The following is a 144,179-nucleotide window of genomic DNA, read 5'->3' as shown; positions in this document are numbered from 1 at the left end:
TGTAAAAGTCTAGCATTCCAGAGAGAATGGCAAGGGCCTTGGGTTGTATGGGGGGGGGGGGGGGGGGAGATATAAAAAGAAGGCCACAGGAGAGTGAAGAGAGCAGAAGGATGAGGACATTGCGCGTGCAGAATTGGAGAGAAGGCAGGTTCCTGGGGAGGAAAAGGAACGCTCCAGCAGAAGGGAGGAAGGGTTCACGAAGCAGCGGTCGGTGACACTGGCTGGCGCAGAAGGAACGCGACGGGAAGGAACAGGAGGCAGAGAGCCTTCGAGGCCACACTCACAGCGCCCGTGTACTCGGCCCCTGTTTAGTGAGCCATCACGGGGGCTTCTGACACGGAGGCCAGAGCTGAACTTCAGAAAGTGTGAGGCGTGGAGGTGGAATTGAGAAGGACGGAGGGAGCACCCAAAGTCAAGGCAACCGGCTGGGAGGCTACGGAAATGACCTCACAAGGCCCTCCTAAGACAGAGTTTGGGCCGGGAGGGCGGCGGAAGCAGTGAGATGAAAGTCCACAACATTTTTCAAAAGCAGCATTAAAAACAAGCAAAACTAGGGCTCGAAATAAAACAGTTCTCTTTTGGAACAGAGGTAGCAGAGGCCCTACGAGGCTTCCGTTTAAACCTGTATTTGGTAGGTGGCGAGGACAGCAGCTGGCCAGTAGTAAATCGCTCCTTATCTCTAGATCCAGGCCAGTGCATTCCTCTGCCTGGAGTCTGGATAATAAATGCTCTGTTCTTCCAAAGAAAACAATGTCATTGGCTGAGGTGGAAATATCAGAAACAGGACAGTTTGATTTCAATGGACAGAATTTCATGCGATAAATTAAAATTCATCTATTTCTTTCCCAGTTGACCCATCAACCCAACTCTCTGACCTTGAAATGTCATTTTCTTCCTCTTTTTGGTACAGTTTTTAAAACTCGAAGTGTTTTTAGAATTAGAAAGACAAACCTAGGAATGAGGCTTGCAGCAAAGAAAGGGAAATCGATCTGTTAAAGGAGTCAGTGTTCTGATAAGACTGAATGGGAATAGCCGGAAGCCCATCCCATGAAGACTATGGATTATGCAGCCATGGGAAGGGTACCCGTTACTCTTCTAATACTGAACTTGGTGCTGTGGATTTAACAATGAACGAGACAATCCTTGCCTTCAGGATGCTCACTGACATATATAAAAAATCCCCTACAATGTGACAGGAGCAACAATAAAAACAGCAGAAGTTTGGGGACCCAGAGAAGGTTCCCAGAGACTTAAGAGGAATCATCCAAGGAAGAGTACATTGGGACTCAAAAATCAATGTCTCCTGAATTTCCTCCTCACAATTCCAGGTTTCAAATATTACAAAGTTATAATAATCAAAACAGTATGGTACTTGCATAAATAGATAAATGGAAAAGACTCAGAGCCCAGAAATAAACCTTCACATGTACAGTCAACTAATATTTGACAAGGGAGTCAGGAACACTCAACGGGGAAAGAATAATCTCTTCAATAAATGGTGCTGGGAAAACTTGATAATCACATAAAGAAGAATGAATTGGGCCCTTATTTAACACCACTCACAAAAATTAACTTTTTAAAAAAATTAAGTAAGAGGCAAGGAGGCAGTGAGACAGACTCCCACAGGCACCTCAGCCAGGATCCATCCGGCAAGCTACTACCGGTGATGCTCAGCCCATCTGGGGCTGCTGCTCCATTGCTCAGCAACCGAGCTATTTTAGCACCTGAGGCGAGGCCATGGAGCCATCCTCAAAGCTCAGGGCCAACTCACTCAAACCATTTAAGCCATGGCTCTGGAGAGGAAGAGAGAGAGGGAAGGGTGAAAGGGGGAAGGGGAGCAGTGGAAAAGCAGACAGTCACTTCACCTGTTTTTCCTGATTGGGAATCAAACCTGGGACTTTCACATGCCAGGCTGACACTCTGCCACTGAGCCAACCAGCCGGGGCCACAAAAATTAACTTGAAATGGGTTAAAGACTTAAACATAAAACCTGATCCCATAAAACTCCAGGAAGAACACATAGGGAAAAAAATCCTTGACATTGGTCTTTGCAATATATATATATATATGCACACACACACACACACACACACTAGAATTTTTAGGAAAAGTGCTGTTCCAAAATGGGTACAGCACTTGAGAAGATGTGTATCCTCTTATTTATGCAGATGTTCAAATACAAGTGGGGTGAGCACTGGGCAGGGGTGTGGCAGAGGGGCTCAAAACAGCAGACCGATGGAATGGATGGCTTCAAGCCTCCTTTCAAGCCTGACATTCTCAGGCTCTACATTGAAGCTTTATGTGAGGTCTCCCCCAATGCTCTCTATCCTGCCGGAGCTCGCTGCCCAGAGAGTGTATATTAACAAATGGTAGGCAGCACCATGAACAACTAGGGCTCGTGGAATGTAATCAAATGGCCATTTTATTTGTGTCCTTCACTTTCCCTTCAAATTGTATTCAGTGAGATAAAACTCAGGCAATCTCAGGATATTCTGACCACTTTCTGATCAAAAGCCTGATGGTCACTTTAAGCTGCAAACAGTATAAATCCAATGATTAAAAAGTTCAGTCTCTTGTAATAATAATCAGAGTTGCCAACTCCTCTGACGGGAAGAATTTCCCTATCTTCCCAAGGAGGGTAGGGACTGCAGGAAGGGGGGAGGAGTGTGGTACTTCTTCCACTGGCCAGCTCTCCCCTCCCCCACCTTGGCAACTGCAGTCTTTGATGCCTTCAGCGTTGGGGTAGAGCAGGATCAGGTGGACAAAGGTGATGGGAAAGGTAAGAATAGCAGAAATGTTTTACCTGATTATCATAAGCAGGTTGGGAAGATGTTAACGGTGTTTTCTGGGGTAGTTCACTGATAGCTCTCACAGGCCATGACCCTGACCAGGAGACAGCCTACTGGTCTAGTATTACTCACTCTTTCCTCTGTCCTTAGGAATTCAGAAATGCAGCTTTGGCTCATCTTCTGCTGAGAACACCTTTTCTACCTTAATAACTTAGTGGGAGTGAAGGTCAGTCTCTAGGCAGAGACAGAAGTTTCCTTTGTTGTGCTGCGCATAACCCAGGTTCAGCCTCAGATGTCCTGGGAGGGGCGGTGGTGTGGTGTCAGACAGCAGGCTGTGTGTTCCCCTAACTGTTCTCTGGTCTCGCGGAAACTCCTCTCATTGACAAGGTGAGGGGGAAGTCTCCCCTGAACCCTCCTCCTTAGATAGGGAAGAAGGACTCCCTGCATAGCCACACTCTCTCCAAAGAAATTCTCACAGCGCTGACTGGATAGCTCGGTTGGTTAGAGCATTGTCCCAAAGTACAGAGGTTGCCGGTTTGATGCCCAGTCAGGATACATACAGGAACAAATTGATGTTCCTGTCTCTCTCTTGCCCTTCCTCTCTCTTTAAAATCAATAAATAGCCTGACCAGGCGGTGGTGCAGTGGATAGAGCATCGGACTGGGATGCGGAAGGACCCAGGTTCAAGACCCCAAGGTCGCCAGCTTGAGCACAGGCTCATCTGGCTTGAGCAAAAAGCTCACAAGCTTGGACCCAAGGTCGCTGGCTCCAGCAGAGAGTTACTCGGTCTGCTGAAGGCCCCCGGTCAAGGCACATATGAGAAAGCAATCAATGAACAACTGAGGTGTCGCAACAAAAAACTGATGATTGATGCTTCTCATCTCTCTCCATTCCTTTCTGTCTGTCCCTATCTATCCCTCTCTCTGACTCTCTCTCTGTCCCTGCAAATTAAATAAATAAATAAATAAAATCAATAAATAAAAATTTAAAAGAAAGAGAAAGAGAAAGAAAGAAAAAGAAAGAGAGAGAGAGAAAGAAAGAAAGAAAGAAAGAAAGAAAGAAAGAAAGAAAGAAAGAAAGAAAGAAAGAAAGAAAGAAAGAAAAAGATTCTCACAAATTTTCCCTAACTCTTCACTCTCTCAACCTTATTTCCTTGATATGGCTAGCAGGGGTCCCCAAACTTTTTACACAGGGGGCCAGTTCACTGTCCCTCAGACCGTTGGAGGGCCACCACATACAGTGCTCCTCTCACTGACCACCAATGAAAGAGGTGCCCCTTTCGGAAGTGCGGCAGGGGGCCGGATAAATGGCCTCAGGGGGCCGTAGTTTGGAGATGCCTGGCTAGGGGTTTGGTGAGCTAGCTGTGTTTTTCAACTTAACATCTCTAACTTCTGCATATGGCCTACAATCTCCTTTAGAATGTATGTTGTTGCATCAATTGAAACCTCCACTATAACACCCTGTTTAGTTTTCAGTGACTAAATGGGAAAGAAAGAACAGTATTAACAGCTATGCAAGTGCTTGATGCTCCAGTGAAAATCCTTGCAAGAGGATAAAGAATGCAGATGAGGCCTGAAGCATCTTGCTTCCCACACATTGAATCTCTGGCCTCCTCCATTCCCCAAACTCAACAGTGGGGTGTTATCATTGCAGTGCAAGGACCAAGGTGAAGCAGTGCCCCACAGTGATTAGAGGAGTGGAACACATCCAACCACAAGAAGACCGCATTTGATCTCAAACCTGGCCCTGAGTATTCCAGGGATCTCACTGTGGGATGAGAACCATAAACAAGGTCAGGCTGTCATCTGGGAGAAATGAAAGCTGATTGGAGATGGGCAAGTCTCCTCTGACATAGGAGAGAAAGAACCCGTCTTTTAACCAACCTTTGGAACAGAAAGTAAAAGAAGAAGGGGTAAGAGAGCTCACCAGGTATAGATTCAAGAAATAGAAGAGGAAGAAGATGACTTTGTTCCTGTCACTGAGTAATTCAAAGCTTCCTAACTGGCCAAGTTGCATGCCATGAGTGGGTTACAGGTGTGCCACAACCTTCACCCCCGCCAAGCCTTCGGGGCTGCTGGATATCCCAGACTGGTCACCTCTGGCCATAAGCAGCCTTTCCTGGGGCTCTGCAGAGGGTGGCCCGAGGTGAGTGAGGTCTGCCTGTTCATCCCACAGTCCCTGCAGGCAGGCATATAGGAGCAGCACAGAGCACTCACTCAACCTCAGCATGCTGGGCAAAGCCACAGAGAAGCCTTCCACCTGAACAACAGCCATGCCAGCAGCTAAACATGGAACCCAGACTTCCCAGCGTAGAAAGTGGCCTGTGGAGCTTCTGGAGGACTTTGTGTTCCCAGTGGCCAAGAAGCATGATCCTTTGCCCAAGATGCCACCTGTCTGTGTTAAGAGAAGGGGGAGGGGGGGACAGGAAGGCTGAGTTCCTGGCAGTGGCTGCCTCATATACTGGGGATTCCTACCTGTTTTTTTTTTTTTTTTCCTTTTTCATTTTTCTGAAGCTGGAAACAGGGAGAGACAGTCAGACAGACTCCCGCATGCGCCCGACCGGGATCCACCCGGCACGCCCACCAGGGGCGACGCTCTGCCCACCAGGGGGCGATGCTCTGCTCATCCTGGGCATCGCCATGTTGCGACCAGAGCCACTCTAGCGCCTGAGGCAGAGGCCACGGAGCCATCCCCAGCGCCCGGGCCATCTTTGCTCCAATGGAGCCTTGGCTGCGGGAGGGGAAGAGAGAGACAGAGAGGAAAGCGCGGCGGAGGGGTGGAGAAGCAAATGGGCGCTTCTCCTGTGTGCCCTGGCCGGGAATCGAACCCGGGTCCTCCGCACGCTAGGCCGACGCTCTACCGCTGAGCCAACCGGCCAGGGCCTGGATTTCTGCCTGTTTGTAATTGATGTGTCCTTCCTTTTTTTTTTTTTTTTTTTTTTTCTGTGACAGAGACAGAGAGAGGGACAGATAGGGACAGATAGACCAGAAGGTAGAGAGATGAGAAGCATCAATTCTTTGTTGCGGCACCTTAGTTGTTCATTGTTGCTTTCTCATATGTGCCTTGACCAAGGCACTACGGCAGACCGAGTAACCCCTTGCTCAAGTCAGTGACCTTGAGCTCAAGCTGGTACACCTTGTTCAAACCAGATGAGCCCGCGCTCAAGCGGCGTGGGCTCAAACCTGGGTCCTCCGCGTCCCTGTCCAACACTCTATCCACTGCGCCACCTCCTGGTCAGGCTGATGTGTCCTTTCAATGGCGACTGCTCTAATGATATGTGACAGTCTACACATTAGAGTCACATTAGTATTTTGAAATAATAGATATAAAAAAGTTCAGTTAGATTTGAAAAACATTTGCATTATCACAAGAAACTTTAACATCAAATTTATCAATAAAAGAAAAGGATGAGCTGTTATAGTCCCTAAATATAACTTTAACTATCATGGATTTTGGAATAATTGTAAAACAATGGTTTAAATACAGCTTTATGACCTCCTCATGCAAAGTTACTCATTGGTAGTGAATATCCAAAATTTGAAGAGATCATAATTAAAACCTTTTGATCAGAATTGAGTACAGCCATTTCAAGCATCAAGCTTGAGTTTTAAAGTTACATTTTCAGAAACAAACTCAATTTCTCATTTGAAACATTGACTATTTGGGTGCTTTATGCAAACCTGGAATCTAACATCTTTCTCAATTTTTAATTTCCTGTATTTACATAATGTAAAAAAAAATTGCCCTGGCTGGGTAGCTCGGTTGGTTAGTGCATCATTCCGAAGCACAGAGGTTGCCGGTTTGATCCCCAGTCAGGGCTCATACAGGAGCAGATGTTCTTGTCTCTCTATTGATTTTTTCCACTCTGTCTCACACAGATGCCCCAGAACCCCTCCAGTCTACCTACAAGGTGCTGTAAGAATATCACCCTTTTCTGTTGGAGCCGTGATGCGGCAGTAATCCCCCACGTTTGAGTACACAGCATAGTAATCAGGTTAGGTAAGGGCTCCTTCCAGCACTATCTTGACTTGGGTGAGGAAGCTTAAATGGAAATTTTCCTGGGAGGAAATTGCTTCAATGTACACATTTTTAACTTTGCATACTCCATCAAGAACATATCCATTCTGCAAATTGTGTCAAGGATGTTTCCTTAAAAAATAAGATCCTTGACTATAGATCTCAGTCTCACGATACTTGCAAGAATCCTGTCTAGGGAGGACTGCACACGGCTACCCTCTTCCTCAGACTCCACCCTCCAGTGGGAAGGCCGACCAGTCCGGGCCCTGCACATCTCCCCACTGACTCTGCCCTCCAGTGGGAAGGCCGACCAGTCCGGGCCCTGCACATCTCCCCGCTGATGTGACTAAGCCACTTTTTCTTATGTGGTCATTTGATCACTTTTCTTAAAAGCAAAAATAATTTAATCGGCTTTTAGCCTAGTCTTTGGCTAATTTCACTATTTTCATTATTTTATCTTTTAAAATATGTTCTCTCTTAACTTACTCTAATGGTTCCCCTCTCTTCTCCTGGTCCCACCTCGTTGTGGAATGGATAGATGGGAGTAAGAAGGTACTCAGAGATTTGAGAGAAGGCAGCACAGAAATGACCCGGGTCAGAAAAACACGTGGCACTGGCTGTAGTCAGGCCCAGTCCGCAGGAAGCCCTGCGGAGTGTCTCCAAAGCTCATTCGTTGTTCAGCTGCTCTGTGCTAGGCACGTGCACATGCTGCTGCTAGACCTTGCAATGTAGGTAGTAGCAGATCTAACTTACAAATAAGGACACCGAGGCTCAAAGTGACTTGCCCAAGGACATGGCTCTAGTGAGTGGGTGTGTCAGATCCGTCTGGGTTTGAACCTGTGCTCCTTCTATTCCTACAGTGCTCCTCAAACTTTAATATGCCTATAAGTCACCTGGGCGTCTTAAAATGCAGATTCCGACGTAATAGGTTTGGGGTGGGGCCCGAGAGCCTGCATTTCTAACAAGCTCCTAGAAGAGGCAGATGCTGCTCCCCAGACCACACTTGAGTGAAAATGTGCACATGGCCTTGGCCAGGCCCTCCAGGGACAACGGCACCCAGGAGTCAGCCCTAGAGAGAGCTGTCCCTAGAGAGAGCTGTGGAGGTGATCATTCATGCTCATTTCGCCTGCTTTCGCTGACTGGCTTTTGATCAGGGTTCCAATAGAGGGCTAGCAAGAGCTAATTACAATCCCAACTAATACACTGTGTCAGTTGTTACTCATTAACAAATTATGTTCCTGACAAACTGCTCTAGTGTGGTACCCTAAGTACTGTAATTAAAATCTTAGAAAGTTGCATGTGGGCCTAATTGATTTCCTTAATGTATTACTCAGACTAAACATTCCATTATTTTGTGTCTTGATGTTTATGAAGGGGCAAACTGCTGCCGCCACCCAGGCAGCAGAGGGACAGTGTCTGGGGTAACAGGGGCGCTTGCCAGCCCTAGGGGACTGACTGACCGCCCACCGGCCCAGCAGTGCCACACGAATGTTCGAACGACCGTGTTGGTTGCTATCCACCAGAAATGTTCAAGCAGAAAGGGGTGGAGGGCAATTTGATTTATGTATATAATTTGTGTATCCTCCATAGGTTTCCCAACTTTGGGAGTGTGATGATGACTCCCTACTGTACCGATGGAGGAATGGAGCAATGCTTCCCGAGGCTGTCATGGTCCCATGTCCCAGAGGTTCTCTTTTGTAGCACTGAGCTCCCCAGGGCAGAAAGGGAGAGGGAGCTGGGGCCATTGTCTCTGCATTATCTAAAGTCACGTGTGATGCAGACTAGTCCAAGTGTATTTGGCAAATCTGGAATAATATGGACGGCCAATATCTATACTGAAAGCCATGAATTATATAGACTGTATGTATGTAGTCATTCCTTCAGGTGTCTGGCAGTCTCTTAATGAGTACCTAGTGTGGGCAAGGCCCAGAGCTTGACTTAAAAAAGACAAACATGCAAAATAAGCACCACCATAACAGTGGTGAACACTTTCAGATGATATACTAGGCACAAGTATATCACTTACACATCCTAACTCACTTAATTCTTGCTCAGTTCCTACAAAGTAGGTATTCTTATTATCCCTGTTTTACAAATGAGAAAACTAAGGCAACAGAGACAGTAAGGGACTTGGCTAAGGTCGCAGAACCAAGAGTGAGATCCAAGCAGTCTGGCTCTGACTCCTTACTTGAACCCTCATGCTATACTGCTTTTCTAAAGTATAATAATAATAGCTAATGAGGGCTTAGCATGTTCTTACAAGTAATTTTATAATCAACAAAACCCTAATTTCAAAGTTGAGGAAACAGGCACAGAGCGGGTGCCTATTGCCCCAGGGTCTCACGGCATGTAAGTGGCAGGGTCAGGATTTGAGCCCGGGCCCTGAAGCTATATATTTTTAATCTCCATGCACCTTAGATAGAACTAACAGAGATCTGAGCAATCATGTAGGGATTTGGAGCCTGCACAGGTCAACCAATGTAAATAATTAAACTCCACACGAGTCTGCCCTAGATCTCTCACAGATGGAAAGTAAGGTCCAGGTAAAAAGTGCACAGCTGGGACGTTAAGGCCGACGGCCTGATGCCCACCACCATCCTTGACCTCTGATCATCCTGCCTCTTGCACACCCGCAGTTCTCTGTTTCCCTGCCCTCTGCCCTATCCTCCCTCACACAGCACCCAGCACAACAGGGCTGGGCTGGGCTGCACATGTCTGAGGATAAACATAACAGGTTGAAAATACATTCCATTATTCATTACACACAGTATGTTGAAGAAACTAAAATGTGCTTAATTTTGGAACTTTGCTTTCATTTTTTTATGAGGGCACACATCAAAAAAAAATTTGCAAAATATAAAAGACAGATATTTTTTACATTTGTCTGATTCTGAAAAACAAAGTGTCCATTGTGCAGTCTTTTGGAAGAACTGACCTATTTTGTTTGCTGGAACAGGAGACTGGCCTTTTAAAACAGGCTGTATCTCACGCTGTACTGACACTAAACGAGAGCTCCTGCCATCCACCGGCTGCCCTATGCACACACTGCGGACTTCCCTTTCAAGCTCTCTCCTTGGTTCCGGTTCCGGAACTACAACGCGGCATGACTCCTCCTCAGTACCCTCTGAGTCACTTCCTGTGTTGCCAGTTCACAGGCTCCCTCACCACAAATCCCATTATTTCCGTTTCTCTCAGACCAGTGCCTTTACACACACCCCAACGCAGGCCCCCCATCCTTTTACCCTGAGACTTCCGCCCCGGGCATCATAAATTCCTTTCCCTCCAGTTTCTGGGGATGATCTGACTATGTGCCCTCCTCCGTGAGCTCCTTCTTTGAGCCCTTTTCACTCATTATTAAGCATGTTTTCCTCTTGGGTACACCAACTATGTATCCTCCCATTGGGCCGTCCTGCTGGGAGAACAAAGTGACTTTTCACTCATCACTTTTTACATACAATGTTCTTTAACTGTTTTCAATGCATATATGTATATATCCTAACATATTTATATTTTAGTATTAGCAGCCAATACTGTACATTTTTAAAAATCATATTACTAAGCAAAAACTGAGTTTAAGTTCAAAGAATCATGTCATCCCTGCAAACTCCACTGTCAGTTCTCATGCAGGGTCTTGGAGCATTGATGAGTCAGCTAATAAAAATGTGGTGTGAGGTTAATAATCGCTTCTGGGTAGTGCTACCTTTCAATAAGAGAGTTCTTACAAACACTTGACAGAACTCAGTGGCCCATGACAGATTTTTCCCTCTGCACAAGTTACTGTTTGCAAACAGAGATGGAGGTGATGCCATCATCAGAAAAGCTTCAACCACTCTTTTCAATTTATTTAATACCAGTATATAAGAAAACATCTGGTTTAGGGTATGAGTTCAGAATACAGACTATTTGTGAGGCAGACATGATGCTGGTACCTAATAGAGATGGAATTTCTTCTTCCTCCTCCTCCTCTTCCTCCTCTTCCTCCTCCTTCTTCTTCTTCTTCTTTCTCCTTCTCCTTCTCCTTCTCCTTCTCCTTCTTCTTCTTCTTGAACCTTGAATTGGGAGTTTGCTGGCAGTGTTAATTTTGCAAGGTTGAGAGAGCTCTCAGACTATTTGGAACAGATAGATTCCTTTGTTTTTTGGAAAATTACCAGGATTGGCCCTAAAGCAAGTACCCACCCATTGTCCTTAGTGATTTCAATGAAGTCACCATAAATCTGAATGATGTTGCAGATTAAGATGCCAAGTATCCTGCCCAATGATGTAAGCGGGTATCTTCAGCCAGAACCAGGCCCAGAGCACATGCGTAGAGGGGAATCTAGTGCAGGACCACTGGTATCTAAGCGATATCCCAAGAGGGAATAACACCAACCTTTTGGAATGTATTTTCAACTATTTGAGTTTGTTCACAACTTTCTTGATACACATTTAAAAAAAAAAGTTTTAGAGAATATTTTATATTTTACATATAATATTTTATAGAATTCCAGTAAATGCATGCCAGATATCTCTAACATAAATAAAAGTTTCATGAAGTAATACTTATCCTTATTGCATGTAATGCTGATATTTCTATATACTCTGTGTCATTGTTTTTAATGTTGGTCATGTCCCATTGGATTCATATTATGACCTGTTAATGAGTCACAATTTACAGTCTGGAAAACATGGAACTATTGTGATTGCTTTTCTGGGGCCAGGAGTCGATCTGTGAAACCCGAGGGATCCGGGGCTGTCAACTCTGAGGCGCAGGGACCTATAATGATGACAGTAGTTGATTTTAAAACTTTCAAAATAGACTGTGAGATATTAGAGTTGTGCTAGTTAGTTTCATCTTTGACTTTGGGGGCCCCTGGCATGGTCAGTGGACATTCTCGTCTGGAGTCCACTCACCACTGCTTCTGTCCTCTATATCTCAGTCAATAATCAAAGCTTTGCTAATTTGCATGCAGAATGTCAAAAATGGGCTTTTTGTGGTGGAAAGCGATGTCCTGCTGAGCAGCAAAAAAATTTCAGAAATAGGCTCTAATTATTAGTGAAATTAAAAATATCCTTTGTCAAATATATCTCAAGTTCTGAAAGTTCCTCTTTAAAAAAAGAATACTGATTATAATGAACATATTTCTAAGACTACTCTAAGAAAGTATTTTTTTTACTTTTTTTTATTTAGAAAATTAAATTTAACAGTGTGACAATGATGAACAGGATATAAAGAGGGAAAATATAAGGTGATTGAGAAAGTATTTTTTTAATCCGTGGACTGGCTAAGACAGCTCTACCCTTGTACAATTAGGGTGTCTGAATCCAGAGAGCATGGCAGCCAATAACCCTGGGGAGGGTGGATCGTTGCTAAAAGTCTCTATATGCACCACCAGCGTGTGGCCCTTGATGTGAGATGTCCTTAACTAATAGTGACTGCAAGAGTGACAGGATCCTGCCTCTGCAGTCTTGGCTTTTGTCCCCAGTGAACAGAAGTTCATTAGACCATCCAAAAGACCAGACAGAGGGTGAAGTTTGTGACTTCATCAAACTTCCAGAATAGATGGCATGAGCTGTTTTGTGCCTGCTGGCCAGTGAATATATGTTTAGCACATGTCTACTGCTGTGGCAGAATTTAGTCTGAGACTTGCTTTCATTATAACGCGGTAGCGAAGTTAAGTAGGAATGTCAAACCATCACCCACCTCAAACTTCTAGTGTTATCTTAAGAAACAAAAGCCCTGGCATGCTTTCCCTCTCGGCCTTTCCCTGCCCCCTCTTCTTCCCTCCAGGCACGCTGCCTTTGCCTGTCTCTCTCCTAAGCTCTGAGGGCCCTTCTTTTGCTTCTGTAACTTGTTTTAGTAGCCCAGCTGCCTCACTGCTACTACCTCTGCAACTTTCCAAGCAACTTTCTCTTATAATTTGAGTTCTTGGGTGCACTCTCTCTCCTGAGAGCATGGCAGCACCTTCCCCTTCTCCCTTCTATTTCTCCCCACAGGCCTGCATCTCCTAAACTCTAAGGGACCCCACGAGACTTACAACCAGGGGAGCAATGGGCAATGGCAGCTCATCCGGGCAAACCCCTTGAACGTGTCCCCAAGGCCCCTCCCACTTTCTCCAGCTCCCCAGTGAGCTGACAGCAGGGAGCCTTGGCTCACTTCTTTCCCGTGTTTCTAGAGAGCCCAAGCAGCCCAGCCTTGGCTCTCTCCTGTTGTTTCTTCTCTCCTAAGCCTTTCCTTGTTTCACTGTCCCCAGCTTTAATACACATACTCTCAAAATAAAAAACAACAATACTAATAAATAGAATTCTTTGCTCTGAATTCTTTCTTTGCTGAACTCAAGAACCAAGGTCTAATTTCGCTACCAGTGCCGCCAGTAACACCACCAGCTCATTCTCAGTCACGTGGCTTTGGCGATTGATCCCACCTCCATTCTGTAGATGCTTCTGGCAGAGATGCTTTCTTTGCTGCTGGACACGAGCGAAGAGAAGTAGCCTTGGGAGTCTCTGGCAGCCACATTGCAACCACAGGGCAGAGAGCTCTGAGAAGAAGATCTAACGCTGCTTGTAGTACAATTTCCTTTTCCATTTTGAGTTTCTCAGAGCTCTTGACAGAGCCAAGAAATGCAGAGAAACAAATTGGGTACTAGTCACAGCCAGTTGATATAGGATCAACTTCTCCCTGATGCAGATAAATACCCAAATCTTCTGTTATGTGAACCAATTAATTTTTCTTGTTTGTTCATCTGAATTAGTTTCCTGTTACTTGCTACATAAAAAGTGGTAATATAATCACTACTGTAAAAACAAAACTAGAACCCTAACAATGTGATTACCAGTTGATTAAATCCAGTTCAGAGGTCCTTTCTGCACTTACAAATCTATGTGGGCGCTGGAGAAGCAGTTCATTTCAGGGGTGCATGGCTGACAAATGCAACCAGTAGAACTGGTATGTAGAGACAGTGAGTTTACTCCTGACACTCAGAATTCATTGGTGAGGAAAACCCAGCAGAGGAAGGGTCTTCAAAGGATGGGGACTTGAGGTCAGATCATAAAAGGAAATACAACCTGATTTGGTAATCAGAAGCTGGTAGGTCTTGGAAATCCATAAGTCACATTTGGAATCACAGTACATAACAAGAAGGATTTTGTTGATGTTTTATGCTATCTAAAGGTTGGTATTGCTGACCTGTGGTGGCGCAGTGGATAAAGTGTCGACCTGGAAATGCTGAGGTCGCCGGTTCGAAACCCTGGGCTTACCTGGTCAAGGCACATATGGGAGTTGATGCTTCCAGCTCCTCCCCCCTTCTCTCTCTCTGTCTCTCCTCTCTCCTCTCTCCTCTCTCTCTCTCTCTCTCTCTCTCTCTCTCTCTCTGTCTCTCTTCTCTCTAAAAAAAAAGAATAAATAAAAAAATAAAATAAATTAAAAAAATAAATAAATAAAGGTTGGTATTTTAGTTATGAAGTTCACTTTCTAAGGATAATATTATGGCAGAAAAAAATGGCAGGACTCCACTTGGGTCTAAGACACATCCACTGCTGAGTTTCAGTCCTTCCTGATGGGTCAGACAAAGGGACAGGCCGTACCTGAATTACTACAAGGAAGGGGCTTTCTGAACTATGGGGCTACTTGGAGGAAGCTAGGAAACAAGGTGTGACAAGTGTCTGAGAGGCAGGGATGAAATGGTGGGTTTGGGATCTGCCTTGGACAGCACTCCCTGGCCCTAAACCAGGTCTTCTCTCTCTGGGCGGAGGGCAGAATCAGAAGGAAACTTGAGGATATCGCTCCCAGTGCCCTGGACCTGGGGGTTTAAGAGTAACCAGAAGGGGAGAGGGGTCGTCTCTTTGTTGCTGTACGGGTCCAACACAGAGAAGTTTCAGGGCAGTGCGGAGTCAGGGCTGGCATCCTGTGTATCACGTGGCGAGCAAGGCCCTGGCATCAGTGACAGTCCTGAGGTATAACCACCGAGAGACTGTTCAGTTGGTGGACATTGACTATGTAAGCCAGAGAAACAGCTCGGTATCAGTATACAGTTGGGGCAAAAGCCAAAAACTTTTTTGGTCATTACCTGCACTGAGCTCCATTAGACCTATTTATGTGGGTAAGGGTTAAGGACCTATGTATGCAGGCAAGGACTTAACTTGGATAAAATTTGGGATTCTCCTTCAAAAACAGAGCCTATGAGTATCTGCGGAGACATGTGGACCATGTGCCCCTCGGCCACTGCTGCCCTTGCCCTGCAGTCACCCTTGTTCTTCAAACCTCAGGTGAGACTTGGCCACCCAGGATTCAGCTCCAGGCACCTGGAACCCCCAGATGGCTGCTCACTCGCAGCCTGCAGGTCTAGGGTGGGCTGGGCATGGTGTCCCCATGGCCACAGCAGGCTGGTGGTCCAGCTCTGGCCAGAAGTACTGTCTAGTGGTGATTAGTGGGGGCGGTGTGGGCAAGTCGGCACTCACCATCCAGTTTATCCAGCCCTGTTTTGTAACAGATTATGATCCAATCATCGAGGATTCCTATACAAAGCCGTGCGTGACAGATGACAGGGCAGCCAGGCTAGATATTCTAGATCTAGCCAGACAAGAGAGGTTTGGAGCTATGACAGAAGTGTATGAGAACTGGCGAGGGTTTCCTTTTGGCCTTTTTCATCATAGATAGAGGCAGTTTTGAAGAAATCTGTATGTTTCAAAAAATAGATTCTCAGAGTAAAGGATCGTGATGAGTTTCCAATGATTTTAACTGGTAACAAAGCAGACCTGGATCATCAGAGACTAGTAACACAGGAACAAGGGCAACAGTTAGCAGGACAACTGAAGGCAACTTACATGGAGGCATCAGCAGAGATTAGCATGAATGTAGATCAAGCTTTCCATGAACTTGTCCAGGCTGTGAGGAAATTTCAAGAGCAAGAATATTCTCATTCACTAGAACCAACAGAAAAAGAACAAGTCAAGAGAGGCTGCCATGTGTCATATTCTAAGAATCCCTTGAGTTTTAGCTACTAAGTGCCAGGAAAAGCCCTCGCCTTCTCCTTTCCTCACGGCTTATGCCAGGTTGGTACCTTTCTAGCCTTACACAAATGACCCCTGTGGCAGCCTTAGACTAAGAAACTGTCTAATGCTTTCCATGAAGCTAATCCTAAGGCCATTTCAAGACAGATTTAAAGGAAACACTGAGGCTGCTTCAAAGATTATCTCATTATTTTAAAACATACATCTGTATACACAGACACATTCTTTTTGAAGGGCTCACATTGTAATTGGGACAAATCATATTTGGAACCTAAGCTGTTTGCCAAGCCGAAGTCATAGGTTTTAAAATAACTTTTAACTTTTGCCCTGGCCAGATGGCTCAACGGTAGAGTGTCGGCCTGGTGTGCAGGAGTCCTGGGTTCAATTCCCCACCAGGGCACACAGGAGAAGCGCTCATCTGCTTCTCCACCCCTCTCCCTCTCCTTCCTCTCTGTCTCTCTCTTCCCCTCCCACAGCCAAGGCTCCATTGGAGCAAAGTTGGCCCGGGTGCTGAGGATGGCTCTGTGGCCTCTGCCTCAAGCGCTAGAATGCCTCTGGTTGCAACAGAGCAACGCCCCAGATGGGCAGAGCATCGCCCCCTGGTGGGCATGCTAGGTGGATCCCAGCCGGGCGCATGCGGGAGTCTGTCAGACTGCCTCCCCGTTTCCAACTTCAGAAAAATACAAAAATAATAATAATAATAATAATAATAATAATAATAAATAAAATAAAATAACTTTTAACTTTTGAAATCATATTGCCTACTGTTACTCTAAATACAAACATACGGAGTTTGTTTTTTAATGTGAATTTCTGCCTATCTATAACACTTTTGCTGTCACTTTCAGACCTTAAATACACTGAACTGAATCTTCAAAAGTGAGATGTCTTAGACCCTAACTGATAGTCTGTTTTCCAGTGGCCAAAATAATGCCTATTGTATTTAAAAATTAAAAACTGCTTTCAAAACCCTTTATTAATAATCATATAATAAAAACCTTTATTATTATTCCTAATCTTAAAGATGATAATATTCTGTGTAGCCAAATATTTGGAATTATTCTAGACTTAGGCTTTTCAATGTTCTTGGTTTTCTTTCTTTAAAAAAAAATGTATTGACTTCAGAGAGAGAGAAATATCAATTTGTTGTTCCATTTATTTATGGATTCATTGGTTGATTCTTGTATGTGTCCTGGCCAAGGATCAAATGCTCAATCATGACATAGTGTAGTGGCACAACCCTCTAACCAACTGAGCTACCTGGCCAGAGCCCTGGTTTTCTAATTTAACTCTTTTCACAACCATGTTGAGAATAAAAATAAAGAAGTTACATCTGTCATCCTTTTTAAGTATTTTTGGATAAGGTATTAAAAAAACTAAAACTTTTTTTTGTTTGTTATACGAAATATGGAGTTGATCTTTCCAGGGTCAGAGATAATTAATGTTTTTTCTATATACCTTTATACACTATTTTACTATCAAACTAATGAACAAGTATTTTAATATGTTTGTAAATAACTATGCTTTCACAGCATAACTTGTGTATATGTAAAGGTATTTGATTTTCACTGTTCACATTTTTTAAATTTTTTTATTTAATTTATTGTGGTGACATTTATTAATAAAATGATATAGGTTTCAGGTGTACAATTCTATAACACATCATTTGTGTATTGTATTGTGTGTTTGCCACCCCATACATCATCACTTATCCCTCTTCCCCTCTTCTACCTCTCCCACACCCCCTTTCCCTCTGGTAACCGCCACACTGTTGTCTGTCTATAAATTTGTTTGTTTGTTTCTTAATCCCTTCACCTTTTTTACCCAGCTCTGCCAACCCCTCCCCTCTGACAGCTGTCTGTCTGTTCTCTGTATCTCTGAGTCTGTTTCTATTTTGTTGGTTAGTTTATTTTGTTCATTAGATTCCACATATGAGTGAAATCCTATGGTACTTGTCTTTCTCTGACTGGCTTATTTTACTTAGGATAATGCTCTCCAAGTCCATCCACAAAGGGTAAGATGTCCTTCTTTTTTTACGGCCAACTAGCGTTCCATTGTGTAAATGTACCACAGCTTTTTTAACCACTTACCTACTGATGGGACTTGGGCTGCTTCCAAATCTTGGCTATTGTAAATAATGCAGCAATGAACATAGTGGTGTATATAGTCTTTCAAATTAGTGTTTCAGTTTTCTTTGGCTATGTTCCCAGAAGTAGAATTGCTAGGTCACAGGGCAGTTCCTTTTTAATTTTTTGAGGTAACTCCATACTGTTTTTTATAGTGGCTGCACCAATCTGCATTCCCATCAATAGTGTATGAAGTCTCCCTTACCTCCACATCCTCACCAACACTTGTAATTGCTTTATTGATGATATCCATTCTGACAGGTGTAAGGGGATATCTCATTGTGGTTTTAATTTGCACTTCTCTGATGAGTAGTGGCATTGAGCATCTTTTCATGTCTATTGGACATCTGTATGTCCTCTTTGGAGAAGTGTCTATTCAAGCCCTTTGCCCATTTTTAATTGGATTTTTCTTTTGTTGTTGAGTTGTAGAAGTTCTTTATAAATTTTGGATATTAACTTCTATTGGCTGTATCATGGGTGAATATGTTGTCTGTCTACCCTGCAGCTGTCCCAATTCATGTGATCCTGATGAATCTGTGAATAATGATGCCTCCCTCTTCCCAATGCAAAAGTGGTCACATGAAAAAAAAGAAAAAAGAAAAGCAAATATGGTCATGTGGCCTGTGCTGACCAATCAACATGCTTGTCTCTCTGGTCATGGTGAAGGGTTCAAAGATAGGCATGTGATAGAAAATGAGCTGTGATTAGTGAAATATGAATACAAAACATATATATTATATTTAAGGATATTTAAGGCTAAACATCCAGATCAGAAAAGGGAAGAGATGCCTGATGAGGTGGTGGCACAGTGGACAGAGCATCAACCTGGGACGTTGAGGACCCTGGTTTGAAACCCTGAGGTTGCCAGCTTGAGCATGGGCTCACCAGCTTGAGCATGGGCTCACCAGCTTGAGCATGGAATCATAGATAAGACCCCATAGTCACTGGCTTGAGCCCAAAGGTCTCTGGCTTGAAGCCCAAGATTGCTGGCTTGAGCCCAAGGTCACTGGCTAAAGCAAGGGGTCACTGACTCAGCTGTAGCCCCGGTCAAGGCACCTATGAGAAAGCAATCAATGAACAACTAAAGTGCTGCAACTATGAGTTGATACTTTTCATCTCTCTCCCTTCCTGTCTGTCTCTTTCTCTTTCTCTCTCAAAAAAAGGAAAGGAAGAGACAAGAAGGAAACAAAGAAGTAGTATCAGTAACCAAGTGATGTTTACAGTCAATAATAGAATATGACCTGCAAAGTTGCAACTTTTTTTTGCCAGTCCAGCGGTGCACATCTAAGCAGAATTTGCCCTCAGATTGTTCTGCCAGAGTAACAGAATACCTCTTTTCCCTTGGGGTTGATATCCAGTGCATCCCTGAATCTCCAAGTGCTGTGAGCCAACAAATTCTCTATTTTGCCTGAGCTGATGTGTTCAGAGTTCTGTTTTCCAACAAGTTTTCACCAACATACCAGCTCACACTCAAGTCTGCTGTAATTCCTTTTTCTGAGTTGATTTATGTGAGAGGCCTGGTGTGCAGGAGGATGGCCATGTGAACACCTCTAGAGATCAGTCCCATCTCACCAGGGACCCCATGGTGAGTGTAACAGAAATAGAAATTCAGGGCAAGTGTGATTTTCACTTCAGATTCCGGGAAGTGCACTCATCACCACCACCGTCCTTAAATATGACTCCAGAACTCTTAGCTGAGAGACCTTTAAGTGATTTACAATGTGTAAGAGACAGAGCCACAATCCTTCTTCCTCGGTTGCATGACAAAGGAAAAGTTGATTCTTATTCACAGGCCTTCACAGAAGCCCGACTGGGAACCACATTATCAGCTGTCATCTGATCGGCCAAAGCAGTGCTTTTTAAGTAGTCCTTTCTAAAACCTGTCCAGTAGAGCCGATTTATCAATCCGGATGTCAGTTGGAAGCAAGGCTGTGGTGAATAAATACTGACTGCAGCCAAATTGAAGCCTTTCTGAGAGCCTTTGTAACTTGGGGTTTCGGAGAGCAGAAAAAAGAGTGAGCTCAGTCTCCAACCCCAGGTCCGCGGAGAAGGGGAATAACACTGAGCCGTAACAAACATGGCCAGCAACCCACAGAGCTGCACGTTTATCCCACTTCACCCTCTCGACTGTTTTTATAAAGGAAGCCTTTTTAGTTCATGGAGTGTCACATAGGAAAACCGAAGCTCACAAAGATCAAGGCTTGCCCAAGTGTGTAGAACGGGTTCATGGGGGATCTGGGAGTCAAGCTCAGTTCTAGCTCATCCAAGGCCCATGTTTTACTAAAAAAACAACAACAAAAAACCATGTTTCATTCCCCAGTGCTATGTGGCCATCTACAGCTGGGTTGATTAACGGTTTCGCATTTAAGGCATTCCTTCAAGAAATAGACTTCTCGGCAAGACCTCTGAAGAAATGTAATCACACCGACCATTCTTACAGTATTGTTTGGTCTTCTCTTCTAAAAGGATGCTCTTTCAGAGAATCCAGTTACTGCCTTGAAATACTCTCTTATAAAATCTCAGTTCAAAGGTTGTATATGACTCAGTAAACAAACATCTCTTTTGTTCTTTGCCACTTGCTTAAGAATGCCTTATTACCACTCATAAGAGCTCATATCCTAACCTATATCACACAAGACACCTAATTCATGTTACACTAGTGCCATAATTATACTTGGGTGTCCTTAACTAAAATGTTTATATAGTTGTGATGGAATCAATTTTATTAATTTTGCAGTATCCACAAATTTCCCCTCTCCCCCAGTCTGCTGAAGAGATTGCATAATTTATCACCTGCCCAGTTTTCCTCCTGAGGAGACACAACAAAAGAATCCCTCTAATTATTTTGTGCTTATTTGTGCCTCCATAAATCTGACTCTTCTCCGAGCCTGGACCGCCTGGGACTAGCTTCAGCAGAGCTGCGCGGGAACAGCTGTGAACAGCAGTCCACCAGGTACAAGCACGCACGCTTGGCGGCCTGGCAGGGTGGGATGATTCCTGGAGCCCCGCCGCCCCTGCTGCGTTTTCTGCAGTGTTATCAGGGGGATTACATGAAACAATACACAGGAAAATTCCGTCTGAACTACAAAGCACTGTGCAAATGCGAGTTGTTATAACCAGGTGGTGTGTGCAACAGAGATTCCCTTTTACCAGGGGCTAAGCGTTTCAGTTTACATAACACTTTTCATTCCAGGAGTCCCCAAACCCTTGTGACTATTATCCCCCAAAAGCAGCACTTAAAAATACACATAAATAAACACAGTCTAGTAAGTGGAGGCACCAATTATGATGACAATGATGAAGGTCTTGAATGAGAACATCAACATGTCGACGCGGCAGCTCTCTAGGATGCTGCCGCTGTCCTCACAACAACCTTTGGAGCCGAGAAACAATTCTGAATTAAAATGTTGCCCCTCAGTGTTGCCTGTCCGGGGGAGGGGGAGGAAGAGCAGAAGGAAAGTGCAAACATTTTAAAATTTGAACTTTATTTCCCATCGCAGGACATCAGAAAACTCACAAATATAACTGCACAACTCTTATTTTAAAGAGTTTCTTTTTGTTTTCTGATGGTAAAAAAAAAGAGAGAGAGAGAGAACATAAGCCGTCATTATCCAAACGCTCAAACGCAGAGAGAAAAGAGGCAGAGGTAAGGAAAACACCGAGTCCAGCACCGCCGATCTGTGTGAGTTGGGCTCCTTCCAGACGACAGTACAAACGGAGCTGAGGACTCGGGGAAGGGGCGGTGGGGTGAGGAAGCCTGAGGACTCGGGGAAGGGGCGGTGGGGGTGAGGAAGCCTGAGGACTCGGGGAAGGGGCGGTGGGGTGAGGAAGCCTGAGGACTCGGGGAAGGGGCGGTGGGGTGAGGAAGCCTGAGGACTCGGGGAAGGGGCGGTGGGGTGAGGAAGCCTGAGGACTCGGGGAAGGGGCGGTGGGGGTGAGGAAGCGGAGAGAAATCGCCCCCTGGTGCTTTGAGGGCGGCTCAGTCAGGCGCAGCCCTGCACATCCTCCTGCACGGATTCCACGGGGGGGCTGCGCTTACAGCCCCAACTTCTGGCTCACCCTCTTTGTTTGGGTAGCTAGGCATGAAAAAGAACCATCAGCAACCAGAGCGCCACTTAATTCCCAGTTCCTCCCTGGAAACCATCTGCTGGCCTCGTGAAATACTCTGTGTCAGGCTGTGCTTTGGCTGGTCAAGAGAGGAATTTCAGACCCTCCATCAGGGTCTCTGTGGATCAAGCTGAGCCAGTTCCTGGAAACGGACAGAAGAGCCTGTCTGTACCTCTGGAATAATCCGTGTTGTCCTGGCATCTCACTGTTCCTGCCAATGGCAAACAGAAACCCCTGACCAGTTTTCCCCTCTCTCCTGGCAAAAGCAATGATGGCACAGCTGTTTTCTCACTATAAAAAGACAGTCAGTCCTCTCTGTCACTCCAGCCTATAGAAGAGGTCAGCTTACACTAGCGATTGCACTACCCTGTGTGGTGGAGAAATGCAGATTCACCAGAAGAGGCCCTATGATCTCTAATCGTTTCACCCACGTGGCAGCACCGAAACTGGACGGTGGTGCTCACTCAATTTTGAATGAATGCAGGACAGGGAATCTGGATAAATACTGTATTATCTGCTGTTATCAGAAATCTTCTTGCAGGGTAACTTTAATCCCTGCCTTTCCCCCAGCCCTTGGGTCAGGGAAGCTACTTTATCATATCATAACTGCTTTGACTTGTACTGAGTACCTATTGGGTTCAAAACACACTCAGCAGTGCGCTGAGAAACATAATAAAAACGGGGAGAAAGAGTCAGTGGACTTCCAGTAAACACCAAAGGCTATACCCACCCGTGTGCCTTTCCCTTCCCAAACCCCCTAACATGACAGTAAACATTAAAAGAAAAAGTAAAACATGAACCTACAACAAAAAGAAGATAACAGCCACAATATTTTGGAAATGGAAACCCAAGTAGAGGAAGAAAAGGGGGTCGGGGAGGAGGGGTCCCCCAGAAGCAAAGCAGTCCACGCCTCAGAGTCCCCAGAGGTGTCAGGAACTGCTGCCAGGCGCCTCTACAGGCAGAAATGCTGAGTTGGTTTGAAAACAGGACAACTGGTTGCAAGTCTGTGTAAGGAGTGAGCCATCTCCCAGGTCCCTTCCACCAGCTCTTTGTGGCCAGGCAGCCACAATCCCTACCCCAGTGGGACATCAGAGGTGTCCCCTGTGGACATGCTGTGCAGAGGTGTTCTGGATTTGGGAACACCAGACACAGCCCCAAACAGAGGGAGTCATCACAGTTAAATGGGGAGACTGAGTGAAAAGTCACGTTATAAACAGCAAGTCCAACCCAGTTCCACTCCCTTCTTTGTGTTAGTTCTCAGAAGTACTGCCATTCAAGCTTAACATTGCAGACAGGAGAGAGCAAGAATTAGGGATAAGAATGGCATCACCTTCTCGATAGCAAGACTAACAGCTGGACCTTGATTTACTCTCCAAATGCTTGGCATTCTACAGTGTTGAATTCATACATAGGATCCCACAAAATACTGGCATTTGCCTGTGTAAACACCTGGGATGGTGTATCACCCAGTACTACAGACACTGAGGAGCTGCCTTACAAAGACCAGCCCGGATTTTTCCCTGGACCCCGGCTCTTCGGATAGCCCTCTCAATTCCCTGTTCTCCTCTTGAGATTATGACCTACAATGCAACTATAGCAGCCAATCCCAAATATATTTTTGACTCCTGCATTGTAGCCAAAGACTGATTTCATCACATTTTCCTTTTTTGCTGACGAGGGAAGGAACAATTGGATCATGGGCTTGCTTTGCTGCATAAATAAGTGGCGTGGTGACATCTGGCCTGGCGGGCTTCCAGATCTGCAATTGTCATAAAACTGCAGGCACAAATCCCAAAGCTAGGGTGGAGACATCGGGTTTGAGGACCATAGATTTGGTATTACCTCAACACTCGAACATCGGCCTTGATTTCCCTTTCTTGGCTGCATTTGGGGGCCGAATGCCAGCTCCTCATACACTGTGCGATGCAGACAAGGAAGTGATGCTCAGAAAATCCACCATAGTCTGTGGAGCCTGCAGCAACCAGAATGCTTGACACACACTGTTCTCCTGTTGTTATAAGTGTTCTTTTCATTTAAAACAAAATGAAGGGAGGAAGGGAGGGAAGGAAGGAGGGAGGCAAGGGAGGGAGAGAAGGAGGGGAGGGGAGGGGAGGGAGGAAGGGAGGAAGGGAGGAAGGGAGGAAGGAAAAGAGGGAGGGAGGGAGGGAGGAAGGAGGGAGGCAAAGGAGAGAGAGGAGGAGGGGAGGGGAGGGGAGGGAGGAAGGGAGGAAGGGAGGAAAGGAGGAAGGAAAAGAGGGAGGGAGGAAGGAAGGGAGGGAGGGAGGGAGGGGGGAGGGAGGGAGGGAGGAAGGAAGGAAGGAAGGAAGGAAGGAAGGAAGGAAGGAAGGAAGGAAGGAAGGAAGGAAGGAAAAGAACATGAAAGAATAAAAAGAAGAATCTTATCTTTGTAGGTGGCTGATAGAGAAGATGTTCACTTTTGCATTCAGCAAACCAATGGAGGAGAAAGTCAAGCCCCTTGGTCTGAAAACGAAAGTGAGAACCTCATTTTTATACTTGGAAGAATTTAAGAGAAACAATTCCTAGGAATTTGAATGGATACAACTCTGTTGTGCATCTGGTTCCTGGATTTTGTGTTTGACCTTGGTCTCTGTGCCCTTTGAACCGTCCCCTGGTAAGGCTGGCCCCACTTAACTCATGCGTAGGAAGTTGGCACATTTTCAGGATTCAAATGCTAAGTGAATCTGGGAAGATAGTGTAATTAACTGAAGTTTGCAATAGAGGAGAAGAAGCAATCAGCAATTGAGGGGAAGCAGATAATAAGTTTGTTAGGGGGCATGGTGAATTTGAGACAGTTGCAGAATATTCATGTTGAGGTTCTTATAAACAGTGAAAAGTGTCACAAGGGAACTAGAAAACGGAGACCTGAGCTCAGGGAATCAATCTAGTCCCCTTCAGTAGGTTTGGAATTCCTTCGATTAGAGGATGAAGCAAAAGCTATAATCGTGGATAAACTCATTAGGGGATAAGGTGAAGAGTTTGAAGAAAACTAAACTTGAAGGCTGTTTCAGTTAAGGTAGAGCTAGATGATGCTGTAGAACAAGCAACTCCGACTCTCACTGACTTAAAACATCTCATTTCTTTCTCATTTAATTTATGTCTAGAGTTGACTAAGAATTCTGTCTGGTGTCATCTCACTCTGCAACTTGAAGTACCGGGCCACCACCTACTGGGAACATTATTGGTTGCCGTAGCAGCAGGAAAGAAAGGTCTCATATTGACAGTTATATGCGCTGGCCCAGAAGTTACAGACATTGCTCCTGCTCATAATTCGAAGGCCAGAACTCAACCCTTAGCCCTACCCAACCACAAGCACAAGAAAAGCGGGACACGCCATCCACCCATGCATCTGGATAGAGGAGTGCTGACATAAGGAACCACATTAATGACTAGCCCAAGGCCCAGGACGGAATTTGCATAAATATATTACACCAGGGATACAAGAACTAAGAGTCTCAAGAGTCAGCATGGAAAGAAGACAGAGAAAGAATAATTAGACATAGGACAAGGACAAAGAAAGCAGAGTAGATGACCAGGACGAAGGAGAAAGAGAGAAGAGAGAAGCCAATTATCAATGCAGAAGTTTCTAATAGAGTGGTGCATCAGGCACAGTAAGGCAGGGGTATTTAACAAGAAGGCAAGCCAACTGTCACACAAGAGGTACTTCCAGATGGCACTCATTTGCTGGATGAATTTCTCAGAGCCACAGTTTCTGTCCTTCAGCCTAACCCTAACCCTACATCTAACCTTAATTATAAGAATGCATACATCAGGCTGCCTTAGCTTGTTGCCACCAAACATTCTGGATGTGTGATCCCAACCCCCTTGCTCTGATATCCTTCTTTTTTTTTTTTTTACAGGGACAGAAAGAGAGTCAGAGAAAGTGATAGAGAGGGACAGACAGACAGGAACGGAGAGAGATGAGAAGCATCAATCATCAGTTTTTCGTTGCGACACCTTAGTTGTTCATTGATTGCTTTCTCACATGTGCCTTGACTATGGGGCTACAACAGACTGAGTAACCCCTTGCTCGAGCCAGCGACCTTGTGTCCAAGCTGGTGAGATTTGCTCAAAGCATATGAGCCCGCGCTCAAGCTGGCAACTGGGGTCTCGAACCTGGGTCCTCTGCATCCCAGTCCAACACTCTATCCACTGCACCACCGCCTGGTCAGGCTGATATCATTCTTACTAAGCAAATTTCTGCTTCTGCTTTGGCTTCCTCTGAAGGTCCATTTTCAGTAAGAAAATGTGTTAGTCACAGCAGCGCATTTCATGTTGTCAGATGGCAACTTCATTGCTCATTGGGTAAATTTAAAACCCAGCATCTGATCATCAGTGTGATGAAATGGGAATACAGCAATCTCTCACGAGATGGCTCCACCCTTGATATGGAGAGAAATACATGCCATGTAGACAAACATCAGGCCCAAGTATCTGATATTTTCCTCCAGTGAGAATTTAGAAGAAAACCACTAAAAACAAACTGTATGTTGAAAAGAGACAGAGGAAGGAGTAAAAATACCCAAAAAAGGGGGGGAGCTGATTAACAAGGGACTTAGGACGTTAAGAAAAGGGGGGATAGAGACCCGGAGCAAAGATACAATTTTAGAAACCTAAACGTTTGGTGGCCTTTTATTTCTCCAGAATTTAAAACAGGTCTGCAATTATTTACAGACTATGAAGTCTGCAATTTGGCAAACATTTAAGTTAAGGTTATTGGCAGTGGGTGGAAAATACCCAAACTAAATACATGCACACATGCCAAAAGCCAAGTGTATACTAGATTTTTCCATTTCTAAAAATAAGCATGCTGGGAATGGTTAAATAAATTATAATAGGACAAGATTATATCTTAGGATGTTATCTATAATATGAATTACAATATAATAAATTATAATATGGTGGAATATAATTTGGTCATCAAAACTAGGTTGTTGGAGAGTATTAACTAGCACAGGAAAAATGATGGTCTCAATACAATGTTCAGTGGGAACACAGCTGGATTTTAAACTCTGGCCGCATCACTATCCCATGTTTGAAAAAGAGAAAAGACTGGAAGATCTCAAGATTGAGTGTGCAAGAAATAATGTGATTAAGGCTGTTTTTTATTTTATTCTTGATACTTTCCTGTGATTTTCAAATTTTCTATAATAAACTTAGAATTGTTTTAGATCATGTATATTACTTTTATAGAGAAGCACGCTTCAATTAGCAACTCAGTTTTTCAATTATTTTTGTAAGTTAAATTGGAATTAAACACTCATTAGATACATCAAATGTAACATTTTTCAATGCTCCAGGTATATATGCTCCCGGCTGCTTTTAAAATGAAGTTGTAATTAGACAAAATAAGAGAACGGAGACTGGAAGAGCTCTCTGGTGGTAACAGCAGAGGCACGAAATGCCCTATTTCAAATATTGTGAAATACCATATAAATAGTAATCTTGTCAACATCGTTTGCAGAATGCAATACATATAAATTAAAATTAGACTTTAGATCCTCACTCCGATTTTAATATATATAAACAGAAAAAATATTTCCAATTTTCAAATTGAGTTAAAAGCTTATTTTATGTTACATGAAAATAAGATAAGCAAACCAAGTTTGAAAATAAGATTATGGAGGAAGCAGTCTACCTGCTTAAGAGCATATACTACTGTCAAAGAGTGGAACCACCCTTTATATGCTTACAATATATGCGTTAAGCAACAACACGCTATAGTTCTAAGGTCCAGTTGGTGACGTAGAAAAAAAAATTAAGAAAGTTTCCTTCCATCTAATGGATTCTACTTTTTCTGCAAAGACTGAAATGAGACCATCTGAGAGTTAAGGGAGCATTGTGAAGTTCAAGGATCAAGGAAGGCAGAGAGGTGAAAAATAACCTTGCAGAGAATAGGAGACTTTGTCACAAGAAAAATGTTACATTGCCATGGCTTGAAGGTGGAGGCCTAGCTATGAAGTGAGGTTATTTCAGTGATACTAATTAAATGATCTCACTGAGCAAGCTGGACTCCTAAGACGCAAAGAGAAAACAATTTTATTCTTCACCTTCAACTTCCCATCCTCTGGGCTTTCTTCCAGACCACTGGGAATGATGCTCTCTGATTTCTTCCTGTGCTACCAGTCGGAGAAGACTCTCTGCTTTTAAAGGACTCACCTGATTAGAGCAGGCCTACCCACAATAATCTCCCTTGTGCCATATAACATAATCAATAGGCTGATCTCTCATTATGTTCACATGCCCCACCCACACTCAAAGGGGAAGGGGTTATATAAAGGCAAGGGTCATTGGAAGTATCTTACCATTCTGCATACCACAGTTACTTCGTGGAACAGCATTTATGTTTCAGACACTGCACCAAAGATAGATGAGATGCCTTTGAGGTGTTCATCCTCTAGCCCTGCACTGCCCAATGTGGTAACCCCGAGCCATATATGGCTATTGGACGCTCAAAATATGGCTAATCCAAGTTATGACATGTTATAAACATTAACTGCACACTGGATTTCAAAGAATTAGTACCCCACCCCACCCCAAGAAAAACCTGTAAAATATCTCATTAATATTTGATAGGTAGATTATATATCAATATGAAAATATTCAGGCTATATTGGTTTCAATAAAATATATTGTTAAAATTAAATTCCACTGGTTCCCTTTTAATGTTTAAAAGTGTCTATGAAAACTTAGCATCACAAATGTAGCTCACAGTATTGGATGGTAGTGGTCTAGACCAAGAAAAAGACAAGTGCTTTCTAGTGTACCAGGTGTGAGGAGAGGAGAAGCCAGTTGTGTTTGGTCACACACAGACGGAGTGGTCAGCTTAGCTGGGGAGACAGGGTGAATAGGAAAGGCCTTAAGCTCTTGGTCTTCCATTCATAGCAGACAAGGTAGACTAGTATGCTTGTCTATGCAACAGTCTTTTTCCAATAGATAGAAATCCTTTCTATAAAACTGCAAAGCAATTAGTACTGACTTTTTATTTTAGAAGACATAATTCAGAGCAAGATTTTAAAACAGAGGCTTTCTCTGGAGCACGCATACACCTTTCTTCCCCGGGCATGTTACTTTGTCTCCCTAAGTTCTAAGGATCCCCATGAGACTTGCAACCAAGGGAGCAGCTGGTCACGGCAGCTTGTCCCAGGCTAAGCACCTGTCTCCAAGGCCCCTTTTCTCTGACTTTTCATGGGGTAAAAGCAGCTCTGCCTTGGCTCACTTCTGTCACTGTGACATTCACCTCCCAGTGAGACACAGCAGCCCCGCCTTGGCTCACTTCTGTCACTGTGACATTCACCTCCCAGTGAGACACAGCAGCCCCGCCTTGGCTCACTTCTTTCCTCTAATGTTTCTAAAGAGCCAAAGCAGAGCCTCTCCTAGGCTCTCTCCTGTCGCTGCTTCTACCGTAAACCCTTCCTCTGTTTCACTGTTCCCAGCTTTAATAAACGTACTCTCAAAATTAAATATAATAATAATAATATAAAATAAATACAAATGCCCAAATACAAGTGAGCACGTTCTTGGCAAACCTTTACCTACTATCCTCCCACCCAGACCTTTCCCTCCGTTCTCGGGGACCCTGACAGACAAGCAGCTCTCGCTCTTAGCGACTTTGTAGGGTCAGAGTCATCAAGGCTGTCATCATTGAGACCAGCCCGTCTTCCCCAGTCCTCACAGGCAGGCCGTGTTTCTCTGGCTTTTGATCTCTCCAATAAGGGCAGCTATTACCAGCTTAATTAGAGGCTAGTTCATTACCTTCTTGGCCCTCCCAATTGGTTCAAAGAGCTCTCTTTGGCTTCTTCGCCTGATGACAAATCAGAAAAAGAACGTTGAAATGTGACCTATACGTTGTTTTCTCTATAATGGCCTTTTCCCCCCATTGGGTCATTCCCTGTCAGTTATTTCATTAGACTTGATCCTACTTCTCATAATGATCCATATGAATAGTGTCTACTTATTAGACAAATACTTTTATATGCAAATAGTTAATACTTGTTAAGTACTAGATGCTGTACTAAGTACTTATATCATCTCATTTAATCTTTACAACTCAAAAAAATAATAATAAAAATACTAATAATTATTCAGTGCTTGCTCTGTGCCAGGTACTTCTCTAATCTCTTTATTTGTGATAAAGTTAATTTAAGGATTAAATGAGATAAAACATGAGATGTGCTAAGAACACCACCTAGCACAGGGAGTGTTCAAAAAATGTCAGCCTATCCGGAACTCTCACAAAGATCTTGTGTCATAAATAATATCATTATTTCTATAGTACAGAGATCCTAACTGAGGCTTAGAGGGCTTAAATGCCTTGCCCTACATCAGTTGTTCTCAAACTGTAGTTCCAGAATTGCCTAGAGCAATGTTCTCACCCACCAGTTCTGCACTGGTCCACCAAAGAGTTAGCCATCCTGATGTTGTATGAAGATTATAGACCCAATGATCTTAGTTGAATTTGCTTATGCTCAGGGTGATTGCCACTTGTTAGCCTGTATCATTGATGAAAATTCTATTGAACTTGTCTTAGCTATCTTTGGAACGTGTAGGTCATTCGAACAACCTTTTTTGCACCGTGCAGAGCATTTACAAATCATGCACAATGGATAGAAAACATCTGGACAAACTTACATAGTATTCAATGCATCGTACACATGAAGTTCTGAAATCAAGCACCAGCTTGTAACGCGTTGCACGGTTATGTGAGGTAAGATAAAACTTTACTCGTTGAATGTTTCCGCCTGGCCTGCTAGGTCACGGGTCTCCAAGTGTAAAAGGGATAAAAACCACTGGCCTACAGAGCTCGTTAAAACAGCTTGCTGGGCCCCGCCCTCGAATTTCTGTTTCAGTGCGTCTGAGGTGGGAACCCAGAATGTGCATTTCCAACGAGTGCCCCAGTGGTGTCCTTGTGCTGTGCAGGGATCACACTGCCTATGATCCCATTCCTAAAGACCTGGCCCCTGCTGGCCGCGCTCTCCACCACTACTCAGCGCTCTCTCCTTGTCATGTTAATGCAGCGTAAAGGGTCTCAGTATCAAGCTAATGTTAGAACTTAGACAACGTTTTTTAAAATAATTATAAAAGAATTTTAAAAGAACCTGGTCTGTGGTGGTGCAGTGGATAAAGCATTGACCTGGAACATTGAGGTTGCCAGTTCAAAACCCTGGGCTTGCCCAGTCAGGGCACATATGTGAAGCAAGCAATGAACAACTAAAATGAAGCATCTATGACTTGATACTTCTTGCTGCCCCGCCCCCATAAAATCAATAAATAAAATCTTTTTTTTTTTTTTAGTGTGAGAGAGAGAGAGACAGACAGGGACAGACAGACAGGAAGGAAAAGAGATGAGAAGCATCAATTCTTTGTTGCAATTCCTTAGTTGTTCATTAATTGGTTTCTCATATGTGCCTTGACCGGAGGAGGGAAGGGACCTCCAGCAGAGCAAGTGACCCCTCGCTCAAGCCAGTGACCCTGGACTCAAGCCAGTGACATTGGGCTTCAAGCCAGCTACCTTTAGGCTCAAACCAGCAACCATGGGCTCATGTCCACAACCCCACGCTCAAGCTGGTGAGCCTGTGTTCAAGCTGGATGAGCCAGTGCTCAAGTTGGTGACCTTGGAGTTCTGAACCTGGGTCCTCAGCATCCCAGGCTGATGTTCTATCCACTGTGCCCCATCTGGTCAGGCAATAAATAAAATCTTTAAAAAAAGATAGAGAGAGAGAGAATAAAATGGTTGACTATACTACATACTGGGAAATCCTGAACCAAACAGGGCATCAATTCTAAGGGGCACACTAGTCAAAAGTTTTCATTGGTAAGGGTCTTCTTCTTACTTTCAGCCACCAAATATGCTGGTGAAATGGATCATATCTTTTCTAAATATGCAGGTGGCTGGACCTTCCCATGCAAATTATGGCTTGTTCTTATTGAATACACACCTCCTTCATGATAATGATTTTCCCCAAAAGGAAAGGAAGGCAATGGAAGTAAGAGAAACACACAAAGGTTTTGATCTGAATATCCATGTTCTTGTTCTTTGAAAAAATATGAAACAATTTTGGCAAAATGTTGAGTTTTGTTAAAGCTGGTTGATAAATACACAGGTGTTTATTATAATACTATCCATATATTTCAAAATCTTTGAACTGTTTTCTAAATACATATTCTTACAAAGCCCCATTCCTACTAGTCGATAGGGAAAGAACGGGGAGGAAAAACAGACACAGCTCCACCTCCCATAGGAGTCACTGCCCAGAGAAGGGGTGGCCCTGAAGCAAAACCGCTACAGACTGGTAGAGTCATAAACTGCCATCTCTGCCACACAGCTAAGGCTTGGCATGTGCGGAAGGCTTTTAACCCTGGACCCTGACCTAGACTTGGGAGCCGGGGACTGTTTCCCTGTGAGGTGGAAATTAAGCTATGAGCTGAAGGACATGTAAGTGTTAACTAGGACCAAATTGGTAGAGGCACAAAGAAAACAGTAAAAGGCTCAATGTTGGGAAGGAACAGGAGTTTTTAAAGGAATGAAAGCATGCCTGTGGGTCTGAAGAATAGTGAGCAAGTAAAAGGGTGGCACATGACAGAGCTTAAGAAGTGGGCAAGGGCCAAACCATGTAGAACCAGACTGAGGATGCTAACTTGAGCAGTGCCTTAGCAGAACGTAATGGGCCTTCATGGTTACTTGTAACAGGTTGAAGGTATAAGTATTAAAGACTCAACAATATAACAAGTGGTATACTGGCAAACTGGCTCTTCAAATAAAAAAAAAATGTCCTGATTGGAGTGTTTGCCAATTTCTCTGGTGTAAATACTCTCACTCCCACCATGTCTGACTTCAACCACCTGATGTTACAGAACATGGAGTTGGGAAGACAGGTGTAGATAGGCTCTCCTGAGCTAATATAATCTGGCTTCTGCTTATCATTGTGTTATAACTCTATTCTAGACAGACTCTAAATGGATATGATATTGTGTACTTTGGTATTAATGAGAAACAATCAGTTGTTGATGGCAGAGAGAATATTTTTTGTTGTTGTTTTTTTACTGAGAATATAAAATGTTCTTATTCTATGAATTAAATCATCAGAATGAATTTTAGGTTTTGCCACTTTATGTAGTCAAATCAGAATAAACCATGATGTCAAGCTAACCTTCAGCTTCTAAGCCTTGTCCATCCTTGTTTTCCTCATGTGTAAAAAAACAAATTGCTTGAAGGTACAAAATACTTATTATTTTATGAAACAAGGTCTTCTATAATCAAGATCTAATTTACACCCATTAAGGATTTCTAGTTTTATTGTTAGGGTGTAGGGACACAGAAAATCAACCATCCGCTTGCCATTGGTTGCTAACTTATAAACCAAAATTTCTCCTCTTCTCTGTGTGTCAGAAAATCACCACTGAAGCTGGTTAAACAATTTGACTTTGCATTTTCTTGTTCTTTTTTTATTAAATTTTTTTTTATTTTTTTACAGGGACAGACAGAGAGTCAGATAGAGGGATAGATAGGGACAAACAGACAGGAACGGAGAGAGATGAGAAGCATCAATCATCAATTTTTCATTGCGACACCGTAGTTGTTCATTGATTGCTTTCTCATATGTGCCATGACTGCAGGCCTTCAGCAGACTGAGCAACCCCCTGCTCGAGCCAGTGACCTTGGGTCCATGCTAGTGAGCTTTTTGCTCAAGCCAGATGAGCCTGCGCTCAAGCTGGCAACCCCGGGGTTTCGAACCTGGGTCCTTCCGCATCCCAGTTCGATGCTCTATCCACTGCACCACCACCTGGTCAGGCGATTTTTTTTTATTCATTTTTAGAGAGGAGAGAGAGAGAGGGAGAGAGAGAAGGGGAGAGGAGCTAGAAGCATCAACTCCCATATGTGCCTTGACCAGGCAAGCCCAGGGTTTCGAACCAGACTTTGCATTTTCAACATGTAGTCCTTAGCTTACTATGAGGAGGCATCTAATAGGTCAAATATCTGGATAATTATGTAAGCATTCTTTATATCCAAAATTAATTCCAAGTGAAATTAATTCTACAATTAAAATTTTAAGCCTGACCTGTGGTGGCGCAGTAGATAAAGCGTCGACCTGGAAATGCTGAGGTAGCTGGTTCAAAACTCTGGGCTTGCCTGGTCAAGGTACATATGGGAGTTGATGCTTCCTGCTCCTCCCTCTTCTCTCTCTCTGTCTCTCTCTCTCTCTCTTCTCTCTCTCTCTCTTCCTCTCTATCTCTCCTTTCTAAAATGAATAAATAAATAAAAATTTTAAGACACCTGATTTTCTAGAGCCACTCTAGGTGATGGCCTACTTTTTGGAAGGTAGGCATTCCTGACTTTCTAAAGAAGTTTAAAAATAAAATCAGCGTTAGCTCATGAATCCCACTTCAGTACAACATAGATGTTTTCAGTACCTTGTATAAACCAGATTGCATGGAAGGTAGAAGGTAGAATTTCTTGATTGCTAATTTTTTTAAAGACTGAAATGTCTTAAAAGAATGGTCTCCTTGACAAAGGGTATCAGGCAGAATCCTCTAGCATCATTGACAAGGGGCTACAATAATTTCCCTTGTAAAATATTCCTATATGATTCATTTACTGCATGAAATAAAAGTGAACAGTGGCTCACACTTGCATGGAATATTGTTTGAAATCTCTCTGAGGATTTGTTATTACTCTAAAAACACCCCATTGCAGTAATTTATCATGAAATCTTTATTCACTCATGCTTACTTCAAGAGCTAGAGCTGGAGCCCGAAAGAGCTACCCAGGGGCACATGGCCATGAAATAGCCATATTGCTCTAAGAGACAGCCTAAATTTTTATTGTGGACATGAATTTTCAGACATATCCCAAATTAGGGAGAATAGTAAAATGAATTATCATGTACCTATCACCTAGCTTCAATTATCAACTCATGGCTGATATTTTATTTATTTTATTATCAATTCAGTCAGAGGAGAGGAGGAAGAGACAGACTCCCGCATGCTCCTCTACCGGAATCCACCCTACAAGCCCACTAGGGGGTGATGCTCTGTCTATCTAGGGTATTGCTCCATTGCTCAGCAACCAAGTTCTTTTCAGAGCCTGAGGCAGAGGCCATGGAGCCATCCTCAGTGCCTGGGGCCAATTCACTCCAATTGAGCCATGGCTGCAGGAGAGGAAGAGAAAGAGAGAGAGAGAGAGAAGCGAAAGAAGGTGAGGAGGTGGAGAAGCAGATGGACACTTCTCCTGTGTGCCCTGACTAGGAATCAAATCTGGGACATCCACATGCTGGGATGACACTCTACCACTGAACCAACTGGCCAGGTCTGGCTAATCTTTATTTATCTTTACTCCCTTCCTCTTCCCATTCATTCATTTCCACACTGAATTCCTGAGAGCTTTCAAAGGAAGTCATGGAATCTTACCCTGTGGCCATAACAACTACTCACATTCTCTCATGGAGACTAGACTTTCTTGTAATCTTTCAGTCTGAGCATAACCCTCAAAGAAAGAATGAACACATTTTCTGAGGTACTCTGTTTACATGCTCAGGGTTTTTCATCAATCATATAAAAAAGGTGACATTTTCAGCTCAGACGAAAGTGATACATCAAGCCAGAGAGGTGAGTCACTGAGGACATGTAACACCGTACAGTTTAACCTGCTCTTTGACTGTAAACACCTGTCATATTTTGCCATACATCTCTCCCTGATCCTCTGTAATGAGAGATCTGTTTACTGAATCCTGAATCCTACTGTTATAGTAAGAAATGAATTCAATATTTTGGCAGGAATGCTCAGTTTTTGGAGAGATTAAATTTAAATAACATCCAAATGCAAGTTCATACCTTTTCTTCTGAAGTAAAGCAAACCACTAGAAAAAGAACTGGGGGAAGAGCGAGAGAAATTCTTTCAACCAGCAAATCTGCACATCAATTTTTCTTAAAGAAATAATCAAGTGGCCCTGGCCGATTGGTTCAGCGGTAGAGCGTCGGCCTGGAGTGCGGGGGACCCGGGTTCAATTCCCGGCCAGGGCACACAGGAGAAGCGCCCATTTGCTTCTCCAACTCCCCCCCTCCTTCCTCTCTGTCTCTCTCTTCCCCTCCCGCAGCGAGGCTCCATTGGAGCAAAGATGGCCCGGGTGCTGGGGATGGCTCCTTGGCCTCTGCCCCAGGCGCTAGAGTGGCTCTGGTCGCGGCAGAGCGATGCCCCGGAGGGGCAGAGCATCGCCCCCTGGTGGGCAGAGCGTCGCCCCTGGTGGGCGTGCCGGGTGGATCCCGGTCGGGTGCATGCGGGAGTCTGTCTGACTGTCTCTCCCCGTTCCCAGCTTCAGAAAAATACAAAAAAAAAAAAAAAAATAATCAAGTGAGTCTCCAAAAATATATGTATTCAGGTATTTATTGCAATAGTTGAATATTGGGAGAATATCAGAAACAATTATCTAATAATAGAAGATTGTAGAAATGAACTGTGGAATATTCCACCCAATGGAATATTATAAAGCCTTGAAAAATGCAGGGAAAATGTTTGTGATGTATTAATTAAAACAAAGTTTTCTTTAATAAATTGTAAAAAATATATGGCAGAAGAAACTATACCTTAAGACTCAAGAGACATATTAGCTATTTTTTGGTGTAATGTATTGTTCAAGCATGTGTGCACACAAAATTGAAGAGATCTGAACAATGATCAGTTATTGAATGATACCACAGAATTTTTTTAATTATTTTTTAAATGTGATAACGACATATTACCTTTTAACTTCTATATTGAGAGATGAAATGCAATGCTGAAAGGGTTAGGAGACTATAGATGAAACAAGATTAACAAAGTTTGAGGATTCATTATATTCTACTCTACTTCTGTGCATGTTTAAAATTATAGACTGTAAAAAAATGTTTGAAGTTATAAAACAGTAGGTATACTGTGATTCTATTTATTTATTTTAGACATCTTATTTTCTTATTCTACTATATGAAACATGACAGTTTATATTGTGAGGTTGGTTGGCAATGGGAGAAGGTCATGTGAGGAACCAGGCCCGGGAACTTTGGCTGGAACCGCCCACAACCATGTGCCAAAAGAAACTTCCCAGGAGACCTTTGGAAAAGAACAACTGTCTATCAGCCAATGAAATTTTGCCATGTCATATCAACTCAACCACCCTAACGGCCCTATAAATTACCCCCCACAGTGGGAGAATCCATGCAACTTCCCTGGCCCCCATCTAATGGACCAGAGAACCTCATCTGGGAAGCACTCTACTAAATAAAGCTTTTGCTGTTCCACACTTGGTGGCTATGCCCTTCCTTCTTCCTCAGTGGGGGAAATACCTTACATTTGGTGCTGAAACCTGGGAGAAGTTTGAAGTCCTCTGAGGCCACTCCTCTCCCCTTCCCTTCTGAAAAAGAACCAGGATCTTTGATCTCCTACCTACTTCGGCACACGGTGCAGTAAGTCCCCTGCCTCCAGCCTCCCCTCAGTTCTTTCCTCTGAGACTCCCTGTCTGTAATCGCAGCTGCGTCAGGGACCTCTTATCTGTTCCAAGTGCGTGTGTGCCCGTGGAGACGTCCCAGACACACCCACTCTACCTAAACATCCGGTGACCAGAGCTTGAGTTGCAGGATGCCAATTCTCATCTCTGATCATTCCGAGGGCAGAGGGTGGCCATAGAGGCACAGGAATCTAAACCTGATTCAAAAACACTCCTGGAGTGCCTTATCTGAAATCTCTCCCTCCCTAAAGAAGAAGAAACTGTTCTTCTTCTCCACTGTGGCCAGGCCACAGAACCCACTGGATAATCAAACCAGGTGGCCTCCTGAATGGACTTTCGATTTTAACACCCTCACCAATTTAACTATTGCCAAAGAACTGGGAACTGGTTGGAGATCCCTTACATTCAGGCCTTCTAGTATTTGTGCTCCCGTCCTAACCTCTGTGCTGCCTGTTCTTTGGTACAGGCCCTTTTTGGCCAGAGAAACCTCACCTAAACCCTCCACTCCTGATCTTTCCTCCTTTGCCAACCCCCAGCTCTCTCCCCCTCCTGCCCAATCCCCAGGGCACCCCTCTCTGGTCCCCTGCAAACCTCTTCTGCTCGGGTCTCTTCCCTCCAGGAAGCCCCCTCCCCTGCCAGCCAGGAGCCCTCCCTTCTCCGCTGTGTTCTTAAGCCCCACCTCTGTCAGGCCACCCTCCGCCGGCCATTGGCCCTCACCAGGTTTGCAGGGCTCCTGACCCCACAGCCCAACCCCAGTCTTCTTGCAGGAAGGCTTGGCCTTGTCCTGCCTCTGGCTCCATGTTTCTGGCCAGATCTGGGTGCTGGGCTCCCCAGGAGCCCCCCCTTCTTATTCTCAACCCCCAAACCCCTATCTGAGACCTGATGAACATGGCATTTAAGGTTTTTAATGGTCGGGAGAAAAAGGCCAAGGCTGTTCACCAGGTCCACATGCAGCAAAAAGTAACTCTCCAAACCCAGGCTCTTGTGGCAGCCCTGAGACCGGCAGAGCAACAGGGGCAAGGCACAGGAAGTGCCCGACCCAAGTCTGAGCCGCAAAGAAGAACCTCACCTGGAGCTTGCTTTAAATGTGGCAGGGAGGGTCACTGGTCCTGGCAGTGCCCCTGCCCGAGGCCACCCACTAAGCCCTGCCCTAACTGCAAGCAGCCTGGTCACTGGCAGAGCGATTGCCCCTTTTGGGCAACAGGCTTTTCCTCACGCCTCTACATGGAGGACAAGCCACCCAGATGAGAGGCCAAGCCAGCCAGGCAGGCCCATCGCTCAAACTCCTAGGCCTCATGGATGATTGACACAGCCCGGACTCGAAAACTCCCATCACCCTCACCAGGCCCGGGTAATGCTGCAAATAGCGGGTAAGTCCATCTCATTTCTTGTGGACATGGGGCTACCTTCTCTGTTTTGCCATCATACTCTGGACCTCTAGTTCCCTCATGGGTCTCGGTTATAGGGGTGGATGGGACCCCATATGGTAATATTGACTACTCCTACTACAGCCAAACTCCTGGGGCAAACACCTTGGTACCATGTCTCTCGCCTCAAGCTTGCCCCCATACAGGACTGCTGGTGGTCAGAACCACTGGGCCCTACCCATCTCCAGCTCACCAAAAGGTTGGGCCCTGCAGATCCCCCATTGCTCCTGTCCCTCCCACCAGGAACCTGCCACCAGAGTGAGCTGAAGCAGGAGCAATGCTGTTCAATGAGACTGGCCCAATGGAAGAAAGCAGCAGGGTCCTCCACCGTCTGCAAGAGAAACTGCACAAGGAACTTTCCTTCTACAACCCCCTTAACTCCTGATGGCAGCCACCCATCCTCACCTGGGCTGCCCCTATCCTAGGTCCTCTTCTAATTATCAGCATATTACTCATGTTTGCTCCTCTTTTTTAAAAATTCTTACAGGGCCGCATCTGCGAGGTTTCTGGAGTCACAGTCAACCAGATGCTCCTACACCCATATACGCAACTCCTCTCAGAGCCACCACCTTCCGACCTCCCTTCCCCATGATGCCCCTAACCAGCAGGAAGTAGCTAGACGAATAGCGGTGCCCCTTTCTAACATAAAAGGTCAGAATGTGAGGTCGGTTGGCAATGGGAGAAGGACACGTGAGGAACCAGGTCTGGGAACTTTGGCTGGAACCACCCACACCCATGTGCCAAAAGAAATTTCCCAGGAGCCCTTTGAAAAAGAACGACTGTCCGTCAGCCAATGAAATTTTGCCACGTCATATCAACTCGACCACCCTAACGACCCTATAAATTACCCCCACACAGAAGAATCCACACGACTTCTCTGGCCCCCATCTCGTGGACCAGAGAACCTTGTCTGGGAAGCGCTCTACTAAATAAAGCTTTTGCTGTTCCACACTTGGTGGCTATGCCCTTCCTTCTTCCTCGGCAGGGAAAATACCTTACATATATAGTTTTTTAACATAGACATAATAGATTTTTTTGTAATAAATTACTTATTATTTATTTAACAACTTGACCTAATTTATGCTAGACATTAATCACCCAAAATTTTGTCTTTCCCCATTATTTCTAACATACCACTGAACAGTAGTTCATAAACTGTTAAAAAATAACAATGTAAAATGAAGTCACACATTGTCTCAAACTACATTTGTTGATCTTCAATTAATCTGAGACCCATAATCAGGTATGAAATGAGTTTTATCCTGTGACCTGGGAGCTTTTCATTCCTGAAGCAAGCAAAGAGATAAGCACAAATCCTTTGACATCTTGGACTTTCAAGTTGCAGTACAAAGCTAGATCTTCATAAACAAAACCGTGAAGCAAACTGACTTTCCTGAAAGGTGAGTGCAGAGAAACAAACAAAAACTTACTTTATATAAATAATTTGAATACTTTACACAATTTTAGGGACAATTTTGACTAAATTAGTAAGAAAATGCTATTCTTTCAGGTAGCAATTATGCTTTTACTCTGTTAAGATAGCTGGATTTACCTTTGGTAGGGAAAACGTCACCAAGACGTTACACTTTCAAACGCCTAAAGAGGCATTTTTGCTTTAAGTGGGCCTTCCAGATTGTGAGTGCATGTATACAAAATGAAGTAGGATAAATTAAATATAAAGTACTTAAAACATCAGAACTTCTGTTGATGGGTGTGTTGTCCTAAGTAACCTGCTCCTGCTTAAAGACTCTCCCGAAGTTCTTATGTGGAGGAAAGAGAAAGTCTAGAAACTGGCTTTCTGTGTTCCTGCTTGTGCCTCCAAGCTCCAAATTATTTACAGGTAGCTGACTAGAAAACCCTGCTTGCTTCTAGTGTTGGTCTCCCTTTCCAAACCCTCTCAACTTACAGTCCTGAGCCTCATTTCAAGTAAGGTTCTGTTCCACTCTAGCTCCTGAACCCAAGTTCATTCTCTGTCTCGTTCCACCAGAGAGTGGAGTCCAGAATGGATCTTGCTGCTGTTTCCTGTAGCCAGATGGGTGCGGAGAGCAGGAGGCTTCTCCCTGACCACTTCCCCGATAGCATCTCAGGACTTCTGTTTTGGTTTCCTGATTGCTCCCCTGGTCAACACCAAGACAGAAGCGCTGAGTCTCACTACTCTGACGTCAGATGTGGCCCTTACCCTTAATCATATAGTAACCACAAGCTTAGCTCCCTACATCTGGGACCACACTGCCCCCTGGTGGGTGCAGTTCTTCCTGCCTGGAGATACTTGCAGCCCGCCCACCCCTCACTCCACACGTGGCACCAAAATATCTCTGTAGGTAGGGATTGAATTGTAATTTGCCACAATTGTGAAAAACATGAATAGGACTGCAAGATACCCCTAAGAGTTGTGTCCGCTGATAACATTAATTCAGGCTTTACACAAGTTGGATTGTTAATCATAGCCATTACTAACATTTAAATTATGAAAACTTCAATTGATCTATATTAAAAGCAAAGATCATAAATGCTCAGAACTCATCACTTCTTAATAATCTCACTACATTTTACTGTTGTCTATGCCATGAGTTATTTCCATCTATTGTTATCTGGAAGGTAGAAATTATTCCACTTTTCAAATTACGGTTGAATTGGAACCATAGGCTGGCTATAGATAAGAGTTCAGCAAAACTTAGGCCCTGGCCGGTTGGCTCAGTAGTAGAGTGTCGGCCTGGCATGCAAGAGTCCCGGGTTCGATTCCCGGCCAGGGCACACAGGAGAAGCACCCATCTGCTTCTCCACCCCCCCCCCCTTCCTTTCTGTCTCTCTCTTCCCCTCTCGCAGCCAGGGCTCCATTGGAGCAAAGTTGAGGATGGCTCCATGGCCTCTGCCTCAGGCGCTAGAATGGCCCTGGTTGCAATAGAGCAACGCCCCAGATGGGCAGAGCATTGCCCCCTGGTGGGCATGCCGGGTGGATCCCGGTCGGGCGCATGCGGGAGTCTGTCTGACTGCCTCCCCGTTTCCAGCTTCAGAAAAATACAAAAAAAATAAAAAAAAAAAAAGAGTTCAGCAAAACTCAGGGAAAGCATTCAGTCAGATTCAGTTAGCTATAGGGGATTTAAAACAAAGAGTATTGCATATTTTATTACCATTTATCTAATTTTTTTTTTTTGAGACTGAGGAGAGAGAGAAACAGGGAGGTAGAGAGATGAGAAGCATTGACTCATAGTTGCATCACTTTAGTTGTTCACTGATTGCTTCTTTTTTAAAAAAAAGAAACTTGTCTTGGCACTGGACACTTTTTTTAAATTTTTTATTTATTCATTTTAGAGAGGAGAGGGAGAGACAGAGAGAGAGAAAGAGAGAGAGAGAGAGAGAGAGAGAGAGAGAGAGGAGAGACAGAGAGAAGGGGGGAGGAGCTGGAAGCATCAACTCCCATATGTGCCTTGACCAGGCAAGCCCAGGGTTTTGAACCGGAGACCTTAGCATTTCCAGGTCGACGCTTTATCCACTGCGCCACCACAAGTCAGGCCACTGATTGCTTCTTATATGTGCCTTGATGGGAGGGTGCGGGTTCCAGCCAAGCCAGTAACCCCTTGCTCAAACCAGTGAGCTTGGGCTTCAAGTCAGCGACCTCTGGGCTCAAGCCAGCGACCTCTGGGTTTCAAGCCAGTGACCTTTGGGCTCAAGCCAATGACCATGTGGTCATGTCTATGATCCCACGCTCAAGTCAGATGAGCCCACGCTGAAGCCACTGACCTCGGGGTTTTGAACCTGGGACCTCAACATCCCAGGTCGATGCTCTATCCACTGCGCCACCACCAGTCAGACTATTTTATTATCATTCATAAATTGTGTGCTACACACCCTTTGTATCAGTAAAATGTACAAATGGATATAATTTTTTCCAGAGAGCTAACTTAAACATCTTGCAGCACCCTGAAATACCCCTTCCTCCACTCCAGCCCTAGTTCTACAGACTTATTAAATTCTCCCGATTCTGCTCGCCTCCCATTACTGACTTTGGGCCAGATGGAGGTAGAAGCTCACACCCAACCCCGTCTTCATGTATCTTGTCCAGGTGGAAGGACATCCGTTAACATCTCACCCCTGGCATCTGCTCCCACACACATCCCTCCCCCAGGGAGGTGAACTGACTTACTCGGCTGGTAAGTTTAGACGGAGAAAGAAGTCATGCATGATCCTTGCCTCTGTTCCTTTTCTTAGGAAGTACCCACAGGGAGCATCTTTCTCCATGTGGGGAAGCCTGTCCTGTTCTGGTGTTGCCTGAGGCTGCTGAGTTAGCTGGTCAAATTCTGAAGTTCATGTTAAGAACTCCACTTTGTCCAAGATAGAAGCTGTGCTCTATAAAGTAGCATTGATTAGTAATGAGGGCCACATATTGGCTTCCATCTGCTGACTCCTTTGTCTTAGTTCTCGGCTGGTTCAAAACTGAATGGGAGCTGGGATGGATAGCTCAGTTGGTTAGAGCATCATCCCAAAGCACAGAGCTTGTTGGTTCGATCCCTTCCTTTCTCTCTAAAATCAATAAAATAAACATGTTTTAAAAACTGAATGAGGAAAAGCGGTGCTATTTATTGGGCTCCTTATGAACTCCAAAAGGGTCTTCTGTCATTGGCCTCTGCTCCTGAAGCCCCAGAATGCCTTGTGGCTGTGCCTCTATGTATTGGTATGCACGAGCCTTTTCTAAGTTAAGAAAACCTAACTGGCAAATTTATTTGATTAGGATTCCTCCTTATTACCAATATCTGCATGTGATAATATTGTAATAATGCTTATATGACTGCGCATCTTTCACATGCCAGATATTATACAAACAAGTATAATTACTGACCAGAGTGCCTTAGTAACTTTCCCCAGGTCACACAGTGACCACGCCTGTTTTCTGATCCCACGGCCCTTGCTCTTTTCCTTACACTTTATCTACCCCCTTTCTTCCTCTTCCCTCCCACCCACCTCTCTAGTCTTCCCTCCTCTCCTCCCTCTCCCCTCTTTCCCCAATCCTGCCACCACTGCACCTCATTCTCTAGGTCTTTGACACATCAGAAGACAGCATTTGTGCCCTCAGAGATCGCAGAATACACACACACACACACACACACACACACACACACACACACACACACACCAACAGCTGGGCCCTCCAGACACTTGGCAGCAGGCTGTAGGAAAATTGTGGCTGTCCTTTTAGTGTCCTCCTCAGGTTTCTCACAAGGAATGTTCAGCATCTATTCATGGTCCTGGGGGAGGAGGTTACAAAGAGTCTAGTGTGCATGGAGAGACCACAGGACTTCATCAAGCCGGGGTCTGTCCAGGCTTGACCTGGGGCGGGGCTCTGGGTGAAAACTACAGCCTTCCCTCACACAGAGTGTTTGCTGCGACCTCTGAATCAAAGAGTGTTTGCTGGTGTTGATAGGTGTGTCACAGGTTCAGGAACTGGGCGAACAGTTTAGGAATTACTTGGGGAACGACTGAGGAGGGAATGAAAGAAAAACATGTAATATATAAATGCTTATATATTATATAATTATATTTATATATGATTATCTATATTAATGTATTTATATATCATACATAATGCATTTATTATTATTTATTTATTTATTGTGACAGAGTCAGACAGAGGGACAGATAGGGACAGACAGGAAGAGAGAGAGATGAGAAGCATCAATTCTTCATTGAGGCACCTTAGTTGTTCATTAATTGCCTTCTCATATGTGCCTTGACTGGGGGGCTACAGCAGACCAAGTGACTCCTTGCTTGAGCCAGCGACCTTGGGCTCAAGCTGGTGAGCTTTGCTCAAACCAGATGAGCCTGCGCTCAAGCTGGCGACCTCGGGGTCTCGAACCTGGGTCTTCCACGTCCCAGTTTGATGCTCTATCCACTGCGCCACCACCTGTTCAGGCCATAATGCATTTTTGATGGAGTAATATTGCTTCTGAGGATGTGAAAATTTGTTCTTGGGGGAAAAATATATAATATCTTATGAAATCATCATCATGACCCTGGAAGGTCAGTATGACACCCCCACTTAATGGCTAAAGCTGAGGCTTGGTGAGTTCACCTGGTTGTTTGTCCTCTTTAGCCACCAGTAATTAGTAGCAGGGCAAGCCTTCTGTCCACTAGACTACAACACCTGCAATGTGCTTTTACCCACGGAAGGGGAAGACGAATGAAACGGTAAAGCTGTGGAGGAAAAATCAAGTCATGCAAAAAGGGGCTTTATTTTCATGGAATCTGAAGCTAGCATATGGCAGAGCCTGCTGAAGCTGGTCAAAGCTATCAACTGCCAAGTTACAGGAAAAAGAAGACCCACCAAGATAGAGTATGGAAGCAACTCGAGATGCTGGGAAATCTGGGATGTAAAAGAAAGGACTTAGGCACACAAATGTTGAGAACAAAATGTGCTATGAAATATGAACTATTAGGTGCACATTGGTGTAATTTTTTATTTCGGGGCCATAGCTTCAAACGTAGGAATGACAGATATTTGACTAAGAATAGAAAGCATTTTTCAAGAAAATGAAAAGAAAGAATGTGTTTAGTCAGAAACCAACTCATCTGGCCAAAAAAGCTGTAAATGGAAAACAGATGGGAAGGGATCTCTAAAAAAACACCTAGATAAAACTAAAATGGGTTTCCATGGATGACATTATGGAGGGCTGGGAAGAATTTGAACAGAGAGGGAGGTACTGAGTAATTCAATGAGAAAGCAATTGGAAAAGACATCAGAAACAAATAGGATGCAGTAGATATCCAGGTATCATACAGAGAACATGAGCAACAGGGTAACCTCGAGATGATAGCACAGAGGGACAAACAAGACCTCACAGAGACCACTGCAAGTTGGCGGGATGGAACGGGTTCATGGGAACATAATGCTAGAAGGGTGTGCTGTGCACAGAAGACCCACTGGGAGGAGATAGAACAGCACCGGAGGCTGTGATAACAATGGATTCAGAGGAATCCCTGAACACTTGGATGAGGATGAAAGGAGAGGGGAGCAGAGGGATGTTTTTATGGATGCAGAGCTGAGTCACTTAAGGAAAGCCACAAAACTGGCAGAGCACACATATTCCGGATACTTCATTCAAATAAAAGCAGATCCTTTCACCTGCCTTCCTAATAATTTAATCTCCTAGGACATAGGGAAAAGAATAAAAATAACTGTGCTCTGACTGATTCCACCCAATGGGAAAAAGCCATTTGCTGGAGCGGAAGGGATGAATTCTTTTCAAAAGAGGGCAAGATTGAGCTGGATAAAATGTATATAGAGGCCATCAGAAAGCTAGATTTTAAAATATTTTAAGGAAATATCAAAACCAGGCAAAGACAACACAAAGAAAGAAAATTATAGGCCAATATCCCTGATGAACATAGATATTAAAATATTTTAAGAAAATATAGGCATAACTCCACAAGTTTCCAAAAGAACAGAGTACCAGGAGGTACTAAGAAGCATGACTTTGGACAACTCCAATGGAAGAAAAAAGGTGAGGATACTCTTAAATTAGAGTGATGGCACACACTACTTTTGGATAGGATGTAGGATGAACATTAAGAAAGATGGAGGCAAATGATAACTCTACAGTAGGGACACAGAACCACATAAATAGCAGCTGTAATTTTAAAAGCCTGGAAGAATCAAAGCATGCAAAAATGGTAAGGGCCAAAGTGTAATGGGACCAAGGGAACTTATAATAAATGGTAGGAAGAATGTACTATTTCTCAAATGATATCACATTCCTTTATGCTCTGATACGGACTGTGATCATGGGGCTGAAAAGACAAAAGTGGGTAAGAGTATGTTGACATCTAAAGCTGGAAAAGGTGTTATTGATTCCTTTTGAAATCTAACCTGGATTCAGACATGGTGGTCCACAGTCTGTGAATCAACTGGCATTCTTTTGCCTATCTTCAAACTTTCTTATTTCAAATACTTTGGGTCCTGGGGCTCTTCTTAATTAATATGTAGTAGAACAACTCTACAGAATACAAGCACGCATGTATTCCAAAACCACAAATAATAAACATGCATTCATGAAAAAGAAACCCACACTTTCCATTGTAAGTTTAAAAACATATTTTAATGTAGTTGGCCCATATCTTTTCTTGCATGTACATTGTTGAGTGAAATTGGTTTTATAGTTTCTAATTCCCATTGGTATTCCCAGTCTGTCTCATCTTTTCTTGGGTTTCCTCACTGACAGTTCCAAACTATTATAAAGTAGATGTAAGCATAATGTCTTCAAGATTCATTTATGTTGTAGCATGTATCAAAATTTCCTTTAAAAGATATTTTGGGGGGAGAGATACAGGAAAGAAGAAAAATAAGAAGCATCAACTTGTAGTTACTTCACTTTAGTTGTTCGTTGATTGCTTCTCATATGTACCTTGACCAGGGGGCTCAAGCCAAGCCAGTGACCCCTTGCTCAGGCCAGCAACCTTAAGCTCAAGCCAGCAACCTTGGGATCATGTTGATGGTCTTGCACTCAAGCCAGCAACCCCGTGTTCAAGCTGGCAAGTCTGTGCTCAAGCTGGAAGAACCCGCGCTCAAGCTAGTGACCTGGGGTTTCAAATCTGGGAACTCAGCACCCAAAAGTCAATGCTCTATCACTGTACCACCACTGGTCAGGCAGTTTCCTTCCCTTTTTTTTTTTTTTTTTTTAAATTTTATTTATTCGTTGTTGTTTTTTAGAGAGGAGAGAGAGACAGAGAGGGAGAGAGAGGAGAGAGAGACAGAGAGAGAGAAGGGGGGAGGAGCTGGAAGCATCAACTCCCATATGTGCCTTGACCAGGCAAGCCCAGGGTTTCGAACCGGCGACCTCAGCATTTCCAGGTCGACGCTTTATCCACTGCGCCACCACAGGTCAGGCAGTTTCCTTCCTTTTAAAGGCTGAATAACACCCTTGTATGTTTATACCATATTTTGTTTACCCCATTTAATCTGCCTGTGGGCATTTGGGTTGTTTCCACCTTTTGACTATGGTGACTTATGCTGCTGTGAACATAAGTGTGCAAATATCTGTTTGAATCTCTGCTTTGAATCCTTTTAGTTATATAACTATTAATGGAACTGCTGGATCAAATGGTAATGTTACACTTTTTTTGAACATCAGCCATAGTGGCTGCACCATTTACATTCCTACCAGCAATGCACAAGAATTCCAGTTTTCCCTCATCCTAGCAACTTCCTGAGATTACGTTAGTTTTTCACAGATTGCTTCTCATATGTACTTTGACTGGGGGGGCTCAAGCCATGCCAGTGACCCCTTGCTCAAGCCAACAACCTTGGGCAGAGATTGAGAGATTTATCTGACACAGGTAGGACCTGAAAGATAATCACTCCCCAATAAAGATGGAGAATAAATTATAATAAACTCATTAATAAATAAACATGATATCAAAAAAAAGCCAGCTATGATTTTTAGCTCAAAAGGCAAGGCTGGTATGCTTGAAATAAATGTACTAAAATCAGTTTTAGTTAGAAATGAAAAACCTGTTGAATGAGAAAAAGAACGTTGAATTGGGGGGAGGGAACCAAAACTGTTTAAACACATTGACCTTTAGTAAAAGATCTATTTCACAATTTATTGCTAACAATTTTTCTACTCGCTCTTGCAAAACTAATGAGAAAATCAGGTCAAATAAGAAAAAGGAATGTTGGGTTGTGTAAATGATACTGTTTAAACATAAAACATGTGAATGCCAGGCCTTTGCCCCAGTGACTGGCTGACTGCACCATAAAGTCAACTTTCCAAGTCATAGATAGCTAAGTTGAGAAAAATACTTTCAGGGTATTCATGTAGTGTGTGTGTATAAGAGTTGACATTCTAGAAGGTAAGAACCACCTATATGGCTAAATGGCTTTCCAAAAGGTTGTAAAATATTGTAAACTCATCAGCAAACTATGGAAACATCATTCCCATACACTTTTGATAATAATGTTGGAGGTTAAGTCTAACAGTTCATTTTAACACATAACAATAGCACCTTGTTTCAATGGACTGTTTTTGGTGGATGGCAGAATTGTCCTTTTATTATTAACTGAGCTCTTCCTCTGTTCCAGGCACTCTTCCTGGTGCTTAAAGAATGTGAATGAGCAAGATAGACAACGATTCCTTTCTTCTAACAGGACTAACAGAAACTAGTCAAGAAACAATACTGTGCAAGAACATTGCCTCATTCTCCAGGATGCAACATACGCACTGAATCAGAGAATCCTAGAGGGCACTGTGTCCCCAGCAGGAAGACTAGTTGGGTGCAGGGAAGCAGGAGTGGGTCCACTTACCACTCCCAGTGACCCACTGAGAAATTTTTCTGTCCCCAGAATGGTGAGACAATAAATTTTGATTGTTTTAAGCCACCTCGTTTGTCCTACTCTGTGATAGCAACCCTAGGAAACAAATACAGGTGTATTCCAGGAAGATCCCATTAAAGGTCTCTTGACAATGATGTGGGGGAGAGTACAGTATAGGGAAACCACAGGGAGAGTGTAGTACCCTGAAGTGAAAAATAAGGGCTCTTTAGGCTTGAAAGAGCAAAACGGGAAGCAGTTATTAGAACTTGGAAGGAGAGAATCACCTGTAAGAGGAGACCCACCTGGAGGATCACCCTACAGAAGCAATGATCTTGTATTAAGAGCACTGTCAACCACAAAGAGAAATAAACTCCCTAACTTCACTCTCTTCCCTCTCTCCCATCTCCTGTTAGGACTCCCCAGGAAACCAATTGTGGTAGTCTACACAGGTCAGCCCTCTTGGGCCTGGTGAAGAGGGAAGACAGAGCAATGGAGGAAGAGGAATGAAAGCTATCTGGCATGGTCTATAGCAACTCTATTTTTTTTTTTCTGAGCGCTATTGATTCTCTTCATGTGCTTTTTAAAAAATAGAACTTATCACCTGGCCTGTGGTGGCTCAGTAGATAAAGCGTCGATCTTGAACACTGAGATCACTGGTTTGAAAGCCTGGGCTTGCCTGGTCAAGGCACATGTGGGAATTAATGCTTCCTGCTCCTCCTCCCCTTCTCTCTCTCTCTCTCTCTCTCTCTCTCTCTTTCTCTTCTCTAAAATGTATACTTATAATCTTAAAAAAAAATAGAACTTATCACCCAATAGAGTCTACCTCCAACATTATTATCAAAAGTGTATGGGAATGGCCTGACCAGGCGGTGGCGCAGTGGATACAGCGTCGGACTGGGATGCAGAGGACCTAGGTTCGAGATCCCGAGGTCGCCAGCTTGAGCGCGGGCTCATCTGGTTTGAGCAAAGCTCACCAGCTTGGACACAAGGTCACTGGCTTGAGCAAGGGGTTACTCGGTCTGCTGAAGGTCCATGGTCAAGGCACATATGAGAAAGCAATCAATGAACAACTAAGGTGTCGCAATGCGCAACGAAAAACTAATGATTGATGCTTCTCATCTCTCTTCGTTCCTGTCTGTCCTTATCTATCCCTCTCTCTGACTCTCTCTCTGTCTCTGTAAAAAAAAAAAAGTGTATGGGAATGATGTTTCCATAGTTTGCTGATGAGTTTTTCAATATTTTACAACCTTTTGGAAAGTCTGACTATAAATACCTTTGTTTTTAATTTATTATCTGCTTATCTATTATCCTACTAAAATGATTTTCCACCCTTTTCATCTCACGGCACACATAATTACTAAAATTCTGCAGCACATCAAAAAATATATTTTTTGCTAATTGACCCCCCCACAAAAAAATAGGTATAACTTTCATTCATTCACACCAGACAACTATTGTTGTGTTGGCTGTTGTAATTTTTTAATTTGACAATCTGGGAAAAAGAGGTCAGTGCCTCTAACTAAATAGTCTGGTAGTGCACATTTTAAAAATTCTTGAGGCCAAAGCAGTTGAAAATTGCTGAAGAAAGGAAGGGAGGAAGGGAGGAAGGAAGGAAGGAAGGAAGGAAGGAAGGAAGGAAGGAAGGAAGGAAGGAAGGAAGGAAGGAAGGAAGGAAGGAAAGGAAGGAAGGAAGAGGGGGGGAGGGAGGGACACAGAGAGAGAGAAAGAAAAAAAGAAAGAAAGAAAGAAAGAAAGGAAGGAAGGAAGGAAGGAAGGAAGGAAGGAAGGAAGGAAGGAAGGAAGGAAGGAAGGAAGGAAGGAAGGAAGGAAGAAAACTGCTACATTAGAATATAAGCTCCTTGAGGACAGGGGCTTTGTTTGGTTTCCTATTGCACCTCCAGCACCCAAAACAGTTCCTGGCAAGGAGCAAGTCACAACTATTTCCTGAATGAATGGTAAGTCTGGTATTTTTACCCCAGTATTTTCTTTTCCTTCTTTCTTTGATTTAAAAAAATAAGTTTATTTGAGCCAAACGGACACTACAGAAGCTAGGTCTCAAATGCTCCCCTACCCGGGAATTTCTAAGTCAGCAGATGCCGCCTCTCTGCCGGCTCATCCTCTTCCCTGAAATCGTTTGACTGATTTCCAAAAATACAAGCAAAATTCCCTGGCTCGTTACCAAATATTTAGAATGAATGACTCCCTTTGATCTTTTTATCTTGACCCAGCAGCTCTTGAAGAAGTCCAAGGCCTACCCTATGAGACTTTGCTCACAAGGGCCTCAGCTTGGTGGCCTCTGCGTTTGGGGTGGGGGCCGGTGGAGGTGGGGGTCCTGTCATCTGTCATGTGAATGGTGGGACTCTGGGCAAAGGCAACTACATCATACAAGAACGCAAATAGCCTGTCCAAACTGTGCTAGTGGGCCAGGAGTATGAATTTCTGACATAGTTTTTCTAGAAATTAAAACAGAAACAATACAGTAATATAATGTTATAGTAATTAAATATATAGAAATATAGAATAATATGGAAGATATATAGAAATAAGTTAGGATATAATATTAAAAGCCATTAAGGCAAGTGAATAAGGCTATGCCATCTGGATAGGAATTAATCTAGTGTGTACAGATATGATAGACACACTCTACCTTTCGGGCAGGGCCCAATAGTGTGTGTGTGTGTGTGTGTGTGTGTGTGTGTGTGTGTGTGAAGTTATATATAAATAAAAAGTGGCTTGATGTGATAACTCTGTAGGTTAACATAAACAAGAAGCTTCCCTAGAAACACCTTAAAAGTGACTTGATGTGACCTTTCGGTAAATTAACATAAAAAGGGCTCCCTGCTAGGAACTTCCAAAAAGGTGGTTTGAGGTGATAATCTTGTAGATTGACACCTGTTAGAAGGTATTGGCCAGAAAAGGTACTAAAGCGAAGGGGCTCCCTGCTGCGGTAGCTGCCCAGACTCCCAACATTGAATGTGGACCGTCTCCACACCACTCTGACCACAGACAACCAAGAGGAGCACACCGACGGGCCCCCTTAAGCTGCACTCAGGTACGTCCACGCCACTCTGACCACAGACAACCGAGAGGAGCGCACCCACGGGCCCCCTTAAGCTGCACTCAGGTATGCCAAAAAATTTTGTGAGTCATAAACTGCCTGTGTGATTCTTGAGAAACTAACTTGAGTGTCTTTTCTCCGTTGGCAGCTGGTCTCAGTAGTGATAAGTAGAATTCTCCCAGCCGCCTCAAGAGTCGTCTCTGAGAGGCTGCTAGCCCTGCTGTTAAGCAGGAGTGTCCCACTGTGCGGGAAGTTGAACTGCAGACGCCTGACGGACGTAGAGCTCTGGCTCTACTGGGACAACTGTACTTTAGGAAATGTTATTGAGTGAATCTTTCAATTAACTGACCTTTAAAATCTACTGTTGTCACCACAACAGTATATATTTGAGGGAATATATTTTTGAATATATCTAGAAAATTTCTAAAGACATTCAAAACAATGCTTATTTTTCAGAAAGGGGGAGGAGGATTTTTACCTACAATTTCTCTTTCTATACTTTTTTAAAATTTATTTTATTTTTTATTTATTCATTTTAGTGAAGAGAGAGAGAGATGGGGGGGGGGGGGGCAGGAAGCATCAACTCCCGTATGTGCCTTGCCCACGCAAGCCCAGGGTTTTGAACCAGCGACCTCAGCGTTCCAGGTCTATGCCTGATCCACTGTGCCACCACAGGTCAGGCTCTCTTTCTATACTTTTAACTGTATATTTTTTTGCCATGAGCAAAATTTTTTTTTAAATATACACTTATAAATGGACAGCCATCTCTCAATTCTTTTTTTCCTGCAGACAATAGTAGTTGTAGCAAGGAGTGTTTTAATATTGTAACTCTATACACTATAGTCTAGTTTTTAAAATGTCTTATCATGTTTTCCTACAACTGTTGACAACTTTAAGTAAAGTGACTTTGTCATTTTTTTAATGAATGTATTCGAACATCCACATTGTGCTAGACTCTGAAGATACTACTACGAACAAGAGTGACACACATCTGGCCTCATAGAGCTTACAATTGACTTGGGAGTCAGTCAACATATGTGTGGGGCAGCTGTGTTAGGCTTGCTCGCGGTTTACCTGCTGCAAGCACTTTGTTCGATTAGTGCACAAACACGTGGCAGAGGTACATGTACATAGTCTATATAAGTAAGGTGACCAATCGTCCTCCTTTAGGAAGGACAGTCCTTCTTTTGTAAGTTCCGTCCTCCCTTGAAAAGTGTCCTCCTACATGTCCTCCTTTTTGATATTGGAAGACTAATTTGTAAATGTCCGTATTCAATCGATGCAAAGTCGATCCATTGCGTGTGATGTGACGTATTTGTATTTGACATGACGATTTGTCAAGGATCAGTAGTACAGTGTGGTGAGACGCGATTATGAGATGCATGCACTCCGCACAGGAGACCTTGAGAGAGCTTTCAATAGATATACCAATAGATATACAGAGCACGCATATGACATTGTAGACTCACGATTATTTCTTTCTCAGTGAATATTCAATCATAGGTAAGCACAATTCACGTTTTATTAATTCACTACTTAATAATTTCCAAATACGTATAACTTTATTTACAAGTATTTTCCTGAAATTCAAGTTTTAAAGTCGAAATCCAACCTAAAACCATATCTATTAATAATGCATTTGGATTAAATAGTTGCTTAAAACAGATGTTTTTTAATTAGAAAATGATAAATACACCCAAATATCACTCCAAATCAGTGGTTTTGTTTGATATTTAGTTTTACTAAATGAGTACTTTTTCTTACAATCATTAAAAATTAATAGGCATGTAAGCATAATTACAATATAAAATATTACAAATGTTTTTATTATGCATTCGTGGCCAAGCACGTGAAGATTCCCATTAGATTCGGATAGAAGGTAGAGAAACAACGGAGCCAAAAACTGGTGGGCCCTGCTTTTCTTCTAGCCTCGCACTGGCTGGCGAGTAAAACACACAACGGGAAAACACTCCCCATATTACACTCAATCATATTATAGTGTATTATTGTTGCAATGAATAAAATTTATTTTATTTACAATATTGTTTTCTTCAATTTATTTATTTATTTATTTATTTATTTTAATTTATTTATTCATTTTTAGAGAGGAGAGAGAGAGGGAGAGAGAGAGAGAGAAGGGGGGAGGAGCTGGAAGCATCAACTCCCATATGTGCCTTGACCAGGCAAGCCCAGGGTTTCAAACAGGCGACCTCAGCATTTCCAGGTCGACGCTTTATCCACTGCGCCACCACAGGTCAGGTTCTTCAATTTATTTTTGTCCTCCTTTTCCTTGTAAAAAAGTTGGTCACCTTAATATAAGGGGACGGGTGCTTCCCCTGGGGCAGCAATCCTCCCAGATCTCTCTCTCCACCATGAGGTGCGCTTTTCCTTGCTCCCTGGCCCTGACTGCGAATAGCACACTTTCCTTGGTTTGTTAGCTTTCCCTTTTGTTGTTTATTTGCTCGCCTGTCCTTGCAGCCTTCAATACACGGGTATGGCTGACACTTTCACACTCCCCACTTCATCTACGCTCTGCCCAAATTCAGTGGGAACCTGCCTGGTCTGGCCACCAGCATTACAATATGCAATCAGCACCTACTCTGTTCCAGGCACTTTTCTATATGCTGTGGAAGGAGCCATGAATAAGGCAGTGAGTTTCTTTCCCTAAGAAGCAGACATGGGAAGCGGAGTAATCATGTGAGACAGACAATAAACAAGTTAAAAAATAATAATTTCAGTAGATCCATGAAAAAAATTTAATCCAGGGTAATGGTGTACCTATCTATCTCAGGGAGTTTTCTGGGGCTCAGATGAGATTATACAGGGAAAGTGTCTAGAATGGAGCCAGGCCTAGAGTAAAGGGCAATATATGTTTATTTTATTTATTTATTTTTTATTTATTTTTTTTGTATTTTTCTGAAGCTGGAAACGGGGAGAGACAGTCAGACAGACTCCCGCATGCGCCCAACCGGGATCCACCCAGCACGCCCACCAGGGGGCGAAGCTCTGCCCACCAGGGGGCGATGCTCTGCCCCTCCGGGGCCTCGCTCTGCCACAACCAGAGCCACTCTAGCGCCTGAGGCAGAGGCCAAGGAGCCATCCCCAGCGCCCGGGCCATCTTTGCTCCAATGGAGCCTCGGCTGCGGGAGGGGAAGAGAGAGACAGAGAGGAAGGAGAGAGGGAGGGGTGGAGAGGCAGATGGGCGCCTCTCCTGTGTGCCCTGGCCGGGAATCAAACCTGGGACCTCTGCACGCCAGGCCTACGCTCTACCACTGAGCCAACCGGCCAGGGCCTATATGTTTATTATATGATATGAAAGTTGGAGAAGTCTTCTCTAAGGAAGTAAAATTTAACCTGGAACCTGAATGATGAAAAGGAGTTAGCCATTTAAAGATACGGAAAGACAAGAGTTTCAAACTGAAGTCATCCTGACTGCAAGGCTGAGGCCAGAACTGGCTCAGGTTGTTTGGAGGATGAAAGAAATGGGGTGCAGAGGGTGACAGTGAGAAAGGAAAGAGATGAGGTCGGAGAATTTGGCAGGAGTCAGATCATGTGAGCTGTCTAAGGATAGGTAAGGAGTTTGAATTTTATTCTAAAGTATATATAATTACATATTAATAATAGATATGACATGCTTTGATTTATTGTTGAAAAAGACTGCTCTGACTGCTGGAGAAGCCATTGGAGGAAAAGCCTGGAAGTAGAAAGAGACCAGTTGGGAGGTGAGTGAAGGATCATGACTGTAAAGCCAGTAGCCACGGCCACCATCACAGCCCCCTGGCCCGTGCAGGTTCTTATTTGATTCGGACAGATGGTAATGAAACAACGGAGCCAAGAACTGGTGGGCCATCATCTTTATCCTAGCTTGCACCCGGCGGGCAAGTAATACACACAGTGGGAAAACACTTCCCTTTCCATTCAGGGCTCCCAAAGCCACTGACTTATCCAAGTTTCCTAGAATCAAAGTTTTCTACCTCACCAGCCTTATTCACCTCTGCTCCCCATCTCCTTCTCTCTGCACGAACTGGCTTCTCCTTCAGCACGCCACCATTTTGGCTGCTTCTCCTCTCCTCCACGTGGCCTTTCTTTGCTCTCCTTTCTCTGAGCTCTCCTCTAATGCTCATCTCAAGAACCAAGAGAGAGGAAGCTCCTGGTCTGCCCCATATTAATAGTGTAGAAATCAAAACTTTTAATCCAATATACAAACAAGGAAGTCTCTGATACAAAGTCATTTAGGGTGGGAAAGGCTTAGTCTTAAAACTAAACCTTGGGGTATAACAACCCTGCCTGCTTATAGCCTGTCCCCCACACCCAATGCAAACTATAAGCTAGCAAACCTATATATCATATTTACAAACTTATCTGACCAACAATGATGGATTAGTTCAGGGTAGTAGAAGGAGAAATGGTGAGAAATGGCTGAAAATTAGAAAATAATTTGGAGAATAAACTTGACAGGACTTGATAATGGAATCGATGTGGAGGTTGAGGGGGAGGAAAGGAGGAAGGGAGGAAGACCTATCAGGGATGATGACTAGATTTTTGGTCTGACCACCTGGGTAAGATGGTGGTACCATGATATATGATAAGGAAACACTGGGAGAGGAGCAGGTTTCAGGAGGAAGAGAGTTTCAGAGGGAAATCATTGGCTCTGCCTGTGTTAAGTTTCAGAGGCTTATTATATTTCCAGGGAAGATATTGCATGGCAATTGGTTAATCCTATCGATAGCTACGGGGAAGAAGTTCAGGTTGGTGGCATTTTAAAACAAGGGATGATATCAGCTGGTGACTAACAGAGATACAGGAACACAGAAGGCAGGTTAGATATTGAATTATAATACTAATACTTGCTGTGAAGGGGAACATCAAGTTAGTGAAGAGGGAGGCTGGTCAGAGAAAGTTCCACAGAAGAATCATATCTGAATTTCTAGTATTTGTGGAACACCAAGCAGTGACTTGTATCAGTGAGTCCCACTGTCCCCCAGTTCCTTTGAAACTGTATGCAAAGTATTTAATGTAGCTAATGGTCTAATTGTAACTTTGCTTTTTACTTGAACTACTTAAAGTCAAATGTGCCCTATTATGAGAATAGCCAGGCACCCAGGAGTAAAGGCTCTGGAGCCATTCTGTTGGGTTCAAGTTCTGGGTCAACCACTTAACTAGGAGGGTGTTTCTAAGCACATTACTCAACACCTCTATACTTCAGTTTTTCTTTCTTTTCCTTTTTTTTTTTTTTTGTGAGAGAGGAAAGGAAGAGGGGAGAGGGAGAGAGAAAGAGAGAGAGAGAGAGAGAGAGAAAGAGAGAGAGAGAAGCATTAACACGTAGTTGCTTTCACTTTAGTTGTGTATTGATTGCTTCTTGTACATGCCTTGATTGGGGATTGGATCTCTGACTCATCCGAGCCAGCAACCACTCATCCAAGCCAGCGACCTTGGGCTTTTCAGGCTATGGACTTCTAGGATCATGTGGAGGATCCTTCACTCAAGATAAGTGACAAATCCATGCTCAAGTTGGTGACCTCAGCATTCTGGGTGGAGGCTACACTTCAGTTTTCTTATCTGTAAACGGGCATACTGTTAATAGCTGACTGGACGGCTTATTATGTTCCTTGTACTAAGATTTTACATATATTATTCACTCCCCCCCATAATTAATAGAGTTGAATGCTGTTAGTATCCTCATCTCACTGATGAGAAATGGAAGCCCATTCATCCATTCCACAAACATTTATTGTGTGTCTGCCATGTGCCAGGCATGTTTCTTCTGCTGGCATTAATTAAATCCTTGCCTTTGTGCAGTTTCAATCTGGAGTTTAGAGAAGGGAGAAAGATGAAAAACATAATAAAGATGTACATTAAAAGGTAATTACAAGATGATAAATACTGTAGAAAAAAAACGGCAGAATAATGGAGCTAGGGAAGTTAAGGTGCTCCACCCCCCAATTCATACAGGCGTCTCCAAACTACGGCCCTCCGGCCGCATGCGGCCCCCTGAGGCCATTTATCCGGCCCCCCGCTGCACTCCCGGAAGGGGCACCTCTTTCACTGGTGGTCAGTGAGAGGAGCACTATACGTGGCGGCCCTCCAACGGTCTGAGGGACAGTGAACTGGCCCCCTGTGTAAAAAGTTTGGGGACCTCTGAGAGGGGGGCGATTAATCTATCAGAACATATCTACCGTTGCTGTTTTTTCAGTCACCTTCCACTTAACCATATTTGTTTTCTTAAAATGTAAAATAGAAATTTAGAACACGAAGGTAATGTAGCAGTTACAGCCTCTGGCTTAGAAAGTAGTTGATGGAAGTTGCGGTTTTAAGTTGGGTGTCTAGGGTAGACCTCACTGAGCAGGTGACATTGTAGCAAAGATTAGATGGAGGCGAGACGGCGAGCGACCCAGGTGTCCGGGGGAAGAGGATTCGGGAAAGGGAACAGCCAATGCAAAGGCAGGCGGGAGCACATGCTTAGTAGGCGCGCGCGCGAACACACACACACACACACACACACACACACACACACACACACACACACACACACTCCTCCACCACCCAGAGCAAACCGGAGAGAGTAAGACGTGGTGAGAGATAGGGGCTACGGAATGAGATTCAGGAACTTTTGACTTTTTCTCTGGGTGAGATGACAGACCAATGGGCAGTTCTGCCTAAAGGAGTGCTATCATTTGACCGCCTGTTCTCGGCCCTTCTATTCAGGCTCAAAGTCCAGCAGGCAGTCCGGCACTAGAGTCTGTGCTCTCAAGATTAAAGAACCAGCCGCCACCACAAAGGCTCAGCTACACAGCCAGAGCCTCCCCACGACTGGTGACCATGCTCCTTTCACTTAAGCCCCGCCCCGACCTACCGCCCTCTAGTTCCCCAGCTCCAAGGCTCGGTACCCACTCAGCCGAGTCACCACGTAGCGCTTCCCCAGCTACGGATTGCGCAATTCAAGCAGCTGGGCGGAGTCTGGATGTAGGCGGAGCGACGTAGGAGACGCGACGAGGCAGACTTTAGAGCCCACGATACACAGTGACTGCGCCTGCGTACACCAGATCCGGGCCGCCGACATTCCAGAGCCGCCATCGCCCCGCCCTAATTCCGGGGCGGAGTTCTTAGCCACGCCTGCGCACAGCCCCGCCGCAGTCTACGCCTGCGCGCTTCGCCATCCCGGCCCCATCCCCCAGGTTTTTCGGGTGGGGGAGGGGGCGCTTCTCCGCGAGTCACGATGATGGCGGCCACCATCCTGTGGTGAGCTAGCGGATTCTCTGCTTCTCTCGAAGAGCCCCTCGAGCCTCCTGCAGACTTAGTGGCTGACGCCAGGCTCCTGCAGAAGTACGACGGCCCGAGGTCGCGGGAAGGGCCACAGTCGCGGAAGCAGCGGCGCGGCCCGAGGCCACGGCTGGGGGAGAGGCCGCGCCGCAGGGCGAATGTGACAAACCCCCACCCCCACCGCCTTCCTCCCGAGTGCACGCGGAGCGCTGGCGACCCCGGGGCCCCGCCAGGCCACAGACCCCGCCCAGCGGCCAGCACCCGGAGCAGGTCCGGCAGCGCAGCGCGGCGGCACCATGCAGGTCACCCTGAAGACCCTCCAGCAGCAGACCTTTAAGATCGACATCGACCCCGAGGAGACGGTGCGAGCGGCGGGGAGCGCGGGCAGGGGCGGACGGGCACGGGCCGCGGGGAGCGCGAGGGGTCCGACGGGCCCGGGCGGGGGGCGGCGCGGCAGTGCGCGGGGGCCCCGCCGCAGCTCTGAGCGGGGCCGGGCGGCGCGCCGCAGCGGGGAGGACTCGGGGCGCACCCGGGACAGCTCGGCGTGCGTGGGGCCCGGGCCTGCGGTGTGCCGGATGAGGCCTGCGGGCTCCGGGCACGAACAGGGCCCGGCCGACCCGACCCGACCCTTTGGAGTTGGCCACGGGCTTTGTGGCTGGAGTAAGGGGAAGCGGTGGCCAGACGCTGGAGGCCTGGTCGCAGATGGCATGGAGCACACGCACGCGGGGTGCTGGAGGCCTTGGCCTAGGAGCTCTCCTGAGTGGGGCCAGAGGGTGGGTGGGGTCAGGGCTTCCTGGGTGATGTGGCTGGGTCCTCTGGTGTGGGTGCACAGACGGGGGAGGGAGGCGGAGGCGTCGCTAACACCCCCTGCGTGCACCTGGTGAGGTGCTAAGCTCCAGGGAGGTAGTAACCGGAGATAATGAACCATTTTAAAAGAGGGTGTCAAGTTCCATCTGCCGCAGGGTCAGAGGTGAGGGGTGGGGAAAGGGAGTTCTGTGCCCTCTTCCTCCCAGAATTGGTAACCTTTTTATTTGCCTATATGTCTTGATTCGTTTGGCTGCAGTTCTCCCGCCAGCTTACCGACACCCATAGGTAGATTGCACTTTAAATCCTCTTTGATGGTGAAGAATTATTTCTTTAGAGCCCTTCAAATCCAGATTCAAACTCAAGTTCAGGTTAATGGGTGTTCGGTGTTAAAAGTTTTAGAATTACAGGAATTGGAACCCTCCATTCACCCCCTCTCCCAATAAATAGCATGTCGTGAGAGGAAAAAGAAAATAAAAACTTTTGATCTCTTCTGCGGTTAAACCTTTGAACACTTCAGAAGTCCACATGGTAAAATCTCATGCGGGAGTCTGTATTTGTGACTGCAAAAAGGGCCACTATTTTGAAATCAGTGTAGCTTTACTGCCAAGAATCTAGAATGCCCTGAGTGTACATTTACTACTTATGTTTTGGAATTGCCATTCTTTATACTTTTGGTATTACCCATCTCATTTAATCTAAAGTTTTCTACATCTTTAATCATTTAGGAGACATAGTTCCCAACCTTTTTGGAATTGTGGCACAAAATGATTTTATTTCAGTGCTGTGTGATTCCTTAAAGGTGCAGAAGATACCAATCATAGATGAGAAACTTAAGTGTCCTCAGAATTGGCAACACCCTGTGAATCGATATTACTAATAGAAATCAGATTCTTGACGATTCCTTTACTGCTTAGTATAGACCTAATATGTTAGATGATGAAAGTTACAATGCAGCTCTTTAATTTTTTTAGGTACAACTTAATAACATTTCTATTTGACTTTGGTTCTTTGTAGTATTAAATGTTGGTGCTGCAGGAACTTTTGCCAGCTTATAAAATTCAGAATTAATTTCAGAATTATTGAAACAGGTTTTTTTAAATGTATCTGAGTTTTTTGAAGTTATTCAGTGACTTTCTTCAGCTCCACTGAAATATTCTATAAGATTTGTATAGCTCTGTGGGCACTTGATACATGCATTATTTTAGAGCCAATATTGTATTTGTATAGATTTTTAACTAAGTATTTGCTATTTTCCAGTTGATTTCCAAGGCAGTATATTAGTTATATGTATTATAAATATACTTCTACAAGTATTATTTTCAGAAAGCTCATTATTACAGAATGGCTTCTTTACCCTTAAATATTAGTGATTTTTAATGAATATTTTTGATATAATTTGAATGTAGAATTTCAGAAAGAAATAAGGAAGAGTATGTTAATAGAGACTAAGTATCCTATTTGTAATCTGTTGTGAAAACTAGGTAACCAAGGATATTAGAGAGAGAGCAAAAATAAAGGGGAAAATGGATTATAATGAGACTTGTAGGGAGATGTACATAAAATGAACAGCTCTGTCTGCTCCAAGGTTTTTCCTTGTTTGATTTTTGCTTAGAATGAACTGAGGAAATTAAGTATCTTGAAGGTGCCAGCAGAGACCTTTGCCGTGAGTGAGCAGGAGCAGAAAGGAGTGAGAGAACTGAGAGATAAGTTTGAGAATCATGAGAGAGATTTGTTTGTTGAACAAGTAAATGTTTAGTGAGCTTTGACTGGCAGGCCTGGAGGAATACAGGGACTTGTAGGACCTGGTCTTGGTCTTCTGGAGGCCTAATTGGCCTAGTCACAGCTTAAGGTTATGCAGTTGGAGGTGTACAAAGGGGAAAAGGCAAGAGCATTTGTTTTTTAGTGTACTGTATTTAGATTTTTAATATTGGAAGTCCTCACCCCCCCCCCTTTTTAACTAAAGAAACTTTCTTAAGCACTAGCCATTTTGAACAGTTTCAAATGTCTTTATTATTAGAATAGTAATGCAGCTTTTATAAAATATTTAAACAACATAGAAACCAAATGAGAAGATGGAATGGGGAAACCATTGCTGAAGGAAGGTTTTTCATTGTGTGGAGTTCTATTGTAAATAGTTTAAAAAAGAGAAATTTAAGCTATACAATAGAGCATTCTGAGATGTCTGATAGACTGATATTCATATAAAATTCTTTAAAATTCTAAAGGTTGGTTGTGTGGATATTTTGAGGGCAATGAAGTATACAAAGTTAAAGTCAGATCTGAAGGCACTTAAATGTTTTGTTTTGCCATTAATTGAGAACCAGGTGGATTAAAGAACAAAAATTGATTTTAATACAGTGCAGATCATATTGTATCAATGAAAATGACAAAAAGAGTATGTCATGTAAAGATTTAACCTTTTGATCTGCTAACTCCTGCCACAATTGTGTACTTTCAAAACTGCACGCGCGCGCGCTCTCTCTCTCTCTCTCTCTCTCTCTCACACACACACACACACACACACACACACGCGCGCGCGCGCGCTCACACACACAACCTAGCAGAGATGAAACTTGAAATGCACAAGCTGGAATGTAATTGTGTCACCATATAAGTGACCTCAAAACTGTGTATATACATTGGAAGTTTTTGATAGGAGGAGTGTAAAGATACAGTAGTTTTAATTACTGTAAACAGCATAGTGTGCTGTACGGTAATTTGCAAAGAATTACCTTGCTATGCTATTTATCTGTATGATGTTGATTATGCTATACAATACTGCTTTTGCAGTTGTTCTGTATATGGTATTTGCTAGCCATACCAGTGTTTTTTTTGTTCATGAATTGTTCCTGTTGTGGTTTATTGTATTTTAATATAGCTGTTCTGGAGCTTGTGTCTTACTGTAGAGGTTTCCTAAATTATTAAAACATCGAGTAATAAATGTATTAAAATCTATTTTGCAGAGGTGAAACTAAGATTTCTTGGTATATTGGTAAAGTAAAATATAGAAAGTACCTGGGAAATCTGGTATGGTTTCTGCCGGAGTTTTTTTCTTTGTACATCTGACACATAGTAGGCATTTAATAAAGATCTTTTGAATGAATTGAATACATTCTTTTGATGAACTATCAAGTCATTGATCTCATGTTTGCATGTTAATTCATTTGATATTTGTTGAGTGCTTATTAAATGTCAGGTCCTGTTGTGATGCATACATTATAGTGGACTAAATCAGTAAAAAAAAAAAATTGAAACCCATATAATGGTAAAAGCTATGTAGAGAATTGAAATAGGGTGAGGTAATGTGATAGTGCATGGCTGGGTGGTTACTTTTGTTTTTTTCCTCATTGATTTGGCAGGGGAAGGAGGGAAAGAGAGAGGGAAGCATCAACTTGTCATCCCACTTAGTTTCATTTACTTGTGTACACATTGATTGCTTCTTCTAGGAGCCTTGACCCGGGATTAACCCACCACCTTGGTGTGCCAGGATGATGCTCTATCCGCTGACCTACTTTGCCAGGGCTGGGTGGCTACTTTTAAAATGACTAGTTACAAAAACCCTTTCTAAATAAGATGATTTTTAAATGAGATCTAAATTACAATAAGCAATCAGATTGGGAGAGTATTTTCTTTCTTAGGGAGAGAGATGAGAAGCATCAACTCATATTGTGTCACTTTAGTTCATTGATTATCTCTCATGTGCCTTGACACACAGGGTAGGATCTGGGGTGCTCAAGCCTAGCCAGTGACCCCAGTGACCTTGTGATCATAATGATCCAGAGCTCAAGCTGGCAAGCTTGTGCTCAAGCCAGATGATCCCACATTCAAGCTGTGACTCCGGGCTTCAAATGTGGGACCTCAGTGTCCCAGGTCGGCACTCTATTCACTCTACCACCACTGGTCAGGCTGGAAGAGTATTTTCTATAGGTAAAGACCTCCCCCCAACCCCCCAGGGAAACGGAGAAGAAGGGAGAGAGAGGGGAGGGGTAAACATCTGTTGTTCCACTCAGTTGTGGGAAACCCGCTCTTAACCAACTGCTAACTATCCAGGGCAGGTCAAGACCTTTAATAGAGTGTGTTTGGGGAATCAAAAAGGTCTGTATTGCTGATCTGGTAAATTAGGGTTGGGGGTGTAGGGTGGAGAGATCAGAGATTGGAGGGTTAGGCTAGGAGCCAGAGTCTGTAGGGCTCTAATCAGCTGGGGGTTTTCAAGGCAGATTAGGAAGCCTTTGGGAGATTTTAAGCGTAGGAGGAAAATGATTTTTTTTTTTGTATGACTTTAAAGTTTCTTGGACTGCTGTATGGAGGATAGATACAATAATAAGCAGGAGTGAAAACAGGGAGACCAATTAGGAGACTTGCACAGTAGTCTTAAGCAGTGGAGGCTTTGACCAGGGAAATACTGTAGAAATGGTGGAGATGAAGAGAAGTGGATGGATTTGAGATAATTTGAGAGTGTTATTGAGAGAATTTTTTGAAGGGTTGGAGTAGGGGAAATTGAGAAAGCAAAAATTAAATCTAGATTTTGGTTGTATAAATTGTGTGACTGCTTATGTTTTCCTGAGATATGGAGAGCTGGAAGAGGACCAGGTTTGGAGATTGGGGTGAGGACTTGAGATTTAAGTTTAAGATGCTTATTAAATATTCAAGTGGGAATGTAAAAAAAAAATGTATTACGAATCTCAATTCCAGAGAGAAGTTTGGGCTGACAATAGACAGCAGATATTATTGGTTGACTCAGTGTGTGGGACTAGATGGGATCATCCAATAGGCTTTTTTAATGCCGTCTTTTTTTTTTTTTTTTTTTTTTTTGAGCCCTAATGCCTTAAGCAGGGGTCCCCAAACTTTTTACACAGGGGACCAGTTCACTGTCCCTCAGACCATTGGAGGGCCGGACTATAAAAAAAAACTGTGAACAAATCCCTATGCCCACTGCACATATCTTATTTTAAAGTAAAAAAACAAAACGGGAACAAATACAATATTTAAAATAAAGAACAAGTAAATTTAAATCAACAAACTGACCAGTATTTCAATGGGAACTATGCTCCTCTCACTGACCACCAATGAAAGAGGTGCCCCTTTCGGAAGTGCGGCGAGGGCCGGATAAATGGCCTCAGGGGGCTGCATGCGGCCTGTGGGTCGTAGTTTGGGGACCCCCGGCCTAAAGTATGTACAGTATATGTTTAACATTTATGCTACTAGAATTAAAGAACATTGATGAGATTGTTGCTGGGTAATAGGATGTGGCCTAGGGCTGAATCTTGGGATACTCTAATGTGCAAAGATTGACTAGTGATGAGGTCAAAGAGCGACCCCCGTTAAACTAGGAAGAATGCAAGAAAGAAAATGTTTCAAGGAGGAGGAAAAGGTCAAATGTGTCTAATAATTGAGAAATCAAAAATAAGATTTAAAACAAGACGTGACCTTTGGTTTTGGTAATGTGGAAGTCATTATTGACCCTGATGGGTAGTCTCCATAGAGTGGCAGGGCCAGAAGCTAGATTTGAGTGGACTGAGGAATGCTTGAGTGATAAGGAAGTGGAGATGGTACCTATGGACATATACTGATAATTATCCTAGACATTGTCCTTTTTCCTGATGTAGCTGCCTTTCTCTGTGGGTTAAAACCATGAAAATGATTACAATAATTCTGAGTTTCACAGCATGTGGTAGACATTGTTTTAAAAATAAACCACACCAGTCTTGGACAGATAACTCAGTTGGTTAGAGCAGTGGTCCCCAACCCTCAGGCTGCGGACCGCTACCGGTCCACAGAGAAAGAATAAATAACTTACATTATTTCTGTTTTATTTATATTTAAGTCTGAACTATGTTTTATTTTTTAAAAATGACCAGATTCCCTCTGTTACATCTAAGACTCTTGATGCTTGTCTCGTAAGTTTGACAATTATATTTAAAAATATCACAGTTTTTACGCCGGTCGCATAATTTTATTTTGTGCATTTATCCGTCCCACCCTAAAGGCCGGTCCATGAAAATATTTTCTGACATTAAACCGTTCGTGGCACAAAAAATGTTGGGGACCACTGGGTTAGAGCATTGTCCGGATATGCAGAGGCTGCCAGTTCGATCCCCAGTCAGGGCACATACAGAAATAGATCCATGTTCCTGTCTCTTTATCCCATCTACTCTCTCCAAAATCAATAAATTTTAAAAATAAGTAAAAAGAAACCATACCAGAATTGTGAAAAATATGTAACAGTATAAAACATACAAAAGAAGTGAGGACCAGCATGATTAGTAAGTTGCCTGGGATCACACAATGACCTTTGTAGTTTCACTATCTATGAAAGGCAGTCTTGCTCATGCCCTGGCCTTCTATTCCTTAATTTCTCACCAAGTTATCTTTCCTTCTACTCTCCCTCAGTCCCATTGATTAATAACTAGTGCTTATCATTACTGTTAGCTGTAGCTCTTTCTCCATCCCCACTAATCTGTCTTTGGTATCCCATTTTACCTTCCCTCTGATTCCAGTTCTAATGAGACCTGTAATCCTTTTTATTCATACTTTTTCACTGCCCCCCCCTCATGTCGCATCCACCCTTGCCCTATGACAAATAGGGCTGGCGGTAATCACCCCCATGCAAGGGTCAGCATGGTATGTCCCTTGAACCAGGCTTCTGGCTGTATAGCATTTGCTTGTGACTTTGGGCAAGTTACCCAGTTAGGTGCCTGTTTCCTCATGTGTAAAATGAGAGCACTGCCACTGGAATTACTAACTTTATAGGGTTGTTTTGAAAGTTATATGAGTTTGAGATAATATAGAGTGCTTAGAACCGTGACAGTGGTTGGCAACATGGTCCCACTTACACCCTGTTGTTTTTGCTGGAAAACCCCAAATGTGATTAAATTGAGCCCCGCTTGTGCTTGCAGCTGTTCAACTGGAAGGTAAACACATGGTCGCATTGACTTGTCTCACTTAAATTCATGAACAGTAACCTTAACTAGGTCCTTAAGTACTTGATAGTCATGTATTTCCCTAATCCATTCACTCTTCCACTGCCCTAGGCAGATTTCATATCACCTCCTCTCCTTATTTTCAGCAGATGACCCTAGACTTTATATTTTATTGAAATTTTATATTTTATTGAGAATATAGAAACAGTTGGGACTTTTAAAAGGGCCTACCAGAGCTACCTACCTGCTAGCCTCATTTTATTGTGGATAGCCATCTATTGAGACTAGTCCCTCCATTTTTCCACTATATTCTACATATACTACTCCATCATCAATGAAGGACGTCACTCCATTAATTCTCCTTTTCTCTTCTGCATCATTCCTTTTCCATTTCTAGAGTATGCAAACATTTCCCCATCTTAAACCCCCCCCCCCCCCCATCCACAACCCTCTTTGGCTGGTGAAATGGGAGTACTATAACAATAATTTACCTGCCTTCATTGAGCTGGTGTGATAATAAGGTGAGCTCGTGGCTCTCAAAAAACAAATTCTGCTTTCATCAGTTTTCCATTATTGATGAATGTTTCCACTATCCTTTCTAAAGAAAGGTATGTGTAAATCTGAAATCCTCATTCTCTCAACTTGATGTAATCAGCAATTTCAAACAGTTATTAAGAGCAGTGTTCTGCCATTTTTTTTAGCTTGGAAGTTGTGAGATTATTTGATGGGTAATGTATAATATTTTTGTCACTTTTGGAAAGAAAGGCTAAATTTAAGCTTGCCGTAACACAGTGAATTCTTGCTGAAGGACACCACACCATCTGTTCCCTATAGTTTGCATAAAGTCCTTGTATAGTGTCTCAAAGAGCTAATTTTATAACTGAGTGAACTTTATAAACCCTTTGAAACATTATTTAAACTTTTTCCAGCAGAAGAGGTAGACTGGTGACAAATGACTAATATGCTCTAAATGAACAAGTCCTGGATGCTTCCAACAGGTAGATAAAAATTTGTCCCTTCTCCCCACACACTGCTGGTTGAATTAGGGATTTGGCTTTTTTTTTTTTTTTTTTTGAGTAGTGCATTCATTATGTCCATTCTCTGCCTATATAAAAACTTTAAAAGTTACAGGTAAACTTTTCTAGTTACTTGGTCTTCAAACTCTATGCCTCTTTTAATCTTATTGGAACTTATATTATGCAGACTATATTTTGGAATAGAATACATTAAAGTGTCATGAATAGGTTGACTTAGAAACCTAAACACCATAGTTTCTGTGTGAGATGTGGATTCTGGATATTATATTTAAAGTAGTAGATTTTGGAACCATAACCTCAATTAAAGAATTGATTACCTTTGTTTATTGTCTGTTTATACATTATTAACATTGTACTCTCAGTTATTGTTTCAATAAGAATATCACTTGTGCTATATATTTTCATTCCTTTGGGTCCGGCAAGGAGATTTTTTCTGTTGCACTGATGTCAACTAACGTGTTTATAATCAATTTGATTTTTAGAATTAGCAGGAGCCTACTTTGTGGGAGAAATTCAGGAAATACTCCTTGGTGCCTGTGCCAGTTTCTAGATGGAATGATATCACCCAGGGATCCAAAAAGGAAAGAAAAAGCTTTGCCTGTAGTGTGAATCTGTGAAATCCTTTCATAAACATATTTGGCTTGGGCCTTTCTTTTTGGTAATGGTTAATTGTCAAAATTAAGTTGATCTTGTTTTTATAATTTGCTAGGCTATTTAGTATTAGAACTACTGCTTAAATCTGTTCCCCAAATCGCAGTATATTTTTGTGTAATAGTAGTAAGCAATGGTTGGGAGAGTGCAATGAAATTTTCTTTCTTTTAGCTCTAAATTTTTTCTTAAATTACTAAAATAATTCAGGCTTGTTATAGTAAAGTCTATAAAGTAAAAAGTGACAGGCTTTGGGCCACTGGTCTACGTAACCACTGGACTCTGTATATGTAACTAATATTCTTATTATCTACATGTAATATATATAAACACTACACTGTTCTGTTGTTTTTTTAAAAAAAAAATTTATTGATTGATTTTTAGAGAGAGGAGAGAGAAAGAAAAAGGAGGGGAGGAGCAGGAAGCATCAACTCGTAGTAGTTTGTTGTATGAGCCTGGAGTTTTGAACCGACGACCTCAGTATTCCAGGTCGACACATTATCTACTGTGCCACCACAGGTCAGGCACAACTGTACTGATTTTTAAAAAATAAATTGCTTAGCCACTAGCTTTTGTCTTTTAAATATAATTACAAATATTTCATTCATTCATTCGTATGTGCATACATTCAGGGAATACCTTGGATATATAGTCATCATTTTGTTGTATTGCCTCATAATCAGATGAATGCATGTGCAGTAATGTATTTTATCATTTCACCATTGATGGATGTTTAGGGTTGTTTTCAGTATTACCTACAAAAATGTAGTGCACATATTTTTTTCAGGTATCTTTGAAGTACTTGTGTGAGCATCTGTTTAGCATTCGTTTCTAAATAGGACATTTTTGGATCTAAGGCTAGCAGATTGCTTCAAAAATGCCTGCATCAGTGCTCAGAAATATCAATGGTATTTGTTTACAAATACTGACTTTCATATGAGTAGCTGGGATTCAAATAGAGATATAGCACAAATTAAGGGAGTTAAATATTGTGAAGCTCTGTATATACGGCCTGGTGTAGAGTAAATAAGTACATAGCACCTGTGAGCTGTTGTTATTTATTTAACCAGATGTTTCAGGGCAGTTTGCATAGTCTTTTCCTGTGTATAGTTATAGCAGTAATGTAGAGTCTGGCCAGGCAGTGGCACAGTGGATAGAGCTTTGGCCTCTAGGACACTGAGGACCCAGGTTCAAAACCCTGAGGTTGCTGACTTGAGCAGGGCCTCATCCGGCTTGAGCCCAAAGGTTGCTTGCTCAGCTAGCCCTCCCCCCATCAAGGCACGTATGAGAAAGCAATCAATGAACTACGGTGCTGCAACTATGAATTTATGCTTTTCATCTCCCTTCCTTCCTGTCTGTCAGTCTGTGTCTGTGCCTCTGTCACTAAAGAAAAGAAAAAACAAAAAAAACCAGTAAGATGTAAAATATACTGTAACATTGAGGAAGCTGGGTTATTATAAACATTCAATTGCTGACCTAATCAATAAGGAGTAGTCTTAGAAGTGTTATGCTCAAGTACTGTATAAGAAGATTAAGGGGGCTATAATTTGAGACATTATTTTGGTACCTGAAACATAGAACTTAAATTTGTTAAATGAAAATGACTACTTTTAATGGTTGTTGGCCTGAACTAGGGTAGTGAGTAACGTGGTATGCACTGTAATGTCCACATTGGGAGATAAATGGTAACTGAACCACCATAGAACTCATTTGATGTGTGGAATATGGAAGAAGCAAGAGAAAAGCACATCACACGGGAATGGGGTAAAAAAGGATTGCCCATCGGCTTTTGCATTAGCTCTTTTAATAGACTATAGGCAAATCTTGGAGATTTTGCTGATTAGGTTCCAGACTACTGCAATAAAATAGTATCACAGTAAAGTGAATCATAATATTTTTGCTGGTGGGCTGGTGGCGGGGAGGTCTTGCCATCAGTTCATTAAAAATGTAACATCTGTGAAACACATTAAAATGAAGTATGCTTATATTGTTATGATGATCTCCCTTTTCCTGGTGGGGAAGGGAGGAATAAAAAGCCAGTCAATTATGTTTACTATTAGATATCGAGTACATTTTATTTATTTATTTACTTACTTATTTTTCCATTGATGGAGAGAAGGAAGGAAGAGAGCAAGAAGCGTTAACACATCCTTTCACTTAGTTGCTCTATTTAGGTGTGTACTTACTCATTGCTTCTCATATGTGCCTTATCCAGGGTTCAAAACTATGACCCCTGACGACGCTGGGTTGGCACTTTATCCACTGACCCACTAGGGCCGGGCAAGTATGCTTTTCTCTCTATTTTTTTGTGACAGAGACAAAGAGGGACAGATAGGGACAGACAGAAAGGAGAGAGATGGGAAGCATCAATTCTTTGTTGCGGCTCCTTAGTTGTTCATTGATTGTTTTCTCATATGTGCCTTGGGGGAGGGGGGCTACAGCAGAGAGTGACCCCTTGCTCAACCCAATGACCTTGGGTTTCAAGCTAGCGACCTTTGGGCTCAAACCAGTGATCATGGTGTCATGTCTATGATTCCGCACTCAAGCCAGATGAGCCCATGTTTAAGCCCGCAACCTAGGGGTTTCAATCCTGGGTCCTCCACGCTCCATCCACTGCACCACTGTCTGGTCAGACTGCTTTTCTCATAAAGCACACAATTTCCTAAGAGACGCAAGTGACTAGAAAAAAGTTTGGTTTCTTGAGTGTTAACCATGCTTTGTCTCTAGCTGAGTTACTGATAAACTCCCATTATTTAGGAGGAAATAAGCAGCAAAATCAAAGTTTAGTACCTGCTTGTTTATTAACTTTGGATAAAGTCGTCCTGGTTATTTACTGAGACTGTGGAGCTCAATTTTAGATCCATTCTGTTGTGATGCTTTACTGGAACAGGAGCATTGACACAGGGTTTAGCAGGCCATTACCTTCCCAAGAGAAACAAAGACATTAAGGTTGAATTGCCCATGCGACATCCAGTGAGGGTTTCTAGAAAATTTGGGTATGCATTACTGAAGGGTCAGAGGAGAACTGAATTAGAGATAGAGATGACAGGCATCTGGGGGTTATTAAAAGTAGGAGCAGATGAGATACATTATCCTGGTATGGGAGAAAAGGCAGCCTTAAAGGACTGGCTAAGGAAGAGGATTTCACAAAGGAGTGAACAGAGCTAGGTAGGAAAACCAGGAGAGATGGCTTTGTGGAAGCCAGAGGAAGACAGTGAAAAGGAGACAAGTCAATACTGTCAAACATGACAGGGAGGTCGACTATAATAGGGAAGGACTAAGAAATGCCTGATTCTGATATTACTGATATCAGAGATACTGGTAAGAGCAATCTAAATGGAATTGTAGGAGTAGGTATTACTGGATAAATGAAGCAGCAAAGTGAGAACAAAGTCCCTGTATCTATTGATCAGCACATTGGAGTAATGGGTGTGGGGCTACCACTAAGTAAAGGTAATGTGTGTAGTTAAGTTTCTGAAAAATGCTTGAGACTAAGGGAAGGAGAGTATAGCTAGCAGGAAAACAAAGGGTTGTGGGTTTTTAAGATGATAGAGAATTGAGTCTGTTTAAATGTGAATGGAAATGAACTAGCTTTGAGAGGGAAGTTGAAAATGAAGCTGGGGGAGGGGAGGGAACAATGACTCTAGAAAGGTACTAAAGAGCACAGGAGGGAGAACTTGGAATGGGGAAAAAATTAAGTTAAAAGGATACCTCTTTCACTTAGGTGGGAAGGAGATTAGGTAGATCTGGATGCAAAAAAATGTCATTTGTGAATTTGTGTGTGTTAATGTACATGAAGCCATATAAACATTACTATCTTTATTTTGGAAGACTATACCATAGTTAGTCCTTTGTATCCCTCTCAGACAGTTTTTACCTAAAGTTTAGAAATATCAACGTATCCAGTTTTTAAAAGTATTCTGGGAAACCAAAGGAAATGGAATTTCCCCTCTTGTTTTTTGTTCCATTGTAATGAAACTGGTTCCATTATATTTTACTCATGTGCCAGTCTACTTTCTGATCAGTTAGTTTCAGAAATTGATGTACTTCATCATGAGCCTATTGTCATGTAATTTTAGGAATCAGAGAGACCATAAAGATCATGTGCTGTATTCCAGTTCCTCTTACTTTATGGATGCAACTGATGCTGAGAGAAACTGAGCTACTTGTTTAAGATCACTTAAGTAGAACAGTGATTTTTCAGCCTTGGCTGAACTTTGGAACTGTTGTAAAGATTTTAAAAAAATAAGATGTCCACGTCCCATGCTCAGAAACAGTGTTTTTAGTTGGTCTTTGTAAAGCCCTCTTAGGTGATTATAATGAAACACTACCCGCTTTTAAAGTGAATCACTTGCCTTGTAACATTCATATTTCTCTTTCATTATTGTACATGGGCCATTTTATTTCTTAGAACTTTACTTTCTTACTCTGAGAAATAAGCCCATAAACATCATGATGAGAATCAATGCTTTTTGATGTTGAAATCTTTATTTTAAATAGATTTATCAGGTCAGTTGGTAAAGTTTTTTAAAAAAATTATGTGTATGTGTAACAGATGGTGGTATAACAAAGTTTATACTTCTTGTGCCTAGTAATATGGGTTAACCTAATAGTGAGTCTTTTGATATTGTAAAGACATAATCATTGAGTTTTTGGAAGCATTACTATATATAAACATTTTTTCTTGCAGCATTTATTCAGATTCTGGATATCATTAGTTGTTTAGACTTTTTTAAAAATAATAAATGCAAATCTTTATTTTTCCTATAGGTGAAAGCATTGAAGGAGAAGATTGAGTCTGAAAAGGGGAAAGATGCCTTTCCAGTGGCGGGTCAGAAATTAATTTATGCGGGTATGGATTGAATGTTGAAATTAATGTGCCACTTTCTTCCTTACAGTAAGATTCTTTTAGTTTTAGAAATAGTCATTTTAAGGATTGTAGTGTATACAAATTGATTCTGTCAGAAACATGATTGTACAGATAGAAGCAGTGAACGAGCAGTCATTTGAAGATAGTAATATCTAGGCCCCTCTTTATTCACATTTGGTTTGTATATCTCTAATGATGTTAGTTTTAATTTTTTGTAAGTTTTTTTAATTTTTTATTGAATAAATTTGATGTGTAACATTGTAAATTTAAGGTGTACAAATTATAGTGCTGTATTATCTGTATAGTGCATTATATCTGTGGCTATGTACTACTAGTTAGAAGTTTGTACCATTAAACACCCATTATTGAGTCTTAGCCCCTCCCCACTCTGGTAACTGATGCCCTCGTAACTGTCATTTTACTCTGTTTTTTAATAGGTTTAACTTCTTTATATTTCACATATATGTGATACATACCCTATAGTACTTGTCCTTCTCTGTCTGACTTATCTCACTTAGCATAATTTTCTCAGGATCCATCCATGTTGTCATAAATGGGAAAATACCTTTCTTATCGCTGAGTAATATTCCGTAGTGTTTGTCACCTTTTATCCATTCATCTTTGGGCATTTGGGTTGTTTCCATATTGGCTATTGTGAGTAGTGCTATGATAAACATGGCAGTACATTTTTGAGGAACCTCCATATTATTTTTCATGGTGGTTGGATCAATTTATATTCTCACCAACAGTGTATAAGGATTCCCTTTTCATCATTTTGTTAATTGTTCCTTTGTACAGTAGCTTTTGAGTTTGGTGTAGTTCCATGTGTTGATTTTTTTTTCCTTTGTTGTTTGTGCTTTTGGCAACATTCCTAAAACATTATTGTCAAAAACAGTATCGGTGAGCTTCTTCCTCTGACTTTTTCTTCATTCTTGAGTTTATTGGGGTTCCCTTTGTTTTATTCTAGGAGTTTTATGGCCTCAGATCTGATTTTTAAGCCTTTGATCCATTTTCAGTTAATTTTTGTGAGTGATATGAGCTAGGGGTTTGGGTTTATTGTTCTGTGTGTTTCTCCAATTTTCCCAGCATTGCTTGGTAAGGAGACTACTCCTTCCTGGCTTTTGTATTTTTAACCAGCCTGAGACTTTTTAAAATCTATTGAAATGAAACTATTATACTGATTGTTTTTGTATGTACTTGGAATTATTCTTGTGAAATTAAATTTCAGTTCTTTTTTTTAATAAAATACCCAAACTGACTGAAGAATATAGAAAACCTTATATATCAAAAGATACAATTAATGACAGGAGAAGAAAAGGTAAATATTCAGATTATATAAAGAGCTCTTGGAAAATAATAAGGAAAGAATGACCCATTAAAAAGTTAACAAAGGATATGAATAAGAAATTGCATTACTGGCCTTACTAGTAATCAGGAAAATATATTTTAAATATAGACTTGTTAATTGACTTTTGTGGAGAAAATGCTTTTCTTTTTTCTATGAAATCAACATATCATCATTGTAGATGTCAGTAAGGTAGCGGGTCTTGGATGGCCCATGGATTCTTATCTCTTCTTAGAAATTTTGTTGTATTATCTTAACTGAGATGATTTAAAGAAAACACCCCAAATTAGGAGTCAGAATCCTAAAAAGGCAGGTAGTTGGCAGACATAAAACTAAAATTTCTGGTTCCTAGTCTTGGTTTGTTTTCTCAGTCCCATATAGAGAGACTATTCCTTTCAGTCTTAATGCCAATAGCTTTTTATGCAGTAACTTTTTTTTAAAGATTTTATTTATTGATTTTACAGAGAGTGGAGAGATGGTTGGGGGAAGTGAGAAGTATCAGCTCATAGTTGCTTCACTTCAGTTGTTCGTTGCTTGTCATAATGTGCCTTGACCTGGCAAGCCTAGAGTTTTGAACCTGTGACCTCAGCATTCTAAGTCAATGCTTTATCCACTGCACCACCACAGACCAGCCTATTCAGTAACTTTTTTTAAATGGAAAACTAAATTCAGGGAAAAGAAAACCTGAAGGAATTCCAACCTAGCATTTGACCTTCAGCATTATTGAAGTCTTATGTAGTTCTTTGCGTCTTACCTAATTCTGTATCTTGTTGGCATTTCTGTGTACTAAATCATTTTCTAAAAGTACTTTTTGAGCATCTCACTTTTATAGCATTGGAATATTTCTGTTTTGCCAGGCATCTGGTATTTGTAGGAGCAGGAAGTTTGTTCTTTTCTCATTTCTCCCATGAAGAACAATTATAGGTTATTCCCCAACAATATTCCTGTGCAGTCTCAATGTTGGCTTTTTGTTTGGTTTTCATAATTTACTTTCATAGGAATATTTAAGGTTAATATTTAAGGTTAAATATTTCCTTAACCAGCAAGTCTTTTTATTATAAGTATTACTTTTAAGAATTGTTTGGGCCTGACCAGGCGGTGGCGCAGTGGATAGAGCGTCGGACTGGGATACGGAGGACCCAGGTTCGAGACCCCGAGGTTGCCAGTTTGAGCGCAGGTTCATCTGGTTTGAGCACAGCTTAGCAGCTTGAGCCCAAGGTCGCTGGCTCGAGCAAGGGGTCACTCGGTCTGCTGTAGCCCCTCTGGTAGAGGTACATATAAGAAATCAATCAATGAACAACTAAGGAGCCACAGTGAAAAATTGATGTTTCTCATCTCTCTCCCTTCCTGTCTGTCCGTCCTCTGTCCCTCTCTCTGACTCTGTCTCTGCCACACATACACAAAAAAGAATTAATTTGGGATATCTACACTGCTCACAAAAATTAGGGGATTATTTTATAGCTTCATATTCATTTTGAAATATCCCCTAATTTTTGTGAGCAATATATATACTATATATGTGTTTGATATCTTTTATTTTTAATTTTTATTTTTGTGTGTGTGTGTGATGTCTTTTAGTCAGATGCTTATGCCTTTTTAATTGTGTTTCCATTTATATTATTATCTTGGCTTATTGGTTAATGTTTCTCTTTTGGGAAAGTATTAATTGATAGAATTGGTGTTGGTGATTGTTTTAACTTCATTATGTTTAAGACAAAGGTTACTGTGCCTTAAATAACATTTTTTTTTCTTCCTTAATAATACTAGGCAAAATCCTCAATGATGATACTGCTCTAAAAGAATATAAAATTGATGAGAAAAACTTTGTGGTGGTTATGGTGACGAAAGTAAGTTTCAGCCTTATTCTGTATATCTTCATGAATGTGAGTTTTTAAATAATAATAATCCCAAGTCCAACCTTTTTATACCTTTAAATCAGTGGTTCTCAACCTGTGGGTCGCGACCCTGGCAGGGGTCCAACGACCAAAACACAGGGGTTGCCTAAAGCCATTCAAGACCCCGAGGTCGCCAGCTTGAGCGACCAGCTTAGACCCTAGTTCGCTGGCTTAAGCAAGGGGTCACTCGGTCTGCTGAAGGCCCGCGGTCAAGGCACATATGAGAAAGCAATTAATGAACAACTAAGGTGTCGCAATGCGCAACGAGAAACTAATGATTGATGCTTCTTATCTCTCCGTTCCTGTCTGTCTGTCCCTGTCTATCCCTCTCTCTGACTCTCTCTCTGTCTCTGTTAAAAAAAAAAAAGAAGAAGAAGAAGAAAGTAACAATAATTGATAACATGCAGTAGAAAACATGGTTCAACAAAAATTTTAACTACTACATACTTTTGTACTGAGGAGTGCAAAAATAACAGTTTATAGACTTAAAAAATTTCAGTCCATTAAGAGCCAAATATATTTTGCAGTATTCAAGCACTAGTCATTAATCATTAAACTTTACCTATAGAGGAACAGATCACAGGAGGAAATTTTTTCTCATCTGTTATTTTTAAATATGATAAAATACACATAGCACAAAACTTATTGATATAACCATTTTTAAGTGTGTGGTCCATTGTCATTAAGTACATTCACTTTGCAATCATCACCACCATCATTTTCTAGAACTTTTTTGTCTTCTCAAACTGAAACTGTACCCATTAAACAGTAATTTTTTCCATATCCCCCCAACCTCTACGTACTTCATGTAAGTGGAATCATAAAGTATTTGTCCTTTTGTGACTGACTTATTATTTCAAGGTTCTTCATGTTGTAGCATCACTGTTCTTTTTAGAGTTGAATAATATTTCATTGTCTCATCTAGTTTTATTGTACATTGTGCATAATGGAAAATGTGGGGGCCACACGTTTGGTTATGTATTCATTATTGGGTTTGTTTGTTTTTTTGAATTATAGTAGTAATCTTGAATCTTAGAACATAACTAAGAGTTAACAGGATCGGTTTCAGAATAGGTGCATGCATTTGAAGAATAGCAACTTGGAGCCAAGCCTATTCTTTTTTTTTTGTTAATTGATTTTAGAAAGAGAAGAAGAGGGGAAGAGAGGGAGAGAGAGACATCGATTTGTTGTTCCATATATTTATGCATTCATTGGTTGATTCTTGTATATGCCCTGACCAGGGATCAAACCTGCAATGTTGGCATATTGGGACAATTCTCTGAGCCCAGCCTATTCTAATTTACATAGGGTTCCAATGATAATTGTGCTTGCTCTCAAGTTCCCTGCCCCTACCTTGCATAAAGACTCCTAACAGTATGGTTTTTACCCATACATAATTGCTTTCTGTTCTATGGAATCTTTATGGCTCTGCTTCTAGTTCAGAAAATGCAAAGCATGTGGTTATAACTTTATTTGGCCTTTTTCCCCCCTGTTTAACTACATAGACATTTCAGAACTTTTGTTAACCTCTTTGTACTTAAACCTATCAGCGTTGACCTTTTTTTCATATTAACTTGATACAAAGGCTGAAATTTGTTGAGTAGAGCTAATTGAGGTTGATAGTTAAGATAATATATATGCTCTCAGTCAACTTTGAAAGAGTAACATGGACCCAGGCTGGTGGCTCAGTGGGTAGAGCATTGGTCCAGTGTATGGACCTCCTGGGTTCAGTTCCCGGTCAGGGCACACAGGAGAAGCAACTGTCTGTTTCTCTTTCCCTTCTCTCCCTTTTCCCCTCCCACAGACAGTGGCTTGATTGGTTCTAGCGTGGCCCTTGGGCACTGAGGATTGCTGGGTTGGTCCAACAATAAGCCATAGGTGCTAAAAATAACTCGCCATTCAAGCATCAGTTGCAGGGTGGATCCCAGTGGGAATCTATCTCACTATCTCCCCTCTTCTCACTAAAAAAAAGAGTAGCATAAATAGTGATTCAGTGTGTTAATGTTGACTATTACATCACTTGACAAAGTTATGTTCAAGTTGTTATTAGTGTTGTGTTTGTAGCATTCTGTTTCAATACAGTCTAGTATTTTGTGATCATTCATTATTTTGCTTTTTAATGTGTTTAGCCTAAAGCAGTGACAACACCAGCACCAACAACAACTCAGCAATCAAATGCTACCACCACTACCACAGTTAGTTCCTCCACAGCACCAGCTGTGGCTCAGGCCCCAACCCCCACCCCTGCTTTGGCTCCCACTCCCACTCCCACACCTGCACCTATCACTCCAGCCTCAACAACAACATCTTCTGAACCTGCACCTGCTAGTGCAACAAAACAGGAGAGCCCTGCAGAAAAGCCGGCAGAAACACCAGTGGCCACTAGCCCGACATCAGCTGACAGGTAAGCACTGGATTCTGGAAAATTGTATCTCAAAATACATTCAAATACATTCATAACAAGAACTTCCTGCATGCGTTTATTTTGATTTTTGTTTTGATCTAATTAACTTTCTAGCCACTGTTAACTTTTTCTAAACTTTGAAGTCTTGATGAAAACTGTACTTATGTGTAAATTTCCATAATCTAGGTTTGTATACTCTGCATTTTATTTTCCAGAGGGAAAGGGAAAGAGGATCATAGTCATTATTCATTTTCTGTAGAAAAGTTTGGAAATACATATGACCAAAAAGGAGAAAGAAGAACTATAGCCAAAGCAAATGCTTTAGTTCTCTTGGCTAAAAATTATACAGGGCTCCCAGCTTTATCTGAGCACAAGTTGTAGTATGTTAAGTGTGCACCGCCTTGGAGCTGTTTGTATTGTGACTTCAGTGCAGCTCAGGACTTCAGTGGCAGTAGCTGGAGTCCTCAGTGTCTGAACCAGACACAGTGGAAAACTGCAGCAGTTGGAAACATTTACTGACACGGGAGGATATTTACAATAAATAGAATGATCAGGAAGAATTTAGTCATGATTCTTCAGTTCAGTATTCTGCCTTTAAGTGCAGTTTCTATGTCTGACCTAGCGTGTTTGGAGGGGTTTGAGTCACTTTGTTCATTGCTCACTTGGGTCCTCTTTTCAAGCACTTGATTCCCTAATCAGTGGTCGGCAAACTCAGCAGAGCCAAATATCAACAGTACAACGATTAAAATTTCTTTTGAAAGCCAAATTTTTTAAACTTAAACTATATAGGTGGGTACATTCCTTATCGAGGTAGCGCCTGCACGTGGTATTTTGTGGAAGAGCCACACTCAAGGGGCCAAAGAGCCGCAGTTTGCCAACCAGGGCCCTAAGTGGACAGCACAAGCTCAGGTGATAAAATATTTTCCCAATTTCTACTGCTACACCTTGCATTAGGCTTCTGAGGCACCACTGCCAGACTAGATGTTTCTCCCTGTATACAGATAAAATGCATTTAACCCTTGTACCCAGTGGGAAGCAATCCCAATATATGCTATTATATCAGAAGGCTGTTGTCAGTTCTGTGTATGGGAGAAAACTTACAGATTTCAGAGACAGGTTTCCTGAACTGTTTAAATGCTGTAAATGTAATTAAATATGTCTGGAGTCTGTATACTATATCTTTCATAAATGCTTTAAGCTCCTTAAAAACCTCAGTGTTATTTCAGAGTCAATCATATGTTTTAATGTGCTAATACTAATACCATCCATTCAAATTTCTGTGTTATCACCATTCTTTGTGTTTCTCCCTCGGGGGTATAGTTTTGTCTACCTAGTCTAAGAGTGAGGATTACCTTTTCAGACCTACAGAGGTTGAGTGAATGAGTTGATAGTGATCCAGAAAAGCAGACCCGGAGTTGCTTACATAGTTGGGCTTTGTACACCAACTATTTACTCTTATTTCCCAAAGTTTTGCACCTCAGAGAAGGATAACACAGGAGGAGAGGAGCTTAGAAAACAAATTACTTAACTGTGCCTCAGTCAATGTTTAGTGTCCTGTAAAGCAGTGGTCCCCAACCCCCGGGCCGCAGACCGGTACCAGTCCATGGGCCATTTGGTACTGGTCCGCAGAGAAAGAATAAATAACTTACATTATTTCCGTTTTATTTATATTTAAGTCTGAACGATGTTTTATTTTTAAAAAATGACCAGATTCCCTCTGTTACATCCATCTAAGACTCACTCTTGACGCTTGTCTCGTAAGTTCAACAATTATATTTAAAAATACCACAGTTTTTACGCCAGTCACATAATTTTATTTTGTGCATTTATCCATCCCACCCTAAAGGCCGGTTCTTGAAAATATTTTCTGACATTAAACTGGTCTGTGGCCCAAAAAAGGTTGGGGACCACTGCTGTAAAGCACAAAACTTAGATAATTATTCTGGTATGAATCTGAGGTGTGTAGGAAAGTTTGTCCATCACCACGGACCTGACATTTTGTTATTACGGATTTGTTTCTTAAATTAGTTATGTTTTTTAAAAACTATCATAATGCAAATTCCACTCTTTCTTCATCCTCTGAGGTTGATAGGTGACTTAGAAACCACTTGTGCACAAGAACTGTATTGTTTATAATTGGGAACAAATTGTAACTGACTTAAATATTTGTTAGTAAGGGAATAACTTGACCGGTGACTTACTCATACCAGAAAACGCGTGCTACTCGAAGTGCATTCGTCAGTAGGCAGCCTCATCATCATTGGGAGTTTGTTTAAAATTTGTTCTTAAGTTCCAGCTCAGCCCTCCAAATCAAAGTTATCTAGGGCGTGGGCCCCAGAAATCTGTATTGTAACTAGCTCTCCTGGTGATTCTTAGGCTTCCTGAAGTTTGGGAAGCCCTGATGTCCAGTGCCACCGGCCAGCTACAGCATGCAGTATATATTATGTTAAATGAATGTGGTTTCAGGGCTTTGCTGTCAAATGTAAAAAGCAGATTGCAAAATGATACAGGTAATAACCATAAACCAAACAAAAACCACAAACAGCATTGAATATCTTGTGGGTATGCATATTAATGTGTAGAAAAGCAGTAGCAGAGGAGGAATGCACTAATAGGTGGTTTCCTCTGTGGACGGGGAGAGGAGAAGTGGTGAGGTGGCATCAAGAATGAGGACAGTGGTTAAATAATACCTTAGGCTTAGCTGTGTGATCTTTAAAAGAAATTTTAAAGCAATGTGCAAAAATAGCACAAATTATTCTGTAAAAGAAAGATGATGAAGAGGCCAATCCTACTAGATAATAAAAAGTATTATACATGGTAACAATTACAATTTAGGATGGCTCTTGCTAGAAAAACTGCTCAAATAGTTGGTAGACTAGAAATAGAAGAGAATACTTATAGGGACTTAATATAAGATAAAGATGTAATTTCAGACCACTGTGGGGATAAGGCTGTTGGGTTAAATGCCTAGCCTTCTGGAAGTGCATCACATACCTTACACTCACAAACATAAATTCCAGATGAATAAAGATTTAATGTAAAAGTGAAACCATAAACTGGAAGAGAAAATGGGAAAAGTAAAAATAATCTTAACCAAAAAAAGTTATAAAAGGGGAATGATTAATAAATTTTACTACAGAAAAAATTTAAGTGTTGGCAGCCAAACTAAAAATTTCTTAGAAGGAGATTGATACAGAAGCTGTGGTTGTACTAACATGAAATAATTATTAAGTTAAATAAAGCACAGAAGAGGACATGGGTCGTCGTCATATAGAAACTGGTAGCAGTGGTTATACCTGGACAGGAATCAAGTTTACCTCTACACATGTTAGTTTTACTATTTCGTTAATGAAGATACTGTAAATATTATACCAAAGTGTTGTAACAATCATATTGGGTATTACGATGCCAGGCACTTTGCTAAGCATTTTACCTGCAGTAACCCTACACACAGCATTTTGGCATACATGGATACTATTGTTGACCTCACTTTATTGATGAAGAAACTGAGCCTTGGATACTGTTGTTGACTTCACTTTATTGATGAAGAAACTGAGCCTTAGGAGATAATTTATGAGTTCAAACTAAGTGTTTTCCCTTGCTTTTGCTATGCCACAAAGGTTTTCTCAGAACTGAAGTGCACTGTGTGTGTATTTTTAAAATTAGAACAGAGGTATAAGTGTGTCAGCTTGTGTGCATGTTTTAATCTAAACTGCTAACTTCAGTTTATTTGTCTTTGGCCTATTCTTCATGGTCTTTTAAAGTCTTATTTTTGTCTACTTTGTTTTCCAGACTTATGTGCAGTTGCCCAACAGAAGCAGTCTAACCTTTCAACTGATTTACTTTCAGTCACAACTTGGCTTTGTCCACCTCTGCATTTTTTGCTTATGCTTTGTTCCCTGACTTGAAGTCCTTTTCTTTTTCTTTCAGTTTTTGTGTTTAAAACTTACCTAAAAGGTCTAACTGAAATTCCATTATGTAAAGACTTCCCAGGCCTTTCTAGCTCAGTGCAGTTTTTACATGTGCTTTTTATTATGTACTGCTTTTGTTACTTTTCCTGTGATTTGACTTATAGGTTATTTAACTTCTCATTCTTTCAGGGAAATAGTTATGCATTATCTTTTTTTGTATTTCTTAAATAGTAAGCTATCTGTGAGGATGTTATTTGATATCTTTGGATATTTAAAATGATGGATTTGCAGAACATGATGAGTATTGAGATTGAGTCTTTCCACCTGACCTGTGGTGGCACAATGGATCGAGCATCAACCGGGGATGCTTGAGGTCTCTGGTTTGAGACCCAGGCTTTTCCGGTAAATGCACATACAAGAAGCAAATACGAGTTGATGCTTCCCACTCCTCCCCACAACCTTTGTTTCTATTTCTCCTCTCTAAAAACCAATAAATAAAATATTTAATAAAAAAGAAAGATTGATTCTTCCCAAGTTATAAATGTTATAGATAAAGCTTTGGGGTTTAATTTAGGAAACTTTAAATACCATTAGCCAGACTTTTACATTTAATTGAAATCAAAGACTCTCTTTACAAATCATTTATTAAACTTTAATGCACATTTTACATACTTTCTGAGAACGATTTTCTAAAATCCTTTTTACAGTACATTGGGAGATTCCTCTCGGTCAAACCTTTTTGAGGATGCAACAAGTGCCCTCGGTAAGTGACTGCATTGTAAATAAGTTTATAAGAGATAGGGAAGAGGTTTAAGTTTTATATTTCTAGATTATTATATTTTTATGGTTGCTTATAATTTAGCTGCTAAATGATTGATTTAGATAATTATTCAATTAATGTTGCTAAAGACTTTGTAAATGTTTTATACAATGACTTTTTTAAGATGGGTTTTTAAAATTTTCAGTTACACTTGACATTCATTATTATATTAGGTTCACATATACAGCATAGTGGTTGGACATTTATTTAACCTCGTCCCCCCCCCCCCCATAAGTGTTGTACCCACCTGGCACCACACATAGTTATTTCAGTATTACTGACTATATTCCCTATGCTGTAGTTCACATCCCCATGACTGTTTTGTAACTGACAATTTGTGTTTCCTATATTCTATTTCTTAACAATATATTGTAGGTCTGTTCATGTTGTTGGAGGTATACATTGTATCCTTTAAATTGTCCTGTTAGAGTTAAGCATGTTTCTAAAAGCAAATAATTTTTATGTTCCAAATGTGAATTTTAAATGAGATCTTAACAAAGTTTGATCTGTGTACAGGTTTATTATAAAATGTTACTAAGTCTGTTTCACCCTTCATTATTCACCTCCAACCTTTATGTCAGCTTTTAGCCTTGTAGGTTCCCATCTACATCTTGTTACTTATATTGTACTTGCAGTGAAAGTGCCTCGTTATCCCACCTTTTAACTTTATCTGTTGAATAATGTCTTTCCAGCTTTCCTCCAAACTAAATATGTCACAATCAGTCCCATCCCCCCCATTTTTTCATTGTAACATCTGACACACAGTTCCTGCTCTGCCTGCTAATTATTGGTCTCTTTGCTAATAGGCCCACTCCTGCCATTGGCAGGAAACGGCAGAGAGGGAGAAGACTGGGAGTAGTAGGTGGACACAGCAGCTTCAGTGGTGTCTGGACTTCCGGCTTCCTCGCTTAGCTGATGCAGCGGTAGCAGAGTTGAAGCAGCAGTCGTGTCTCATGAAATCTGAGCTTGGCCCTCTGATCAAATTGCACTTGAACTGCATGATGCCCTAGTGCCGTTGAATGTGGCACACTGGTTTCCCATAGCATACAGGAGCAAAATAGTTGATTAAAGAATCAGCCTAAAGTTACCTGGATATAGCAAACTCATATTCACATTTTTGAAGGACTGTTCTTTGGGATTACCCTGCTGCCAAATGAGCATTCATGTCCAATCAGGAAAACAAATCACTTTCAAATAGGGGAAAGCTTAATCTTAGGAAATTGTTGCAGACATACTGGAAGGGCTTGAGAAGGTTACCCAGGTATCAGTGAAGTGCTCTGTGGCCTCAGAGCTAGAACCAGCTGGCACTTGTCCCTAAGGCTGCTGGAGGTTTTGCTGCTTCCGTTGTGATGCATTGATGCCACGAGCATGTGCCCAGAAGTCCAGAGCTCTAGCCGCCGATGGTCATGTCTTCCCTTTTCATCTTGTATCTCCTAGAACGGCCGTTCTCATCTGTGTGGTCTCGGGATCTTGGGGTCTTTATGATCTTACCTCCTTAAATCTTGCATTTACCAGTCTTTACATTGATACTCTGCTTCTTTACATTTGCTTCTTTGGCTTCTGTGATACTACTCTTTCCCTGATCCATATACTTCTGACTGTTCCTTCTCAGGCTTTCGAATTAATTCTTTTCATTTTACCTGGCCCTTAAATATGCATTTTTTATGGTTCTGTTTTTGGTTTAGTTCGAAGTTCGAACTGTGGGAATGACTGATATACTATACTGCTCACAAAAATTAAGGGGATATTTAAAAACGAATATGAAGGGATAAGGTATCCCCTAATTTTTGTGAGCAGTGTATATAGTACATAGAATTTCCATATAAAGGACTCCTAAAATTTTAACTCTAGTACACGTCTCCCTTTGAGCTCCCAGACTCCTTCTTTAAACTGCCAACTTGAAAATCTAGTTTTCCTTTTGTTCCAGTTGACTCATCGTTTATTTCCTCATCTGATTCTTTGCTTCCTTTCTTGTTTGTATCATCATGTACCCTGTACCAAAATGCTGGCATCCCGCTTGACGCTCAGCCTCTCTTGGCCCAGTGCTAGGAGTCCTCTTGCTCCTCCTTCGCAAAGTCTCTGGAGTATTTGTTTCTACTGCCATTTATTTGCTGTAGTTTATGTCCTTAACTCACTGATATTCTTGAATTACCTGCTTCTAACTGGTCTTTTCTCTGCCATTGTGGGTTTTCTAGAACATAAATCTAGAACATGAGGTGATTGTTGGTTCATTTTATAGCTCCTAAGTGACCTAGAAGATAAATCCAAGACTCTTGTGATATGTAAGACTCTTTATCACTACTTCTATAGCCTCTTTAGCTCTGTCTAGTGTTGTCCACTGTCCCTAATTTCTTTATAAGTCATTTGTCTTTGTACTTTTTAAGATCTAAAATGTATCAAATTACTTATAGGCTTTTTTTCTTTCTTTCTTTTTTTTTTTTGCTTTTTTCCTAACTTGATTAATTAGGAAGCATAGAAGCTGCCCACATTCCTTGGCTCATAGCCCCTTGCCCCATCATTCTCAAAGCAGCATAGCATATCTGACCCTGATTTTGTTCTTTCTTACATCTATTTCTGTGATCCTCTTATCCCTCCTGCTTTTAAGGACCCTTGTTTACCTGTGGCCCACACAGATAATCCAGCCTTATTTCCCTATGTTAGCTGATTCGCACCCTTAATTCCCTCTTTCCAGGTTACTTAACATATTTGTAGTTTCTTGAGATTGGTGTGGGGGGCATTTATTCTACATGACACATACATGTTGTAGTTTATACTGTTATTCTTTTTTGTGTTTTGTAGTACTGTGGTGCCTGAAACATTGTATACATTCAAGAAGTATGTGGAGAATGTTTAGTCATTAAATATTCTCTTTCTTTTCTTCCCCCCTCTGCCCCCTGCCCCGCTCCCACCTTTTCGTAGTGACAGGTCAGTCTTACGAGAATATGGTAACTGAGATCATGTCAATGGGCTATGAACGAGAGCAAGTGATTGCAGCCTTGAGAGCCAGTTTCAACAACCCTGACAGAGCAGTGGAATATCTTTTAATGGTGAGAAACATTTTCTTTTCTACATTCTAGTTGAAGACCAAAATCTCAAAGAAACAAAGATTTTAAAGGAACAGTAATAATTAACAGAATAATAATGCTACATATTTATATAATGCTTTATATTTTTTTTAGTGAATTAACATTTTATGTGGGTAAAATGACCTCTTCTAAAGGATTTTGATGATTTTAGTTTCTAAACAACATGGCTGACTAACTTGTAAAGTTGGCTCTCCATCTGGAGTAGATCCTTCTATCCCAATTATGTCGTCTTCAAAGGCTGATAGCTGGTGGGGTGGGCATTTTTTTGTTCTTTTTTTATGTAATGTAATCTAACATTTTAATAGCTTTTTTGACTGCCAGCATAATCCTTGATTACTATTTAGAGCAAAAGTTTCAAGTTAGAAGCCCAACCCAAATTTTATGTGATTTACAATATTATATTAGTCTCAGGTGTATAAATAACAGTCATTAGACATTGGTATACATTACAAAGCCTTTATTCTTTCTGTGTATACTGGGAAATGGGACTGTTTATCATTACAATCTCTTATTCAAATGGAACATTTCCTCTTTATTCTCTTTCCATAATCTGAGGAATTTTTTTTTTAAGTGAGAGGAGGGGAGATAGTGAGACAGACCCCCACATGCACCCAGCCTGGGATCCACCTGACAACTCCTGGCACCTGTGCAATCAGTCAGCTATGTTTAGTGCCTGAGGCCAATCCTCAGGCCCACGGAGCAAGAGGGGAAGATGCTCAAAGCAGTCAAGCCACTGGCTGCGGGAGGGGGAAGCAGATGGTCACTTTTCATGTGTGCCCTGACTGGGATCAAACTTGGACATCCACACATCGGGCTGATGCTCTGTCCACTGAGACAACTGGCCAGGGCTATGAGAATTTTATAAAGACATTTTAATAAGTTGTATATGAGAAGTTTTATAAGTCATTTGCATCAAAATAGGTTGCTTCAAGTCATAGTGCAGTTTTAAGGTAAATGCTACAAATTTAGAAAAAAAATCACCTACGTAACTATTTAAGGTTACTTTATATCTGATTTTGTAAATTTTGAATAATCAATTTTAATGTTTAATATGTGGTGTTTTCTGGATGACTCTCAGAACCATGGACCAGTAGAGGAGATCCTCCTTACATGGTCACTGTCATCACCTGGTCCATCTCCGTTAGACTTTTTTCTTGGGGTCATTTCAGAACTGCCATGTGTGCATCTAAACCTCTTTCTTTGGATGATCTTAAGCCTAGGGTTACAAATACAATTATTTCTAAATTATAAAATCCCTTTATACCTTAGATCTGTATTGTCTGTTATGGCACTATTAAGTACATATAGCTATTTAAATTCAATAAAATTGAAATTTTAGTTTCTGAGTAACATTGACTGCATTTAAAGCTCTCAGTAGCCACGTGTGGCTAGTGGGTATTTTATTGGACAGCATGCTATAGCATATTTCCATCATCACGGGAAGTTCTGTTGGACGGTGCTGCCGTATAGAAATACAGGTTCTTCTACACCACACTCGGGCCAGTTCTAAGCTAATACAAATCTAGGCAGCTTTCGGATAAGTCTTGGTCCTTTACTTTTAATTAAAGCAGACATCTCCTTGATGCTTTTGTAAATTAGACAAAGATATTAAATATATTAATAAGTCTTTTATTCTGTGTAATATTTAACTAACTTTAAGTGATGGGATATTTTAAAGCTTGGAAATTGTATTATAGGGAATCCCCGGAGACCGAGAAAGTCAGGCTGTGGTTGACCCTCCTCCAGCAGCTAGTACTGGAGCTCCTCAGGCTTCAGTGGCTGCAGCTGCAGCAACTACGACAGCAACGACTACAACAACAAGTTCTGGAGGTAAAGTGGAGGCTTTTGGATGGGGAGAATATGGTCCAGAATTTGTACTGTAAAATAATTTAATAGGAGGTATTTGAGGTGAGGTTTATTCCCAGAGATTTGGATAGCTCTTAAAGCACATTCTCTTCATTAGTATTACAGAAGGGCCCAAAAGCAATTCTACCAAGTAGATGTAAAAGATACTCTGACTTTTATTAAACATCATTGCTCTAGTTTTAGTAAAGAGCGTGTTCTGAGGAAGAGATTGTTCCCAGTTTGTGTTCTCTTTCTCAAGCCATTTCAAATGGTTTGTTCACCTTGTCTCATTCTTTCCTTATAAATGTTATAAAGTGTATATAATTTCAAAGCCAGTAATATCTTAGTGATTATTATACAACCACGGACATAAAACCTTGAAAGGTTTAAAATCTTGTATCTACAGGTGAAAACAAACTTGAATTCAAGTGTCTACTGGCCAAAGTCCACATTTCCATTGCCAGAAGTTTGACTACAGAGCAAAGCCTAGAGCCTTTGGGAGGCCCAGTAATTACGTAGTGTTCTCCTTTATTCTTTCTTTTGTATATGATAAAATATTCAAACTGTTATTTATTTATTTATTTATTTTTGCTTTTAATACCGTGAGAGAAGGAGAGGCAGAGACAGACTCCTGCATGTGCCCTGACCTGGATCCACCTGGCAAGCCCACTAGGGGGGTAATGCTCTGCCCATCTGGGGCATTGCTTCCTTGCTCAACAACTGAGCTCTTCAGCACCTGAGGCAGAGGCCCTGGAGCCATCCTCAGTGCCTGGGGCCAAATCGCTCCAATTAAGCCATGGCTGTGGGAGGGGAAGAGAAAGAGAGAGAGAGAGGGGAGGGGAAGAGAAAGAGAGAGAGAGAGAGAGAGGGAAGGGTGGAGAAGCAGATGAGCGCTTCTCCTGTGTTCCCTGACCAGGAATCAAACCCAGGGCATCCACACACCAGCAGATGCTCTACCACTGAACCAGCCAGCCACAGCCCACACAGTTAATTTTGAAGAGGACATTCCTTGATGCATTTTCTAGCTATAGTTGTAGCAGTCAGTTCTGGTTGAAACAATTTCTAAGCACTTTGTGTACTTTGTTACAGTCTCCCAGAGGACAGGCTATTCATTTCTTGAGATTCAACATGGATTGGAAAGAGGAGACCACAGCTCTGGTTCAGACTGAGGGTGCTGTCCCATTCTGTAGCACTTACTGAGCAACTTAGTTTGAATCTTTTCTTCATCTGTAAAACTAGTGTTACCCAAAGGAGAATAAATGTTCATGTTATGCGGTCATTTTAATCTGAATGATTGTCTTAAATTAAAATTTAGGAAATTAAAGCTAAAAAATTATTATTCATTGTTAACCTCAAAATCACAAATTTTTTTTGCAATTTTTGATTTTATATAGCCAGATAAATACCACCCCAAAGAGGCACAAGTTCTAGGTCTTAGACTTTATACTTTATTTGGCATTATTAATATTTATTACTATAAAGGGATTTTGGACTAAAGAGTTCTAAATGTGTTAGAATTAGATTGTCTTGTGGCTTTATCTCATTTATAGATTATAAATGTTTGAAATTCAGTGATAATAATCTTCTAATTATAATTTAGTTTGTATTAATAAAACTCCGTCTGATCTGCAAACCTGGACTCTTTAATTATTAAATATAGGGGTGGGCTAAAGTAGGTTTATAGTTGGGAGTATGTGAAACACACAGTTTATTCTTGGATTGTTATTTATTCATTTGTGTTTTTCCATATGAACAACTGTAAACCTACTTTTGTTCACTCTTCTTTTGAATTTCCCAGGAATTCAAGCCCAGATTTGAAGGTTTGGGTTGTTACAAAGCAGGTTTTCTTGTTTTTGTTAGTTTTGGTATGTTTTCCTTAGGAATTTTTGAGCAACAGTAACAGCTTTCAGTGCTTTGCATTTAGGAAATTAAATGACCCTCGGTGTCATTTGGTAGTGTTGAGTGCTTAGGGCAGTTGTAGGAAAACACCTTTTTTTAAAGTGTTCTCTGCTCTATGTAGCTCATGGGGATTCATTTCTGTGGCATGTGTCTTGGAAATTGGTAGAGTTTGAAGATTTTGTCATTATTTACTTCATTTAATATACATCTGAGAACTCATTAGTTTACTTTCCAGTGTCTACTGTCTAAATTAATGATTGTACCAGTTCTTTGTATATGTAATTGCTACTTTTGTTTAAAAATGTTTATGTGTATTTTAGGACATCCCCTTGAATTTTTACGGAATCAGCCTCAGTTTCAACAGATGAGACAAATTATTCAACAGAATCCTTCCCTGCTTCCAGCATTGCTACAACAGATAGGTCGGGAAAACCCTCAGTTACTGCAGGTGACTGTTTAACCAGTGTTAACCTCAGAGTGGGGTTAGAATGTATCACATTTTGAAAAAGTCCCTAAGCAGCTCCACCACCTCTAAACCATTCTTCTACGCTACCTGCAGTAGAATATGCTATATAGATCGATGGACTGAAAAAAGAGTTGGGGGTGGAGTTTGGGTTAATTTTAGTTGGTCAAATAATAAATTTGGGAAACACTTTATTAAAGAGTCTGAGAATCTCTTCAGCAAAGCAACTGTTAAGTCTTTTTTCCCAAGCTTATTATTAGTGGAGCACTGCCTCTTAGAAAACATACTGGTGGGACTAATCCTTAGTTCACAAAAGTATTTGCGTTTTGTACATCATTGTACTGCCTGCTAGCATGGAACACATGTAAATTGTTTTTTCTTAGTTGTCAAGTAGTTTTTTAATATTGATTTACTTTTATTTTTTGGTGAGTTATATTTGTGAAAGAGTTTGGATTCTCTTAATTCTTTACTGTTTACCCCACTCAAAAGAACTGAGTTTTTAAATAATATACAAGGAATTACATCCTTCCAAAGACTAAATAGTCTAGAATTATTCTAAAATATTAGAGTTGCAAAGTTATAGCTTCTCTTACTTGTATTTAGAATTCTTATTTTTTTGAAGATAGTTTATATCAGTGTATTGTTTTTTTCTGTCTTTCAAATCCCCACAGCAAATTAGCCAACACCAGGAGCATTTTATTCAGATGCTAAATGAACCAGTACAGGAAGCTGGGAGTCAAGGAGGAGGGGGTGGAGGTGGCAGTGGAGGAACTGCAGAAGCCGGAAGTGGTCACATGAACTACATTCAAGTAACCCCTCAGGAAAAAGAAGCTATAGAAAGGGTGAGTTTAAGTAAAATAACAATTCAGATCTTTAGTCGTATTTCAAATACTCAGTATTCACATGGGGCTAGTGGCTGCTGCATTTGATAGCACTGATACAGAGTATTTCCTTCACAAGAGTTCTTTCAGAGCCACACAGAGCTCTGTCCCTAGGGATTGCAGGCCCGGCTTCTCTGCCCTGCTCCCCCATCATGTCCTGTGAATCTGAGGCTCCAGCAGAGGACCAATCTAGCATAGAGTAGTTAAAATAGATGAACAAAGTGATCTTTCATTGTACATCCAATTTAAGATTACCAATTTAACTTACATTTCAGATTTTAGCTTCACTGCTGTCACTAAAATGTCAAATAGATATGTATATGAATTAAAAATGTTGTACAGTAAACATCAGACCCTGGTGTCCTAATTCTCCCGTCCTTACCGGGTTGCCCTGTGTACATTGTGGCATTGTGGCAACCTCGTCTTTATGACTCGATGACTAGTCATTCATCCTCTAGCCTCGCTGTTAACACTAAAGAGGGAATCACTGTACTTGCCCTGTTACATAAAATGTTCTGAAATGGAAATTGAGTGAAGTACATTTGAACTTAATACTTAAAAAGTCATCCGGACAATAATTTGTCCTTTTTTATGACATAGACATACTAAGTGTTCGAGGCCTACACTTAGTATTTCTTAAAAGCTTCTTTATATACTGGGCTGGTATTTTCTCCTGTCAAGTACCTGAAGTGAGTCAATGACACCTCAGTTCTATAACAACTGTGTAATGTTTTGAGGTCAGGGTTATCAGTTTTTGATTTCTGTGTTGGAGAAATTTTTTTTTGTTGCTGTGCTTTTAATGTCATACCAAGAGAGCATTGCCTAATACAAAATGGAAGGATTTACTTATCTTTTTTCTGAAGAGTTTATAGTTACTATTATCTTGAAGTTTGTCTTGCATCTGGCCATCCAGGCGCCCCAGTACCTATTATTGAAAATACCACTCTTTCCCCACTAAGTTGTCTTCTCATTCTTACTAAAAATCAATTGACCATAAACGTGAGGGTTTGTTTCTGGGCTCCCAGTTCTATTCCATTGATCTGTATGTTTATCTTTTGACAGTACCTCACTGCTTTGATTACTGTGGCTTTGTAAAAGTTTCTATAACTTCTTTCAAAAATATTCTATAGTCTTCAGTTGGTACTTTTTGTGTTAAATTTATTCCAGTATTTTTATTGTTTTTAATGCTTTTATAAGTGGAAGTGTTTTCTTAATTTCAATTTTGGATTGCTCATTGCTAGCTATGCAGAAATACATCGCTAGTGTACTGATCCTACATCTTGCTATTTTCCTGAACGCGTATCAGTTCTGAACCTTTGTGTGTTCCTTTGGACTTTCTATATGCAAGTATCATTTGCAGGTAGACATAGTTTTACTTCTTTTGTAATACGGATATCATTATTTGTTTGTTTTTTGGGCCTAGTCACTGTATCTGGAGTCTCCTATGTATTGTTGAATAGAAGTGACGAGAACCAACCATCCAACCATGGGTGTCTTATTTTGGATCTTAGGGGAGAACATTTCAGTCTTTCACTATTAAGTATGATGTTAGCTGTAAGTTTTATTAAATTTATTTTAATGTGTTGAGGAAGTTCCCTTATATTCCTAGTTTTTTGAGTGTTTTTATCACAGAGATGTTGGATTTTTGTCAGATGGATTTGCTGTGTTTATTAAGATGATCATGTAGTTTGTTTCTTTTCCTGTTAATACACTTTATTATGTTAAGCAGTTTTTTTATATGTTGAACCTGCCTTGTATTCCAAGGATAAATCTCACTCTGTTATGGTGTATAATCTTTGTGATGCTAGATTTGGCCTGTTAGTGTTCTGTTAAGGATTTCTGCATCTATCTCCATAAGAAATACTGGCCTGTAGTTTCCTCGTGTCTGCGTCTGGTTTTGGTATCAGTGTAATACTGGCCTTACAGAATGAGGTGGAAAGTGTTCCCTTCTATTTAGAAGAATTTATGAAAAAATTGGTGTTAATTTTTCATTAAGTGGTTGGTAGAGTTCACCAGTGAAGTTTTCTTGGCTTGGCTTTTCTTTTGGGAAATTAATTGTTCATAATATGTCCTTATTAGTTTTTTCTATAAAAAATAGTAATGTTTTTATATTTATTTCTGGTTTTAATAATTTTAAGTCACATTTCTTTTTTCCCTTGTCAGTTTAGCTCACATTTTGTGTCGATGTTGTTGATTTAAAGGGAAAACATTAACTTTTGGTTTTGTTGATTCTGTTATTTTGCTGTTTCCATTTTATTTACACTGCTCACAAAAATTAGGGGATCAGGGTATGTGCAGATATTCCAGTACTTTTAGCCTTTTGTATCGTGCATCTTCACCAATGAAATAAAAGTTGGTTTTGCATCTCATTTGCATAATTGAACAACTTTCTTTGATTTGTTTGCTTTTCTGATGTTGTTTAATAAAAAAATCAAATGCATCTTTTTTTATCACTTCATATTCATTTTGAAATATCTCCTAATTTTTGTAAGCAGTATATTTTCTCTTGGGTCTATTATTTCTCTCCTCTACTTTGGAATTAATTTCTTTGTTTTTTAGTTTGTTAAGGTGGAAGCTTAAATTATTGATTTGAGATCTTTCTTTCTTAATGTTGTGTTGACAGCTATCACCGTCTCAAACCCAGCTGCACCAGCATCCCATGAGTTTTGGTGCTTTGTAGTTTTGTAGTTTTGTTTTGTTTGCATGTGGTTTTGTTTTCATTCACCTCAGAGTATTTTCTAATTTCCTTTGTGATTTCTTCTTGGATCCATTTGTGATTGTTTTAATTTCTGCATATTTATGAATGTCTCCAATTTCCTCTTATTACTGATTTCTAAGTTCATTCCATTGTGGTCAGAGAACACTCTTTGTATTACTTTAATCCTTTTAAATTCACCAAGGTTTGTTTTATGGCCTCACATGGTCTTTATGGAGAATGTTCCGTGTGTGCTTGAGAAGGATGCCTAACCTGCCAAGTGTTCTATAAATGTCTGTTAGGTCTGGGTGGTTTATTGCACTGTTTCCTTTTTGGTCTTCTGCCTTGTTGGTGCATCCATTATTGCATGCGGGGATATTGAAGCCTCCAGCTATCACTGTTGAATTGTCTCTTTCTCCTTTCTATTCTGTCAGTTTCTGTTTCATGAATTTTGAACTCTGTTATATATGTACCTAATGAAATCTTTCTGATGTTTTATCATCATAAAATGTCCTTTGTTATTAGTAGCTATTTTTATCGTAAAGTCTGTTTTGTCTGATATTAATATGGCCAGTCCAATTCTCTTTTTGTAACTGTTTGCATGGTATATAGCTTTTTCCATCCTTTTACTTCCAGCATATTTGTGTCTTTGGTTCTAAAGGGTGTGTCTTGTAGAAGCATGTAGTTGGATGGTGCCCTGTCTACCTTTTACTTCAGCTAGCCCAGCTTTAATCTGGACGAGACCTAGGTAATAAAGTCATTTTTTAGTTTCTTCTCCATTCATGGATGAATAATCATGCTGCATTGGGACTTCTGCCCAGTTTTTTAAGGTCATTTCTCCATAGAGTCGCATACAGGGAGATTTGAGACAGTTTATTAGGGGGTTTGTAAATAACGTTTGGCTGACAAATTTACATATAGTATCTAGTGAATTAGATCATTGACCTTAGTGTTTAAAGGATGTTAAAGCAGTGATTATTGAGTCACATGTGATTTTTTTTTTTTAATTTTTTTATTTTTAGTGAGAGGAGGGTAGGCAGAGACAAATTCCCGCATGTGCCCTGACTGGGATCCACCCAACAAGCCCACTAGGGGCAATACTCTGCCCATCTGGTGCTCTGTTGTAACCGGAGCCATTTTTTTAGCACCTGAGGCAGAGGCTATGGAGCCATCCTCAGTGCCCGGGCCAACTCACTCCAATTGAGCCTTGGCTGTGGGAGAGGAGGAGAAGAGAGAGAGAAGCAAGAGGGGAGAGGGTAGAGAAGCAGATGGGCGCTTCTCCTGTGTGCCCTGACTGGGAATTGAACCCGAACTTCCACATGCCAGGCTGACGCTCTACCACTGAGCAATCCAGCTAGGGCCAAGTCACAACTGATTTTTAATAGACTAGGAAAACAGGTGTCTCGTATCACCATTTAAAGTGCTTCATAATTTAAGCAGATAAAAATAGAATACCATATATCTTGATCTCAGAAATATCATGTAATATTACTAATAAATAATTTCTATTATGGAGTGTTCCATAAGGCAAGGAGATAGAGAATATTTGACCCTAATGAAAGATAGGACTTTCTTTACAGATAATTAGGTGAGGTCATTAAACTCTTCTCCAGTTGCTCTCATCCATATCTTCACCCCTAATATACTAAAAGCCATTTGATGTGCAAGTATCTGCAAGGCCATGAGCAAAACTAATTTTTAGTGTTAATGCCAGTGTGTGTAAACCTAGTATCTGTTAGTCAAATAGCTCTAACTAGGAACAAGGAATTTGTAGGTGGTTATTAAAGGAAAGGGTATGGGTTCCCTTTGGCCCCTTGGGTTGGACAATGAATCCATATTAGGATAGGGATGAATTCATGTAAAATTCTCAAAAGTTTTTTGTGTCTTTTATAGTAAGTATTCAAGTGATGATCAGTCAGTAGTGCTATGCTAGAATAATACGTTTTCTTTCTTTTCTTCCAGTTAAAGGCATTAGGATTTCCTGAAGGACTTGTGATACAAGCATATTTTGCTTGTGAGAAGAATGAGAACTTGGCTGCCAATTTTCTTCTACAACAAAACTTTGATGAAGATTGAAAGAGACTTTTTTTTTTTTTTTTTTTTTTTGTAATCTCACACTTCACACCAGTGCATTACACTAACTTTGTTCACTGGATTGTCTGGGATGACTTGGGCTCATATCCACAATACTTGGTTTAAGGTAGTAGATGGTTGGGGTGGGGAGGGAGGGATCTAGGGCATAGGGCAGGGATAAATACAGTGCATGTCTGCTTCAATGAGCAGATGCTGCAGATCCACACAGTGTGTAAAATAATACAACCAAAAATCAGCTTTTGCAGGTCTTTATCTCTTGTATAAAGCAGTAGGGAACTTCCTAGGTCTCGCTCTTTTTAGTGTACTAGATCCAGAAATTTAGTGTAATGCCCTGCTCTCTATTTCTTTGACTTTACATTGCTTTCAGAAAGAATTTTTGCTACCTAGACTCTACAGTCTCTATTTCATGGCAACACTGGATAATGGCTTTGTGAAATTTAAAAAAGAAAATTGGAACAACTAAACAGATATGCCAAATTATTGATGGTTATTGTTGCTGCTTCAAATAGTATAAAATTAATGTCAAGAAAGCCCATTCTTTCATGTTAAATACTTGGGGTGGGGGAGGGAAGAAGGAGAACCTTTTCTTAAGATGAAAATACTTACTGCTATTTTAAAATCTCTTGATCATTGAATGTGAGACACTCTAACATGATTTGAGAAGCTGTACAAGTATAGGCAGTTATTTTCCTGTTTACATTTTTTGTTTTGTTTAGGGGGGAATTGGTAGGTGTCTAATTACTGTTTACTTCCATGTTATATTGCAGTAAAAGTTTTAAAACCACCATTGCATGTTTGCTTTTGATGTATCCCTTTGTGAAATGAGCACTCTGGGGCCAATGGAGAAACACGGTATTCTCTCTCCCTCTCGTTCCTCCCCTCAGCAGAATGTGTGTGTCAGCAAGTTGTGAGTTCTAACTGCTGCCTTTTTCAAAACCCACGAAATGCTGATTCAGTTCAAAATTCATGCAAATGTTTCAAAACTGGGTTTATGATATTTGTAAATGTTTTTCCTTACTAGATAAGATTGTATGACCATTGAAGTCATTAGGATTATATTGCTTTCAAAAAGAGAAAGTGAACAGAAGTTTGATCCAGCATCTTTTACTGAATTGGAAAGACTGATGAAATCTTTTGGAAGGGTTGGGATATATGGCTGGAAAAGGACTTTGGAAAATATACAATCAAGATATCTCATGGCATATTAAAAGAAAAATCTTAATAGCATTGTTGGCTTTTATTTGGATTTTTTCATCTCAGTTTTTTCTTTAGACTCTCTTTCATTGGTATTGTTATTTGGTCATAAGGAGGGGGTAGATGTCTACTTGTTCACTTTTTCAAATCTATTTTCTGAATATAAGCAGCACTATAAAGAAAATGTTTTCCTACCATCTGATACTGAGTTAAGAAGATGAATGGCACAGATCTCTCCCTGAGTAACTTCCTGCAATAATGGTCAGCACCGTTCCGTGATAGCTTTAAGCTCTTACATCCTGCGCTCGTAACCCATCTCTTCTGAAAATAAATGAAACCATGATTTCTCCCCACAATGTTAATCCTGTAGTTTAATCTTTATGTGTTTATTCCGTAAATGCAACAGGTCTTTGGACTTTGTATTTCCTGTATGTTTTATAATGAATCATGCAAAAATCTCAGGAGAATAAAATAAGCATTTGTAAATATGTTCATCTTTCAAGGCAGAGGAGTTGGGAAGGAGGGTGGCATTTCTGGTTGGATTATGGAGTGCTTTCATTTATGACATTTTATCTGCTACCTAATTTGCTCAGAGATAGCGAAAACTGGAAAAAGGAAAGAGCAGCAGCCTCTTCCTAACTGGAAAGTGACAGCAGAAGTTGGTGGCATGGAGCTTTTTGTCTTTGGACAACAAAACTACGAGTAGTGGGATTAAGTTTTACCAGAGGACAGTTCAGGCCAAGTTTTGACCATTCTTGACAATACCTTGTTTATCTGCTTAAAGAACGAGACACGCTATGAAAGAACTAGGCTTTTTGTGACCTTTTGCTCTTTTCATTTACAGTTTTGGTAAATCTAATGTTAGTGACTATTTCACTTTGGAATTTTGCATTTGAGGTATTATGTTATCCAGTCCTTGAAATGTTTCTTTCTATTCAGCTGCTCTATGGAAAATATGAGGAACCCTCAGTTTATATTTGTTAAAATCTTACTGCCATCCTCAAGTCAAATATGTCTTTCCATTGTTAAAAATACTGAAGTGTTCCCTCAGATATTTTTTTCCTGTACCAGATGGCTAGGATTCCAGAAAATTGATTATAAAATATTTTCAATACATCCAACATTGCATTTCTCATTTTTTAAGTGACTTTGCCATATAGTATCTCAGATTGAAAGATGACAGTGCCTCTATCCCCTGTCCTTCTGTGTTCATTAGCAATTGTGAAGGTAACGTGGAGGAGGCCAGGCACTAGGTCAGTATTATTGGGTCTCCTGCTTTCTCAACTAGAGCACAACAGAAATGGGCTACCTGATGGAGTGTAAGTCACGGCTCAGAGGGCTCTTAGAGAGTCCGGCATCCCCATCCCTCCACCCTCCCGTCTTAGAGCAGCCAGCTGAAGACTGCAGAACGCCAACCAACATTAGCAATTTCAGCGAGTCAGAACCTACCAAGTTGTATTTGGGTGAGTTCCCCCTCCATGGGGCTCATTGCTGCTTTCAGTTGACCTACCCTGTATATTTTGTTTCACTTCGTTCCTTTAAGCGAGGGGCTGGCCAAGTCCAGCCCTCCATGAGCCTAACCTGGCTCAGTGCTTGCTGTATAAGCTGAGAGTGGTCTAGTTTACATTTTAAAATGGTTTGTGAATGTTGTGATATGTGAGCCTGAACGGTGGTGGCACAGTGGATAGAACACCTGGGATGCTGAGGACCCAGATTCAAAACCCTGGGGTCACAGCTTGGGTGTGGGTTCATCTGGCTTGAGCGCAGGCTCACCTGCTTGAGTGCTGAGTCACTGGCTTAAGCCAAAAGGTTGCTGGCTTGAGCAAAGGGTCACTTTCTCGGCTGGAGCCCCCCAGCCAAGGTACATATGAAAAGCAATAACAACTAAAATGATGCAACTAAGAGTTGATGCTTCTCATCTCTCCTTTGATGTCTCACTAAAAAATAAACATGATAAGTGAAAATTATTCAAACTTAAGTATCCATAAATAATTTTATTGCAATACCACCACAGTCTTTGTTTATATATTATCTATAGTGACTTTTGTGCTACAGAGAGTTGATGTTGAACTGTTGCAACAGACTAAAGCCTGCCAAGCCTAAATTTTTGTCTGGCCCTTTACAGAATCTTGCCATCCCTTTTCTAAACTGTGACAAACCCATCATATGTTAAATTAATGATGCTTTGTATTCCTTTTTGGCATTCTTGGCCTCTTGACTTCAGGTCTTAGCTTCAATTTGGTTTGCTTGACACAGTCACAGGCTCTTTCCAGAGGGGTGGTGCCACTTCCACATGTGCACTGAGGACAGAGCAGTGTGCCCAGTATGCCTGCCTCACATGTGTGTGGTGCCTTGGAATTATTCTCTGCTGTTGCCCTATTTCTTGCTCTTAACAGAAAGATCATGAAATTCAGCACTAAGTGCACTGTCAAAAGCACCTGGCATAGTAATAAAATCAATCAGAACAAAAAGATGACTTCTTGGGCCTTGGGATCAGAGTTGGGGCTTTTGAACAGCCGGAAAAAGTGCGTGGAAGGAACCTGAGAGGGAGAAGTGTAGCAGTTGGACCTGTGTGGGTGGCAGACAAGTTTCTAGAACGGTGTGGGAGTGGGGAGGGGCAGCGAGCGAAGGCTTGGACTTGCTCAGGAGAAGAGACTGCACTGTGCAGTGACGTTTGGGGAAGCACAGCGACTGCGATGGTGACACACGGGTTATAGAAAGCCTTCCTTATGATGAGGTTAGAGTTGGAAAACATCCCTCAATTAGGGTTTTCACTGTGGAGGAGGCTGGGGGCACCAAAGAAAGGGATGACAAGTTTGCCTCCTATGCATGGTGCTGCAGATTCCAAAATGAGTGGGAGCGTAGCCTCTGCCGCAGAACTTGAATCACTACTGAAGAGGAATGGACCCTTTCATGGAAACAGTGTAACTTGTCTTCCAGGGGCACACACTAGAAAACAGACCCCCAGACTCCTGCCTGATGTCTCAGTCTTCTCTTGATCAAGGGCTCCGCATCTTCCTTTCCCACCTGACTCAGGATGAGGTGTAGATGTTGAGAGCACTCCTCTCCCACTCGTGAGGTGGCCTTCAGGGCACCTGCTCTCCACCCTAGCCCTAAGCAGCCTACCTTTCCCCTCCCCCAATGTTCTGTACAAGTATGTTTGCTGTGAGGAAAGTGGTGGGGAGCTCTGTGCTACACTTGTTAGTGGCTTCACACTTAAGCATGTGTCTCCCATGGCTGTTGACTGGAACAGCCACCTGAAGCCTCAAAGGGGGTTTGGTTATGGACAGCTTCTATCTCTTATAAAAACATCCAAAATTGTTTCAAAATGTGCTTACAGTGTTTGCCTATAAATTACAGGAGCCAATCTGGGTTTTATTTGCCCATAATAGCACATTAGAAGAACACTTGATATATTCATTCAAAATTCATTGGTTAAAAATTGGATGAGAATGAATGGAGCTGGTGGTGCTATGTCTTAGAACAGCTTGGGGTTAGGGTTCTTGCTTTTGAGTGACTTGATGAACCCTGGAGTGATTTTTACAGCTTTCTTGCATTTTAGTCTAAGGCAGGGGTCCCCAAACTACGGCCCGCGCATGCAGCCCCCTGAGGCCATTTATCCGGCCCCCACCGCACTTCTGGAAGGGGCACCTCTTTCATTGGTGGTCAGTGAGAGGAGCATAGTTCCCATTGAAATACTGGTCAGTTTGTTGATTTAAATTTACTTGTTTACTTTAAATATTGTATTTGTTCCCGTTTTGTTTTTTTACTTTAAAATAAGATATGTGCTGTGTACATAGGGATTTGCTCATAGTTTTTTTTATAGTCCGGCCCTCCAATGGTCTGAGGGACAGTGAACTGGCTCCTGTGTAAAAAGTTTGGGGACCCCTGATCTAGGGTTTTTTTATTGTTTGTGGGTTTTCAAATTTTTTGGTCAATTAGGCTTGCTTCTGCTTGTTTGATTTCATTTTGACTCATTTTTATATTGTCTCCAGTTCTAAGAAAATTAAAGGAAAGTTAAATGTTTTAACAAATTTATTACTTTAGCCTGACCAGGCGGTGGCGCAGTGGATAAGAGCATCGAACTGGGATGCAGAGGACCCAGGTTCGAGACCCCAAAGTCACCAGCTTGACCCTAAGGGTGCTGACTTGAGCAAGGGGTCACTCGGTCTGCTGTAGCCCCCCGGTCAGGGCACATATGAGAAAGCAATCAATGAACAACTAAGGTGCCACAACAAAGAATTGATGCTTCTCATCTCTCTCTCTTCCTGTCTGTCTGTCCCTATCTGTCCCTCTCTGTCTCTGTCATAGATAGATAGATGATAGATAGATAGATAGATAGGAAACAAGTCTTTAAAAAAATTTATTTAATTGTAAAATATTTTTATATCTTTAGCTTTGGTGTTATAATTTTTACACCATATTTGCATTTCATTCAAAAACAATTTCAAACTTAAAAGTTGCAGGGACAGCACAAAGCGCTCCCATGTTCTTGTGCAGTTGATGGAGTCATGCCCTCGTAGCAGAAGGCTCCGATCTTGATGAGCACGCCACATTGAGTGACTCGCCTTCAGTCCGTCCTCGCAGCCCTTCCTTGAGCTCTGTGACCTCTAACACTTTTCTAAGAACACAGGCCAGTTGTCTTACAGAATGTCCCTCAGTTTACTGGGCGTTTCCTCGTGACCCGAGTGCGACGTTGGGAGAAATTCCATACAAGTGCTGCTGCGCTCTTTCACGGCGCCCCGTGAGGGATGCGAGAAGTCGATTTGTCCCCTGGCTCGTAGTGTTCACTTTGCCCAGGAAGGTGGTGTCTGCTGGACTCCTCCACGGGTCAGTTTCTGTGTGTCCCTTGTAGTTAATAACCATTTTATGGGGAGATGTTTTGATGTTATGTCATCAAAATGCTGCCCAACAGTTTTAGTATCCACTAATGTTTTAAGATGGTTGCCAAGTGGTAATTTTGAGATTACTCAATTTCTTCTATATTTATCAGCTCATGATCTGTATTCTGGCATTCTCCCTCCCCCACCCCCCCACTTACAATTTGCTTCTCTATGGATGCAGATTCCTCTTTTAGTCAATGTTATATCATCCAATACTACCGTCATTTTGATGCTTGAATTGTCCCAGGTCTTGTCATTGTGTGCATTCTAGAAGCTGGCTTCTGTGGTTGGTGTGTCCTTGTCACTTGTGGGCATTTCCTTACTTTTTGGAACATAATATACTCCAGGCTCTTACACTTTTTCTGCTCCATCCTTGGAATTCATCATTTCTTCAAGGAGCTCTGGCACCCCTTCATGGAGATTCTATTCAGAAACTAAAACTTCATGCTGGGTGTGCTCATGGCCTCTGGAGCCTTACTGCTCCCCAGCCGTTTGTCTCGGCTCATAGGAAACGCACATACACACACACTTACATTTCTGTGTCTATAGATAATGGAAAACTTGAGTTCACACCAGTGCCTTTCATCTAACCCCACACCACAACATACCTTCTAGTTCCTCCCTCTGCGCAGTGAGAAACCAGCTCCCGTTATGCTCACCTTCTCTCGTCATCTCCCGGGGAACCAGTCGGGCACGCAGCTAGCTGCCTCTCTTGTTTGAGCGTATTTCCTTCCTCTAGCTGGACCATTAATTATTCTCACTGGATCTGATGCAGGTGAAAATATGTTTAGATCATTTTTTCTGAATTTAGCCCTCCGATAACAGCACAAGAGAAGAGGGACCCTATCCGTTGTTCCAGTGGCTATACCGCCAGATCGGGCTTTAGATGCCCTGGAATCTCTGCACGGGGACTGAGGTGCCGGGTGCGTTCTCCCAGCTCCCTTCTCTGGGGGCTTGGGAGCAGTGTGTGTGGCAGGTGTGAGTGCTGGTGACGGACACTGCACAGCAGCCTGGAGGGGAAGGCAGCCCATACCTGGTAGGTGTAAGTGCTGGTGACGGACACTGCAGAGCAGCCTGGAGGGGAAGGCAGCCCATACCTGGTAGGTGTGAGTGCTGGTGACGGACACTGCAGAGCAGCCTGGAGGGGAAGGCAGCCCGTACCTGGCAGGTGTGAGTGCTGGTGACGGACACTGCACAGCAGCCTGGAGGGAAAGGCAGCCCGTACCTGGCAGGTGTGAGTGCTGGTGACGGACACTGCACAGCAGCCTGGAGGGGAAGGCAGCCCGTACCTGGCAGGTGTGAGTGCTGGTGACGGACACTGCACAGCAGCCTGGAGGGAAAGGCAGCCCGTACCTGGCAGGTGTGAGTGCTGGTGACGGACACTGCACAGCAGCCTGGAGGGGAAGGCAGCCCATACCCGGTAGGTGTGAGTGCTGGTGACGGACACTGCACAGCAGCCTGGAGGGAAAGGCAGCCCATACCTGGTAGGTGTGAGTGCTGGTGAAGGACACTGCACAGCAGCCTGGAGGGAAAGGCAGCCCATACCTGGTAGGTGTGAGTGCTGGTGACAGACACTGCAGAGCAGCCTGGAGGGGAAGGCAGCCCATACCTGGTAGGTGTGAGTGCTGGTGACAGACACTGCAGAGCAGCCTGGAGGGGAAGGCAGCCCATACCTGGTAGGTGTAAGTGCTGGTGACGGACACTGCAGAGCAGCCTGGAGGGGAAGGCAGCCCATACCCGGTAGGTGTGAGTGCTGGTGACGGACACGGCAGAGCAGCCTGGAGGGGAAGGCAGCCCATACCCGGTAGGTGTGAGTGCTGGTGACGGACACTGCACAGCAGCCTGGAGGGGAAGGCAGCCCATACCTGGTAGGTGTGAGTGCTGGTGACAGACACTGCACAGCAGCCTGGAGGGGAAGGCAGCCCATACCTGGCAGGTGTGAGTGCTGGTGACGGACACTGCACAGCAGCCTGGAGGGGAAGGCAGCCCATACCTGGCAGGTGTGAGTGCTGGTGACGGACACTGCAGAGCAGCCTGGAGGGGAAGGCAGCCCATACCTGGTAGGTGTGAGTGCTGGTGACGGACACGGCAGAGCAGCCTGGAGGGGAAGGCAGCCCATACCCGGTAGGTGTGAGTGCTGGTGATGGACACTGCACAGCAGCCTGGAGGGGAAGGCAGCCCATACCTGGTAGGTGTGAGTGCTGGTGACGGACACTGCACAGCAGCCTGGAGGGGAAGGCAGCCCATACCTGGTAGGTGTGAGTGCTGGTGACGGACACTGCAGAGCAGCCTGGAGGGGAAGGCAGCCCATACCTGGTAGGTGTGAGTGCTGGTGACGGACACTGCACAGCAGCCTGGAGGGGAAGGCAGCCCATACCTGGTAGGTGTGAGTGCTGGTGACGGACACTGCAGAGCAGCCTGGAGGGGAAGGCAGCCCGTACCTGGTAGGTGTGAGTGCTGGTGACGGACACTGCAGAGCAGCCTGGAGGGGAAGGCAGCCCATACCTGGTAGGTGTGAGTGCTGGTGACAGACACTGCAGAGCAGCCTGGAGGGGAAGGCAGCCCATACCTGGTAGGTGTGAGTGCTGGTGACGGACACTGCAGAGCAGCCTGGAGGGGAAGGCAGCCCATACCTGGTAGGTGTGAGTGCTGGTGACGGACACTGCACAGCAGCCTGGAGGGGAAGGCAGCCCGTACCTGGTAGGTGTGAGTGCTGGTGACGGACACTGCACAGCAGCCTGGAGGGGAAGGCAGCCCATACCTGGTAGGTGTGAGTGCTGGTGACGGACACTGCACAGCAGCCTGGAGGGGAAGGCAGCCCATACCTGGACTGTTGGGGCCCCACCAGAACCTTCCACGTGCTGCTTCTCTGGTTCACACACTCACCAGATAATGAGCAGTCACCTTAGGGCCAGGCACTTGGTTTGGAACTGTTCCCACCTCCTTTATCATGTTAATTCCTCTGTCCAAAACCATACACAGCCTTCCTGGGACCTCTTTTCCCCTCCTGTTGGGGCCAGAGGCCTCTCAGTTTTCTCAGCCACCTGTAAATACCTAGCATGGAAGGGAACACCCATACTCTAAGGTAGTGATGTTGTAAAGTACCATTCCGCCGGGTTTACGTGGAGACACCAAGTCCAAATGAATTTTTAAGGAGTTTTATTAAAGGAGGAGATTTGTTAATATGCCGGCCGCATATGACTAACACGGGGCAAAGCTGACCCAAATTGTGCCGTGCCAAATAGAGCCCTGAGACAGGTTGTATACCTTTGATCACACACAGGTTGTGGGAAAAGGAGGAGGAGGGGAAGATGACACAAGCATTAGCAAGCTTATAACATTCATCTATAGGATTTATAAAAATATTTCTACATATTAAAACTTATTAACACAATAGCGAAAAATGTTGTTTTACATATTAAAAGACATTTCCAAATCTTTCACTGTTCGTCTGCTATCCCTTTGTCTAGAGGTACATACATTAACTATACGTCTTCAGGATGGGAGGGGGAGGCTACAGGGCGCCAGGGGATAGCGTTTATGAATGGCCCGTTAAAAAAAAGAGAGAGAAAGGGAGAGAGAGAGAGAGAGAGAGAGAGAGAGAGAGAGAGAAGAGGAGGGGAGGGGAGGGAAAGGGCTCACTTGCTCTTTCTTCCCTTCCCCCGCACCTGGCTAGGTGTTTATCCTCCTCCTCACAGGTGTAGGGAAGGGAGGGAATCCAAGTTTCCTCTCCACTTCCACTCAAAACCCGGCACAAAAAAATCTTTCTATTTACAACACAGTGCTGTTGTCCATCCTGAGCTGGTTTAAATCACACACAAGTATAGAAATCATATTTACAAAACCTCTCTGTGCTTAGCCCTAATTATAAAATGCCCTTTAAGCTTCCTAGTAAAAGGGGGTTTCCTACACAGTATGTCTCTGCAAGCCAGGAAATTTTCACATTTCTCTCCCCTCACTCTCTACAGAAAGGAGAGGACAAGAAACCTGACTCGTCCTCCTGAAATATTAATTTTTGCAATTCTTTGGTACCTTACCACAGTGAGAGCATCTGGTGGGTTCTTTCGAGGCAACGGCGGTGCCGTTCCTCTTTGCATCCCCTGAGCCTAGAGAAGGTGCAGACGAAAGGCTGTGCCCAGTCAGTGCTGGACGGATGCATGGGCCATGAACAAACCGTTGGCACTTGCGTCATCTTTTCTGGCTCTCTAGGCTCCTTTTTCTGCCACCCCTTCAGTTTTAAAAGCTGACTAAGAAGTTGAGTCAGTGGTAGAGCGTCGGCCTGGTGTGCAGAAGTCCCGGGTTCGATTCCCGGCCAGGGCACACAGGAGAAGCGCCCATCTGCTTCTCCACCCCCCCCTCCTTCCTCTCTGTCTCTCTCTTCCCCTCCCGCAGCCAAGGCTCCATTGGAGCAAAGATGGCCCGGGCACTGGGGATGGCTCCTTGGCCTCTGCCCCAGGCGCTAGAGTGGCTCTGGTCGCAACAGAGCGACGCCCCGGAGGGGCAGAGCATTGCCCCCTGGTGGGCAGAGCGTCGCCCCCTGTTGGGCTTGCCGGGTGGATCTCTCCCCATTTCCAGCTTCAGAAAAATACAAAAAAAAAAAAAAAAAAAAGTTGAGTGACAATGAACAGTATCCCAAAGGCCACTTTGGTTCTCTTTCTCCAACCCAGGGAGCTCTGCACCAGCTTCTGGAAGATCTGACACTAACACAGTGAGCTGGCTGCTGGAGAGCCAGTGGGGTCCTGTCAGATTCCAGCGGGGGTGCCTCTGAGACCTGAGGGAGAACAGACCAGCGGCTGCACCTGCCGGTGGCCCCTGCTGGGGCCAGATCAGAGGGACTCGGGGCTCAGGATGTGCACTGTCAGGCCTGCATGTCCATCTTCACACTCCATACCAACTGTGTACTTGAGCCATGTCGCTCTACCTCTGTGGCCTGGTGCTCTCTGTAGAATAGAGCCTGCCTCACAGGCTGCGGGCGGAGCCGGGTGGGCGGGGTTGGAGAGCATCTCAACGAGGCCAGCTGGGCTGTGGCTGCTGACTGCTGACCCTGGAGCCTGGGAGGAGCTCTCTGCCCTCCAGTGATGACACAGTCGCCACTAGAGGGCTGAGGATGGCTGAGAAGGCCTGTTTGATCTCTGCCTTTGTCCTTCCTGTTTCACTGTTACCACCTCAGCGTTCCCAAGATACTGGTGGCCTTCCCACTCTGCTGGGCAGCACGGCTCAGACATTTGCCATTTTAGGCATGAGAAGTTTTCATTTCTATGAACTGTTTCTGAGCAATGCTGAATTTTCTCCCGTCAGTTTATAGGCCAAGGAAGTGGCAGCCACATATCAGCTCCAGATCAAATTTGGCCGAGAACCCAGCAGACCTGCCTGACAAAATGCGCACTGTTCCTGTCACTCGTCCCATGGGACTCTCTTCTCAGTGTTTTCTTTTGATTTCTTCTGACAGTCTTTCTGATCTGCCGGGGGCACAGGAACTCGAGTTTGGAAGGGGCCTGTGGGTGCCATTCAGTGATCAAGCACAGCACTTCTTTCCTGCCTGATAGCGAGGCTCCACGTGAGTGCGTCTAGTGACGGGGCAGTCACCACAGCCAGTTCAGACGTTTGTATTTCAGACACTCCGGTGATCGTCGAGTTTCCCTTCCCTCTGCCTCTCCATAGGCCATCCTCAGACCGTAATGCATTTGTGGGGGTCACTGTAAGCCAATGTGTCAAGCTTTTAGGTCTTTGAGAAGAGTGATTGTATCTCTCCCTGGCCATCTCCCACCCTCTGGCCAAGTCTTCTCAAGGCTGAAAATAAAAGTCCCCCACTTGGAATGAGTTATGTCAAGTCCTTTCCCCATCTTGATGAACTCACTCAGTACTTCAGGGAGGATATGAGTAATATGAACTATAGGAGGTCTCACCTCCTTTGCTCTGTGTGTGATACCTCTATTGATGCAACCTAAATTTGAGCTTGCTGGTTTTATAGCCACATTACCATGTGGCCTTGGATTGAGCAGTTGTGCTAATATACCAGAGTTTTCAAGGTGTCTGTGCATTTGGAGTTCATATCTGATCCATATTACAGAATCAAAAGCAGCCTACCCCAGATTTCCATGTATCTCCTAGCCATGAACTTGTGTTGTTTTACAAAGTCCTATTCTCACCTAAGAGAAGGGTGCTGTTACAGGTCTAGGTGTCTCACCCTGTTCAATGCTAACATTATTGCCTTCTTACGATGGATTAACTGAGGTCAGTCAGGCTGAAGTTACACAGCTAAGTGTCAGCCAGTCTCCAAACACACCTTGGTGACACTTGCTGTCATCCCTGCCTCTTCACTTCCCCTGAGTTAAGTCTTTTTTCCTTCCTGTGATTTTTTAAAAATTCCCCCTTGCCGTTTGACAGGTATTTGCTCCTCTGGGGGTCTGCATGACTGTGGCTAGACCAGCAGTTCTTAAACTGTGGCTTGAGGAACACTTTGGGGTGGCTGTGGGGGTTGCTATATGGTTGGACTAGTTTCCTAACACTAAGACTCGGCTCATACAGGTGCAGTGGGGTTTCCCAGCGGCTACACGGCATGCTGTCACAGCAGGCTGAAGGAAGGAGCACGTGTGAGAATCCAACTCTTAAGACAACAAAGACATTTGCAAAAATCAAACACCATTCTTTAGTAATTAAAATTTTTTTTTCATGAAGTGTTTTTTTATGTGTGTGTGAAAAAGAGAGAGACAGAAACTAGAAGCATCAATTCATAGTTGTGGCACTTTATTTGGTTCACTGATTGCTTCTCATCCATGCGTTGACCCCTTGCTCAAGCCAGTGCCCTTGGGCTCAAGCCTGCGACCATGGGGTCATGCTGATGATCCCACGCTCAAGCTGGCGAGCCTCTGCTCAAGCTGGCAATCTTGGGGTTTTGAACTGGGGCCCTCAGCGTCCCAGGCCTACGCTCTATCCACTGTGCCACCACCAGTCAGACTATAAAGATTTAAAAATTTTTTAACATGTAGTGGGGTTATTTTAAATGACAATATTAATTTTTTTAGATTTCTCAATTTTTCAGAGGGGGAAGAGTTTCCAAGACCAGAAAGTTTGGGAACTGCTGTGTTAGGTGATGATTCTCCACTCTAGACTTGGGAAGTGACCCCGCAAACCCTTCTTGGGGAGGTCGCTGGGTGCTGGGAAGTTCTCCTCCCTCTGCTGCAGACACGGTGGGAGTGTCAGGTCCCTGGAGCTTGTGTGATGCACGCTGCCCTCCATTCCTGCCTTCAGGATGACAAACTCTAAACCTCTCTGCTCGGCTTTCAACACCCTTTACAGACTTGCTCCTACTTATTCCTCTCTCCTGACCTGAACTCCTACTCGGCCTTTAAAACCCCCTTCAGTGTTACGTGCTCTGGGAAGGCTTTCCTGCCCAGCCAGCAGAAGACTACTCCTTTGTTCTACTTTCTGAACTTGTGACTCACAAACTACACATATCTGAACACTTGTCATACGGGTGTGTCAAAAACCAAAAACAAAACCTATCATATCCATCAGCAGCAGTAGAAGCTCTGTACCCATGGCGAACGAGAATAGAAGGGATGGAGCTTTGACATGTTGGCGGCAGGGTTGGGGTGGAAGGAAGGTCGGTCTGCCATTGCAGAAGGAAAGTCAAGTGAGAAGCCCTAGTGAGGAAAGGGAAATGCCAGGACCTGATGGAACAGGCTGGCAAGGTAGAGGGAAAATGCTTTCCACCATGCTCTGACACGCCCCCTTGTGGTGGGAGAGAGCCAGGCAGGTGAGGAAGAGCCAGCACCTCTGGTATGTGGAAGAGTTGAAGCAACCTGTGGGGAATCAGGCCAGGGGGAGGAAGGGAAGATGCTGATCTGAAAAACCCCCGCTCATATTGGGCCAACAGAGAAAATGATGAAGGAGGCAGGACCCCGATCTCCAAAAGGATCACCATTTGGGAAGGGGACTTGGGCAGCTTCTCAGGTTCAAAGGGGGCTCTTGATATCTGCACATGGAACAGCCAACTACAAAATTCGAAAGGAAGCCTGACCTGTGGTGGCGCAGTGGATAAAGCGTCGACCTGGAAATGCTGAGGTCGCCGGTTCAAAACCCTGGGCTTGCCCGGTCAAGGCACATATGGGAGTTGATGCTTCCTGCCCCCCCCCCTTCTCTCTCTCCTCTCACTCTCTTCCCCTGCCCCCGTTCTAAAATGAATAAATTAAAAAAAAAAATTAAAAAAAAAAAAAAATTCGAAAGGCAACTCAGGAGTTAGAGTGTGGGAGGGTATCTTCCCCAGGGCTGTCCAGAGGTAGGGGGGACTTCTCCAGCGCTCGAGTCTGAGAGTGAGCAGGCAGGGAGGTGTGGGTGCTGGAGAAGAGGACTCCTCAGGTGGGAAGAGGCCCCCATCCCTGCAAGAGCTGACTCTTGATTGGCTGCTGCTTCTCAGCCGGAGTCGGTAGCAACCCTTCCCGGACTACGGTACAGAGAGAGCCACTTCCTTGGAGCTTGACACACATGGCCAGGTGTCTGCCGTTGCTGCTCTGTCTGGGAGGCCTGTCCTGGGCTGAATCCTCTAATGACAGACCTCCAGTGGGTGGACCAGTACCTTCTATTCGCGTGCTGAGATTGTGCTATTGAGTCTCTCATTCATTCATTCATTCGGTCCCTTAATACTTGTTGAGCACTAAGAGGCAGACTGAGTATTAACTAGGACATGGACTAAGAGCCCAGACCCTTTCTGGAGGAGTTTTGTGACAGAGCTTTTTCCACGCCATAACAAGTTCTATAGCAGATGAAGAATCAGCACGGAGATGGGGCTTACAGAGGCGTGGGCAGGAAATCAAGGAAGGCTTCATGGAGCTGGGCTGTGAAAGATTGGTAGGAGGACACACAGCAGGAGGAATGGGAGGGAAGGCGTCCGGGCTGAAGGAGCAGCTTTTGCAAAGGCACAGATGCAAGAAAAAAAACGAGCAGACTTGGGAATAATGAGGCTGTCTGTGTGGCTCAGGCCTTGGTCTAGGAAGTGATGGGCTAAGTTAGGACAGAGCCAAGTATAATACATAAGATGCGCAAATGCCATTTTGGAGAACCACACTTGAGCTCAAGGTCAGTGTGTGGATAAATGGTTTCTGTAGACAGACCCCAAGGCCTAGTTCATTAAGTCCATGAATACTTAGTGAGTATACCAGTATGCCAGGCACAAGGAGGAGGCTGAACAGGCCACTTGCTTTTAGAGCTACACTTTAATGTTTTACATTTGAGGCTTCTGCACATGATTCTATGATAGGAAAAAAGATGGTTATTGGCTAAAAAGAAACACAAAAATCTGCAAGGCCCTGGCTGGTTCGCTCAGTGAGTTAAGAGTGTCATCCCATAATACTAAGGTTGCAGACATGATCCCTGGTCAGAGCACATACAGGAAGTGACCAAAGAATGCACAATGAAATGGAACAACAAATGAATGCCCCCCCCACCTCTCTCTGCCTTTCTAAAATCAATCAATAAACTAAAATTTAAAAAGCTGCAGGCCCTGGTAATTGGCTCAGTGGTAGAGCATTGGCCCTGTGTGTGGAAGTCCCGGGTTTGATTCCCGGCCAGGGCACACAGGAGAAGCACCCATCTGCTTCTTCACCCCTCTCCCTCTCCTTTCTCTCTCTCTCTTCCCTCCCACAGCCAAGGCTCCAAAGGAACAAAGTTGGCCCGGGCACTGAGGATGGCTCCATGGCCTCCGTCTCAGGCACTAGAATGACTCCAGTTGCAACAGGGCAACAACACCCCAGATGGACAGAGCATCCCCCCCTAGAGGGCATCCTGGGTGGATCCCAGTTGGGTGCATGCAGGAGTCTGTCTCTCTGCCTCCCCGCTTCTCACTTTAGAAAAATACAAAAAAAAAAAAAAACAAAAAAACATCTGCAGCCTGCGTTTCATTGGGAGTCACTGAAGGTTTTGTTTTTCACGGTGGGGGTACTGGTAGTATCATTTGTTTATTTTGTTTTTAGCAGGGGAGACAGATGTGGTCAGATCTGTTTTCAAAATGATAAAGATAATTATGTGGCTTCTCAGCCATTCCTGGCAACCACAGTACAGGAAGCAGGAAGCCCACTAAAGTGGGGGATGGTGCAGGTTGGTTCTCTGGGCTCTGAACTTGGGACAGGTTCTCTGAACCCAGGACTGGTTCTCTGGGCCCTGCTGGATGCTTTCACGAGAAGAGGATCGTGGCAGATAATACGGCTTCTCCGTCTGGTTCCAGGAGCCAAAAGGAAATTATAGTTTCTTGTGGCAAAGAACTTGACCTCCTTTGAGGCTGAGAGCACGAAGCCAAAGCAACCAAAATATCATCCCAACCGCTTTCCTTCCTGGGAAAAAGAACACGGGGCAGCCTGCTGGAGTGGGAAGAGCCCATCTTTGCAATAATACAGATGTGGGTTCATGTCCTATTTGGCCACTTATTAGCCACGTGTGTTTGGACAACCCACTCATATTTTCCTGGTCTGCGTGTGCTCATCAGTAAGCATAGTTATTATTTATACCTACTTCACTGACCAGTCACTGACACACACTACAAAGCCAGAGCCAAAGAGGCAGAGGCAGCCCAGGACGAACAGACACATGGGAAAAAACAGGAGATCCTGACATCCTGACAGACCCAGGGCTAGCCCGGAGCTTGCCGTGTGACGGAGGCGGCATCGAGAAGCAGGAGACGTCACTCAAAGTCAGATCAGCTTCCGTTACCATATACTTGTTATGGGCACAGAACATAATCAATAATTCAAATGCTATAGAAATGTTTGCCCGAAACTGATGTACTCTTACTGAAAAGAAAGAAAGAAAGAAAGAAAGAGAAAGAAAGAAAAAGAGAAGAAAGAAAGAAAGAAAGAAAGAAAGAAAGAAAGAAAGAAAGAAAGAAAGAAAGAAAGAAAGCAAGCAGTGGACTAAGGATGGGATATATAGATATATAGTAAGTGGTGTTGTGTGTATTGACTTCTATCTGGACAAAAATAAAGGAATCCTGTATGTGTGTGTCTTCAGTTATCATCTGCAAATAATGGCAATTTTACTTCTTTCCTTCTTATTTGGATGCCTTTTATTTCTCTCTTTGGTCTGATTGCTGTGGCTAAGGTTAAAGATTTCTTAAAGAACAGCCCAAATGGAGAAGAGGACGTCAGGCTGGGCCCCGAGGGGCACATGTGGTCTCTCAGGAAGAGGACACTATATGTTCCAATTCCCCAGACTCCTGGGAACCTTCTAGAGCTAGTGGCACGGTCCAGCCCTCCCCTGCGCTAACATCAATACAGAGGCCTCTTCCTGAAAGACAGCATGTGCCAGATGTCCTTGTCCCATTGGTCAGGATCCCACGAACTTTACTCTGGCCTAAGGGCTAAGAGACTTGCCCTGGTTGGGCAGTTGACGGTCTTTGAAGTTTAGCCAGTTCGGTACTATTGCCTCTTGGGCTTGTTCTGGGTTCGTTTACCCATCTTTCTGTAGAAGATGAACATTTCTTCATAAGCAATTAAACAGGGCCTGTGGCCTCCATTCCTGGCTTCCCGTTCCCTGCTACCAGCCTTAGTTGATCACCATCTTTCTGTAGCCGTGTCAGCAGTGCCTAGCCGGAGCCGTCTAATAGTGTGACCTTCAGAGCTGCCTCCATCTCAAATGTCTGGTGCGTCTCACCGGGTGGTGGCGCAGTGGATAGAGCGTCAGACTGGGATGTGGAAGACCCAGGTTCAAGACTCTGAGGTGGCTGGCTTGAGCGCGGGCTCATCTGGTTTGATCAAGGATCACCAGCTTGAGCCCAAGGTCACTGGCTCAAGCAAGGGGTCACTCAGTCTGCTGGAGCCCCCTGGACAAGGCACATATGAGAAATCAATCAACAAACAACTAAGGTGCCGCAACGAAGAATTGATGCTTCTCATCTCTCTCCCTTCCTGTCTGTCCCCCTCTCTGGCTCTCTCTGACTCACTCTGTCTTTGTCACTAAATAAATAAATAAATCAAATGCCTGACCTGGAGTGTTCATCGCCTGCTAGCACACTCCACCCCCAGGTGCAACAGCCAGTTCACCACCGGTTCAAGTTTCAACAGTTGGCAGCTGCCTTGGGCTGGGGTCTGACTGTGCCTCACCCACCACCAATCGCCCACCACCAGAGGTGGGGCCTCCTTGCCAGCTGAGAGGGGAGTAATAGAGCCCCCGAGCCCCATCTAACCACTTGCTTTCTTGGACCATCCCAGTACCAGCTGCCACAGGTAAGGTTCTCAGGAAGCAAACACTGAAATGGGGCACATGGAGGGCAGAATGTTTCTTAGGGATCAGAGGAACGGGGTGGAGGAAGATGCCAGCATAACCCCAGCCAGTCCACGGGGAGACCGGGAGCAAGCCCGGCTGGGCAGAGCTGCCCCACATCTGGCTGAAGTGGCTGGGCCTTTGTAACCCCAGCCCCGACCACCCCCCATCCCTCGGGCGCCAGGTGTGGCTGTTCCAGGAAGGGTGTGAGCTTGCGCAAGGCTGCCCCCTGCAGCTGGGCAGCGAGCCCTTCCACTAAAGAGGGCATGGGAGCAGTTCCCATGGTTACCACAACCCGGGAAGCAGATAATATTAATAGCCAACATTTACTGCGTGTTTACAGTGCCAGACGAGACTAATGGCCATTCATACTCTAAGGCAGGGGCCATTATCATTCCCACGTTTGCAGGCCCAGGTGAAGACACCTAAACGGAGAGCTCACACGACTTGGTCAAGGTTGCACAGTGTGGGATGGAGTTGGGATTCTAGCCAGAGAACTTTTTAACTTTTTAAAATAACACCTTCTTGGAGTAATTTTAAACTTTCAAAAAAAGATAACACAGAGAGCATCTGCATACCATTCGCCTAGTGTCCCCCGATGTTGACATGTTAAGTAATACTACGCTTGTCACACTGAGAATGTAGTGCTGGTACTTGATCATCAACTGAACCACAGACTTTATGTGAATTTCCACTGACGTCCTATCACTGCTTGAAGGTCAAATCCAAGATAGTGCCTTGCATTTAGCTTTGCGGAGATTCAGGACTCTTAGGTGTAAACATTTGACCCGTGTGCCTTACTGTCTGCTCTTCCCACAAAGGTTTTGCGGCCAAAAACCACTCAGGTGCCACTCGCTGCCCCAGGTGTGCATGGGCAGTCCCAGAATGTGGCAGCTGATCGCTCACTGTTTTCTCTGTGCGTGTCTCCTCGCTGCTGGCGTGTGAAAAACACACCCACAGGACCCAACTTGGTAATGTGCTTGCTTTGTTTTGGCCCATCCGCGGGTTCCTGGTGCTCTCCTGTGTGGCCGGAGGTGGGTGCTGCGTCAGGGCCCCCAGAGTGTCTCCGGGCTTCTCCCTGTTCTCCAGGCCCCTCTGTCTGACCGGCTAGCCCCTGGGCTCGCTGGTCCTGTGGGTGTGGCCTGACGCAAAGAGGACGTGTATGGGCACTCCTCAGTGTTGTCAGAGCGCTCATAGGTGCCCCGCCCCTGTGTCTGCTCAGGGCCTGAGCCCCCGGCGCACCTGCTCTGAGCACACTACCTGTACACTATAGAACGAAAGCACCCTGCTGGCTGAGACGTGGAAAAGAGACACGACTGCACTTCAACCCCAGCTTTGCCACTTACCACTCGTGACACCTGTGCGTCATTCCAGGCTCATTGTTCTCGGGGATCCAACGAGAACGGTATCTTGTTAAAGAGGATGGCTGAAGCCGGGTGATTCGGACTTCTGCCATTCATCAGCTGAATGACCACCGTCATGTTTCTTAACCTCTCTCTGCCTCAGTTTACTCATCTGTAACATGGGGAGCATAACATCCACTTGATCGTGCTCTAATGCAGATAAAGAGTATTAACAGGTGCAAAGCATGTAGAACCGTACCTGGAATTGATAAATTCTCTACAAATATTAGTTATCATCTAATTCACAAGGGTGTTTAGAGAGGATCAAAGGAGAAGATTGTAAAGGCACGTGGTAAACGGCAAAGCAGGCTAAAAAATTGATCTGTCATTATTTTTTAAAACTACTTTGTCTTAGGGACACAAGTAGTCCATAGGCAATCGTGTTGTTCAGATCACGGCTTGAACCAGAACTAACCGATTCCCTCCTTCCCAGGGCTGCTGTGAGGGTTCAGTGAGCAATTTTACATGGAGAACTTAGCCCGGTGCCTGCACCTACGCACCCAACGGAAGTCAGCTACTGTGATTAGCATAATGAAAAGTAACCATAATTGTCCCCGGTGCCATGGTGCCATTGTTGTTGTTGTTGGCTGTGTCTGTGTGTAGTCTGGCTTGCAGATGCGGCCCAGGCGGAGCTCCAGCTGCAGGGACCTGGGGTAGGCCGAGGCGGGGGCTCCCCTGGGGCTGCGCTTGTTTGAACGCCGCCGCCCCGGGTGCGCTTGCTCTCAGCGGCTTCCCTGCGTGCGGTAATGCTGTAATTGCAGCTTTCCCTGCAGCCTTCCCAGCTGTCAGCCGTGAAGACAGCCCAGAAAATGAGGTTGGCTCCGTAAATATTGAACCAAATTATGCAAATGAGCTCACAGGAGACTCTGCTACAGAGGAAGGGTCTGATTGGTGGGCTCTGGCCTAGCTTGCAGGAGACCCTGCCCCTTCTCCTTAATTGCTCCGTCAGCCAAAGGCAGCCACCTGGGGTCCACCAGAGAGGCTGGGGATGGGGCTGGGGAGGAGAAGAGAAGGGAGGGGAGAGGAGGGGAGGGGAGGGGCAGGGCGGTCCCTGCCTGCTCCTCATGGCAGTCAGGGATGAGCAGCTTTGTGGGTGAAAGTGAGGGAATGGTAAAGTTGAGGGCAATGGTATTTAGTTCCTCTCGTATCCTAATCGCAGCCCAAAGAGGCTGCTGTGGCGAGTAAGTGTTGGAGGGCACAAGTCTGGGCAGGGTGCTGCCATCTCCCTGCTGGGTGTGCCCAGCTGCAGGGGGATGGCGGGTGTGTTGGGATGGTGGGATTGTGGGATGTAGGGATGGAAGGATGTGCCCCTCGCCCCCAGAGTGAAGCATCTCAGTGGCTCTTCCCTGCTAGCAGGCCAGGCTCTGAAAACTCCTGTGGTGGCCGAGGTCAGTATGGAAGAATTCAAGATTCTAGAAACGTGGGCTAGGGAGAGGGGGAGAGGGCAAGTCAAACTCTTCAACTCTTTTGTGGTCACAGAAGGGGATCCCTGTGGCCAAAGGGATGAAAATACATCTGGCCGGTCTGGTGAGAGTGGATGCTTGTGTGAAGATTCATGGTGTGAGGATTTTTGCCCAAAGGAGTAGAGCAGGTGGCAGCGAGAGCCTTGGGGACAATGGGGTGGGACAGAAGGACAGGGTAGCATCCTGGGCACAGATCCCAGTCTTTCCTGAAGGCTGCACCGGGAAGGGAAGGGGAAGAAGGCTGAAGGTGTACAGAGACACAAGCAACACACCCTTGAGGCACCAAGTGGAGGGAGAAGCCTTCTCTCAGCTCCGTCATTGACAGCAGCAGGGGCGGAAGTGACGAGGACAGTAGGGATGGAGTGCAGCTTTGGAAAGGCAACATTTTGTGCTCTGTGTGTCCTGTAAGATGACCCTCTGGGGTGGGCCTAGATGTTCTCAGGGGACACCTGCTGCAGTGACACAGCACGGCCCAAAGGCAATGTCAGTGGGCATCACACTTCAGCGAAGGAACTGGAGTGCACAAGCATGGGGCATGTGTGAGTTCTCGTGAGTCAGCCAGGGACGTCTGTCCAGAGTAAACACGGAGACTCAGGATGGGTGGAAGGGCTCAGGTCTGGGTCAGCAAGTAAGGACAGTAAGTTAGTTTCCCATTTCTACTGCAACTAATCCCTGCAAATTTAGCAGCTTAAAGTAACAGATTTATTATTTTATAGTTCTGGACATCAGAGGGTCTCAGGAGGATAAAATCAAGGTGTTAGTAGGGCTGTGCTTCTCTCCGGAGACTGCAGGGAAGAATTCATTTTCTTGCCTTTTTCATATTCTAGAGCAGCGGTTCTCAACCTGTGGGTCACGACCCCGGCGGGGGTCGAACGACCAAAACACAGGGGTCGCCTAAAGCCATCAGAAATACATATTTTATTTTAAAATGTATTGTATAATAAATACATATTTTCTGATGGCTTTAGGCGACCCCTGTGTTTTGGTCGTTCGACCCCCGCCGGGGTCGCAACCCACAGGTTGAGAACCGCTGTTCTAGAGGCAGCCTACAGTCCTTGGCTCATGGCCACATCATTCAGGCCTCTGCTTCCATCATCACATCAGCTCTGACAATCCTGTGTCCCTCTTATTAGGACCATTGCTATTATACTGGACCCACCAGAATTATCTCCTTTTAAGGTCAGCTGATTGACGGCCTCCGTTCCCCTTTGCCATGTAATCCACCCTATCAGAGGTTCTGAGAATTAAGGTGTGGGCATTCTTCTGCTGATCAAAGGCAAAAACTGAAGAAAAAAAATTATTACTGTTCAATATAACCCCAAGACTACCCACCAGTTGGCAAGGCCTGGGGAAACTAGGTGATGCTTAGACATTTTTATGTTCATGAAAATCAAACAATCCAGATGGCATATGAAAGTGAGTGTTGGTGGCATGTTCTATATGTAAAATTAGAACTGAAAAGTGCAGATGATAAGAATTGACTCAACCTGACCAGGTGGTGGCGCAATGGATAGAGTGTCGGACTGGGATGTGGAGGACCCAGGTTCGAGACCCCGAGGTTGCCAGCTTGAGCGCTGGCTCATCTGGTTTGAGCAAAAGCTCACCAACTTTCACCAGCTTGAGCCCAAGGTCGCTGGCTTGATTAGGGGTTCACTCAGTCTGCTGTAGCCCCCCGGTCAAGGCACAAATGAGAAATCAATCAATGAACAACTAAGGAGTCGCAACAAAGAATTGATGTTTCTCTCTCTCTTCCTGTCTGTCTGTCTGTATCTGTCCCTCTCTCTGACTCTCTCTGTCTCTGCCACAAAAAAAAAATTAAAAAATAAAATAAAATAAATAAAAAAGAATTGACTCACTCACAGTGTTCTTGTTAGATCACTGCAAAGACAAAAAAAATATAGTACTGTGTTGTGATTTTCTATGGACCATCTCTTGTTCAGTATAAACATTAGCAATTTTTTTTTCCTCGTGGTTTTAGTAAGAAACTTACCAATTGACTTTGCTGGGTTGTAGACATGCCCAGCTCTTTGTTTGTTTTTTTGTGTTTTTTTTTCTTGTTTTATTCAGTCTTTCTCCCAATAATCAAAACCTTTCTGATTTTAAAACTAAATATCCCTAAATTGTTTCTACTTCCAAACTCCTAAGAGGTCATCTTTATCTGAAATGACCCTCTTTGTGGGAAGGGTAGACTGGTAAATCTAGGGAAAACAATTATCCAGAAAGAAAGCTTGCCTTTGGGAAGAGAAACAGATGAATTCATCCATCAACTAAACTGCTGTTCTTGCCACCAATCAGCCGTGGGCTAGCCCGAGGCTTCCAGGAAGTTCCGTTTCTTTCCCATCCTGCCTAAGATAGCCTCGGCTCCCCACCATGGGGGTCAAACGCCAGTTTTGTTGTTAATATCTTCCCTGTACAGTCCTGGTCTCCACCTCTCTCTCCCCACACTCCCTCAGGCCACCTGCAAGGTCCAGGCACCTGGGAAGAGGCCATCGTTTTGGGAAAACCCCAGCACGCTCACACCTGCTGGGTTTGGCAGCCTTTCCCTTGTTTGTCTAAGACATCTTTCAAGCCCCAACTCAAAATGTCAACCGTCCTATGTAAAAACACTGCCCCAGACTCAGTGGTGAGTCCAGGCCTCTGTCTGCCTAGAGCAAGAGAAAGGAACCGGACCTCCGAGTGAGTTTTTAAAATCCTCATGGATGGCATTTACTGCTTGCAGCCAACCGAGCCCTGAGATGGCTGTGAGTGTGCGGGGTCTCATTTTCTCATTGTGTGCTGTGATCTCACAAGGACGCCGTGAGGCGAATCTTACCGCGTGCACTTTTCAGCTGAGCACAGTTTAAAGAGATTAGGGATGTGCCCTACATGCTAGAGCCGTTAAGTGCCGAAGGCGAACCTCAGCGCCAGCCTGCCGATGCCCAAGCCCATGACCTTAACCTCCGCGTATCCCACCTGAGTGCTGGAGGCCGAGGCCAAGGGCGGGGCAGTCCATCGAGGCGGCCTGTTACGGTAGACCACCCAGGAAAACTGCCAGGAGAAATGCTTAGTTTAACTCCCACTGGGGCCACCTGCTTGCTGTGTCGCCTTGGGCAGGTCATTGGCCTCTCTGAGCCTCTCTCAGTTTACCTGTGCCTGTCTCATGCACGTGTTGTGGGTGAATGAGCCCACGGACACCAGGTGATCTTTCTCTTCTGAGCACTGGGGGGTTCTTATCAAGGGACATCAGGAAAGGCTTTCTGGCAGAGGGAGCAAAACAGATCCAAGGAACAGACAGCCTCTGTCCTGAGGCCCTCGGGGCAGACACCGGGCGATAGGGAGAAGGCCGAGCAACGGCCCAGCTGCACAAGCACTGGCCTCCAGAAGTTTTCCCAGATGCCGCAAGGACGTAGGCGGGACAGTCCTTGGCTCGGTCACGTCCCACTAATCAGGGAATCAGCTCTGCTGTGATAAAAAAAAAAAGAATGAGAGAAAGGAAGAGAGAAAGAAAGAAAGAAAGAAAGAAAGAAAGAAAGAAAGAAAGAAAGAAAGAAAGAAAGAAAGAAAGAAAGAAAAGAAAAAAAAGAAAAGAAAAGAAAAGAAAAGAAAAGAAAGAAAGAGAAAGAAAGGAGGGAGGGAGGGAGGGAGGGAGGGAGGAAGGAAGGAAGGAAGGAAGGAAGGAAGGAAGGAAGGAAGGAAGGAAGGAAGGAAGGAAGGAAGGAAGGAAGAAGAGAGAGAGAGAGAGAAAGAAAGAAAGAAAGAAAGAAAGAGAGAGAGAGAGAGAGAGAGAGAGAAAGAAAGAAAGAGAGAAAGAAAGAAAGAAAGAAAGAAAAAAAAAGAAAGGAAGAAAAGGACTCTGGGGAGAAACCCTCAGTCTGGCTAGAGTGGTAGGTCAGTGTGCAGGGGACAAGTGCAGGGTGCGGAGGGGTTTGCGGTGGGCTCCCTTTCACTGAGCTGAGGGGGGGCTCATTGGGTGAGCAGATGGCCTGCTGCTGGGGAGGGGGAGTGTCCAGGCTGCGCTTAGCGCCTGCATCTTGGCGCCTCAGCTTCCTCCTTGGGAGCAGAGGGCGATAGATCTGCTTTGTGACCCTTTTTACTGTGGTAGGAGGAGTAAGTGGGATAAAGGAAATCAGAATGATTTGTAACGCAGAAAGTACCAACACAGACAAACAGTATCGCAGTCTTCAGCGGGCTGGGCGGCTGGGTGGCCCCGCCAGCGCGTGGCCAGCGAATTCTCCCTGCGCACCCTTTTACAGTTTGACACTTTGAACCGTGGGAACACATACCTTACTGAGCAAGTTCTCTTAGAAAAAAAAGTTCTCTTCCTATCACTGTCTGGAAGAAGGTCAAAACCAATACATGCGAATAATAGTCCTTATCGCCGTCAGCACCCACAAGCATCCACAGTATCTTGTGTCAAGGGCTCTCTTCCCCTCGTCTTTCTAGTTTATGCTCACCAAGTCCTCCATCTCCAAACTTCCTGGGCACCGCCTGTCCCGCTGCCTTCCCAGGGCGGGTGGAGAGTTCTCTGCCTCTGCAAGGAGCAGAATCCTTGGAGAACCTGTGTGGAGAAATTTCAACTTCACACGACCATGGACTAGTTAGGAGCCATGTCGGTGGAGCTGGAGCCCTCCCACGCGGCCCAGAGGGAGTTCCAGGAGCCGCGCTGACAGGGAGAAGCAAGACACAAGGAAACCAGTGATCTCATTTTCTAAGACAAAGACCAACAGTATAAAGCTACAGACAACACACCGTATAGGTTTGTGTGGGGGTGGAAAGAGGAAGGACACACGCCAGTTTGTGTGCGAGGGCTGCCTGCAGGGGTGGGCAGGGTGGGGGATGGGAGTGGAAGGTGTTCATGATTTTAAAAAACTGATGCCTTCTCATTTATGAGAACTTACATATACACATGTGTAGGTGAGTGTATAAAGTCACGCAAGAAGACCTGAGAACTGTCATTCATGGTGGTGAGGGAGATTTTAGGTGGCATTTGTTGTGCAGATAGTTATATCAATAGTTCTAATTATTAAAAATCACCATGTATTATTTATATGATCAGAAAGAAATTTTTGTTTCACTGTGAAGGATGATCAAAAGGAACTAAGTAACTGATGTGTGCTGCTTTAACAGCTGGAGTCCAGGTAAGGTCAGGTTTCTTTTAAAATTCAAATGGAATGATTCCAAGATTGCCACAAAGACATCCTTTCCCCCCCCCCCTTGCTGGTTCCCCCCACTCTGGTGAAGTAAGATCCCAGAGGTCCAGTTCTGACCCCAGAACAGTCTGGGGGCGTTCTTGCTGTCACCAGCCTCATCTGGTTGGCTGCAAGGAAGGAGGCCGGCTGTTCCTGGTGGCCCCACGCCAGACCCAGTGGGGCCTGCCATGGCTCTCAAAGGGCTCAGCAAAGGTCCAGGCACTCTCTGCCAATGCCCACATGCATGTTCATGCCCCAGGCCGCACCTCACAACGGGAGGCCATTTCCCTTCAGTGTCACCCTCAGGGCAGGGACCCCCAGCAGAAGCCAGCTTCCAGGGCTTTGATTTACACATGCTTGTGACACCCAGCTACTCTCACAGTGCCACGGAGCTCAGGCTTCTAGCTCAGCTTATCGTACCCCTGGGACTGTGAGGGCGCTCACTCAACATCTTCAGTCCTGGCTGTCCTTGTCATTCAGGGGCAAACCTGGAATTCCCATTCACACTGGGCCCCTAGGGGCTGGGGGTTCCACTGGGGTGAAGCCACAGCAATGCGGGAGGGGAAGCTGGTAACAGCCCCTCTCCTGACATTGAGGCCAGGGGCTTCAGTCTGCTCCCTGGAGGGGTGTCCTCCTTCCTCCCTCTTCCATCTTCACTTCTACCCACAGAAGGCAGTCACTGGGCAAGAACACAGTCACTCAGATACATATATTATGTACACACACACACACACACACACACACACACACAGGGTGGGGCAAAAGTAGATTCACAGTTGTGAGTACATGAAACACAGAGTTTATTCCTATGTTATTATTAATTATTGTATTTTCCATACACACAGCTGTAAACCTACTTTTGCCCCACCCTGTGTATGTGTCTGTGCAATGGAATATTATTCAGCCGTGAAAAAGAAAGACATCCTGCCATTTTTGACAACTGAATGAACCTTGAGGGCATTGTCCTAAGTCAGAGATAGATCAGACAGAGAAAGACAAATCCTGTATTGATATAACTTTTTTTCAAAGATGGGAAGAATAACAATGTTTGTATGCGGAGGGGAATGGTCTAGTGGAGAAAAGAAACTGGCTGTGTAGGAGAGAAATGGGGGAGAACTGTAAGGTGATGCCCTTGGCATGCGTGAAGGGAGAGATGGCACACGCATCACTCCTCACCTCGATCCTCAGAGCTGTGAGGTTGGGTGGGCTGTATTGTTTTGATTTATTTGATATCACAGAGCCAGATGGCATTTGAGTGCTGGGGCCATGTGTTTATTTTATGACTGTCTCTACCCTGGTAGGAAGGATTCTGGAAACTTGGAAGACACCTTGAAGAGATAGAAGATAGCGCACAATTTTCCACAGTACTTGCTTGGGCACAGGGACACAGATGTCTTTCACTCCTCAAACACCTGTGTGCTGTGTTTGCCAGGCTCTTGGTTAACAGCGAGTGGAATTCTAACTCCCAGTAAGAAACATCACTGGTGACCAGGTGGTGGCACACACAGTGGATAGAGTGTCGGACTGGGACGCGGAGGACCCAGGTTCAAAACCCTGAGATCGCTGGCTTAAGCGTGGGCTCATCCTGTTTAAGAAACATCACTGGGACCCCAAGTTTTGTGTACTACCTGTAATTACTGGTGTTGTCATTGCAACTGAGAATGATACTACTGTGAAAAGGCGTAAGATGCCAAGCAGGTAGGAGGTGATCCTTGAGAGAAAGGTATGGAGACCCACCCAGTGAAGTGAGGTCCATGAAGGATGGGGTGATTGACGTGAGGCTCTCACAGACTGATCAAGTGAGATACAGACTAGAAAGCTTCCCCTGGGTTTGGTAAAGGAGGCTGCTGACCTGTGCCCAGCCAGTTTCAGTGGAGAGGTTGGGAGGAAACCATATGGCCATGGGCTGGGGACATGTGGGAGGTGAGGAAGTGAAAACAGAGTTAGGGACATGTGATCAATTGATTGGCTGCATCATGAAGGGAAGAGTTGCCGTGATGACCTAAGGGCAAGCTGGGGTGAAGGGAAAGTGACTTCAAGATGGGAGCTACCTGCCCTGACCAGGCGGTGGTGCAGTGTGTAGAATGTCAACATGGGATGCTGAGGACCCAGGTTCAAGACCCTGAGGTTGCCAGCTTGAGCACAGGGTCGCTGGCTTGAGCGTGGGATCATAGATGTGACCCCATGGTTGCTGGCTTGAGCCCAAGGTCACTGGCTTGAACAAAGGGTCACTGGCTCAGCTGAAGCCCCTTAGTCAAGGCACATATGAGAAAAGCAATCAGTGAACTAAAGTGCCACAACTATGAGTTGATGCTTCTTATTTCTCTCTCTTCCTGTCTGTCTGTCCCTGGATGTCCCTCTGTCTCTCTCTATGTTTCTCTCTGGCAAAAAAAAAAAAAAAAGAAAAAAAAGATGGGAATGACCTGAAGGGTTCACATGCAGAAGCGAAGGACCCGGAGGAGGAAGGGATAGAAAGCAAACACAGAGACAGGGAGCCAATGGAACAGAGTTCTGAAGGAGATGGGAAGGATTCCAAGCACCGGCAAAGGGGAAGAGAGAAGATCAGCAAAAACACGAGAGATTCTGACAAAGTTCTGGAGGAGGAGGAGTGCTGGGAAATGCTTGGGGTGAGAGAAGAGGGAAAAGGTGTTTGAAAGGCTGAAGGAGCAGCAGGGCAAGGACTGGCCTAAAGGGTTCTGGAGCAGCAGCACGGACTCATGGCTCCCTCCACACGAGCTCAGAGCCCGGGGAACCCCTCCAGAAAGGAGGCAGGCAGGTATGGCGGAAGGACAGCGGTGGTAACATAGGGTCCCCAGGTTAGAATTAACCAAAACTACAGAAAAAGAATCTGTTAAGTGTTATGAATACACCTCTACCTATGCAGAGATAGCCCCTCAGAATCAGGTGTCCTTACCCTCCTGTTCTCTCTGACCCGTCAAGCTGGGGTAGAATGGCAGAAACTCAGGGTCCTGTCTCTCTCAAAGAAAAAAACTAGGGAGTCAGAGAGGAACTAGGTCTCAGTGGTTCAATCATTAGAAAACTTCAGCTAATGAAGACAGGCTGAAGAAGTTTCCTTGAGTACAGTAATGCCGAGGCTACACTGTTATAGAAAAAAATTTCAACATTTTCTTAATAGAAGAAATATATATTCATCCTATGAAATGGGACTGTTACTTTTGGAAGAAGGTTGATGGTTTTGGTGGTGAGGGGTGTTGCTCTCGGGTAATTCAGAAGCAAGCAGTGAAAGCGTTCTCTGTTGGAGAGATGAAACTGCAGCTAGGGAGTCCAGACCTCCCAACCCCTCAGCCCGGTCTCCCTGCCCCCCCCCCCGGCCCTCCCCTCCTCCCTTCCCCCCCTCCCTTCCCCCCTCCCCCGCCCCAGACTGAGTCAGAAAACAGGTAGAGGAGTGTTTCCAGTAACAGCCGCTAAAACTCAGGGTTCCAGAGTTTGCAAGATGCAGGAACTGTGGGTTAGGACTCTAGCACATGAGGACAATGGAATCACCTAAGTCGGGGGCCGGGGGACACTGGGTTGGGGGGAGGCTTAAAAAAGAGTATGGGAGGAATGGACAGTGAGAGACTGAGGAGTCAGGGGAAGGTGGGTGTGTGTTTATGTGGATGGCAAAGCCTGAGACACAGCGGTCACACCGGGCCTTATGCTGAGGAGGAACCCGGGTTTGTTTCAGTCCTCTGAAGTTACGTTCTCAAAATGCCTAATTTTGAACAAGGGGCCTCACATTTTCATTTTGCTCTAGGACCTGCAAATGATGTAGCTGATCCTGTGGATAGGGTTCTGAGAACCCAAACAAGTTGGTTGAAGTCACTACTAATGCTTTGGGTGGCTATTTGACATGTTAGCAACAAAGCCAATTGTTCACCACCAGGCAGAAAGCACCAACAGCAGTCAGCATCTCCTCTGAGACAAGAGACCCTCAGCCTGACTTTCTTGATACCACCTCTCAGGATAATAGTGAACAATGCTTTTCCCCTTTCTGACACCCCCATCATGACAGAATAGAATGGTCCAGCTACATTCTGGTAACCAAGGTAACACCCTCATCCTTCATCCCCATGGAACGGTATTGTGTGGTTGCCATGGCCAGAGACCTGTGAACCTCTCAGTTCCTTTGAAGTAACTGCTTCAGTTTCTCTCGCTGCTCTTTGCTCTCAGATCACCAGCTATTTGTTTTCTTGAGTAACAGAATGTTTCATCTCTAGGCCATCCACCAAGAGCTTAGCATACCCTACTACCCTTCACACAATGGAGCCAACAGAGAGAGAGACCTGGAGAGAGGAGGAAGGAAGAAGAGGTCCTGCAGACTGCTTCACGCTCCATTTCCTCACCCACTTTTCAATCCACATCACATTCAAAACTCCCTCTTTTCATGTGCCAAAGTCACTACTTAAAAAGTAGCTACTTAGCCTGACCTGCGATGGCACAGTAGATAGAGCATCGACCTGAGATGCTGAGGTCACTGGTTCGAAACCCTGGGCTTGCCTGGTCAAGACACAAAAAACAAGTAAGCAATGAACAACTAAAGTAAAGCAACTATGAATCGATATTTCTCGCTTCCCTCCTCTCTCTTCTCTCTCTGTAAAATCAATAAGTAAAACCTTGAAAAAGCAGCAACTTATCTTGCAGTATGAATTCAAAACTTTATCATAAATTCCCACATTGGCATCTACGGTGAACTATGCCCTCTCCTAGACATGGGTGGGGGATGGATGTATAAATGAATACAATTGAGCCAAACACTGGACATGGTCAAAGGCAGAAGGAATCCTTGTATGAACACCACTTGCAATACATCGTCAATATAAAAAATTAAATGGTATGAAAAGGAAAAAATGAAATTCCGCTTTTGCATCACATCTCCACACCTTTCTCTCTCCTCAGCCACTGTCAACAGTTCTGTGTTTGTTCCCCCAGTTTCTGTCTTTCCAGGTAAAGTCATATGTATGTGTGTACATATACAGAAGATGTATATGGGCCCTGGCCAGTTGGCTCAGCGGTAGAGCGTCAGCCTGGCGTGCAGGAGTCCCGGGTTCGATTCCCGGCCAGGGCACACAGGAGAAGCACCCATCTGCTTCTCCACCCCTCCCCCTCTCCTTCCTCTCTGTCTCTCTCTTCCCCTCCTGCAGCCGAGGCTCCATTGGAGCAAAGTTGGCCCGGGTGCTGAGGATGGCTCTATGGCCTCTGCCTCAGGTGCTAGAATGGTTCTGGTTGAAACAGAGCAACAACCCAGATGGGCAGAGCATCGCCCCCTGGTGGGCATGCCAGGTGGATCCCAGTTGGGCGCATGTGGGGTCTGTCTGACGCCTCCCCGTTTCCAACTTCAGAAAAATACAAAAATAAAATAAAATAAAAGAAGATGTAACTTTTTAAACATATAACAAAATTTTTTATTTAAAAATATACAGTTCAGTGCATTAAGTACATTCACATTGTTGTGCAATCATCACCACCATCCATCTCTAGAACTTTTTTCATATTGCAAAACTGAAACTTTGTGCCCATCAAACAATAACTCTAGCCTGACTAGTGGATAGAGCATTGACTTGGGATGCTGAGTTTCCAAGTGTAAAATTACAAGGTCGCTGGCTTGAGCACAGGCTCACCAGCTTGAGCTCTGGGTTGCCAGCTGTAGCGTGGAATTATTGACATGATCCCATGGTCGCTGGCTTGAGCCCAAGGTCGCTGGCTTGAGCAAGGGGTCACTGGTTCTGCTGGAGCTTCCCAGTCAAGCCGCATATGAGAAAGCAATCAATGAATGACTAAGATGTCACAACCATAAGTTAATGCTTCTCATCTCTCTCCCTTCCTGTCTCTCTCTCTCTCTTTCTCTCACATGCTCTCTTGTTAAAAACAATACAAAACAAAAAAACAATAACTCCATATTCATCTCTCACCTCAGCCAGTGACCACTGGTAACCATTGCTCTATATCTATCTATCCATCCATCCATTCATCCATCCATCCATCCATCCATCCATCCATCCATCCATCCATCCATCATCTGTCTTCATCATCATTCATCCTACCCTCAGGTTTATCAATCATAAAATTTTGTCATTTTTTTTTAAAGAAACCATTTCTGGAAATCCCTACTTATACCATCCTGATTTCATGCCTTTTTATCCTTCTGCAATTCTTCTCCAGAATTTAGTGTTTATCTTCCCACGTAAGTTTCTACTACACTGCTCTATTTTCTCTCTGTAATTTTGTCTACTCTGAGTACCTCATATGTCTTAGTCCATTTGGGCTACTATAACAAAATACCATAGACTGGGGTGGAAAGCTTATAAACAACAGAAATTTATTTCTCAAAATTCTGGAGGCTGGAAATACAAAATCAAGAAGCCAGAAAGTTAGGTGTCTGATGAGAGTCAGTTTCCTGGTCCACAGACGGCTATTTTTGTTGTGTCCTCTTAGAAGAGCCAAAGGAATTCTCTGGGGTCTCTTTTATAAGAGCACTAATGCCAGTTATGAGGGCTCCACCCTCATGACCTAATGATGTCCCAAAGGCTCCATTTCCAAACACCATCACATTGGAGATAGGTTTTAATATGTGAATTGGGGGGGGGGGCACAAACATTCAAACATTCAGTTGTAGCATAGTAAAAGTAGAATCATACAGCATATGTCTTTTTGCAGTGAGCCCATTTCACTTTGCACAATGTCCTCAAGGTGTATCCATGTTGTAGCACATGCCAGAATTTCTTTCCTTTGCAAGACTGAGTCACGTTCAGTTGTACAGGGTAGGGCAAAGTAGGTTTACAGTTGTAAGCATGTGAAACACAATTTATTCTTAATTTTAAAAATATTTTCAATGCAACAAACCCAGCAATAGCTTAGCCAATCAGAGAGAATCAACAACCTGCTGAGCGCTCTTTTTTTTTTTTTTTTAACCTATGATCTGATGAGAAAATCTTAATGGAGATAGAAGTAAGTTTTTCCACCACGGCACTGGCAAATGCTGGCTGGTCTGAGATGAAACGTGAAGATATCTGATATTTGTGGAAAATTTGGAGACTTCCACAGGCACTTCCGTAGTCATCAGGAAACGCCCCACTCCAGTCCCTCTGATTCAGTTTGGAGAACGGCTGCAAACCTTCTCTCCAACAGCATTTTCCTGAGCACACGTAGTGACTTCGACATGTTGCAGTAAACCAGTTTATTCTCAAAGGGAGAGAGCTCCGTAAGACTTTGAAGTAAATAAAAACCTTTTTTTTTTCTTTTTAAATTAAGCACGGTAAGTGTTCATGAGTATTTGCTGCAGGGAACAGTGACTCAGGGTGTGTGCTCCAGATGATCTGCGTTTTTCAACTCAGAGCACGAAAGCAAACTTCACGCCTCTCTTCTGAGCTTTGTTCCAAGGGCACTGGTATCAGTCTTTGAACACGACATGGGTGACTTGTTTGTTAAAAGTTTTTGAAACCTTTGCCCCCATCTCCACACATTGGTTTGTAAACGTCTTTGAAGAATTTTCTGTTCCATTGTCTGACTGCACTTCCACAGGTCCCCATGGGGTCCCTGTGGCTGCCACCAGGGTGGAGGGAGCCACACCACAACACCACTATCCTGCGCCATTTGTTGGGCAGCCAGCGTTTATTCTTGTTTATTATTTATTCATCATTGTATTATTTTCCATACAAACACACTGCAAGCCTACTTTTGCCCCACCCTGTAGATTTATGCCACACTTTGCTTATTCATTCACATTTAATTTTTAAATAAAAAGTTTAATGGGATTCTAATGTACATAATGACCTGACTCTTACTATGTATTTTACTTAACAACACCAGTTTTCATTATAGCATATGTAGATCGATGTAGTTCTTCATCTTTTACACTAGTACATCTTTTGCAGATGTACTAGTCATTGAATCATTCCCCTTTAACTGGGTATTCAGGTGATGTACATCAAAGATTGTCAACAATCCTACTATGAGTGTGCTCTTGTTCACACTGATTATGCCCGTGGGCAGCTCTCCTGTTTTGCTAGGAAAGATGCTTAGAAGAGGAATTTCCAGGTCCTAGATTATACTCATTCTTTTTTTCTTTTTTTTTTTTTTTAACAGAGACAGAGAGAGAGTCAGAGAGAGGGATAGATAGGAACAGAGAGACAGAAACAGAGAGAGATGAGAAGCATTAATCATCAGTTTTTCATTGCGACATTTTAGTTGTTCATTGATTGCTTTTTCATATGTGCCTTGACTGTGGGCCTTCAGCAGACTGAGTAACCCCTTGCTCAAGCCAGAGACCTTGGGTCCAAGCTGGTGAGCTCTTGCTCAAACCAAATGAGCCTGCGCTTAAGCTGGCAACCTCGGGGTCTCAAACCTGGGTCCTCCACATCCCAGTCCAATGCTCTATCCACTGCGCCACCGCCTGGTCAGGCTATACTCATTCTTGCAGTTGCCAAGTTGCAGTTCAAAAAAATTTTCACCAACTCCTCCCACCAACAATATGTGAATGTGCTCCCTTCCCGAGATCTTTATCAATATTGGGCATTATTCTTTCATTATTGTTTCAATATTCAGTTTGCTGGCTACTAGTCAAGTGGAGCACCTTTTAATCCTTTTGTTGGCTGCTTGAATTCTATGAATTGTCTGTTCATATACTTAATACATGTTTCTCATTTTATTCTAAAAACAACCCTATGAGGAAGCACCATTATTATCCCTGTTTTATAGATAAAGAACTGAATATCCAATACCAGAGAGTGTAACTTCCCCTGGACAGTAAGGCATAGTGGGGAGAGCTCAGCCTCTGGAGTCAGAACGCCACTTCCCGGCTATGTTGCTTCTGACAAACTCTGTAACCTCCCTGTGCTATGCTGTCCACAGCTGCAGAATGGAAATACTAATAGTCCCCACCTTGTAAGGTTATTGGGAGGATAAAATGAGACAATCCATGATAATAGTAGCTGGCACAGACACCCAGTGTATGCCAGCTATTATTAACATTAGAGAAAAATATGCGGATCTGGAGTTGCCTGGAAAACATTTATGACACAACACAAAATGCCAAAAGTCCACTGAATACTATATATCCTACAATCGTAGTTTTGTAAAAACAGCATCAGCTCGTGGAAAAAGCCTTGAAGGAAATAAGTCTACATGAAAAAAATTTCTTTGTTAGGGTGATAGGACTATGCCTAACTCTTAAAAAATATCATTCTAGCCCTGGCCGGTTGGCTCAGCGGTAGAGCGTCGGCCTAGCGTGCGGAGGACCCGGGTTCGATTCCCGGCCAGGGCACACAGGAGAAGCGCCCATTTGCTTCTCCACCCCTCCGCCGCGCTTTCCTCCCTGTCTCTCTCTTCCCCTCCCGCAGCCGAGGCTCCATTGGAGCAAAGATGGCCCGGGCGCTGGGGATGGCTCTGTGGCCTCTGCCTCAGGTGCTGGAGTGGCTCTGGTCGCAACATGGCGACGCCCAGGATGGGCAGAGCATCGCCCCCTGGCGGGCAGAGCGTCGCCCCTGGTGGGCGTGCCGGGTGGATCCCGGTCGGGCGCATGCGGGAGTCTGTCTGACTGTCTCTCCCTGTTTCCAGCTTCAGAAAAAATGAAAAAGAAAAAAATATCATTCTATAATGAACAAGAAAGGGAGAGGAGCTAGAGAAGAAACTGACTACAGACTTGTCCTTGACAACGAGACAGAGATGCAGAAGCACCCCAGACCAGAGCTTTGTCTCTAAAGAACATGGCCCCACTATGCCTGAGCCACGCTGCGCTAGCTCACCACGCTTCTTTCCAAAGGCTATCCGTCGGCTTTGTCCCTCTGAATTATAAACATCAGTGCTTTGTTCCCTTGTTCATTCATTTACTCATTTTTATATAATTAAATTTATTGGGGTGACATTGGTTAATAAAATTATATAAGTTTGGTGTACAATTCTATAATACATCCATCCTCTGTACATTGTATTGTGCGTTCACCATCCCAAGTCAAGGTTCATTCATTAATTTAATAGGTATTTATGCAGAGCTTCCTCTGTGCTAGACACCATTCCAGGCACTGGATATACGACGGTGAGTAAGAGAGGGAAGGTCTTGGATCCTGATTTATGATGAGGAGCTCAATATAACAACAAATATATAAACAAGAAATGATCAGATAGTAGCAAGTGCCATGCAGAGAACTTGAAGACGAGGCTGTGGCAGTGGCTGGCTGCGAGGCCACTTTAGAGTGGTGGTCAAGGAAGGCTTCTCTGAGGAGGCAGCACATCAGCGGATGGCAAGAAGGTACCAATCTGGGAAGATTGGGAGGAGGGTGTTCTAGAGAGTATATAGCACGCTCAAAAGGCTTTCTAGCAGAATGCTGCTTGGTGGGTGTGAGGTATGAGGGAAGGCTAGTGTGCTGGAGTGTTGTGGGTGAGGTAAGGGCAGCTAAGAGTCAGGTCCGGTGGGGCTTTGTGAGGGACGACAAGGATTTTGGAATTTATTTAAAGTGAGATGGAAAGTCACCGGAAGGTTTTTAAGTAAGGAAGTGACTTGATGTGATTTATGTTTCTAGAAAGATTCTCTGGCTGTTGTGTGGCACGTGGATTGCAAGGAGAGTGGAAGCAGGGATGCAGGTCTAAAGGCACTGCAGTGATCCAAGCAAGAGATGCTCAGGGCTCAGATCAGGGTGTTGGAAGTGGAGAAAGAGAGAAATGGATGTTGGGATTGCTTTTGGAGAGAGGTTACAGGACTTGAAGGATTGGGCATGGGGCATAGGGACACAGAAGAATCAGGCAATTCCTAAATTTTTGGCTTGGGTAACTGGGTGCTACATACTTTGTTGGAAAATCTGGAAGGAGAAGAAGGAAACTGTTCAGGGGAAAAACTAATACTCCTATTAATTATCTCAGTAGAAATGTCAAACAGAGAGTTGAGTAGGTGAGTGTGGAAAACCAGAGATAAGTCAGGGCATGAGTTGCAGATTTGGAAATATCCATACATTGATGGTATTTAATCCAGAAGGTTGGTGGGATCATCCAGGCAGAGTGTAGGGGAAGAAGAGAAAAAGCTCAGGACTGAGTCCTGAGTTCTTTAAAGTTGAGAGATTGAGCAAAAAACAGAGACTGAAAAACAGACTGAGGAGGAGCAGCCAATGACGTAGGAGGAACGACAACGATTGAGAGCTCATAGAAACCAAGAGAAGGACGTGTTTCAGGAAGGAGGGCAGGGATCAGCTGGGTCAAGTATTGCTAACACCACGGGTGACGAGGACTCAGAAGTAATCATTGAGTTTGGCAACAGGGAGATTGTTGGATTTCATTGCAGACATTATGAACATGGAAGGCATGCCAACTTGGAAGCCCAGTAGGACTGTGTTTGAATTTTAGTTCTACTACTTATTAGCTCTGTGACCTTGGACTCATGTCTTACTTTGTCTATAAATTTGGATGGTGACATTTACCATATAGAATGGTTGTAAAGTGTCTGTTAGATAAACTACATGTAATTGCACACCACTTAATAGGCACTCGATGCATATCGCGACCCGTGTTTTGGGCAGCTGTGGAAAGGCAGGGGGCTGGGGACGGTGGTCTTGAAGTCCTCAGGTTCTGTTTTTGAAGCCTCATCAGTGTTTCTTTTCAAAGAAAAGCATTCCTGACCTGAGATTTGGGGGTGGCCGACTCTGCCCAAGCAGGAATGAGGGCAGATTTCTCTCCTTGGGTCTCACACTGAGCTCTTAGCCTCTTGACTTGGCCTCGGGCATCCTTGCTAATGAAAATCGAGGTCATACGGTTCCATACCAGCCAGTCACTCTCCTCACTCCTTTTAAGTTCCAGGCTGAGCTGGGGACTGAGGCTAAAAGTGACTGTGCCTAAAACTGAACAGTGTGTTGTGAGCAAAACTGGCATTTAGGGTAATGCTCCTGTGACTTAGACCTAAGTTCCCAGGCCTTGTCAGAAGTCCCAGACCCTGTGGTAGGAAGACCATGGTTCCCCAAGTCCCCAGAAGAAAAGGGGATCAAACATAGCAGGGAGCCCATTTCAGGGCCATATCTGTGTCCTTTTTCTGTAGAAATGTAGCTGGGGTGACATTTCTTGGAGCTGAGGAAGGTCGTAGCAAGAGGTCATTGCCTACAGGGCACTGAGCTGGTATGAGATTTAGTCCTTGTCCCAAATGGTCAGGTCTGGAGTCATCCAGTGCTTAGTCAGTCCCCAGACAGAGGTGGATTAAAGTCAGTTGAGGCCCCGGGAGCAGAAGAAAATATTGAGCCCCTTAAAAAAGAGAAACAGAAAAAATAAAATACATGTTAACCATATTTTTAAATAAATAAAAATATTATGTACTATTCATGTTAAAATTGCACCTATGAAACCAAACTTGGTGTCATTAGAAAAAAGTGTAAAGTTGGGGTTTTGTGGGGCCCTTCAGAAGTCAGGGCCCAGGTCGCGCGCCCGGTGAGCCCGCCATTATATCCGCCTCTGCCCCCAGGAGTGACTAAGAAATGCCCCAGGCTGAGTAGGGAAACTGTCAAGAGCTACAGTTTGGAGTGAGTGACAGGAAGGCAGAGAGCACCCGGCTGGGGAGGGCACGGGCGTGGCGCACATGCTGCCATGGACCCCCGGGTCCCTGACAGACACTGCTACTCCATCACAGCTTGTTCCCACTAAACCTAAACACGGCCTCGAACCCTGACCCAAACCCAGACTTATCTCAACACAGAGCTCCGTGTGCCACTACCAAGAATTCCGTCCTGGCTTACAAGACAGACCAGGTAAATATTCCTGAGTGAGGACACTTTTACTAATCTCTCTAACCAGTACTCAAACAACTTTAGAAATGTTCTTAAATATTTTAAAAATTACAGTTTACATGCAATATTGTTTTGTGTTAGGTTTTAGTTATACCACATAGACAATCAGATACTTTATATGGTGTTTCCCCCCAAGATTTCCAGTAGCCACTTGGCGCCATATTATTGACTACATTCTCTAGGCCAGGGGTCCCCAAACTTTTTACACAGAGGGCCAGTTCACTGTCCCTCAGACCGTTGGAGGGCCGGACTATAAAAAAAACTATGAACAAATTCCTATGCACACTGCACATATCTTATTTTAAAGTAAAAAAACAAAACGGGAACAAATACAATATTTAAAATAAAGAACAAGTAAATTTAAATCAACAAACTGACCAATATTTCAATGGGAACTATGCTCCTCTCACTGACCACCAATGAAAGAGGTGCCCCTTCCAGAAGTGCGGCGGGGGCCGAATAAATGGCCTCAGGGGGCCTCATGTGGCCCGCGGGCTGTAGTTTGGGGACACCTGCTCTAGGCTGTCCTTTACGTCCCTGTGACTGTTTTGTAACTGCCAATCTGTACTTCTTAATTCCCTCACATTTTTTACCCAGCCCTCCAATTCCCCCCACACCACTCCTCTGTATCCATAAGCCTGTTTCAGAAAACTTTTTATAATCTGAGTAGAGGAATGCTCTTGTTTTAATGATATCTCGTACCACTTGACCATCATCTTCAATCCTTCCTTATAGTAAACTTATTTGAAGAGAGGATGAGGATTTGGATTTGAACTTTCATGGGCATCGGGAGCAGTTCTTTTCAAACTTTATGATCTCAGTAAAAACAAAATCTGACTCAGGAGGGCTGGGTGGGACCTGAGAGGGTGCATTGCTAACAATCTCCCTGGCTGTATCGGTGCAACTGAACTGTGGTCCGCACTCTGACCAGCGAGGGAATAGACCACGTTAGGCATTGACTCACCGGAGAAGAGAGGAAAATTTCAGACAAACAGGAACCTAATAGGGCTCACAGTGTTCTAGAGAAAAACTTGGCAAGATCCTGCAGGCACCTGCACAAGCAATCCGGGATGAGGTAACTCTGCCGTGAGGACTCATGTTATGAAATGTGTGAGTAGCTTGAAGAGAATACACACTCCAACCCTGCATTGTCTTATATGCAAGTTGCCACTCTTGAGCAGGAAAAGGTGATGGCTCCCGGGCCCCTTGCCTTGTCACTTGGGGAGAGAGAGGCAGTGCGTGGAGTGAATTCAGAAGACTTGCCATTCGCGGGGAACAGGATGGGATAAGGGGAAACCGCAGTATCGCGGGTGTGGAGATAGAGTCAGTGGCCGTGCCCTTCACACTGGGAGCTCCCGCCTGCCCGGGCCCAGCCTGGAACCACAGCCAGCCCACCAGAGACGACCTCTGTAACTCGCTCCCTAGCCTCCTCGCCCACATTCTATACAGCAGAGTTCTTCAAGCTGCCTCCCTGCCAGAGGGGACCGGTGGGGTTAATGATGGATTCTTGACTGGCTTGTCCCATGCATTGGTTTCATATTGGGCACAACACTGGCTGGACTCGGGGCATACTTAGATAAGTGGCTGGAAGCCAACATTGTAGTTGGCTACTAAGGGGGCTGAGAAGAAGGCTGGGGCAGAGCTAGCACCACCAGGCAGGGGCCTCCTTGACAACCTCACGTTGCTATGGGGGCCCAAGTGTGACGGAAAATATTCGGGTTTGGATTTAAATCTCAGGTCCTCGCTTAAAGTCCTCTGGGACTTTAGGCAAGTTGCTTGGTCTCTCTGAGCCTTGTTATTCTTATTGGCCAAATGTGATCTCCTGCCAGGGCTAAGGTTAGAATTAAATGAGGCAGTGGATGTCTGAGCGCTGGAGGCATGACTAGCTCACCCTCAGGGCTCACGTCAACGCGCTCCCTTCTGGCCCCACCATGCTCCTCCCCACTAACAGTGAAGCCCCTGCTGCCCAGCAAGAGCTGGGCGAGAGAGGCACTGGCCACTCCGTGTCTGCTGGGCCACCTTCCTCTTCTGTGTCCCCCTCTCACCGGCAGCACACCACCCGGGTGGGGCCAGCTAACAGGAAACTCACACTTCTCTTCAACTGTCAAATGGCAATAGTAAAATCACCCGCAGGCTCTGGGACTTAGAAATACCTGGAGTGGTACATCTGTGTCCAGAACAGTCCCAGTTTCTATCTGATGTCCCAGTGTCCTGTTTAGCAACGTAACACTCTCAAAGGTCCCAGTTTGGATGATAAAATATAAACTCTCAGGGGCTGTACAAACACTAGGCAGTGTATGTGTTGCATTTGTGGTTAGAAGTTGCTAACTGTTAATTAGGACTGAAAGCACAGGAGTTGAAATGGATTTCTCTTCGCCTACCGTATTTGACAAGGTCCCATTTCCTCCCCTCACCTGGGGGAGGGGGGGGACCAGCGGAAACTCAGGGAGTTTTGATGATGGAAGGGGCCTCAGGAGCAGGAGGCTCTCTGACCGAAAGAGGAGTGCCCCTCCAGCCCGCGTCTCCTCGCCCCTGCCACCCGTCAGCCACCAGCTCCCTCCTGAGCCTGCCCTGCGGCCACTGACTCACTCCCTTCAGGCCCAGACCTGTGCTCCCACAGTGCGTGGAGAACCTCCACTCTCGCTCTGCCAATGAGGTGGCCAATGTTTTCCTGAGAATGTGAAACCCACAAGGGCCTCTCAGCGGCAGGATCCTGGCCGGGCCTCCTGGATTGCTCAAGCATCTCCCTTCTTCCTCCCCCTCTCCTCCTCCTCCTCCTCCTTCTTCTTCTTCTCTCTCTCTCTCTCTCTCTCTCTCTTTGCCTCTTATGGAAGCTATACAGAGGTTGAGCAATGGTCTGGAATAATTGGGTCAAGTCAGTCATGTGTAGGAGAGGAGGAGGCAATTGGATTGTGTAGGAGACTGTGTATCAGCAGCCAACACACTATTAACCAAACAGGAAAATCTGGACCATCCACACGCTAACTACTCAACTACCCACTGCTCGCTGGGGCCAGACCCGCTCTACGCAGAAAACTAGGTAGCCTTCTTGCCGAGTCCCTGCTAACCCCTCAGCCTCGTCTCCCTCCACCGCCCATCGTGTGCCCTGATCTGCAGCCACGCGGCAATCAGTGTCTCCTGGACGTGGCGACTGGCCATGCCTCCGTGCCGTTACCCATGCTGCTCCTTCTCCTTGCAGTGCTCTGTTCCCTCTTTGTTGCTCTGAAGACTTCTGTTCCAACCTCTGCTTCTCTGAGAAGGTTTCCTCTCTTCCCAAACCATGTACCTATATTGCCATTAAGGCTTTACAAATCTGTCTCCCAGCTCATTAGGCTGTGAGCTACTCAAGGGAGAAGCTGTGTCTTACTCATCTTTGTATTTTCAGAGCCTGTCACAGTACTTGGCTCATGTGAGATGCTTAGTAAGTGCGTACCAAGTGGACGGATGAATGAATGAGGAATGGTAAGAGGGTAGACTATGGCGTCAAGTCAACTTGCTTGGTACCCTATCTCTGCCAGTGACCACTGTGATCTTGGCCAAGTCACTTAACCTCCCCTAACCTTAGGTGCCTCACCAATAAATGATAATAACACCCACACTACGTACCTCACAGGTCGAGTAAGGACCCAATGACATAATTTATAGGAAGGCACATGGAAAGCCAAAAAGGGAGAGACATGCACCCCAACCCCTAGAAGTCTACAGACCGATTGGGCTTCAAAACCCTCACTCCTGAGCAAGGTGAACGCTGGAAAAAGAGGCCGCCTGCTCTCTGAACTCTCCAAGAAACTGTCAGCACAGGGGCCTGTCAGCGCAACACAAAGACAGATGCATGTGCTTATATGGAAATGTGTTTTTAACAAATATAACATGAGAATGGAATCCTCTTTTTCCCCACATCAAGCCTTGATAGCTAATTAGTTCCATCTGGAGGAGGGAGCCAGGCGTTGGGCGCAGAAGAGGCCTTATTCCATGTTTGGGAAAGAATTGACGGTAGCTCTAACATGGGGATCTGGGGAAAGGCGACGGGTAAACCAAGTCACTGGTTTTGAAGGAGCACAAAGATTATGTAGTCTAGCCCTGGCCGGTTAGCTCAGTGGCAGAGCGTCGGCCTGGCGTGCGGGAGTCCCGAGTTCGATTCCCGGTCAGGGCACACAGGAGAAGTGCCCATCTGCTTCTCCACCCTTCCCTCTCTCCTTCCTCTCTGTCTCCCTCTTCCCCTCCTGCAGCCAAAGGCTCCATTGGAGCAAAGTTTGCCCGGGCACTGAGGATGGCTCTGTGGCCTCTGCCTCAGGCGCTAGAATGGCTCTGATTGCGGCAGAGCAACGTCTTAGATGGACAGAGCATCACCCCCTGGTGGGCATGCCGGGTGGATCCTGGTTGGGCACATGCGGGAGTCTGTCTGACTGCCTCCCTGTTTCCAGCTTCAGAAAAATTAAAAAAAAAAAAAGATTATGTAGTCTGACCTCATTATCTTATAGGCAACACACAGAGGGGACATGATTAGCTCAAGAAACGAGGCAATGGCAGAAATGGGCATGACCTCCTGACTCTCGCTCTTTCTCCCACATAGACCATTCTCTTGTCCCCAGACTATGATGACATTTCTTAGCCAGAGTCTGTTGACGGTTGTTAGACCAACTTGTGCACAAAGTGAATTATCCAAGGCAGTGCTCTTTACAGCAGGCTTCATTTCCTTCTAGCAAATATTGTGCCCAAGTGAATGTTTTCAAGTTAATAACCCCTGAGACCCTCTTATCTTCCTGCGAATAATCCCCATTTTGTCAGATCTCAGATATTTTTCAAACACTTATCCCTTTACATGATGTTTATAAACTGCTTTTGATGTGCTGAGCACCTGGGTGGATGCTGAGGTTGTGAGGGACTCAGCAATTCTGGGACATAATGTCCAAAACCGCAACAAAGGGCACTGTGGGTTGGTCCCTGGGGACCTGGATGCCAGCTCCCTGACCCTGCCACCAACTCGCTGTGGCACCTTGACAAAACATTCCATCCTCTGAACCTCAGTTTTCAAACCTGTGAAATAAGGCTGAACTTCCCGACTTCAGGTCTAGGAGAGGAACTGGGATTCTTGGGCCCACCTGACGAGAGCAGGATGTTGCATTCAGATTTAGTTTCTTACCGCAGATGTGATCCCCAGCTCAGACCAAGACACGTGGGTAGGACGGGGTCAGGAACTGCGTGCTTTTAAATATTCGAGTGATATGTTAGGCAATATGGCAGCTTTGGCTGGGAGCTGGTGCTGGCTGGCTAACCTTTCCCCTCTCTTCTCTTCTCTGTCTTGCCCTCTAGGAGGCTGAGCGATAGGAACCCTTGGACTTATCCCCACTCACAATGTGTCTGTTTGTTTAATTTTCCTCCATTGTTAATTATTTTTCCTTTTAGCTGATGTTCTTCTTGACTTTGTTTCTACCTTCTCAACCCTGCTATTCATCAACATCCATAGTTTCAACGACCACCTACATGGTCTGGGGCAGAACCATATACTCTTTCCCTTGGGTGTCATCTCCGAACCTCAGTCATACATTCAGCATCACCTCCTGAGTGTCCCACAGCCCTGCCACGGTCAACATGCCCTCTCCTCACCCCTGTTGCTTCTCTCCCAGTTTTGCCCATCTCAGTAATGATACCATTTGCAACCAGGTGACCAAGAAGAACCCTAGAAATCATCCTTGATGTCTCTCTTGTCTTGCCCGCCCCAGCCATCTCCTTACTTAGCCATCTCCCTCAAGCCCAGATGCATAATTAGTAAAGATATTATTATTATTATTACTGTTTTTCAAGAAGCACAGTCAGGGGTGGACAGACAGAAAGAGAGAAAGAGATGAGAAGCATCAACTCCTAGCTCCGGCATCTTAGTTGTTCATTGATTGCTTTCTCATATAGGCCTTGACTGGGAGGCTCCAGCTGAGGCAGTGACCCCTTGCTCAAGCCAGCGATCATGAGCTTTAAGCCAGTGACCATGGGGTCATGTCTATAATCCCATGTTCAAGCTGGCAAACTTACGCTCAAGCTGGTGAGCCTGCACTCAAGCTGATGACCTTGGGGTTTTGAACCTGGGCCCTCAGCATTCCAGATCAACACTGTGCCACCACCTGGTCAGGCAATAAAGATGTTCTTGCATACAAAATCTGCTATACCTTCCCCCAATCTCACTTTGCCACAAACCCATCCAGCAAGGGTCCCCAAACTTTTTACACAGGGGGCCAGTTCATGTCCCTCAGACCGTTGGAGGGCCGGACTATAAAAAAAACTATGAACAAATCCCTATGCACACTGCACATATCTTATTTTAGTATATGTGCTGCCGAAGTGAGCACAGCACATATCTTATTTTAAAGTAAAAAAAAAACAAAACGGGAACAAACACACTATTTAAAATAAAGAACAAGTAAATTTAAATCAACAAACTGACCAGCATTTCAATGGGAACTATGCTCCTCTCACTGACCACCAATGAAAGAGGTACCCTTCCGGAAGTGCGGCGGGGGCCGGATAAATGGCCTCAGCCGTAGTTTGGGGACCCCTGCAGCAAGGGAATGAGTTTGGCTAAGCAAGCATGACACCTTAGCTATTCTCCCAATAAAGGGAGGGGTGGGAAGGGACAGCCTGATTTCAGTGTGATGTTAGGTCCCAAAGATTTTATAAAGTAGTTCTTTACTTTCCCTGCCCTGCGAAACCTCCTCAAAGCCAGACATAAAGGTTGTCTTCCTCTCTCTGCCTGACCCTCTTGTCTTTATATCAAACAGTTCTCTTGATTTGCTGTTTGTTTTTTTATATCTTTCTTTCTCCCCAAGTTCTGCTCCTCCTTCTCTTGGCTCTGATTCACACTCAGCCGGTTAGGGGCATCTGGTTTTCCCTTGACGGAGCTGGGGGTGGGGGTGGGGTTAGGTTTGGAGATTCTCGGAATTCAGGTCTGTATGACTCCACAGCCTCCGTGCTTTCCCCTGTACCAAGCAGCCTTTGGTATCTTTTGCTTTTCTGATAGACCAAGGCTTTTCCAAGAGCAATCTGATCTGAACAGTATGAGGGCAGAAAGCAGATGTGACCACAGGGCCAAGCATTTCCAAACCTTGTGTTTTCCAGCTCAGCGTCTTGCAATGAGGGGTCACAGTTCTCGTGGGGTTTCTTCAAGGGGCTCTTCCTTAGAGGACCATTTATTAGAGCAGCATGGGGAGGAGGAGGAGGGAGCAGACGGTGCAGGGCGAGGAATCAGTAAAACTTTAAGCGCCCCAAATCACATGCCAGGTCGACTTGAGAAAGTCACTTATATCCTCTGTGAGCTGCGTTTTTCTTGTCAATAGCTGAGGATAATCAGTTTGCTTTTGCTCAGTTTATTGTGAAGATCCTATGAAAGAATGTCTGAGAAGTGCTTTCTAACCTGGGCAGAACTCTGTTTGCAGAAGGCATCGCTCTTCTCTGTGCAAATGCAGACAGCTGATTGCCTAGAAGTAAGTGATGAGATGGATGCATTCATCTGAAATGCCCAAACTCACCAGGCATTAGAGTCCTCAAGCGGTTCGCATGGTTTGCTAACAAGGGATCATAATTTGTCTTGGGTCATTCAAAAACTCCTGTAAAACAATACTGCATAGGATGTAACATACTGAAGATTGAGATGTATGGGCAGGATACCCAGATTTACAACATACTGGCTGTTTTACAATTTTGAAAACCTAAAACGAGATTTTGGAAGGAAATGGTTCTCTCCCAGCCAAGCAGCACAGCCAAAGACAGGATCCAAGGGAGAGGGTCCAATAGATGCCTCTAGAGTCCATCCTGGGCTGGCAGGCCCGAATGTCTGCAGGGGGCGGCGGTAGGGGAAGACCAGAGAGGAAGTGAGATGGCTGGGCTTCT

The 144,179-nt window shown here is 43.8% G+C and overlaps 1 protein-coding gene, 1 non-coding gene and 1 pseudogene across 4 annotated transcripts; all 3 read left to right on the top strand.

The window, feature by feature from the left end:
- Window positions 1-15,150: 15,150 nt before the first annotated feature.
- LOC136391250 (ras-related protein R-Ras2 pseudogene) lies at window positions 15,151-15,785 on the top strand (annotated as a pseudogene).
- A 43,670-nt stretch (window positions 15,786-59,455) lies between these two features.
- Window positions 59,456-98,825, top strand: RAD23B (RAD23 homolog B, nucleotide excision repair protein). 3 transcript variants are annotated; one of them, XM_066367500.1, is made up of 10 exons: window positions 59,459-59,928; window positions 73,749-73,830; window positions 76,961-77,040; window positions 79,218-79,492; window positions 84,111-84,166; window positions 87,149-87,270; window positions 89,007-89,139; window positions 91,374-91,501; window positions 92,188-92,358; window positions 97,055-98,825. In XM_066367500.1, exons 1-10 carry the CDS (start codon window positions 59,863-59,865, stop codon window positions 97,166-97,168), a joined length of 1,227 nt encoding a protein of 408 aa, XP_066223597.1. In that variant the 5' UTR covers window positions 59,459-59,862; the 3' UTR covers window positions 97,169-98,825. The 3 variants fall into 3 exon arrangements, with proteins under 3 accessions (XP_066223598.1, XP_066223597.1, XP_066223596.1); XM_066367499.1 differs by having other exon boundaries at window positions 59,461-59,928; window positions 87,143-87,270; XM_066367501.1 differs by lacking the exon at window positions 92,188-92,358 and having other exon boundaries at window positions 59,456-59,928; window positions 87,143-87,270.
- A 13,937-nt stretch (window positions 98,826-112,762) lies between these two features.
- Window positions 112,763-112,837, top strand: TRNAT-UGU (transfer RNA threonine (anticodon UGU)). Its single transcript has one exon. It is a non-coding gene; the product is annotated as a tRNA-Thr (tRNA).
- Window positions 112,838-144,179: the final 31,342 nt, after the last annotated feature.

Source organism: Saccopteryx leptura, chromosome 2 (genome assembly GCF_036850995.1).
Source record: "Saccopteryx leptura isolate mSacLep1 chromosome 2, mSacLep1_pri_phased_curated, whole genome shotgun sequence".
NCBI lineage: Eukaryota > Metazoa > Chordata > Mammalia > Chiroptera > Emballonuridae > Saccopteryx > Saccopteryx leptura.
This window is presented reverse-complemented; position numbering and strand designations above follow the sequence as displayed.

Excerpts from the sequence above, each read along its gene's own strand:
- RAD23B (XM_066367499.1), top strand. The coding sequence starts at position 59,863 with ATGCAGGTCACCCTGAAGACCCTCCAGCAGCAGACCTTTAAGATCGAC. Across the intron at positions 77,041-79,217 it reads TGGTGGTTATGGTGACGAAA|CCTAAAGCAGTGACAACACC; the intron begins GTAAGTTTCAGC and ends TAATGTGTTTAG. Across the intron at positions 91,502-92,187 it reads AAAACCCTCAGTTACTGCAG|CAAATTAGCCAACACCAGGA; the intron begins GTGACTGTTTAA and ends AAATCCCCACAG.